At 40.6% G+C, this 141,971-nt stretch overlaps 11 protein-coding genes across 13 annotated transcripts; 2 read left to right on the forward strand and 9 right to left on the reverse strand.

Annotated features, from left to right (window-relative positions):
* Positions 1-12,198: 12,198 nt before the first annotated feature.
* On the reverse strand, positions 12,199-25,916 carry tspan15 (tetraspanin 15). The gene is made up of 8 exons (XM_072465670.1): positions 25,760-25,916; positions 19,975-20,160; positions 19,435-19,509; positions 17,003-17,098; positions 15,390-15,506; positions 14,009-14,059; positions 13,291-13,407; positions 12,199-12,870 (listed from the first exon to the last, which is right to left on the reverse strand). The coding sequence occupies exons 1-8, from the start codon at positions 25,847-25,849 to the stop codon at positions 12,706-12,708; spliced, it is 897 nt and encodes a 298-aa protein (XP_072321771.1). The 5' UTR covers positions 25,850-25,916; the 3' UTR covers positions 12,199-12,705.
* A 4,714-nt stretch (positions 25,917-30,630) lies between these two features.
* Positions 30,631-33,529, forward strand: tacr2 (tachykinin receptor 2). The gene is made up of 7 exons (XM_072464479.1): positions 30,631-30,750; positions 30,998-31,129; positions 31,406-31,701; positions 32,448-32,642; positions 32,867-33,017; positions 33,114-33,233; positions 33,449-33,529. The coding sequence occupies exons 2-7, from the start codon at positions 31,013-31,015 to the stop codon at positions 33,527-33,529; spliced, it is 960 nt and encodes a 319-aa protein (XP_072320580.1). The 5' UTR covers positions 30,631-30,750; positions 30,998-31,012.
* A 1,371-nt stretch (positions 33,530-34,900) lies between these two features.
* On the reverse strand, positions 34,901-68,545 carry hk1 (hexokinase 1). 2 transcript variants are annotated; one of them, XM_072464475.1, is made up of 21 exons: positions 68,518-68,545; positions 44,107-44,269; positions 43,005-43,153; positions 41,742-41,861; positions 41,540-41,635; positions 41,357-41,456; positions 40,233-40,416; positions 39,440-39,595; positions 39,273-39,360; positions 39,037-39,182; positions 38,748-38,940; positions 38,540-38,651; positions 38,317-38,465; positions 38,110-38,229; positions 37,819-37,914; positions 37,328-37,427; positions 37,057-37,240; positions 36,771-36,926; positions 36,603-36,690; positions 36,262-36,407; positions 34,901-36,182 (listed from the first exon to the last, which is right to left on the reverse strand). In XM_072464475.1, exons 1-21 carry the CDS (start codon positions 68,536-68,538, stop codon positions 36,035-36,037), a joined length of 2,715 nt encoding a protein of 904 aa, XP_072320576.1. In that variant the 5' UTR covers positions 68,539-68,545; the 3' UTR covers positions 34,901-36,034. The 2 variants fall into 2 exon arrangements, with proteins under 2 accessions (XP_072320576.1, XP_072320575.1); XM_072464474.1 differs by lacking the exon at positions 68,518-68,545 and adding an exon at positions 47,426-47,699.
* Positions 68,546-70,605: 2,060 nt separating this feature from the next.
* Positions 70,606-77,036, reverse strand: LOC140380624 (hexokinase HKDC1-like). Its single transcript, XM_072464483.1, has 21 exons — positions 76,930-77,036; positions 76,542-76,704; positions 76,291-76,442; positions 76,077-76,199; positions 75,669-75,764; positions 75,148-75,247; positions 74,893-75,076; positions 74,659-74,814; positions 74,359-74,586; positions 73,207-73,348; positions 73,006-73,135; positions 72,786-72,934; positions 72,578-72,697; positions 72,413-72,508; positions 72,245-72,344; positions 72,094-72,179; positions 71,674-71,804; positions 71,452-71,607; positions 71,293-71,380; positions 70,829-70,974; positions 70,606-70,757 (listed from the first exon to the last, which is right to left on the reverse strand). Exons 1-21 carry the CDS (start codon positions 76,990-76,992, stop codon positions 70,622-70,624), a joined length of 2,745 nt encoding a protein of 914 aa, XP_072320584.1. The 5' UTR covers positions 76,993-77,036; the 3' UTR covers positions 70,606-70,621.
* Positions 77,037-77,279: 243 nt separating this feature from the next.
* supv3l1 (SUV3-like helicase) lies at positions 77,280-81,220 on the reverse strand. The gene is made up of 15 exons (XM_072465111.1): positions 80,808-81,220; positions 80,647-80,724; positions 80,450-80,557; positions 80,266-80,380; positions 80,021-80,189; positions 79,835-79,946; positions 79,691-79,768; positions 79,526-79,617; positions 79,263-79,443; positions 78,974-79,187; positions 78,780-78,879; positions 78,587-78,667; positions 78,329-78,505; positions 78,097-78,245; positions 77,280-77,990 (listed from the first exon to the last, which is right to left on the reverse strand). The coding sequence occupies exons 1-15, from the start codon at positions 81,085-81,087 to the stop codon at positions 77,609-77,611; spliced, it is 2,316 nt and encodes a 771-aa protein (XP_072321212.1). The 5' UTR covers positions 81,088-81,220; the 3' UTR covers positions 77,280-77,608.
* Positions 81,221-83,760: 2,540 nt separating this feature from the next.
* Positions 83,761-88,287, reverse strand: vps26a (VPS26, retromer complex component A). The gene is made up of 9 exons (XM_072464478.1): positions 88,173-88,287; positions 87,014-87,163; positions 86,858-86,933; positions 86,475-86,631; positions 86,226-86,390; positions 86,037-86,143; positions 85,844-85,945; positions 85,665-85,774; positions 83,761-85,584 (listed from the first exon to the last, which is right to left on the reverse strand). The coding sequence occupies exons 1-9, from the start codon at positions 88,173-88,175 to the stop codon at positions 85,468-85,470; spliced, it is 987 nt and encodes a 328-aa protein (XP_072320579.1). The 5' UTR covers positions 88,176-88,287; the 3' UTR covers positions 83,761-85,467.
* A 352-nt stretch (positions 88,288-88,639) lies between these two features.
* srgn (serglycin) lies at positions 88,640-91,446 on the reverse strand. The gene is made up of 4 exons (XM_072465008.1): positions 91,308-91,446; positions 90,609-90,750; positions 89,198-89,406; positions 88,640-89,125 (listed from the first exon to the last, which is right to left on the reverse strand). The coding sequence occupies exons 1-4, from the start codon at positions 91,354-91,356 to the stop codon at positions 89,064-89,066; spliced, it is 462 nt and encodes a 153-aa protein (XP_072321109.1). The 5' UTR covers positions 91,357-91,446; the 3' UTR covers positions 88,640-89,063.
* A 2,199-nt stretch (positions 91,447-93,645) lies between these two features.
* kifbp (kinesin family binding protein) lies at positions 93,646-99,049 on the reverse strand. The gene is made up of 13 exons (XM_072464476.1): positions 98,597-99,049; positions 98,437-98,535; positions 98,221-98,300; positions 97,972-98,030; positions 97,771-97,895; positions 97,595-97,688; positions 97,354-97,466; positions 96,698-96,847; positions 96,539-96,613; positions 95,186-95,348; positions 94,179-94,353; positions 93,916-94,101; positions 93,646-93,843 (listed from the first exon to the last, which is right to left on the reverse strand). The coding sequence occupies exons 1-13, from the start codon at positions 99,038-99,040 to the stop codon at positions 93,705-93,707; spliced, it is 1,902 nt and encodes a 633-aa protein (XP_072320577.1). The 5' UTR covers positions 99,041-99,049; the 3' UTR covers positions 93,646-93,704.
* A 972-nt stretch (positions 99,050-100,021) lies between these two features.
* Positions 100,022-102,285, reverse strand: mpc1 (mitochondrial pyruvate carrier 1). Of its 2 annotated transcripts, none has more exons than XM_072464481.1 (4): positions 102,091-102,285; positions 101,315-101,411; positions 100,666-100,802; positions 100,022-100,557 (listed from the first exon to the last, which is right to left on the reverse strand). In XM_072464481.1, exons 1-3 carry the CDS (start codon positions 102,163-102,165, stop codon positions 100,666-100,668), a joined length of 309 nt encoding a protein of 102 aa, XP_072320582.1. In that variant the 5' UTR covers positions 102,166-102,285; the 3' UTR covers positions 100,022-100,557. The 2 variants fall into 2 exon arrangements, with proteins under 2 accessions (XP_072320582.1, XP_072320581.1); XM_072464480.1 differs by having other exon boundaries at positions 100,028-100,564; positions 100,670-100,802.
* Positions 102,286-105,919: 3,634 nt separating this feature from the next.
* Positions 105,920-112,096, forward strand: ddx21 (DEAD (Asp-Glu-Ala-Asp) box helicase 21). The gene is made up of 16 exons (XM_072465876.1): positions 105,920-106,028; positions 106,745-106,927; positions 107,014-107,160; positions 107,236-107,311; positions 107,396-107,574; positions 107,645-107,762; positions 107,857-108,042; positions 108,823-108,968; positions 109,045-109,194; positions 110,342-110,503; positions 110,586-110,705; positions 111,046-111,119; positions 111,198-111,357; positions 111,431-111,565; positions 111,636-111,680; positions 111,757-112,096. The coding sequence occupies exons 1-16, from the start codon at positions 105,945-105,947 to the stop codon at positions 112,012-112,014; spliced, it is 2,223 nt and encodes a 740-aa protein (XP_072321977.1). The 5' UTR covers positions 105,920-105,944; the 3' UTR covers positions 112,015-112,096.
* An 833-nt stretch (positions 112,097-112,929) lies between these two features.
* On the reverse strand, positions 112,930-130,581 carry chs1 (chitin synthase 1). Its single transcript, XM_072465877.1, has 34 exons — positions 130,504-130,581; positions 128,787-128,922; positions 123,124-123,309; positions 122,109-122,310; positions 121,550-121,710; positions 121,388-121,463; positions 121,184-121,302; positions 120,929-121,106; positions 120,736-120,832; positions 120,536-120,632; positions 120,312-120,433; positions 120,141-120,236; positions 119,894-120,058; positions 119,301-119,448; positions 119,157-119,222; positions 118,894-119,069; positions 118,757-118,815; positions 118,476-118,676; positions 118,237-118,405; positions 118,034-118,149; positions 117,788-117,967; positions 117,623-117,727; positions 117,435-117,552; positions 117,225-117,306; positions 116,928-117,148; positions 116,705-116,814; positions 116,553-116,634; positions 116,267-116,417; positions 116,089-116,193; positions 114,290-114,400; positions 114,074-114,211; positions 113,920-113,999; positions 113,778-113,850; positions 112,930-113,052 (listed from the first exon to the last, which is right to left on the reverse strand). Exons 1-34 carry the CDS (start codon positions 130,548-130,550, stop codon positions 112,975-112,977), a joined length of 4,251 nt encoding a protein of 1,416 aa, XP_072321978.1. The 5' UTR covers positions 130,551-130,581; the 3' UTR covers positions 112,930-112,974.
* Positions 130,582-141,971: the final 11,390 nt, after the last annotated feature.

Genomic DNA, 141,971 nt, shown 5'->3' on the forward strand with positions numbered 1-141,971 from the left:
TTTTTTATTTAGCAAAACCCTACACACAATTAGCACAACCACAAACCCAATTAGCAAAACACCTTAGCTCCTTTGCAAAATGTGTAGAAACTCTACCCTAATTGATCAAAACCATATTTTCTTACCATGTGAAACAAACACGTTGCATATGACTTAACTATGTTTGCACCAGTTACACACCAGTTACACGCTGCTGTGGAAAACCTTAAACACTTTGGGCTAATTCTGCTTCTAAGTGCATAGAGTCGTATGGGTGAAGTACACCGTGAATTTGCAAAACATGGCTCGGATTTGCACAACTGGAAACACAATGTCTGCTCACACTTTGTGCACAACAATACACACAGTGAACACTGAACACACTTGGATGCATCACTGTAGACACCACACAGGACCCCAGACTAATGCTGTTGACAACGTCATTTATTTTTTTCCATAAACTCAAGCCAACACGGCGGGGAAAAAAACATTTTCCAGTTTTCATGAACATTACATTTGATCCAGTACAAAAAAGAACCCTCCCAAACTCCTCCCCCTCCTCCTCCAGCTTGAAGTCTTCCTCTTCCTCTACCTCGACCTCTGGCACGGCCTCTGTCTCCTTCTTCTCCTTCTCCTCTTCCTCCTTCTCATTCTTCCTCTTCCTCTTCCTTCCATTTTGGTTCAGTTTGGCGAACTCACCGGCTGCATTTTTATAGTGCTTAAATCTGATTGGAGTGTCTACAATTAAGTAATCTTGTGTTTGTGCGCCTGAAGACAGTGTTCAATGGATTGGCACATGGGTGTGGTCATTTGACAGTCTGTGCTTTAGAGGGAAGTGACATCTCTACATACTTCTGTGTCTAAATACATACAAGTGTGTTCAGCGTTGTAAATCACTGTGTGTATTGTTTTGCACAAAGTGTGAACTGACTTATTGTGTTTACAGTGGTGCAAATCTGAGGCTCTTTGCTCCTTGAGTGTAAGGTTTTGATAATTGAGCAAAACTTTAGATTTTAGTGTTTATTCAATCGTAAAAAACTGTAATCTTGCAGACTTGGCTGGCAGAGAGCTGTAAGCGCCTCCCTGAGGGCATGAGGGTGATGTAGAGGATGGGAGAGATCAGAGGTGAATCTTGAAGTGATGCATGGGTGATATAGTGTCTATGGATGGGAGGGGTTGACCAGTGAACTTTAGTGTCCAAGTTACCATAGTAGACATTGAGAAGTTGCGGGTGCTTTCAATTATGGTGGTGTAGCACTGTAGGAGAAGGTTGGGTGAATATCCTGAGCTCTCTTTAGGACTCAAAGGAGAGAAGTTCCATCAATCTGTATCTTCTGCCTTTGAATAAAACGGAATATGTTCACCCTAAAGTGTACGGGACTCAACAGCGAAAGTGCCCGTATGATCGGAGACGTCCAGTGATCACATGACAATGTACAAAGGTAATATATAAAATAATGAAAAAATTACAATCCTGCTTAACACAATTGAGAGAACTGTGGGTGAACTTGAACAAATAGTATAACCACCAATTTCTAAAGTTTTAGTTTGACTTCTCAGCGGCCATAAAAACAACAACAAAAAAATACAAATTAGCGCAAACCGATGAGAAGAAATCAAACTCAGGTGAACACACAAGAGAATTGTATTGACAACAAGAGACCAAACAATAAGTTTGGTTGGTCTGGTTTGGGAGCACTTTGTATAAAGGTGCGTTCACACTGCAGCGTCCAAATCCTCGCCACGCCCGAGCTAGACGCCTGTTCATTGTACCAGCAGATGCGCGCCCGAGGCGTCCATTTTGCGCATTGGAGGAATTGTTGCGTTTCTTGGTATTGCTGTTCTCTTGGTCCGATGGCAGACCAGGGTGAGAGAATGGCTTTGGTGTATTTGCTTTACAAAGTGCGACAACGGAGGTAATCAGCTCTGCGGCTCGTCTGGGTCCACCAGATACTTCAGAGGTGAGCAGAGTTTAGTGAATATCATAATTTGATTTTTTACCAGTGCGGGGTTCGTTTTATAACGTAATCTCCGATTGGTTGCTGCTCCGCATCAGCCTAAAACTGACGCACAAAACGCAGGATTCTCGCTGCACAAACTCTGGACGCCCAGGACACATGTTCACATAGACTTTTAATGTAAACTTACGCCGCGGTCTGAACGGCCCTTTAGAGATCCGGGCTACGAACCAGCATTCAATGTCTGTTTTGGACACGTCTCTGTTCAAGCATTCTTTTAGAAAAGACTCTCGAGAAACATCCAATCCATTTGTGTAATCAAAATCTAAGAAAGTGAAGCGTATTGCTAAAATTACTTGAAATGGCCTTTTGTTCCAACCGGAAGTTGGCAAGTCTTTCTTTCAGCTTCCCTTGAACAGGTCAGAGGAGAGCCAAGAGAATCAGGTCCTTGAAAATAATCAAGTTTGTGTTGACGCTCGTCCAGCAACCCAAGTTCCAAGACTAGAGCCTGAGTGAGAGGAGAATCACAAACTTGTAAAAAGAAGAGGAACTGTAACAAAAGAAAGAAGTAGAATTTGAAGTTTCTGAAGAAGCTCAGTCACAGAGCACACCAGAAGTGGCCAGTGATTAGACCCTCCAAAAATCGGAACTGACATATGAGTTAGATACTTGTGATGGTCCAGATGAGCCAGATGTAGTTGTCACAAGACCAAAAAACCTGAATAGGAGGGTACAGATTGTCTGCCAGACACTCAGAATGCATCCAACACTGAGGCAATGGTGATAAGTCGACTTTCTGTGCGAACCAAAAATAAGAAGCCAGAGCGCGATGCTAACAAATCTGCTGATTGCTTTTGTGTGGAGATTCTGTGAAATTTTAGATTACAAGCTCACCTGATCCAACTTCAATCGCAGAGAACACCAGAAGAGACTCATGACGAGGCCCTCCAGAAATCATCAGAATTTACATGCGAGCCAAAAGACACTTAACCAAGTGTCCAGTTTTACTGTGACATTCCAGATGAAGCAAAGGCTAGTGTCCCCTCCACCTGGTCAGCACCGCTCGGATGACGAAATCTACTTTGCACAACTCACCAGTATCCATCATAACGAGATACAGTGCAAATCCTCCTAAAAACAAAACAATTTGACAATGATTTCCCCAGTCAGAGTCAGAGTCAGACCCCAAAACACTGGCAATGTTTAATTGTACAGCTAAATCTGATCATAATCTGATTTCTGCAACCTAAAGATGATTTAAATGATATGCAAACACCGTGGTATATGTGTTATGAAGCAGCATTAGTTGTGATTATTTTGTGATTTTTAAAGTAAATAAAAAAGACAATAAAATTCATGAGTGCCTCAGATCTCTTTTTGTTTCTCTAGTAAGTTCATTTTCCGCTTGGGATCACTGAAGAGCTCCTGATTTCCTGCAGACTTTGCGATCCAGCGAGCGCTTTAATAATTTCTTGTAGTGAATGTTTTTGATTAAAATAGAATTATTATTGGGGCTAGGCTGAATTTTTTAAATATTAAGGGAACATAGTGCTGCAGACTTTGGAACTAGCTTCCTATTTAGTTTGTGTTTCTCCTTTTATGGTTCATAGCAGGCGTGTCCAAACTATGGCCAAACGCGGCCCCCAGAGCGATTTTTGTTGATCCTGCTAAACTGGCTTATGACAAAATGTGTGTTAAAATGCGGCCTAGAGTGAAAAAAGTTGGGACACCCCGGTTTAAAGAGAAAAGATTGAAGCCAAGTTCATTCATTCTATAAAGTAGATTGTGTTGAGAATGTTTACAACAATTTAGATTGCGTTCACATTATGTTATGTTTGTGTTTGTGGATAGGTCTGGATACCTTGCATAAATAAGGTCAAAACATCTGCAACATGAAAGGGAATTCTGTCCGGCCTCCAGCTCAATTATAAAGGATAAAGGATTCTGCAAGTCAAGCCACATGCCACAGGCGGCCACACAAAAGAACAATGATCAGGCTTTGTAACATCGCACATAAACAGAAAAGACTACACAGTGATGGGCCCAGCTCTTAATTGGGCCTCCAGTCCACTTGGCAGAAAACAATATAAGCCAGGTCAAACAACAGACTGTGAACACTTAATGCCAAAATGCATTTACCTGTTTGATGTAGCCAAATAATAAAACAAAACTACTGGTATGCAAGAATCTGTCCTAAAATAGTGCAGCTCGTTAAATATGGTAGATTAGACTATACATTTTAACATTATTACATTTAAAATCTTACAAAAATAAATTGTGCCTTTTCAGTTTTGGTGACGTTGTTATTTTACTTCCTGGTTGGACATGAAGAGCAGATGTGACATGAGTAGAGGCAATTCCATAAATGTTACCTAGCAACTATGTTGTAAACAAGGGTCAAATCCAGAGCAATATTTTTTATTGACGAATAATAATTGTTTTCTTAAATGATTCTTTAAACGGTCATAAAAACTATTATTCTTCACAAACTGCTACTTGAGTGAAGTCTATGATAAATATTTACCACATTGAATATCCCACCAAACTAAGTAATTGTTTGAAAAACCTGAGGAGCTGTCACATGCAAGTAAAATGTTTTAACATCGCACACATCAGCAAATCCTACAGTAATGCATGTGTAATAGTTCTACTTGTGCAATCCAAAAAAATCTATCCAAATTTCAAACATGCCACACAGCATGAGAATAGGTATGTTTATTTCTTATATTGTTAGAGTTACGGGGGCACCAGCCTTGATTAGGCAATTAACAATAAATCCAAATGAATTAATAATAATGATAATTAAAATTAATCTGAAGGTTATGAGAATGTAACTGTGACATTGACCCATTTTCTGGAAGTGAATGAACACTTTACCAAATGTAGTTTATTTAGATTTATTGACCAAATTATTAAACAGATGAATATGAATCTGGAATATTTAAATGAGTCATTAACAGAAGGAGACACTAGATGCGATTGTTCCAGATCTATCTAGCTGTGTGGTAGAGTTAATATTCATTCCAAGATGATCAGCCAAATTGTAAAATATGTGCGTTTATACAAGGCGGTGTGTGATCCAGCAGAGAAGGTGGGCTTTTGGTGTCCACGTTGATGGAGCCGACACCTCCAGGGGTTCAGCTCCGCAGGGTCACACTGGGAAGGACACGGGCCACTCGGTGTGAACTTCTGGCTCTGACAGCGTCAGGCTGAAGAAGTGCTGGAGTCTCCTTTCCTTAGCTCTGAGGCTTTGATCTACAGATGAGGCCAATTTGAAGACCGTCGTCCTTGATCCGAATTTTGTTTTAGACTTGAAAATATGCAAAAGGTTCTTTGCTTTGGTTTGTGTGTTGCAGTTTAAATCAAAAATTGCAAATCCCGAGAATGACTTATAGGGAGAGAGTAAAATTAGGTTCCTTGGGTGTTGTCCTTTGGAAAGTCTTTGTTCCCTATCTTAGCTTAGCTATCTTAGCTTAAACTATTGGGGTTTGATGGCCTGATTGGCCTGTGTAGTGTGTATTTTGTCACCAATGTTCAGCCAATCAGCACACATTTTAGTGTCAGCAGCAGCCATGGTAACGTTCCGATGAAGTGTGTGCTTATCACCATGTTCCCAAATTACGCAGATTAAACATCCACAAGACGTTTGCAAATTAATGCAAACAATATTGACAATATTTACATTTTACACAGTGTTGAAAAAGGTTCAGTTGTAGTCATCTGGGCCATTTTTAATGGGCTATTAGTCTCCCTTTGATGGAATGATAGTATACAAGAGGCTAGCTTGATAGAAAACAAAGAGGGTAAGTTTCTGTTGAAACAAACATTTTTTTCGTCTACTTCAGAAGGGCACGCCCGATGAGCAGGGCTTACCACAGAATAGAATAAGTTCACAAATTCTAAATTCACAATCAACAATGACTCTTGGATGAGAGTCGAAACGTGTTGTTTTTTCTAAAACTGAGTCCAGATGACTACAATTGAACCTTTTTCTACAATGGAACACTCCTGGACGAATGAGGGACTACACCAACATTTTACACAGTAAATTTGTCATGTGGGCTCTTTGATAAAACAGCATTGTCTTTTCGCTGAGTTTTAGCTCTCATCTTGGGAGATAAAATGTCTCCTGAGAGTTCATTTTAATTCAGTTTCAAATTGAAAGCATTTTAGGTTAATTCCAATGTACAAAGCCTCTGCTTGTGCCAGAGACATCATACAACTCCCCCAAGGTATGTGAACTTCCAAAAATGAGGATGGTGCTATAGTAACAAAAAGTCTAATGTCTGGCATTCCTGTCACCATGGCAATGCCGGAGGTCAACTGCAGGAAAACATACACGGTTGAATAGCTTATATAGTTCATTAATAATACAGCATCTGATAACACAGACAAATACAAATAATCTCCTATGACTTTGTTCATATTCAACAAGGAAAAATAACCAAACAACACTTTCTTTGACTTGTTGTTGGTTCATAGTTTAGGTTACATTCTGCCGTGCTCAGTTTGGTGAATATTGACAGCGCCTGTTGCCACCGACACACACTGTATGGCACAGCTGGGAGCACTTCCACATGCTTATACAAAATGAATGATCTCTAAATGGGCATGTGAATGTGTCTCAATTGCACTGTTCAATGACATAATTATGATTTGTCGTCTTGACGTTAAAGATTCACAAACTTGCTCCATTCATACCAGACCACTGAATACATAATTAGATGTAAAATGCAGTGAAATTCATGAGATCATTTGCACTAGTTTTGTCACAATAAAATCGATCAAACTCTTGATCAAACATGCAGATACATTCCTTTTTTTAATTTGAAGCTCATTTTTTCTTGTATGCGATATACTCATTCTTAAAATTTTACATTTGTCATCCTTTATCTATTAGAACTTCTGGTCTTGTTATAAAGGAGACAAGAAAACAAGACTAGAGGATATCAAATATAGAACAATAATGTTTTTGATTTTCTCCTTATTTGATTGTTGGGGAGTTAAGAATGTCCGCATTGTGACAGACAGGAGAAGTGGAGAATGCTGCGTACTGTTTTACCTTGACAAGACGGGCTCTTAGCTGTCTTGACAAACGATGTACTAAAAATACACCACAAGCTGTCTATAGGGTGCTACAAGAGCAAAACCATATACAGTATATCCATATTTAATTTTAAAACATACACAAGAAATAGAACAAGACCAGGGAGAAAATATGAGAAAAAAGTTAAACGACATCCCAAGAAAAGTCCAAAATAAACATCCCATATTGTCAAAAGCTGGTCAAATTTGTCAATTTTCAAATTAAGTCCAACCAAACGTGATCCTCTCCATTTTCTTTTAGTCAAATATAATGTCGTTAGAGTCCTTTAGCGTCAACACAATTATTGTCATCCATTTTTTTGTGATTTTGTGTTTGGCCTTTTTCCCTGCTGCCAGAAGTGTGTTCTAAAGGTATTAATTTATGTCGCCCATGACCAGAGTTTTGAGGCCCAAATACATAGTTCTGAAATTGAGTAGGATGACAAATAATGTAATATTTTTGAGCAACAGGACAGTCCCAAAACACATGATAATGATTTTCCTCCTGGCTGCCACAATCTCTCCAACATTTAGCATTTCCCTGTGAATAATGAGCACATGGTGTTTTGAAAATGGGATACTTTCTTCCAACACAATTCTTTCCAAAGTCGTCAACATATACACATAGTCAAACATGAATGTCAATTTACACATAACTAAAAGGAGATTTAAAATCTGATAATCACAGTAATCATATTCGCCTGATATTTACAACACAAAATGTCATGTAGGAAACATGGATCATTCACTAAATATACTCAACCCCATTTTCTAGCGTGCAGCAACTTTTTTAAAAAAAATCATGCGTGGAATTACTCTGTGGTCTTAGTGTATGTAAGAATTTAAATGCTTTTTTTTATTGTCTTTGTGTGTTGCTAACAGAGCACTTAAGTCAGGGCAAAGCTTTCAGATATGTTTCATTGTTGTGAAAGTCCATGGAGAGCTAGACATTGCTTGTAGTTGAAAGAGATGGTGGGAGAAGAAAAGTTCGATCAGTGTTTCATCAGTGGTGGAAAAAGTAACACAAAGTAATACAACTAATAAAAACAAACTGTGTATTCTGACTAATCCCTCCAAACCAACATCATCACTGCAGATCAAGAGCCTTTGGAGAACTAACAACAATTGATTGGATTCTTTGTGACGCTGACACTCTGTAGTTCTGACTTCTGTTGTCTTATTTCCTCGAATTATAAGTGGAAACGAGCTCTGCACAGAGGAAAATCAGATTTCAAATCCCGCTTTGGTAAATATATGAAAAAATAAAGCTATTGGGAGCTGACTGGACTGACTGAGTATATTGAGCATTGGTTGGGTTTTGATGATTCCTTCTTCAAAGTGGAAGTTAATTTAATAAAAAAAAATATTTAGGGACTTGTTATAAAGTAGAACAGTTTAGGCGTAATCTATATAAGACATTCTGCCTAAACCTTTCAGGGCTTTTTTTTTTGTGGGTTTGGAGAATAAACTGACTGATTCCTCCCATAATGATTCATTTGACTGAAAAGTGAGTTATAGCTTTATTTTTATTCTTTACCTTCCCAGGGATAGTTATTTTTATCAGATGGTGGACACGGGTTAAACCATATGATCAAGACAGATTTTCACCAAACCTTCAATTACACTTGTTTATGGTCATTGTAGTATATGTATATTTATGAATTTACAGTATTTATAAACAGTTTAATGAAATGGCAGTGAAACTAAACTGTAATACACAATGCACAGTTGCAGAATAACCACACATCCCTTCACCCCAGTCCTCGGGCAATCTACGGTATATGACCTTTTTAAATTATTATAACTCATTTGTTCTGTAATGATTTGAAACTAATTTGTTCTTATTTTCTACTTGAGTAAAGAGAGCCTTGATGAGGTCTTTCTGATCTGGTCATGGGTTGGGGTGATTTACATGTGAAATCTCACTGCCACTGAATTTAAGCTCCTTTTCCCCCAAAGCCTCAAAGGCAACGGCTCTGGATTTGGAGCAGAGGTCTCAGGGACATACAAGAGTCTTCATTTACACATTTACAGAATCTGCCTCAAACAGTCATCATTTATAAGATCTTAAAATGTATTAGGTATAACATGATTGGCAGTGCTGAAAGAATGAAAACTAGAATGAATTGGTAACTATGCCAAATATAAGTAACTGTGTCTCGGGCAAATAAAACTGACTGTTATAGTGTTCCCCGTCTCCCGTCTGCATTCTCAATTTGATGAATGTTTGTGCTGTTATAATGAAAAGCTGTAACAATAATACACCGTGTATCACAACTATAACGGGCGAACACGTTTTATCTCTTCAGTGAAATTTTCATTTGCTCTGATCTGAAAAAAACATAAAACCCACAACAACACAAGAGAGGACAACATTCAAATTGATCCAATTCTATTAATTCTGATTAGCCCAATTTTACACCAGCTGTCGCCTCGCTGGGCATTCACAAAAAATATTGATTCGACAGCTACATTATTATGATTGCTGTGTAATGGAGTATTATTTACAAACTATATTACATCACTGTTTTGGAGAACAGTGTCATTTGGTGAAATAAGTTCATTCGAGCAGCTTGTGTGGCCCTCCATCCGTACTTCCTGCTGGCTATGCTCAAGCTAAGGTTAATTTATTAGGTGCCAATGTGCTGTGCTAAATGTCAGGCACCAGACTAATAGATGGCTGCACCTTCCACCTACATCACTGCGCAGCGTCAGTGTTCAAGCGGGATGAGGAAAATACTAATTAATCAGATAATTGTCAGGCCATTTCTCCGTAACTGGGAGCTTCAGCCGTTTACCTCAATACATGTAAAGGACATGGTTATAAGGAAGATGTTACATGTTTTGGTCAATGCTTTATTGCCATGGTGACGAATGCATATCCACCGTGACTAGACTGTGCTTGCCATGCTCCAATATTACTGTCTACATCAATAGCTTTTTATGACGTTCAAAAGCCTCTCCAAGATACCGGTGTATGCTGCTATAATTACATCCACAATGTGCTTTCATGGCATTTGGAAACCTCTAAGACCAGTGCAATAGCCAAGCATACGTCAAGACTCCACAAAAGGACTAGCATCGGCAGTCGACTACAGCACGGCCACTGAAAGGTAAACTGAATGTAAAATCTCAGTATTTTCATGACCAGTTGTAAGCTGCTAACTGGTGTTTAATTTAGTGACAGGTAAAGGTGCAGTTAAAAGTACAATTACGTTAGAATAATGTTTTTAAAAAAAGTGGTGGTCCAAGAAATTACTCAAGCGTAAAAACATTTATTTAAACCTAAAAGTAAATGTAGGTGAGAGTAACTTGTCTAAACATAACATCTGATTTATAATGTAAAATTAATATAATTGGATGATCTAAACAATGAATAATGCACAACAGCTGGTATTTAAAGGATAAAGCAGAAAAATGTAAATAAATAAAAATAAATCATGCCTGAATGAGACTGAATGAAATTTACCAACGGGGACAATAAAAGCTAATAAGATATGTGTGTATAGATGTGTGTGTGTGTAATTATATATATATATATATATATATATATATATATATATATATATATATATATATATATATATATATATATATATATATATATATATATATATATATATGTACTACCTACTTCTGATAACAAATGCAGTAAATCCATGTGTAATGTAATCAATTTCCCACTGTATAGAATAGGATTTATTGGCATTGCTTGGATTTTTTATTTTCTAGTTGTTTACAGTGCACAATGCGCATGCTGAGGAATGTTCCCTAGTGCCGCACAGTTGCACCAGACCATTTCTGTCCCTTTCATGTGGATTTCTTTGTGTATACAGTTAGTAGTACTCAGTTTTTGTACAATTTTCCTTTCACTTCACGATTGTGTGCCACTTTGTGTTACTCTTTCACAAAAATGCCACAACAATTGATTAAAGTTTGTGGTTGGGACGTAAGAATGTGGAAAAGTTTTGCAAGCCACTGTGACCCCAACTAGACTTGCACCCTCATACATTACACAGTTCTTGACAATAGAAGCATGATCAGACCCTTGAATTGTCAACACCGTCAGTGTATTCTAAATTCACTGTGTCCTGTGCAGATGCTAATAAATTCCACCTCCAGCTTCTCTTTACAGGTACAGCATGGAGTTCACTCGCACTCAAAGGCTATGCGTGTTCGATTTCCCTTTTGTACTACTACACTAGTTCTTGAAGTAGTTGGCAGAGTAAACTTTTTCTATTGTGAATGAAGGTTGCTGTATGCTATAAATCAAAGAAGGTAAGGGCCTCATGACAGAACAACAAACGCGTATTGCGTTTACTTTTATTAAAGATTTATCAGGGTATTCAAGTCTTATGTTGACTTTTCCTCACATAGCATGGTATTGGACATCAATTATTAAATGCTCCACTTCACCAAATACAACTTGCAGTGAAGGACAAAAACTGCAGAGGAAATCATAAAACATGTTTTTATTGTTTTTTCCACATCACCTTTTTCATGTTTATTATTTCAACTTTCATGTTGTGGAGGGAGGGGGGAGGCGTTCTATGCCTGTGGGCCATCCAGAGCCGAAGATAGTGCGAGGGATAAAACGTAACTTCAAAAAAACAAAACATGAACATCAGTGGTTGTCGGTAAAGGGTGAATTACTTCAATTTTATACAATTGAATTACTTCAATTACTTCGAAATGGTAGCACTTGAGAAAGTTAAGGACATCTGTGAATAAAAATGTATCCTACACATGAAAATTACCTTACCTCTTGACAGTAAATAAACTGTAAAAATTCCATTGAACCGAGAAACATTAAACTAACAGCAATGTTGAAATGTGATTTAGCTTCAAGGCCACATAGAAAGTCAAAAATTAAGGGACAAATTGATTGCGCTCTCCTTTTTCTCTGCTCTTTTCAATGGGTGACGGGAGCCGGGACAGACTTATTGTTCAGTAACAGTTACAACTACAGAGAGTATGTTGGTGCACATTACTTAAAATTACAGTAAAACAAAGAGTACCCACCTAACCTGTCGTCAAAACGTCAAAACTGCTGTAATAAGGGAAAAAAACTCAAATGGAACAATATATATACATAAAAAAAAAAAAATGCATTGGATGAGGTTTAGACCAATCATTGATAACTTTAAACGAGAAATAAAGACTGAGTGTGAGACTTATTTTAAAAGGCTGCATAGAGAGGTCATAAATATTAGCTGGAAACTTTTTTTAAAAACATGCACGCACAGGCAAGGGCCTATAGAACTCTTATGAGATTTTCAATTTGTGAAAGAAATATCCAAGCAGAAGCTCTAGCTTCTTTGAACCTTATCTTTATTTGCTTGCACCACAAACCTGCCAAATTATCTTGTCAACGGACAACCATCACGTTTTTGGTGTTGAATAATGGCACCACTTTCTGAAGCCATTGTAAAGAAATATTTTTTGATCCCTACCGATTATTACAGATGTATTAAACATAATCTCCGGCTCCGTTTTAGAATGTAGTGATTTCACCTGAACTCAATACATTTAGGTAAACTTCTTAAAAATCCATAATAAAAGTCCATTAATGTGGCATGCCTGAACAGATTGTTTATCCCTGAGACTGATGAAGGCACAATGCAACATTTCTGCAGCTTGGTTTGTTGTCAGTGAGAGGAACTGGTGTCCATTAAATGTCCCTTTAGTCGAAATCTGGCATGCACTTAAACCACTTTGCAACGTGGCCATGACTCTTCGCCTGCCTCCCTTTGTCAGAGGGCAGGAGGCTGTCCACGTAATGGCCGTATTCTGTTATAGCATCTTCGACTCGTGTGATGTACAGCCAGCTCACAATCACGCCGAAAAACTGCGGGGAGCCAAATCAGTAATTAGTGCAAGGACGTTAAAATTAAAGAAGCTATAAGACTCCCGACAGATTTATAATTCTCAATTTTGCGGCAATTTACCCAATGCTAAGAAGTTACATAAAAGCCACACAAAATAAAGATTATGACAGCAATCCATGAAATAGAATGTAATATCCATTGGACTTTGCTGTTTGAGGATTTCTTGAGCCATCATTGGACCATCAATTGCCGTACATAAACTAATTATGTTGGTTTAATCCTATAAAGACAAGTATAATAGAGTATTTTTCCTGTTAATTGACAGAAATTGGCCTCAAATCCCCAACATAGAAGCAGGCAACTTTCCCCAAACAGACTCTACCAGTGAGTCACATGGCAGAGCTTTCTTTATGATTTAGAGTAAGTCCATGGGATGATACCTGAGGCAGCAGGATGCCCAGCAGTAGAGCAGCCATATACTTGTAGTTGTCCATTAGCCAGATGAAGAAGGCGTCTGTACAGCCTCGGATGTGAATGACATCGACTAAATCCAAACGCTAAAAACAAGGGGAGAAAAATACAATTAAAGAAGAGAAAAATCATCTGGACATCTATGCCCCTGCCAGTCAAACACTGCCAGCTCAGCTCTTCATATGGTGGCCTTGAGGTACTCGACTCCCTACAACAGATGCAGAGACTGGACAAGAAAGGAATGTACTTACAATCGCAACGTGTCTGGGTCCCGCACTGATGGTAAATACATTTCTCCTGCATTTCAACTCCAGTCTCAGGCCTCTTCTTTCAACTCTCTCTCTGACTATTTTCTACAACACGTTGCATAATTCATTCACTCCACAACTGGTGATAGTGAGGTACTAGCACAGATGCCCTGGTGTAGACCGACAGAAGCAAGCAATCTGCGACGTCACATCGACCCCTCGGACTAATCCCTCATGTGCACACCACATCCATGTAAGCCGAGGACACAGCAACAGCAATCGATTCTCCTCCAACCACTAAGACACTATGAGGTGAAAAGCAGTCCTCTGACAATAACGGTTTAAAATTGATTTGAAGAAAAGCACAATACATTTTTGAAAAGCTGTTTCGGGGAAACAGCGGGGGCCTGGTGACCACCACAAAGCAGAGCTGGCTTACCTCTTTCTCCAGCACTTTGTAACCGCACAGCGTGTTGGCCACTTCATTCGGCTACAACAGAGACAAGGAATCGAGATTAACAAAAAAGATGATTAACAAACAAGATGATTAACAAACAAGATGATTAACAAACAAGATGATTAACAAACAAGATGATTAACAAAGATGAACAGCAAATATTATTATCGTCAGCACACTATTGGAAATATTACGCATTTCATACAGTCACATAAACAGCCAGATACAAAAGTACTTTACATGTAGCTTGACTTGTTTGAAGTATACATACATTGAACTGAAATGACTCGTTATTGCCGCCGCCGATTCTCACAATGATTTTTTTTGTTCTAACAATTATATTATGACCTGAATAATCACAATAATTGATGAATCAAATAATCTTGACATCTCTAGTGAATATATGTTTGAATGCATTTGTTAAACTAGCCATTACATATTCAAAAACAGGGACATTCGCATACTACTTTAAATATCATAAGCCTCCGCATGCCATCTGGAACGAACAAGTGAGTGAAGAAGAATAATGTCAAATTAAATGCATGAATTCATTATGTGTAGATTATACAAAGTGGATATTACAATGGTTTATGGAGTCGTTATTAATCTAATTTAAATATAAAGATGCAATGATATTTGATTTAAAAACATTTTTACAGTCCAGATCAGTTTCCAAGGCAACAGTTGTCAGCCACTATGGCCCACGGATCAGAGTCACGGTGCAGTCTTAGGCAGATGAGGTGCTGTGGGTTTCAACTAAAAATCTCTTCAAACACTTGACTTCAAATCAGGCTACAGAGGACGAGAATATTTTCTTTTTGGACACATTGACTGTAGTATAAAATGAGGCTCCTTGTATGGGCACAGCAACAGTAGAAATATTAAGATTAGACGAGATTGAATATGGAGTAAACACATACATTATCCAAATTAACCCAAAACACAATGCACACGATGTATTTCTCGTTTCTGGACAGACTCTGCACACCTGACTGGGCAACAGGTGCATACGGGGGAAGGCACTCTGCTGGAAGAAACTTGTGTTACTCCAATCGTTTCAATATTTAATGTCAATTTAAGCATATTGTTCTATGAAGATGACGCAAAATTATATGATTTACCCAAAAATGTTCCCTCTATAGCTGTGCCTCTCTTCACAAAAGGAACTGAAGGAAGGTGCGTCCCAATTCTATAAAACACTATGTTGTGTTTGTGTGGGTGAAAACTGCTTTGGCCTGTGCCTAAGCAGGAGAACAATGGCACTAATAAGAATTATACTATATTTAGAATATGTCCATTTGAATTTTGAGTAATAAATACTAATTGTGTTTGATAAAGATTGGTTAAATACAAATATACAAACCTTGGTGGTGATACAACAGGTGTAGGGAACTCCACAGGCCAAAGGACCCGGAGCAGAGCAGTTGTGGTACATGTTGACTTCCCAGTCTTTGAACTCCTGACCTCCACAACACTCAAACTGGGAGAAGACATAACATTGATTATGTGTAAACGATGAGACAAGGGCACAAAGAAAAGCACAAGTAAACAAGCTCATTCCACAGTCGGATGAATGCCAAACACATTTGCTGCCAAAATAAGACAAGTTGAATAATTGCGGCTCTTTTGAACTTGTTTTAAATACGTCATGGAAATCAATACCCAACTGATTATTCATACAGGAAGAAAGGAGTGATGAGCAATGCTAATTCACATAATGTTGCACAATCTACTCTATATAATGAATTTAGTGACACACACACACACACACACACACACACACACACACAGGAAATGAACTTAGTAAGAAAGGCTGATGCATGAATATATGAATGTTTATGAGGCTGCTCTTTGACAGGCATGTCATCAGCGTGCCAACACCACACGGGGGGGGGCAGACACTCATTATTGGTTCCAGAAATGAAACACAGAAACGCACACATGTGCAGCAAAACACTGACAAACAAATTAATCTGTTTACAGACACTTGCCTAACAGCAAACAAGATTTCCAAACATTAAAGCAAATTTCAGATTATAAGTATGATCTTCATTTAAATGTAAGGTTTTCAGTTTAAGCTCAAAACAGTGGAAACACAAAATTTAAATGATCAAATTGGCAAAAGTTCAAATTGTGAATTTCACATTTTGTGAATTTCACATCTTCCAACAAATTCCAATATGATTTAAACAATTACATAACAAATGTATCGGACCTAACTTTTCAACGAATAAACTGACAAAGTTAAATTGATGAGCAAATTAATCTCTAACCTCCAGTAATGTATTAAACGAGTCAGTTGCACAAAGGCTAAGGCCTTTGTGCAACTGACTCAGACAATATAGGAGAATATAAATCAATCCTATGTCAGTCTTTGCTATTGCACAAAACTGAAGTGCAATGGTTGAACCTGAGCTGTGCCTGACTAACCAGGTCGATAATGGGCTCACAGACAGCTGAGTGTGGACTGCAATCCACAAGTCTATACACACTGTCATTTTTAACCAATGGGATGTCTACAAGCGGATACTTAATTAAGACATAAGCATTGTATTCTAATTATACTGTTCAAGTTTGAGACCCATGTTTTGTCAGGCCCCATTACTTCAGTTTGAGCAGGTACTTTTACAACAAAACCATCACACACACAATGTTGGGCAGATTGTTGTACAGATTTATGTGGAAGACGGGCCCGTCAGCTCTAATTCGAGTCACTGTCTGTACAAACAAAACAACAGACAGAAAAGTTGTTCGATGCAATAAGTCTGAGTCAAGCTATTTTTATTATGTATTTGTTGGTCTGTAATGATCTGAACTGCGTGATTGCATAAGTGCGTTTATGATACTGTAATTAGCTGTATTTCATTGCGATTCAACCCGTTTCACCTCTTTTTGTGTACAATAAAAGAGATTATATATATTTTAGTCTTTGAACTAGATGCAGTTTATGGAATATTTATACATCGCAAGTCATACCTCTTTCTGAACAAAATCCATGATGTTCTTGAAGTCCAAGTCGTCATAGTAGTTTTTAATGCCCCGTCTGATGTTCCTATTAAATAAATTCACCGTCTGCATGAAGAAAATGAACAGAAACAATCAGTATGATAATGTGGCATGGAGGGTCAACTGCCATTTCATTAAACTGCAATGAAACAGCTGATCTACTGCAATATGCACCAAGTGTAAGAAACCATCAAATTAGTCAAGGTGACTGATCCAATCAACTGAAAAATTGAAAGATGACTTTTTAACATGGCCCAGCTGTCAGTCACAATCTGTTGCAGCACCTCATTTTGCCACAACTAAAGTAAATAAAAACAGATGCTCCATCGGGTTCAATTTGCCGTTTTAAAAGGTTCACCATGTACGGTAACATTTCTGCTCGTCTTCATGGAGAGAAGTTACCATTCAGATGCGTGGAGAGGCCGGAATCACTGGAAAAATACACGCATTGGAATGTAATGCATTTTAAATGCAATTTTTATTCAAAGAAAACAGGCATAATTGAACAGTTGCAAGACAGATAAGTTTAATGCCATACTGTGGAACATCTCAGCCAAAGCAAAAATGTCTCCATAAAGATAAGCAAGTGGCAGGTCCTATCCTTAAATATCTAAACACCACACTATTGTGCAGTATCTACTTTTATCAAATAAAATCATTAGTGTGTTAGAGAAGGAATTTGTTTCGAGTTAATGTTGTAGTTATGTTTTTATTTCTCCACATTATTCAAAGTCTCTGGTGCACCCAGGCTACGGCACATGTTCACACTGACTAGATTACTAAGTCATCATTACTGTATTGTACAAGGATGTTATTGAACACTGTGTTAATGTAAAATAAATTAAACATACGTGTTCACATAATGTGAAAACTACATTTTCAAATCCATCGTCCAATGACACAGCATGCAAAAGTCAAGATTATTATACAATTAAAAATGATATGTGTGTCCAAGAGGCTGCATAAGTAGACCATGTTTAATGAATAGTTTTGTACTACTATAATTTTAATTCAGCCTTTTTGTAAAAACAACATGTACAAGAAGTACAGTATGTTATTTAGGCATCTTGCCAAATGTGTTGTAACACATTTTAAAGTGCGATTTACTGTAGAAGAAAATATTATACGATAAATTATATTAAAGAGCCCATTATACTGTAACTAAAACACGATGGAGTAAACGCCTTTTCAGATGAACTTGAAATAGCAAAATGTAACAATCTACTTCAGCTAAACTATAATCAAACAGACACATAAAATAGTCAACCCTATACAGCTCAAATGGCTACAAGTCCCACATACTGTACTTTTGTCAGAGCTTCATTTGGTCCTATTAAACTTAACCCAAACCAGCTTTCAAAGAGACCCGTGTACAAACCAGGCTAGACTATGGCCACTTTATACATCCCTTTTCACAATCTATTAACAAGAAAAAATAATGAGGATCTTAAACCATTATAACCATTACAGCTAATTGTGCTGTGGGTCGATAACTGCATCCGAGACATACAACTTCTTTAAGCAACTAAGAACCACCTACAGCATTCTCATTTTGCATCTAAAATATCTAAAGCAGACCTATGGCTAGAGCTGGGTTTCGATTCAAATTTCAAGAATCGATTAGATTCCGATTTTCATGTTTCAAAATATTTTTTTTCCGATTTCTCAGATCCCATCCGATTCGCTCCGATTTCGATTTGATTTCCGATTCGATCCGATTTCGATTCGATCAAAGGGTTAATATTATTAAAAATGAAAAATGTATTTGAACCGTTTCCTTCACTTCATGACTGTGTAGAGAAGGAACATATTAAAACTAGTATTATATCAATATTAAACAGCAAATCTTACAAGTATTGGTAGTTATTGATGGCTGGAAGACTGATGAAAAGGTTAAGGGTCAATCTACCGTCAAGAAAGATAATCCAGGAGTCCTGAATTATCTTTCTTGAAGGTAGATTGACGTTCACTGAGGGAAATGTAGAAACGAATTTTAATTTAAAAAACGTAAGAAATCGATAATCGGCCATTAATATGCAAATCGATTAAAAATCGGAAAATCTATTATTTCAACCCAGCTCTACCTATGGCATAGTGAGAGCAATAAAAAAACTATTATTGATGATGTGGAAACAGAAACCAGAGTAAACGTAACACAAAAGCAAGCATTGTCTCTGAATATCGTTCAGTAATGTTCAAGAACATCTCAATAAGCAATTATAAACCTTATCGCAATTTGTCTCCATCTGAAGAATCTTTACAATATAAACTTAGAGCTGAATTAGTACCATTACTAATCTACTCACCAAGTACTCATCCATAATCATTTTAATGACTGCAGCAGATAGTAACATCTGCCCAAAGAAAAGGGAACGCAGAGGCCCTGATTGTCAAGGACTCACCTGGTTGTGGAAAACCAGCGCCAATATCCCTCCCAGCAGCTCCAGGATCAGGCACGCCGCCAACGTGTACATAAACTGCAATATATATATATATATATATATCAATATCAATAAAGATATATATATATATATATATATATATATATATATATATATATATATATATATATATATATAAAGAGATATATATATATATATATATATATATATATAAAGAGATATATATATATATATATAGATATATATATATATATATATATATATATATATATATATATATATAGATATATATATATATATATATATATATATATAGATATATATATATATATATATATATATATATATATATATATATATATATATATATATATATATATATATATATATATATATATATATATATATATATATATATATATATATATATATATATATATATATATATATATATATATATATATATATATATATATAACGCTTCATCAGTATCATGCCATATAATATTATTGAAATGACATTACAACAAACTGTACTTACCACCTTTAGCAGAGTTAGATGGTCCCTCAATGAAGCCAAAATGCCAATAAACGATACAACAAACATGAGGATGCCCAGGAGGATCAGGATAACCGCTGGCGCCAAAAACACTCCCTCTAGTGTCTTGTAGCGCTGCCGCTCTATCTCTGCATGTATGCCTATAGCCAGGATACAGCCACCTATGAGCTGCAAGCAAAAAGAAAATAGAATTTTAGAAGCAAGCAAGAATTGCTCAAGAAATAGCCATAATGTGGAACCATCCGTCGAGCACTTTGCCCTCACAAATTGGGACTTCTGGTGGTCCCAAGAGTCTCTAAAAGCACAGTAGGTGCTGGAAAGGTCATAAAAGCAGTTTGCTCTGTGTCAAATGCAGAGATGTGTACTCAGGCCTGGTGTAAGTTTTACGCTGCCCTAGAAGCAACTATGCTGGGGAAGTATGGCAGCTTGAACACTATCCTCCGCTTCTGACTACTTTCCCCATCAACAATATTTACCATTTTATTTTACCCGTGTCTGTTCGTTACTGTTCACATCTTTTTCTCCTTCTTCCATTCCCCTCGGGGGATGCTCCTCAACTTTCTCTACTTTCTACTCTAGATGAACAGTTCTTCATCTGCCTTGAAGAATTAGTTCTCCTCCTGAGTGGTTCCGACTCCACTGTCCATCTGCAAACTGAAATGCGTCCTCCTGTCCGTCCAAACAAGTAGGATCTTTCCTTTACTGTGGAACTCAGAGGTTTCTACTTGATTCAAAAACTGCATTTTGTGTTTCCTTGTGTTGTCTTTGACTAATATTTAAATTAGTTTGATTTGAAACATTTGTATGACAAACATGCAAAAAAGAAGAAGAAAAGAAAACAGGATCCAACACTTTTTCACACCACTGTAGCGTTTGTGCATTTCTGGGAGATACGGATGAGGGTGTCTTTTCTTCTCTTTAGTATGAAATGAGCTGTTGAGAGACTAATTACAGTCCAATTACTGCAACTACTGCAATTATGTCAGGTTAGAATAGAGTCAATAGACCATTGCAAATAAACTTTTGGCTTTTTTACTTAGAGGTTCTCATAAATAAGACACTGCTGGTAGATGAATACATTTTAAGCAAGTCTTTCCCTTGTACGTAGGGGTGGGCAATATTGACAAAAAATAATATCCATTTGTTTGGATTATGTTGGTAAAACAATATTCTAACAAAGCATCAGGATGGGAATGTGCTGAAATATGAATGTAAATGTCTTGGTTGAAGCACAAAACGTGAATCGACCATAAAAATCAACCAGAAAAGGGCAGAGATGTCACGTTAACTATATTTGGAAGATTACATTAGATGTTTCTGTTTAATTCATTTTTAATCATCTCTTTTTGCTGCAATTTTTTATGTTGTATTTATCTACTCGTATCAATTTACACATCTCCATAACCACAATTAATACATCATCCGTTTTCTGATATATCTCCCACACGTAATTGTAAGTATTTTATTATAAAAAGGGATGAATGCACTGATACCCGTATCAGATATCGGTTTCAATCCTGGAAAAAAAAAAAAAAAAAAAAAAAAAAAAATAGTAATAATATTCTGGTTGTTTGGGAGACAACTTACTGTCCAATCTTCCCCCAGAATGTCTCATAATGTTTGAACAATATTAAGCTTTTCTGTAGTTACTTTGTGGATAAATATTTGAAGTATCAATATCGATATCAGAACTGAAAAAGCTGGTTCTCTTTTAGTTCCCCAAGCAGACAAGCGATCATATTTAAAATGGAAAGTTTAATCTTTAAACAAAAAAAATGAGGTATTGTATATGCGTTTGTATAATATCTAATGTAAACCAAAACTAACTAAACTAAAAGAAAATAAGCAAATGACTGTTACTGAATGTGCACAGTAAAGAAAATCTTCATATTTCACATGAATCAGCGCCGACATTAGTCATCAAGTCATTATACAGGACGCCCACTGCCCACATTGCAATGGTGTAAGAATAGGTTAAAAGGAGAGAAAAGCCACAAAGGCCCTTCAACTATTGTGTGCTTTACTCCATTCTCCGATCAATGGATTTAAAATCTATTAGAATTGTGCTTAAGCATGCCTTAAATGTCTCAGTTGATCGGTGGTCTATTGCACAAGTAAGACTGAAACACAAACGCACAGAAATATCCATTTTTCAATACCTATCTAGCTTTTTGACACTCGTTATTTTAAAACAAGCTACTAATCTAACTTTCAAAACAATAATTGCCATATCATATTGGAGCCCACCTCAACTACCCGTGTTTAGGTAGTCTGTTTTTACTCATAGCACTGGGTTTAGGTGATAGGGACAGTGAAGTAAACATTTCTGTCTTTAACGGGCTCTTAACTGTGGCCTTCCCTCGTCACCTCACTATTTCAACTTGTGGAAGTCGTTGTCTGTCACCAAGAGTTGTGAACACAGTTTATAGACCTAAGGCTGTGCTTCCCTACATGTCCCTGATCCCTATTATATGTAATAGGACCATATTAGGAGAAGACTTAATCGTTTTAAACACATAACTATGAGAAATACAAACAATACTAATTTAAGATATAAACAGAGCCATGATGGTGTAAATTGATATTTTGGTGGGCATCTCCTTTCCCTGAATACTGTGACCAGTGACAACCATGACTAACTGTACGCATTATTTACTAGTCACAAAAATATAAGGCTCACTATGAAATAACAAAATGCTAACATAATTCAACAATCTATATGCTATGAAATGTTTGAATATTTGTTTAATTAATTACATGCTGTTTGTCTGATCTAGGAATTACCACAACATTTTTGTTTACATTTTATTCAAACAGTCATCATGCTGCCCACATTTTGAGATCATGAGACCAGGAGGAACAGAAACCACAGCTCTTGTGAGCGTTCTTGACCTGCAAGGGCCTGTTGCGATCAAAACTTCTCCAATTAAGGAGCAGCAGCAAAATGGCTGACATTGATGCACGAGAGAACTGAAGGCAGTTCTCGTAGGTGTTTTGATATTGTAGTTTAAATTGGCCTGCCCTTGACAGAAAATGCACAGTTGCACAGTTAGTCTGTTCCACAGTTGAATGTCTGGCGCATTTGACCCGTGGGCAGACTAGTCCTCAGGTGTCATCTTCAAAAGCTCATCTGGCTTAAAACGTCTAACCATTTAAAAGCTAAAACAATTATGGTTTCCCATGAAGGCCATATTTTAATCCAGGCGCATGGCGGACTGGCAGACCAACGCGATCATAAGTGTAACAAATGCTCATAAGCAAACTTCTGTAAAATATAAGCTACTAGGGCTGCAACGATTACTCAATTACAAAAAAGCTTTGATTGTAATTTTATTGCCTTGATGACTAGTTTAATTGACATATTGAATTAAAAACACGTGAATCTGTGGCGTGCGGCGCACACAGAACAACTTGTGGCGCTTTTGTTTTACACAGAGCTTATTCTGCACATACCTGCAGCAACTAAAGCACAGTAGAGGAGAGAGCGGAGTGTTTTAACTCACGAGTGCGACAGGAAAGAGTTTTGTTGTGTGAAAGAGTCCGTGTGGTGAGCTGCAACTCTGACGGGGTGAAGACACGGAGGCTAAAGTGAACTGAACGCGGAACTAATGCTGCAAAATGACCAAATGTAAAAGACCAATGATCCCTGGTGTTCAAAACACCAGGGATCATTGGTCTCAGAGCTTTACAAACACATTTCTTATTTTAAGGCTACTGTAACAATCCAAAAACAGTTTGGTGACAAGTTAATTAGTCCTTTATGTGTATATTCTTTATATATAAACAGAACAGTTTGGACTGGTGAAGTGAAATATTGCTGTTTTGGGGACAAACTTATGCGAAAATAAGAATAAAATGTGTTATTTTAAGCAGAAACTCCTTATTGGTTTAATACTTTAAACTATAACATTTATTTAAAAAATAGGGGTGAGGAGCTCGGCCACACGGGGGGAGCTCGGAGTAGAGCCGCTGCTCCTCCACGTCGAGAGGAGCCAGCTGAGGTGGCTCGGGCATCTGTTCCGGATGCCTCCTGGGCGCCTCCCTCGGGAGGTGTTTCAGGCATGTCCCACCGGGAAGAGGCCCCGGGGAAGACCCAGGACACGCTGGAGAGACTATGTCTCTTGGCTGGCCTGGGAACGCCTCGGGATCCTCCCGGAGGAGTTAGAGGAAGTGTCTGGGGAGGAGGAAGTCTGGGAGTCCCTGCTCAGACTGCTGCCCCCACGACCCGGCCCCGGATAAAGTGGCAGAAAATGGATGGATTTATGTAAAAAAATATTGAATATGTTTTTTAATAGTTTATGAATGTAGAAAAAAAATTAACCAATAGATTCATAGATCAATCAATGACTAAAATAGTTGATAGCTGCAGCCCTGTAGGCTACAGAAGTCTATTATTTAATTCATTAATGTCTCTGTTATTATGGACACAAGTGTGAACGCCTATTCCAAAAGTTAAGACCATTTTTTAAAAGATCTGAGCTGAAAAAACATAGGTGCCAAAACATCACAGAAAAATCTATATGGCCAAATTTCCACGAATGTAAATGGAACCTGGAACAATCTCTTACTGTACAAACAGGAATTGGATCATGTCTTTATCACTCTGAAAGTAGCAGCAGCAGCAGTTTAACAACATCCTGTCCAGTAAATGTCGGCCAAGTGAAGAACAATGCACCAATAGGCTTTGAAATAATAGGCCAATTAACATTTTGGCAAAGGAGGTATATATAAAGAGGAAAAGCTGTTTACAACATGAACTATTTTAAAGCATCTTCCTGTTGTGGAGGTGGTTCACCCCAACAGCTCAGTGGAATCCTCCTGGGCTTCAGTAATAAGCATCTGTATTTGAATTATACATATTTTGAGAAGAGTAAAAACATATAAACTGTTCACCTTGTTATCACTCTTGCATAATGCACAACCATAAGCCGTTGGTTGGCTTCTTGTGTAATTCTGTTTAATGCCAATCAACCCTCTGTTGGTTCAGATATACAGTCTGTTCTCTCAGGAGCAGCAGCTGGGCTGTCAGTGAGACAATTAATCCATCCTCTTTGGCTTTACTTAGAAATTTCAATTTTAATTAATTTGTTACAGCAAGATGCCTATTCTTTGATACAGCCGTCTGATTTCATTTCTGTCAAGAAAAACTAACAATGATCAGACCAAATCTCAGTGTTTCCTATTATATAATAGTTAGTTCTGTACTTGAACCAAGTTTACAAAATATTGTTGATATTAAATGTAATGAATAATAGGCTACATCAAATTAAATAGGTTAAATGGTGAACTCCGCATGTTCCAAATGAGACTAAACTAAAAGGCTATGAGTGAAGCCACCATTATTGTGTAAACTGTAAACAACCAGTGACTCATGTGAGTGGCAATAACAGCAGACAAAGCAGTTTACAATTGTACATCCAAGCTGCATTTGAAGTGGACACTATAAACGCTCCTTACTCTGAACTTTAGTGTACTTCTGGATCAAACAGGTAGAGCACATGGAAGTGTGACAGAGCAAAGGTAGAAGGTGTGGCCTGTTTACAACATTCTTTGCAACAAACGAGGAACTAATAGTCTAGTAAACCAAAATAAATCATTATTTCAAGATTAATAACAAGAATCTGTATTTTAGGCTAAAACGACATGATTGGTCCAATTTTGTGAGCGCTTACTCGATGTAACACGCGCACGCGCACGCACGCACACACACGCACACAATCGATCCCCACCGACATTGTTTTGACTGAAGCGGTTAAAAATGACTTGCCCAGAAGACGATCGCGTAGAAACACAAGAGGAACTTGAGGCACACGTAGGAGAATTTGTGGCAGTAGCGAATGTCCTCACTGCTGGACATGATGGCAGTCTCTGTAGAGCGATGTCAGCGGGATCTGCACGATCTGCCTCGCTCTGTTTTCACTCCGCACTTCCGCGTTGTCGTCACGAGCACACCTGGGAGCGCGCGACTGGTTGAAGGATGAGCACGCGCGCGATGTGGCTTCCGTTGTAGTTGTTGCGACATAGAAATGATTGAACTGTCCGTATCATAGCTGGATGAGTCTGTGGACGGTGCTGGGGACAAGACAGTGACGAACATCCAAACCCGAGGCCACATGATTTTTTTGAACTAGACTTTTAAGGCAAGAACGATACAAACTAAACAACTATGTTAAAACTGGTTGGTTTATGATCAAGGTTTTATACCAAACAGCGCCGACCTGAGATTGAACACGATGACTGAAACTAACAAGGAACTGCAGACTATTTTTGACAGTATCCTTCCATTAAATTTCAGAACTATGTATTTGGGCCTCAAAACTACTGCCATGGACACAATCATGGATATCTGAATATACTCCTGGCAGCAGTGGGGTGGGGGATCGATGACAAACAGTGCGATATCAATGCTGGACTGACATTATGATTAACATACGGAAAAGGTAAAAAAAAACACAAAAAAATCATAATTGAACATGGAAAAATTTGACAGACTCTAGACTAAATGGGACGTTTATTTTGGACTATGTGTGCCTTATTATTATTAATATTTTTTTAAACATTTGATTTATTCTCTCTGATCTTTGTTCGTCTCTTGTTTTTGCGAGAATGTAGCACGATTAAACACTCAAATGCCTGCAAGATTACAGAAGTGAAAATAGAAAATACAATTAAAGTTTTAAACTATTTTGAGAAAGAAAGTGTGAGAAATATAGATTATCAACTTTTGCTGAAGTGAAATATAAATATGTGTACAACATCAGGACTATTTTTTTCCTGTCCCTTTTCTTCACATCGACCACGTCAAGGCTGTTGAATTCCCACATAAAAACTGATTTGAGTCACATCTCAAAAGAACTATAACCAATCAAAATAACTAGTGTTTGATGGACACAGCACCATGGGCTGCAATTTGAGAACACTTACGGTCTTTAATTGTCCCATGTTAAAATACTCAAATGCCTAACCGTCCCACTTTACCTGAATCCACTTTAAAACGACGACGATAGATAGACTTTTATTTATTATTAAGTCAATTAGTCTTTGACAAACAAACAAAAGTGTTGTCTTAAAATAGCATGCTAACAATAAGCACAATCTGCTTGTACACAAACAACAAAGCCAAATACACCGAACACGGGTCACATACTTCCCTAGAGAGTTAGCGGCACAGGTCGAAAACAACTTAAAACATCTGCTGGTTCACCCTAAGGACAAGTTGCCGACTCAAAAACAGAGCAATGTAGTTTATTCGATCCAATGCAGTGAAGAAAGCTGTAAAGAACGTTACATAGGTGAGACTAAACAGCCTCTACACAAGAGGCTTTATCAGCACAGAGGAAATACAAGTTCAGGACCTCAGAGCGCCGTGCATCTCCATCTTGAAGCCTCTAATCACTCGTTTGAAGACGGTGAGGTGAAGATTTTAAGCAGGGAGAAAAGATGGTTTGAAAGAGGAGTGAAGGAAGCTATTTTTGTTAAAAAAAAAAGAAAAACCTTCTTTAAACAGAAACGGAGGTCTAAGGTTCAATCTCCCTGTAGTGTACAATGGGATCCTGAACCCCTGGAGAGGTAGAGGACCAGTACCAGGACATTTAGATGTTAATCAGGTACTCAGGGTGGGTGAGCCAGGGTCTCACAAAGACAAAGGGGAGACTAATAGCCCATTAAAGGGTTGAATAGGCTCAGTAGATACCAAGAGGGTAAGTTTCTGTTGTAACAAACAACTCTTTCCTCTTCAGGAAGGCTCCTCCCAATGGGCTGGACTTACCACTGAATAGTATAAATATCGGAGTTCTCGACCTAAATTCTTTTATTGACAATGACTCTTGGATGAGAGTCAAAACGTCTATTTTTTCTAACTGAGTCCAGATGACTACAACTGAAGCTTTTTCTACTATGGAACACGCCTGGACGAATGAGGGATTACACCGACATCTGCTGTAAAGAAAAAAAATATATATATATGTATGTTTAATGCCCTCTACGAGCTTCACTATTGGCTAATTCACTCCTAGTCTTGAGATATAAAAATGTCAACCACTCCAGTCATATAAGTCAGGGGTGTCAGAGGCAGGAATCCGGCACCCCTGACGTTTATTTCCAGCCTGCACAACATTATATTTGTCTCTACAGTATCTAGTGATGACTTGCACAAAACTTCATACACTTGAGCAGCGGCCTTAATGGGAAAAGAGAGAAGACTGTGGACATTGGGCTGGGCTAAAAGTGGCGCTAATGTGGAGCTAACAACAAAGACAAAGAAAACACTTCCGTGACGACAGCTCTGTGAGGAAAACATCCACAAGCGCAATCCTATACAGATCAGGAGCTACTGGTAAAAACACAGGTCTGATTGTAATACAGTATTAGCATAATACTGCATACTGCAGGCATGTACTAACTATGCCAAACTATGGCCCGGGGGCTAAATGCGGCCCTCAGACCATTTTTGTTGGCCCTCTGGCTTCCTGCTAAGTTGGTCCAAAATTTTTACTGGAAAACTGGAAAAGAAAAATCAAGCATTTTGACCTAATATCAATGTTCCAAGTCTGTGGAGTGTGGAGGCTCATCGAAATGAAGTCAAATTTGGATTGATTCACTTTGTCAGTCGACAAATTCAACATTGTCAGGTTGTTTGTGGCCCTCTGTTCTGTATAAGTTTCAAAATGTGGCCCCTGTCTTACTGTGTCCACACGGTCACTGAAGAGCTGGACACTGTGAATACGATCACAATGCACTCATTTGATTCACTACATAAATAATTTATTCTCACTAAGCTTAAACTATAAAAATAGTGAGCTCATATTGAGTTTGAGCAGCAACATCATTCATTTTTTATATAAACCAACTTTGAGGATCAAAATTTGGCTCTGCGGCCCAAAATGAGCTTGATACCCCTGATGTAAGGGGTCCTACATCACCTGGAACCTTTAAGTGGCGAGTCTCTCCTTTTACACTCAGCGCCTTGAGAGTTCAAGATCCACTGAAGATAAAACAAGAAGAGAGAGACTCTCTTACTTCGCCGCCCGAGAACTCTGTCCCCTGCCGCGGTGTCTGCTCAGCATTCCTCTGCCTAGGTCGGCATCATTCTGTGGACAACTCTTACTATTATGTCCTAAGAGGTGTCCTAGTCTAAAGAATAGTCTAAAGTCTAAGACGTGCAACTACAGTAGGTGGCGGTAATGTAACACTTGGATACCAACCGCCATAAAACACCAAACAAGAAGAAGAAGAAGAACAACAAAGTTTATTTAATCTGGTGGAATTCTTAATGAGGTCTGAACGCAAGAGCAGGGGATAAGAAATCATAAATTAATTGTGTCTCTGCACTTACATTCTCTGTAAAAAAAAAATATATATATTTTTTAAAAAAAAGTCAGTTTTGAAGCAAAGTTTTAATAAATCATATAGTGACGTCGTTTAAAAAAAAAAAAAAAACGTATTTATTCAGTTATCGGTCTTATTCCACCGAAGGCTTTAGCTGTAACTGAATCATCTCCAGTTGCGCTCTCATTTGGAGGAGCGTTGGCACACGCGCCCTCACGTGCTCTCCCGCACCCTCACGCACCCTCACGCGCTCTCCTGCACCCTCACGCGCCCTCACGCGCTCTCCTGCACCCTCACGCGCCCTCACGCGCTCTCCCGCACCCTCACGCACCCTCACGCACCCTCACGCGCCCTCACGCGCTCTCCTGCACCCTCACGCGCCCTCACGCACCTCACGCGCTCTCCTGCACCCTCACGCGCCCTCACGCGCACCCTCACGCGCCCTCACGCGCTCTCCTGCACCCTCACGCGCTCTCCCGCACCCTCACGCGCCCTCACGCGCCCTCACGCACCCTCACGCGCTCTCCTGCACCCTCACGCGCCCTCACGCGCTCTCCTGCACCCTCACGCGCTCTCCTGCACCCTCACGCGCCCTCACGCGCTCTCCCGCACGCGCCCTCACGCACCCTCACGCGCCCTCACGCGCTCTCCTGCACCCTCACGCGCTCTCCTGCACCCTCACGCGCCCTCACGCGCTCTCCTGCACCCTCACGCGCTCTCCTGCACCCTCACGCGCCCTCACGCGCTCTCCCGCACCCTCACGCGCCCTCACGCGCACCCTCACGCGCCCTCACGCGCTCTCCTGCACCCTCACGCGCTCTCCTGCACCCTCACGCGCCCTCACGCGCACCCTCACGCGCTCTCCTGCACCCTCACGCGCCCTCACGCGCTCTCCTGCACCCTCACGCGCTCTCCTGCACCCTCACGCGCCCTCACGCGCTCTCCTGCACCCTCACGCGCTCTCCTGCACCCTCACGCGCTCTCCTGCACCCTCACGCGCCCTCACGCGCTCTCCCGAACCCTCACGCGCCCTCACGCGCACCCTCACGCGCCCTCACGCGCTCTCCTGCACCCTCACGCGCCCTCACGCGCACCCTCACGCGCCCTCACGCGCTCTCCTGCACCCTCACGGGCCCTCACGCGCACCCTCACGCGCTCTCCCGCACCCTCACGCGCCCTCACGCGCACCCTCCCGCACCCTCACGCGCTTTCACGCGCCCTCACGCACGTCACTTCAGTTTGAGCGGTGCTTGGAGCGAGCCCACGTTCACTTTCACACATTTAAGGGAGACGGTGGCGGAGCGAGCCAGTGCGTGTGTGCGTAAAAGCCAGACCGTGTCTCGCGTTTCTTGATGGATGGATTTGCACAGTTTGGGATTTGCACAGAAAAAAATATATTTTGGATTCCAAATGGATTAAACTCAAGTTCAGGTAAATTCATTATTTTATCTCAACAATTTTTTTAAGGTAATTGAGAAGTATTCCTCGGTGACGGAACGTGTCGGAAAAGATAAAATATTCCTTTGTTGGTGCCAAGGGAAATTCGTAAAGAGTTGTATTCTTATAAATTAGGCTGTCGAAGAGCCTTTCCTTCATAATATTCTTAATTCGTTTTTTTAACAGATGTGCAATCATTCACAACGCACAACCCATTTAATTAGATGCTTTATATTGTTAGGTAAATAAAAGAAAAATGGATGTTGAAAGTCTTCAACGAAACAAGGAGGTCACATCAGACCCTTTATCAGAGACCACGAACTGGCTGGATGATGAGACGAGTCAGAACAAGTTCCACCAGCCTGGCTGGCAGGTAATGTAATTAACAATGTCATTTAATGTTGCAAGATGTTCTGGCCTCTGCCCTGTTCTGCAACGTACAATTATCTTTTTTTAAATAACAATGGTGCAAGTAGCGCATTTCAGAATTATAAAAAATCTTAACCATTGCCATAGCAATTGACGCTTTAACAAAATTTCTAATTTCCTCAAATGTTGCATATACCAGGAGCTGAAACCCATGAATGTATTTGATGAAATATGACTCTTCATTTTGCTCCATCTCTTTGCTTTTCCCTCTGATCTCCAGGTGGTTCTCTGGGCCATCGCCTACTCCCTCATCATCCTGGTGTCTGTCACTGGAAACGTTACTGTCATTTGGATCATTTTGGCACACAGGCGCATGAGGACCGTAACCAACTATTTTCTTGTCAACCTAGCCTTTTCTGATGTTTCTATGGCAACTTTCAACACCCTTTTTAACTTTGTTTATGCTCTCCACAATGACTGGTACTTTGGCCTGGGATATTGCAGATTTCAGAACTTCTTCCCAATCACCGCCATGTTTTCATCTATTTACTCAATGGCCGCCATTGCAGTAGATAGGTGAGGCTTTATCTATTCTTCTTCACTCTGCAAAAGACACAGGAGTCACCATAAACCCGTTGTCTCACAAAATGCATAATGTTAGTTTTCTTTAACCACAACACACTGATGCCTGTACTGATCGGTGGTCAAAAACTAAACACTGTCAGCATGTCTCTGTTTGGGGCATTATAGGTTTGTAGATTTCCGTACATTAACACAATGGTAGGGTTTGGTACACTGCAGTGCAGTATTTCATTGGCGCATTCAATTAAAGTGCTTAATGTGGACTTGCATGTCAATCTGGTGGCTTGGGACTTAGTGATGAATGAGCTTTGTGCAGGAGCACATTCAAGGTGTAAAATCTGCTTACTGCCTCCAGTCTTTCGTTACTTTCCAATTTGAACCATCGGTTATATGAACCTGATCCTTTGATTTTTAAGCTGCAACAGAGTCTGAAACTGGCAAAGGTGAAATGGATTACTTCCAAAGAAATGTGAAAGAGAATCCACATAATAACATCATAAACAATACTAGAGGGACAGTTTGTCACACAAAACTCATGTGAAGGAAAATGAGAACCAACCAATCAATCATCTGGATTATAGATTATTTAGAATGGCCTGGGTAAACAAAACCATGTAAATAGGAGAATTGCATTTCCTTTTTATCATAAAACACACACATTTGCTCTTGAAGCTTTTAATAGTCAGGCCTTTGGCACACGGGATTAAGGAATACATTTAAAGGCGAATGCCTGTTTTCAGGTACATGGCCATTATCCACCCGCTGAAGCCTCGCCTCTCCTCGACCTCCACCAAAGGCGTGATTTGTCTGATCTGGAGCGTTGCTGTACTGCTGGCATTTCCTCAGTGCTACTACAGCGTGACCCACTTTTACTACTACCGGACAGTGTGCATGGTGGACTGGCCTGATGACTATGGAGGAACACACCAGCTTAGGTAAAACGAGACAATATCAGTCTGTCAATTCCATTTTGTTTTGTCATCACTATCATCTAAAAATAAAATACACAAAATGAATTAAAATAAATCAACAAAATCATATAAAAAGTGTTTTAAATGGTTGCAATGCTGTCATCACTAAGTATCTCATCTCATTTTTTTCTCATTGTGTGACCAATAGAGCCCAATAAATACTCTTTATGGCTCAATATTATTTCCAGTTACCAGTACGCGGTGATAGTTTTGATCTACCTACTCCCTCTGCTGGTGATGCTGGTGACCTACAGTCTGGTGGGCCGCTCACTGTGGGGGGCACACATCCCTGGAGAGGCCTCAGACCATTATCACAGTCAGATAACAGCCAAGCGAAAGGTGACACACTTTTTTTTAAACTCACTTAATACAGCTACATGTATAGTGTACACTACTATTATAAGTTAGTGAGTATCTTTTGAATAATGTTCTCAGGTTGTGAAGATGATGGTGGTTGTGGTGACGACGTTTGCTTTGTGCTGGTTGCCCTATCACGTTTATTTCGTACTTGGGACATTCAACTCAGAAATCTATAAGAAGTGGTACATCCAACAGGTGTGATTTCAATGTGTTTATTCTGTAGAGGTAGAAAACTCCACTATAATGCTTCTAAACAATGTTATGAAAGCAGCCAAGCAATTATTATTGTCATGTATGAGACAGTTGGTGTTATCAATGAGTTGGAGTTTTGAAGTCTTTTACAATTTCCTCAGAATAGAGAAAGTACTGGTTTCATGACTTTCAGTTACTTTTTACTTATATGTTTAAAGGTGTATCTTGCCATATTCTGGTTGGCCATGAGTTCAACCATGTACAATCCGATCATCTATTGTTGTCTAAACCAGAGGTAACTCAAATACTCTTTTACATCGAGAGAAAAAGAATACAAAGGTAGTCTTATCTTTTCCCCCTAACTGTGTGTCTCTAGGTTCCGTGCTGGTTTTCGTCACGCCTTCGCTTGGTGTCCATTTGTCAAAGTGTCTGAGGAAGACAGGATGGAGCTTCAGCACACACACACATTCAGAGTGACAATGACACGCAGCCAACATCGAGAGGCCTCCATCGAGGGACATGTGGCAATCCAAATGAAAAAAATGTCTTTCAATCAACTGAACATCAAACATAACAACGCCCTCCTGGTGGAAAAAGAAAGTTGAAAGTGCAGATAAACGTGACCACACTCACTATCACAATGTATCACGTTAACATGGACAGCTGTGACTCAGTGGTTAAGTATTCAGTGGTTAATGTAGTGTGTGAGTGTAATGTATGTGTAGTGTGTGAGTGTGTTAATGTAGTGTGTGACTGCAGTGTGTGAGTGTAGTGTATGAATGTAGTGTGTGATTGTAGTGTGTGAACGTAGTGTGAGTGCAGTGTATGAATGTAGTGTGTGAATGTAGTGTGTGAGTGTAGTGTGTGAATGTAGTGTATGAATGTAGTGTATGAATGTAGTGTGTGATTGTAGTGTGTGAACGTAGTGTGCGAGTGTAGTGTGTGTAGTGTGTGAATGTTTAGTGTGTGAATGTGTAGTGTGTGAATGAGTGTTGGAGTGCTTGGTTTGGTGGTGGCCATGAGGCAGCCTTGCTTCCGTTAGCTGTGGCTACAGAAGTTTTACCAGCACCAGCTGTGGATTTAATGATTAATGTCAACAGTGTATCTCGTGTGAATGAGTGTTGGAGTGCTTGGTTTGGTGGTGGCCATGAGGCAGCCTTGCTTCCGTTAGCTGTGGCTACAGAAGTTTTACCAGCACCAGCTGTGGATTTAATGATTAATGTCAACAGTGTATCTCTTTTTCAGCTTTTGAAATGTTATACAAATGTAAGACATTTTTAAGGTATTATGGGTGTAGCTGAAGTGACATGTGCTACATAAGTGGTCTCTTGGTGAAGTTTGATGCTAATGTTTTCCCCCCCAATTTACTCAATGGATGTTTAAGTTAAAATGTGAATAACAATAATAATGGAAAATTGTTTTCAACATGATGTGCATCATGGGCTTGTTTTTGCCTTTACCTAGCAAAAATTTGTCGAGTCCAGCAATTTCACATATACAGTAACAGTTCAGTGTAGTAAATTTCAATTAGGAACAAATTGGAATGCATTCAATATTTATTACAGTTGTCCTTGAAATGAATGTGAGGAGGCCACTCACTGTACATAAAAGTGACATAAATGTATCAAGAGAAAATGTAACTGTTAATCTGAATAAAAACAAAGTCAAAGTAGATCAAGGATTTTTATTTGACGTTTAGCATTGAGTGGACAAGCAGCGAGATTAAGGTGCGAGTGTCAGTGAAGTTCTTACAGTACATTTTAAATAAAAGCAGCACTCCAATAGTAGTCCTTAAGATAGTATTAGGCCAATAATTGCACTACAAACAATTATTTCCCTGTAAATAGCAGTGGAATAAACGCTCACAGGACAAAACATATAAAGGTTGTTTTAGCAGAAGTGGGAACAGGCTTTAAAATTGCATTTTACTAAACAATAATGGCACTAGATTTTTTCATTCATTTTAAAAATAAATATTTATTTTTTAATGTATAAATTTGCTCGCAATAGTTAGAGGAATAATTATTTGTAATGTCTTGGGTTGATGGGTTGAATTAGTGCTACCCTGTGGTGATGCATCTTAAGATGTTATAACATGAGAATACAAAAACAAAACAGGATTGTGTAAAGTACTATTGGTAAAGCTCTTTCTATGTACATTAAAAGTTGAGCACTATGCGCCTCCTGCAGTGTACAAACAAATATGTTCAGTCCAAAAAGCATTATGGCTCATCCCTCTTTGGCCCAATGTGTTTTTGTTTACAGTATTTTCCCGACCTTTTTCCTTATCAGTAACACAGATTCATTTCCATATATAAAAATAAAATAAATAGCATCGATGTGTAAAAATATCAATAGACAAGAATTCCCTTTAATCTCGTTGTGCATTTCTACATCACACATCCCTCTGCAGTCTTGACTTTGTTCACTGTTTTTGTCCTTTTTCTATAAGTTTTCTATAGCCCTTTCAGCACCCTGCTGCTAGTGTAATGGAGTGTAGTAACCACTAAAACCCTGTGGAGGGCGCTTGTGTACGCACGATGACACAGGCACCAACTGAGCATGTTCAAGTCCTAAAAAAAAGTCCTAACATTGTAATATTGATAAATTAAAGGAATAATGAAACTATTTATTGTAAAACAAAAAAAAAACCTTTGTCTCATATTTTGCTCTTGCTTTGGAGAAAGTAGCTTTGCCCTACTGTTCAGCGGTCTAAGCTGTAGACATGTCACTAATTTTACAGTATACAGAAACAGAACTCCCGTAGAGCCTACCAATATTGGAAGACTGCAGTTATGAATAATTTATTTGCAGTTAATTTCGCTCCTTATCCTGCAGCCCACAGCAGTGATGAGGGCAGCTCCTTTCCCACTGCCGTCCTCCGAGAGAAGGAAGTTCACGTCACACTTAGGGGCGAGCTCCTGCACAGTCTGGTGCATGATTTGGGAGAAACTGGATACAAAGGATTGTCATGATTAAATTTTTTGAGCATTTAAGCATTTTATATCATAATTTGTACTCCAAGACTTACTGTGGGTGCAGTTTGTAGAGAGTCCCGTCCACTCCGACAGTAATTTTTAGAGAGTCCAGTCCACGGTTTTCTCTGATTTTATCGACAACAGCGGCCATTCCCGCCCCACACAACTGAGCTGCACGATGTGACACGGCTCCACATACCTTTGACAAAAGAAGGTTTTTCACTAGGTTTTTCGCATACTTTCACTAAATGAAGACACGTTTTATAAATTAAGCCTAAAAACGCCCCTATTGTGTCTCATGTATCTTTCACAACATCTACTGTTGGTTCAAGGGTCAAAAGATTGTGCAATGGAATTGAATTTGCAACAAAATGTGTGTATTTCTGAAAATTACCTCTTTGACTATGATACTGTCATCACAGGTGCTGTCCAGACCTAGATGCTGAAGAATAGATCTCACTTGCAGCAATGCCAGACGGTCACTGTGGAGACAAGATATGTAATAGAAAATACTAAAATGCAACATATATATTTTGTACAGTATTGGAACTTATAATCATACCTTTCTATTTGGGAAAGGAACTTTGTTTCAAAAATGCTTCTGGTCTTTAAGGTCTCTGAGATTTGACCTCGAAACAGGAATCCCTTTTTGGTCAGGTCAATTAGGATGTTTCTCACAATTTCACCAAGATACATCCCACTGCACATCTTTTCATATCTAAAATACACAATGGCTAATTAAACTACAAACAGACGTCAAAGTGATTCAGGCAGTAAAGGGTTATTGCCTAAACAGGCGTTTCTGACAGTGAAAATGCAGCTTTGTATTTTGTGTAGTGACAACTCACCTTTGTTTGCCTGGATTGAGAGACAAATCATCGACAGTGCGATCAAATTCAGTCCTGAAGTCGTCGAGGCAACCATTGTCACCAAAGGCTCCCCACTCCATGTTGACGCACATTCGACCCTCGTTTCCGTCAACCATCTCGATGTTTCTCATCTCCTCCATGTAGCACGCATTACTACCCGTACCTTTAAGAAGAAATACAAACTGCATTTTGAATATATAAAAGGAGAAAAGTAAAATAAAGTATGGGGAGGTTTTTCTATTCAACTGACCAGCAATGAGTCCAACCTCACAGGTGGGTTCTTCATAGGCGCAGGTCATCATAGTTCCCACTGTGTCGTTGACTATAGCCACAACATCAAGGTCAAATTCCTGTTTAAGAAGACATATTATGCTTTTGTTAGCCATTTTGTTATAATTTATGACACTAGTGGACCATCATTTTATATTTTGGACATTTTGAACCACAAACTTGGCCTAAAATGACAGTAGACGCAGCTAAATCCTATATGTATCACCATTTAAGAAAACACACGAAAAAGGCATTGGGCGTGCATGGGGGTTAGGGGAATAGAGTCTTGAATAAGGAGACTTAATACTAATAAAATGTACAAGAATCGTTCCAACTACAGTTTTGAGTGGGAAAAGGAGAAGGGGAACCAATTATATGGCGCATATGGTAAAAATTGTATTTTGTATATCATCTTCTCCAAAGCGTGTATTAGACTCTTAAGACATGAAAATATAACAATTTAATCTTCACCTCTCTCCTCTTAATTGCATCCCTCAGCAGTCCCACGACATCTTCTCCTTCACAGTCGGTTGCTTTGAATCCTTTCGTCCATGTAAGTAGTATTCCCTATAAAACAAAGTGAACCATTTAGGCCACATATAAATAATACGCTACCTACAAAAAACATATTGCTTGATAGTCATCTTTTTTAATTAACACTGGCTGTATGAAGTGACCGGCAAGTCCAAGAAACCGCTTAGTCACTCTGAGTCGCATGTGAATACCAACAAAGGACAATGCCTAAATGTAACTTAGACTCACAGCATCCAGGCTGGTCTGTTGGCATGGGAAAGAAAATGTGAAACCGAGAGGGAGACGAGCACTTTTCATGCCCATGTAGTCCAGGAAGTCGCTGATACAGTGCACAATGTGATCAAACAACTGCAAAAACAGAACACAGGGAGCAAAAGTGAGTTTAGTTTGCGATCACATTTCCAACACATGAATAATTTCTCCATTGTTCCCCACCTCTTCTCCCGTTCCCTGCATAACTTCGAGAGGAATTGCGTAAATCTTATTGTGCATTTCTACCGAACGCCTTTTCCCAGAACGGATCTTGACCAGCAAAACTCTGAAATTGGTTCCTCCTAAATCTAAAGCCAGAAAATCTCCATTCTCTGCACATTTTAGAGATAAAAACAGTCAAAAATGTCCAGTGTAATGTGAAGATGAATGAATGCTGATTAGTAACCTGTGCCATCAGGAGTGCTTCGAACAAACGTGGGCAACATTTTGACAGTGGCAATTTCCTGAGTGCTTTTCGACAAGCCGTTCTGAATCTCCACCTTCATGCGCTTCTTCACCTAAACACCCAAAACAAACCATATCATACACATCGATGAGTCTCAGTGTCGAAGAAAAAAATGTCACAAATAAAAGTAATTAAAAAGCTAAGTGACCTCCAGCAATTGCTCAGTGCTCAGCCGAAACTCTGCCAACGTTTGGGCAATTTGTCTCGACCGGTCGGCGAGTCGGTAGGCCACGGCGGTCACCATGGCAGCACCTTTTCCACTGCCGCTCTCCGACAGAAGAAACCGCACATCGGAGTCCGGGACCAAACGGCGGACGGTTTTGTGAAGGCGGCGGGCATACCTGGAATAAAAGAAGAGAAGCGACGATTGATTTTACAGCTAAGAAATGATACAATGGAATAAAAGAGCCGGGGAGAGACGACTCGTTTTCGCTCACTGTGGATGCATTTTGTAGAGGGACCCGTCAATGCCTACGGTGGTCCGGAGACGGGCGGCACTTTTGTTCTCCTTTAGCCTCAGTAAGATTCCTGCTAATGTAGAGGCAATCAAACTGGCCGAGCGGAAAGACACAACGGCGCAAACCTACAAAACAACAAGTGTGTAAGTAACGGCAAGTGTGGTAAATTAGATGAAAACTAATGTTACATTTAATGATTTAACTTTGTTACGCACATGCTGCACGGCGATACAGTCCTCATCTGAAGGTTCAACATGGAGTTTGGTTAAAATTTCTTTGGTCTTGTTCAATCCCTCTTTACTCCTAGAGAGTAATAAGTAAATAAATAAATAAATAAATAAAGTAAAAAGATGTTGGCACACTCTATTAGGGGAGAACTTACTTTTCCATTGCGGAGATGTGCTTGGTCTCAATTGTGCCTTTAGTGAGCAGCTCTGCTGTGATCCTCCCTTCAAACAGCAAACCCTCTCGAGCCATCTTCACCAGAATCAGACGAACCAACTCTCCCATGTACATGCCACTCGCCATCTTTTCAAATCTATAAAACACATGGCATTGTTAGCATAGTTCACATTACTTAAGGTCCTATAATACACATTGTTTAATATTAAGTATAGGAATAACACACTGGAGAACCATGTTTGGACAGTCAAGCTTTTCTTTTAGGAAGTGTAAACTGTGGAACTCACAATCCACTGAACTGTCGTCTATATCAGAGTCGTTCACCCCGAGGCTCAAGTCTGGTTTTAGTATTTATTAAATTAACCAAAGTTGTGCCCACCTGCACTGTTGTAAAGACATGTTTTAAGAGTGTGCTTTTATAATGTTTTGAGCTGTTAATGTGTAGGTAAAAGCCCAAGAAGGGACAGGAGATGAGAATAAGCACTGGCTACACTGCATGTATCGCATCAGCTGCATGCTCAGCTTTTAACTGTGTATGATTGCATTGTGCCTGTCAATAGGAGCCTTGACATGATCAGAATAAGTTTGGTGAAAGTGTCAGGCCTTAAAAAACAAGGCAAACAACAAAACGTAAATTAAGGAGGGGAAGAAGTGCTTTGAGTTCTGAGGTTTGAGGCAGAGTGGATGAGCAGGATTGAACTGTGCACAATGTAAACAGGTGTGTTATTGATGATGACGTTATGGTTAAAAGATAAGCCCAGGGGTGAACCTACAGCTGTTTGCCAGGGTTCAACGAGCCTCTGTCTATCTCTCGGTCAAACTCAGTCCTGATGTCCTCCAGTCGGCCGTCGTCTCCAAATGCTCCCCACTCAGTGTTCACACACATCCGGCCTTCATCTCCCTCCACCAGGTCAATGTGACGCAGCTCCTCCATGTAACACGCATTAGTGCCGGTACCTGAACACCAGAACAAAACATTACAGGAGACATTACTGCTTGTCCTGGAACAGTATGACATAAAACATGTATTAAATTACAGGTGCTTTTAAGATTTTAAAAAAACTTTGAAAACATAAATTCACCTAAACACAGATCTGGGGCCTCATCTATAAAGGATTGCGTTGGAAGTTTTGCTGAGTAAGTGCGTTCTCCAAGTGGCCACTAGAGGCTTACGCCAAACAAACTCCAGATTTATAGAACACTAACTAGATCTAACCTGCAGCTGATGAACCCACGGTCACATCATGCCCTCTTCACGCCTCCAAAACGCCATAATAGGCAACTAAACATGAGCCTATAATCAGTGGGTTTGGCCGAGGCACGCGGGACAGAGACACTGTACACAGCAGCAGTCTACACTCTTTTGTTTGTTTGTTTGAATGATATGTGCATGAGGTTTTACCATGGCCCTCTTCACGCACATTAATACGTGCGCACGGAGGTCCGAATAGTCAGAGGGGGCAGTGAGCGCACGCAAGTGACAACTTCTGTTTAAATGGGACAATCTCTCTGAATTTGCTGACAATTTCCTGATTCAAACACTTCCTCAAACTCTCCTCACTTCTGCTCCTCTACACGAGTGTCGTCTTTTCCCTGTGTCTCCACACTTTGCACAGAACCTACAGCAGTGTCTCAGTTTGTGTAAAGATAAGCAAATTCCTGTACCTTGTGGAAGTTTTATAAATACCAAGGATGCCACAGAGGGCTCAGGGCCCAAGCAAGCTTTATAAACGAGGCCCCTGACTTGTAACTTAGCTGGGCATCACCCGCTTGTCTTTGTGGATGTGTTAATGTCAGTGTGTGGATACAGTGGCAGGTGCCTCACCAGTAACTTCCCTTATGGATCAATTCAGTTTGTATAAATGAATTATCTTAAATGTTAAAATGTTCACTTTACCAATAATAATGCCAACTTCGCAGCGCTGGTCATCAAATCCACAAGTCATCATTGTTCCCACCGTGTCATTCACTACTGCCATAATGTCTGCCTCATAGTCCTGAGAAGTATCAACACAAACAGTTTGGCTCAAGTACTACAAGAGTAAAATACTATTGGAAGTTATGGAGAAAAAATACTTACCCCGCGTTTTTTAATAGCTTTGTTAAGCAATTGAACAACATCTGCTCCCTCAACACCACTGGCTTTGAAGCGCTTTGTCCAAGTTAGAAGATATCCCTGGAAAAAGAAGGACCAGATGTTGAACCCAAACGGGCATTGTTTTACCCAAGCTTTGCATACGGTAGAAGTGATGAAATATGTATGAAAAAGTGTCGGGCATTACCTCATCTAGTTTGGTCTGTTGGCAGGGGAAGGAGAAGGTGAATCCAACTGGAAGCTTCTTGTCTTTGATGTTGTGTTTTTCCATAAAGTCACCCAGACACTCCGCCACATGGTCAAAGAGCTTCAATACAAAGTCAATATAATTATGAACAGCACAGGTAGGACAGTAGGTGCACTATTGCTGCGTTCATGTGCTCCTCGGGAACTCGAGTCTAAAAAATGAAGCGACTAGATTGCGTTCATGCGCCTTTTATCTCGGAAATTCAGGATTTTAATGTGAGTAATAAAAATCACAGCGTGTAATAGTGCTAACCAGTAAGTTTTGTTGTTAGCTTTTTCCAAATCTAAACGGCAGCTAGTTTTTTTGTTTTGGGAACATCCTGTAATAAAGGAAGATGTAACAGTTAGTTAGTTAGTAGTAGTGACGTTTTTTATTTTGCACACATGTTGCTTTTATCTATGGACAACTGATACTAAACCCCTAAATGTTGTAATGTTTATTCCAAGAGCTCAAATGTTCAACATAAATTAACAAATCAACTGATTTTCGTCTCCACAGCAAATGACGTCGGGTGTTGAAGTTGGGCAGCAGCTTTTAATTGAGTTCTTTTCCTGACTTGTGCGACCATTCATGTAAATTGTTCAACTCAAAAACACTTTCTCGAGGTCCCGAGGACCACATAAATGCAGGATATGTAACTTCTCTGATGGAAGGACTGCCACCTTTAAGTCTCTCGAGCTAATCACTAATCTTATTTTAGTCATCATAATCGTTATCTGGATGGTATAGACTCTAAAACACTTATGAAAAGAGCTTTTGTAACAAAGACAGCTGCATTAATAAATTAAAATGTCAATAATAAACAATTTGATTTTCATCAATAATAAACTATAGTCACCATATTTAAATTTTTATTCGGTTGATAATGTATTAGAAATAATTATTTGACATTCAAATACCTGTTCGTGACAGCCATAATAGTCTCCATGGAAATTATAGTGCTTTGCCTGGAATGTTCCATATTATGGCATTAAACCACATTTATTTATATGGAGACAGTGACAAGTAGATTCTGCAGCTCACAGTATTTATCAGCAGTAAAATCAGCTGTTCTTGTGTAAATACCAGACTGATAATAATAATGCCATACTGTGGAAAATTCCAGGCAAGGCAGCAACATCTCCATGAGACGCGCATAGGAACCTCTATCAGAAAGCATATAGTGCACATTTTAAATAATCTGTACGTGTGAGGTAAACCTACCCTAGCTCCCGTCCCGTGAATGATATCTTCAGGAGTGTCATAGACTTCACTCTCCATTTGAACGGTCTGTTTCTTTTCATGGCTCACTTTAACACGGAGGATCCTGAAGTTACTGCCGCCCAGATCCAATGCAATGAAGTCTCCCTTTTCTGATTGAACAAAACAAGAAAAGAAAAACAGATGAAGCACCTTCAAATCTTCAAGATCAGTTTATTTCTGTACTAAATACTTCCTCTACTTCATATTCTACACAAATAATGATAAACCCAAATATTAAGGGTAAAGTGGAAATGACCCAGACCTTTTATTTGAAAGCTGCAGTTTTATCGTTATCGTCCTTCATTTTCTTAATTTGTTTGTGCACCATGCGCCACCAAGGTCAGTCTAAAAATCTACTATATTTGTGCCCAATCATGTACACACTAGATAAAACACACTGTACAAACTCCAGAGTACTCAAGTTCTTCAAGTTCACGTTCGTCACAGCAGTTCATTATCTCATCCTTTTACATGGCTCAGTGTTGTACAGTTTCTTCAGTAATATTACTGAACTAACTGTGAATTTGCAACTTCATGTTACCAAAAGTGCAAACCACATGTTACGGTTTCTGATTAGTAATTAATTTGGAACACACTGATATTATATTTATTCTGTTAGGGCTTGCTTATTCTGTCATCACTTCGCTAATCAATTATTCTAGAAATATATATATATATTTTTAAAATCAATAGATTGAAGATGGTCCTGAATAAAAGATATAATAAAATAGCTTTTCAATCAAAAACACCAACATTGACACCCCTCCTGTGTTATTTTGATGTAACGACTGTTGTCTGAATCATCATGAAACACAATTTTGACAATGGATCGTTTTGGAGTCCAGAAAAGGATTATTCCATTACTAAAATATATTTTTAAATGTTATTTGATGTAGCTGTCTAACTGCTGCTTCTTGTCCAGTTTTGCAATGGGGCTCTGCTGTTTAAATACATACAAATATATCTTTTAAGTTAAGGTAAGTCGTTTCAGTCCTACCTTCCCTTCTTATTTATATGTTATGAATCACTAGGTTGGAGTCATGGAAGCCTCAGAGGTACAAACCTGATCCATCCGGGATCGAGCGCACAAATGTTGGCAGCATCTTCAGCGCAGCCGTGGGGTTCGTGTCCCGGCCCAGTCCTTTGACCAGCTCCCGGCGAAACCTTTGTGTGATGTCCAGCAGCGTCTCATCAGAGTAACGCATGGAGTAAAGGTACTTGTCAATCTGAAATTAAACACCAGGTATTAGTAACCGTTTACACCTTCAGAAAGATCATATATTTAGATCAAAGTCACTGATACAGACAGGAACATTTGGTTGTAATGTGCTCTTTAAAAATAATAAACTTTCTGCTGACCAGAATTCATTAGTCACAATCTAATTGAGGGACAAATTGACTCCTCACAGAATTATACAATATATTGTGTGGCTGTGGACATGACTAAGAGATGTGTAAACTATTACCACACCAACATCTGAAGGACATTAGCCAAATACTGCCATACCAAATACTATGTGTATAGGGGAAATACTAACACAAAAGAGTTACTCCTCCTTGTTTAGCGCAAGTGCAATTGGATCTTGTGTAACTGACGAATGGGAATGAATGTTGTATTTCCTGTTTTGGAAATGCGTTTCCTCAAAACACTCAAAAAATTTAAGTTTTGGCAAAAGATTTGAAAAATGTAGCTGAAAAGTAAATAAAAGCTAACCAAATAATTGGCTGATATATTATTAAAACAATGAATAGGTTAAATATTTGGTTGTTGGTGCAATGTTCCATCATCCTAGTGTAATCATAGGAGATGTTACATTCCTTATATTAGTAGTACGTATAGTAATCTCTGCTCTATTTGACATGTGCAGTCGTTTCAAATGCTGTAACATCCTGTTACAGCATTTACAGCTCACAGTAACAAGCACCAACATGTTCTCAAAATACCTTACCAAAGCAGCAGGGTACAATTTATCTGTACTTGTTTTAAGCATGTGTAATGTAGTAACTGAGTTTTAAACACTGTTCAGGCAGAGCAGCGGCGACACCAACATGTGTCGAGGGGGGATATTTTTTATCTCATGTGCACCTCCACTGTCGCCTGAACATTAGGCTTACAGTTTCCACTATAACAACACTGTTGGCTTAAAGGAAAACATTAGGAAAAGCATTTAAATATGAAAGCCTGATGGGAGGCTATGCAAGACAGAAATTTGGGACAATATTTTTGGTGTTAAAAGGTATATTCTATTCTGTATTATTCTAAATGGGCTCGTTTTTTTTTTTAATGTTTCTCAGATAATATCAATTCAGGGTTTAGGGATTAAATTAAACTATCTTGTCAGGAGTTCTTAGTTTTAGTCTGTTGAGATCAGGGCTGCAACTAATGATCATTTTGCTAATCGATTAGTCTAGTGAGGTTGTTTGAAATGCAAACGTCACACGATGAAAACATTGTTACTAAATGTGACCTAGATTAAGCAGAAGTGAAGTCGTTGAACACTAAATTTACATATTTTCCATGTCATTTCAGGTCATTGTGGCTTAATTTGAGTCATAAAATGTATTTTTTCAGCTCATAATGATCATTTGATTACTAACTTAGTTGACATTTTTTTTAATAATCGATCAGATATTGCAGCCCTGATGAAGACACTATTTTTTGACATGAAAGAGTAAGTACGTTGTACGGCATGTCCTCCCTTCTCTCTCATCCCCATTACACACGGTCGTTCCCTGTTTAATAAAGACTTTGGGCCAAAAAATCTTTTTTAAAAGAAGAAGAATATGCGATAGTAAAGGCCGAGTTATCGACTCATCACACCAGGGACTTTCTCGTGTCACAGTCTGCAGCACCTCTCCTTCTCTGTGGCCTCCTCAGCCCCTCCTCTCTGCATCTCTGTCCTTTCTGTTTGCAGTTCCCCATTGACAATGCACTGTTCTCGTCAGTGTGACGTGTACAGGGGACGCTCTGAAACCTGAGCTTACGCACACACACGCACGCACGCACACGGAAAAATACAGTCCTCCACTCTGCTCTGCTCTAATTTACATTTCCTGCACTTCACCTAGCACAAGCGGCTACAAGTATAACAGGGTAAAGCAGGCATGTAGGGGAGAAAGTTCATTCAAGGACACTGCATCAAAGTTACTGAATTTTAGGACATGTTTGAACCTTGTGTGATGCGAAAAATAAAAACACTGTGTTTTGATCTCAACCATAGGTCTCTACATCAGTGAACAAGCAGCTCTTTCAGTCTCCTAGCAGCTGCACACCTGAACCAGTGTTCAGCACGGCATTTGTGTGTAAGCTCACCTTAGATCACATGACCTAAAGCCGTCCTATTTCAGGGAGGACAGAGGAAGAGACAGCCGGGCAGAGTGAGACAGATTTGGTCAAATCAGACGCCAAATAACACATTATTTGTAACTATACACATCTGTATTACTGGTATTCATATTTTACTTAGGACATAAAGTGACCCCTCATATTTATATTACTTTTCTATTTGCTCTTGGTTCCCAACTAGTTTTCATATCAATTGTGTCATGGAGCAAGTTTGCTTAAGGTTATGTGGGGACACAAACACCCCATAAACATTTGACCTTGACTAAACCCAGAATTAAACCTGGACTATGAATAAACCAAGACCAAAGCAAGTCTAAAGCATGATCTAAAAGCATAAGTGAAAAGACTGCTCTAACTGTATGTGACTGTGACCTCAGAGAGCGGTTTTAAAGTGCCTCTGCCTCTTGAGCAAAACAATCTTTCCACTAATACATAACATGACTCCCAAATGATAAACTTTATAGGTGGAGAGTGTTCAGCAGTAACCGCTTTCACAATAGAGAAGAGCCATTTGCAACATCACCTTAATGTGACATTCATACTTGGAATGATCAGGGATGGAAATGCTCAAGTTTCATCCACACATATCTCTAAAAAGGAGCCAGTGAACAACTAATGCAGTCCATAGCTTACATCGGAAAATAAAGATGCCAACAAGACACACTTTGCTTGATTGTGATCCTGTTCTGTTCAGATCACCTTCTGCCTCATGTTCTTTTCATCATCAGACACTTCCACGTTGGTTTGGTTACGTCATGTGCTTAGCCTAATAAACTCGGGACTTCTGCTGAATCACGACCGGTTCAAGTAGATCCTGGTGAGCTCAGAACCATTATAATAGATCCATGCTCGGAATCCATTACTGTTTAATGACCCGTATAACTCAAAACGTAACTCAACAAGGAAATGGGTCGTTCCAGTGAAGTTGATGAAGAAACTGTTCGCTGACCTTCACATTGTTCGCATTAGATCACTTCAATGTCACCGCACACAAACCTTTGACACACTTATTTTGACAGAAAAAACGAAGCCTTACCCGTTTAACCTGGTCATCCTTAAGTTCAGTGAAGTAATACGCGAGTAGCTGGGCTGCGATCATCCTGGTCTCACGCACTCGCGGACAGACGCACGCAAACTTTTCTGTCCCCACACAGTCTGAACATAAAACAGCGCGTAAAACACACCACCAGATAAAACGCAAAGTTCTCGCGGACTAAAATAGACACTCGACTCTTCCTTGCGGAGCCAGGAAGCACGAGTGGGACAGCGAAGTTTAGCCGCAGGACGGGCGCACGCATGGAGAGGCGGGCCGGCCCACACCCGGCGCGCTCATTGGACCAACGCGCGTGAAAGGCTCCTCTGCTCTGATTGGCTCTGACGCGGCGGACGCGGCGGAGGCAAAAGCAGGGATGGAGGAGGCCCAGGGGAGGAGGAGGCAAAGGTGTGGCACATAGGCAAAGGTGTGGCACGTAGGCAAAGGTGTGGTAAAGAATGACTATGTGTGCCAGAGCTTCTGGTGTGCTCCACGCCCCCCTCAGCCTCTGGGACAGAGCAGAATTGGCGCTTTGCTGTTGTGTGTCAAGGAGAAGACGCAGCGTTACTTTTTTTCCACTGTGGATCACTTTTGCCACTGGCGGTCCACGACTGTCACACAGACGACGACGACGACTTCTTCTTCTTCTTCTTCTTCTTCTTCTTCTTCTTCTTCTTCTTCTTCTTCTTCTTCTTCTTCTTCTTCTTCTTCTTCTTCTTCTTCTTCTTCTTCTTCTTCTTCTTCTTCTTCTTCTTCTTCTTCTTCTTCTTCTTCTTCTTCTTCTTCTTCTTCTTCTTCTTCTTCTTCTTCTTCTTCTTCTTCTTCTTCTTCTTCTTCTTCTTCTTCTTCTTCTTCTTCTTCTTCTTCTTCTTCTTCTTCTTCTTCTTCTTCTTCTTCTTCTTCTTCTTCTTCTTCTTCTTCTTCTTCTTCTTCTTCTTCTTCTTCTTCTTCTTCTTCTTCTTCTTCTTCTTCTTCTTCTGTGTTTTATGGCGGCTGTTGTTGTAGTTGCTGTTGTTGTTGTTGTTTTATGGCGGTTGGCGTATCCAAGCGGCGTTACATTACCGCCAGACTTTATTCTTTAGATTTTATTCTTTTCTTTAGACTTAATTCTTCAGATTCCTCCAGACTTTATTCCAGAGCTGACTCTTCTTCATCTTCTTCTCCTTCTTTGGTGTTTGGCGCTTCTGCCGCACAGCTTTATTCTTTAGGCTTTGTTACTTCCGTTGTTGCCGTTGCAGCCGTGCATTTACTGGATTGAGCGAGGACAGGAGACCAGCGACGCCCCTACCTCCATTTCTTTACTCTGATTACTCTTGATTCTCCAAAAGTAGACTTCCTTCATTTAGCGCCTTTAGACTGTTTTCTATTTCTGCCCATTCAAGCCCTTTTGTTCCAAGGCATCTTCCTGCAGCTCTAGCAATGATCCTGATCCTTTCAGTTCTCTACAGAAATACAAAATCCTCTCTGCACGGTGCTGATTGTACCACTGTGCTTATGATTCGTTGTCTTCAAAGCCACCGGTATCAAAGCGGAATCGAAGACACGCATTCTTTTCGCATTTGCTTTGTTTCTCTCCTTTATGGTATAGAGTAAAACACATGCTTTGGATGTACAACTACAGAAGACATACAACTACAGTGGGTGGCAATAAGTGCGCCATTAAAACTAACACAACAACAACAACAACAACATGTTTGATGTCACACAGTCTTCTTCTTTGGTGTTTTATGGCGGTTCGTATCCAAGTGTCACATTACCGCCACCTACTACAGCTAACGGAACATTTTGACAACAATAATTTTCTTCATCCGATGCAATTTGGTTTTTGCAGCAATCATTCCACCGAAGCTGCTTGCTGCTACCTGACAGAAGCATCAGAGCTTACCTGGACAGAGGGGGTGCAGTGGGTGCTGTGTTTCTGGACCTTCGAGAGACCTTTGGCACAATAAACCACTGTGTCCTCCTGTCCAAACTCTCTAATTACAATCTCTCAACTCAAGTACTGCAGTGGCTAAAATCAAATCTCTCAGATTGGACGCAGTGTGTGAGACCCAATAATGCGATGTCCTCTCTGAAGCCCTACACAACAGGTGACCCACAGGGGTCAATTTTGGGACCCTTCTGTTCAGTATTTACATCAATGACTTCCCGGCTGTGTGCAGAGATGTAGGTATCCTCATGTACGCGGATGACGCTGTCATCTATGCGCATGGAGGGGATATGCAGCAAGTGGCCATCAAATTGACTGCTGCTATAGATAAAAATAGTAATTGGCTTCAATCCTCATGCCTAACACTCAATATTAAAAAGTTGGTGTATTTTTTACCAAATCACGCAAAATTAAAGATGTACCTATGTCAATGGAACAAAGATTAACTTTGTCCTTAGCAAATACAAAATGCTTAGTTTTGACAATTTTATTTTATCTACAAATCTAAGAACTCTATTCAAAATCCTTAAAACGCTACTTCACCTCCCTTGAAAAAATATGTCAACTTTGCTCTGAACAAACTACTCGATCCTCCCGCTCCACAGCAGCAGAAATTGCACCATCCCGAAAAGATCCTCGGCCTTCGCACAATCGGCCTTTTCTTTTTTAATTATCAGACAGTGGATTAAACTTTCAGATAGTCTGAAATTGTCTATAGATATTCATAATTTCACTCAAAACTTGAAAAAGCACATCCTGGATAATCAACGGTGCCAACATCAGCCAACTTAGATTTTAGCTGTATTTTTTTATCCGTCTGAATTAATTCTGTAACTCTTAGAAATGAATTTATTTTATAGTGTATTTTACTGAACTGATGTTAATAATGACATGTTACGGGTTGTAATTGTAATGAAATCTGTACTTTTAATATTGTAATATATTTACCTGCCCAGGGACTTCAGATGGAAAGTCGCCGTAGCTAAATCTGGTAGGGATCATCTTTTCTCTTGAAGATTAATGATTTTGTATATGGTCCCTAACAAAAAGACTAAACTAAACTTGTTGTTGTTGTTGTTGTTTTATGGCGGTTGACATCCGAGTGTTGCATTACCGCCAGACTTTATTCCTTAGACTTTGTCGTAGTCCTAAAAGTTCTTCTTCCAGTGCCTTCTTGTTGTTGTTGTTGTTGTTGTTGTTGTTTTATGGCGGTTGGCATCCAATTGTTGCATTACCGCCAGACTTTATTCCTCAGACTTTTCGTAGTCCTCAGACTGTCGTAGTCCGTAAAAGTTGTTGTTGTTGTTGTTGTTTTATGGCGGTTGGCATCCAAGTGTTGCATTACCGCCAGACTTTATTCCTCAGACTTTGTCGTAGTCCTCAGACTCTGTCGTAGTCCGTAAAAGTACTCCTTCCATTGCTTTGGTGTTACAAAGCCCATGAGGTCATGATATGTCTTTGTGACTAGAATAGTTGTTGTTGTTTTAGAGACCAACCGGCTTTATTCCAGGGAGACTCTTCTTCATCTTCCTCTCCTTCTTTGACGTTCGGTGCTTCCACCGTACAGCTTTATTCTTTAGGCTTCATTCTATAGGCTTTAATATGTCCACTGATGTCGCTGCTTGGTAGCCGTGCGTCTACGAGACTGGGCGAGGACAGGAGACCACCCCCACCCCCATCTCGTCACCCCGTCTCCCGCACATCCACCACATCTTTGCCTCCCTCCACAGACCGCCGCAACATGCCCAAAGCGCCGGCACCCAAAGCAACGCAGGGGCGGCAGAACACATGGCCCGACGCCATAGCACATGTACCCAATGAACACCCTACTAGGCAGGCACCTCCCTTCAAGCGCCACCATCACCGACAAGCTGTCACATCCCACCCCAAACCGGGTCACCCTCAAACGCCTAGCGTCCACCACCGCAACTCCAGTCAAATTCTCCTCAACTTCATCCACAGACGTCGCCGTAGGGACACCCACGATAACTCCTCTGACCGTGTTTCCTTCAGCATCAGACACAAGAATGTCCTTTCCACCCAGACGTTTAGTTCCAATCGCCTTCCGTTGCTGAGCCGCGTCCCTGCACACGACCAGCAGCGAGCCATCTCCAAGGACACTCGCACCCCTGATCACTCCCACAGCTACAGCTAGGCTCCCTGACAATGCCACTGAATTCCACTCCTTAAAGGATGCACCATCCTGTGCAAGCTTTATGATCACCCCACAGTCTCTGCTCTCACCCCGGACATCAACAGCTCCAGCCTCATCCTGCTGCTCATTCCCAGAACCCTCGGACGAGCCAAGGGACCCCTTACGTTTCCGGGCACGTGCAGGCAGAAAAGGCTGCTCCTCCACGCCGTCCAGAACGTCCTCCATCCCCGATCCACTCTCCTCCGCCATCTCCCGTCTCTCCAGACCGGGTGTGAGTCCGTAAAAGTACTCCTAAACTAGTAGCAGAGCAAGTTTAAATGGAACTTGTGGGCTTGGAAATCATGTGCTTGGAACTCATGTGCTTTGAACTCGTGGGATTTGGAACTCATGTGCTTCTGAAGGATAAAGTCTAAAGAATAAAGTCTAAAGGCCGAGGATGAGGAGGAAGAGGATGATCTAAGCTTGGAACTCGTGGGCTTTGAAACAAAGTTTAAGGAATAAAGTCTGTTGAGGTCTCTCAAGGTATATCCTATGCAGATGCAGTCAAGAAAGTTTCAAGTAACGATTTTAGAGTAAATACAGAGAGAGGAGCCAGCGCTGCTCCCAGCCAGGGCGAAATGAGAAAGGCCAGCGTGGCTCCCAAGAAGTGTGAAGGTTTCAAGAGTGGAGGTCCTAAGTGTGCAGGTTCCAGAATTAATGAGAATACCCTGGTTGTGGATAGAGAGGATTTTGTACTCTTTATGGTGGATGTTGTAAACTGTGCTGCTCAGACTCAAAGCAGAACTGAAAGGATCAGGATCATTGCTAAAGCTGCAGGGAGATTCCTTGGAACAAAGGAGCTTGATTGGGCAGATATAGAAAACAGGCTAAAGGCGCTAAATGGGAGTCGGAGTGATGGGGGTCTGCTTGTGGGGAGTCAGAGTGATCAGAGTGACAAGATGGGGGTGGTCTCCTGTCCTCGTCCAGTCTCGTAGACGCACGGCTACCAAGCAGCGACATCAGTGGAAATATTAAAGCCTATAGAATGAAGCCTAAAGAATAAAGCTGTACGGTGGAAGCACCGAACGTCAAAGAAGGAGAGGAAGATGAAGAAGAGTCTCCCTGGAATAAAGCCAGTTGGTCTCTGAAACAACAATGGGATCCCGCAGGGGAGTGTGTGTAGCCCTATCTTGTTCAATGTTATGATTAAGGACATCTTTGACGACGTGGATGGGTCTGTTGGGAGGAGCCTTTATGCTGACGATGGCGCTCTATGGGTGAGAGAGAGGAATCTCCGGTTTTACGAGGCGAAACTGCAAAGGGCAATACAGCAGGTGGAGCAGTGGACCCTGAAGTGGGGGTTTAAACTGTCCGTACGGAAGTCTCAAGTGATCTGTTTCTTCAATGGGCATAGGGACATCTCCCTTCGACTGCATGGGCAGGTGCTCGAACAGGTCAGGGAGGTGAGGTTCTTGGGGGTCACCTTTGACGAGAGGCTTAGTTGGCGTCGGCACATTGATGAGGTCAGTGGTAAATGCAAAAGGGTGAATAACTTGCTTCGTTGTCTATCCGGCCAGGACTGGGGGGCCAGCAGAAGGTCGCTCCTGGGTATTTATCGGGCCGTCATGAGGGCGGCTATTGATTATGGCTGTATAGCCTACATGTCTGCGGCTGAGACTAACTTAAAGAAGCGTAATGTGGAGCAAGCCCAGGCCTTGCGCATCTGCTGTAGGGCTTTTAGGACCTCCCCTGTCTCGGCGCTGCAGGTTGAGATGGGGGAATTGCCGTTACGGCTCCGGAGGCTAGAACTTCTGTTGGCTTACTGGGTGAATGTGCAAGGTCATACGAGCTCTCACCCGGTGAGGGACTTTCTCAGGGTTGATGGGGGGCAGAGTGAGGCTGGCGTTATGGTTTTCAGCCAGGTAGGAAATGCGAAGGCGCGGCTTGCGGGGGTTGGTGATCTGCGTGTGAGCCCGTCGGTGGCTTTGTCTGCTATAGCTCCGTGGAAGTTTGTCCCGGCTCCTGTTGATGTTAGCTTGCATGGCAAGCTTAGAGGAGTCGCTGAGAGGGCACCGCAGTTTGCCGTTCAAGCGCTCATCGATCCCAACGACTCTAACCAAGGCCTGCCTCCCTGCTCTCATCCCCCATCTCACCACCCTCTTCAACCAGTCTTTATCCCTCGGCCATGTTCCTTCCATCTACAAACTGGCCTCCATCACCCCCATCCTCAAAAAACCCACCCTAGACTCCGCCAACCTCTCCAACTACCGCCCCATCTCCAACCTGCCGTTCCTCTCAAAAACGCTGGAACGCATCGTCGCCGCCCAACTTCACACCCACCTCCAGTCAAACAACCTCTATGAACCCCTCCAATCTGGCTTCCGCCCACTTCACAGCACTGAAACAGCCCTGGTCAAAGTACTCAACGATCTCCTCACCTCTGCAGACTCCGGGGCCCTCAACATCCTGTTACTACTAGACCTCAGCGCAGCCTTTGACACTATAAACCATTCCATCCTCCTACAAAGGCTGCGCCAACTGGGTGTTGAGGGCTCTGCACTTGACTGGCTCACATCCTACCTCACCAACAGGCAAGAGTTCATTTCCCTCTCCGGTCACTCATCCACCCTCTCCCCAGTAACGCAGGGGGTCCCCCAGGGCTCAGTCCTCGGCCCCCTCCTCTTCATCTGCTACATCTTCCCCCTTGGTCACATCCTCCGCCAACTCAACCTGGACTTTCACTGCTACGCTGACGACACCCAGATATACCTCACCACCAAATCCACCCAAAACCCTCCCCTCAGCCACATTGAAACCTCCATCTCTACAATAAAATCATGGCTCACTCTCAACTTCCTCAAACTGAACAGTGACAAAACAGAGCTCCTCCTCATTGGCACCAAATCCACTCTCAATAAAACTGGTCCCTTTTCACTCAGCATCGACACCTCGACCATCACCCCCTCTACCCTGGTACGCAATCTCGGTGTCATCATGGACCCCACCCTCTCCTTCACTCCCCATGTCAGCCACATTGTCAAGACCTCATACTTCCACCTCCGCCGCATCGCCAAAATCCGACACTGCCTCACCCTCCCCGCTGCTGAATCCCTCATCCATGCCTTCATCTCCTCCCGCCTCGACTACTGCAACTCCCTCCTCACTGGCATCTCCTCCCATTCCCTCCATAGACTCCAAATGGTCCAAAACTCCGCTGCCCGCCTCCTCACCCACACCCGGTCCCGTGATCACATCACTCCCGTTCTCCGCTCTCTCCACTGGCTCCCCATCAAGCAGCGCATAAACTTTAAAATACTCCTCCTCACCTTCAAAGCTCTTCACCACCTTGCCCCCCCCTACCTGTCTGACCTCCTCATCCCCCACCGCCCCACCCGAGCTCTGCGATCCTCCTCCTCTCTCACCCTGACTGCACCAACATCCCGACTCAAAACTTTTGGCGACAGAGCATTCTCCCGAACAGCACCCCGACTCTGGAACTCCCTCCCCCAACCTGTCCGCCACTCTCCCTCACTCACAACATTCAAATCCCGCCTAAAAACATACCTCTTCACCCAAGCCTATGACCTCCCCTACCCCTAGCCTCCTCTACCCCATTGCCTACACTTCTACCCCCTGTTACATCCCCATCTTTTTCTCTCTACTTCTTCTGTCTTGTTCATTTTATCTGTATATTAATGTGTTCTGTACGTGTTGTCCCCCTGTCTGTAAATACCCCCCCCTTTTTTATTATGTTCAGCGTCTTTGGGTCACTGAAAAGCGCTATATAAATAAAAGTTATTATTATTATTATTATTATCGATAAGCACTCAGGTGATGTGTTTATTTATACCGACGGGTCTAGGGATCCTGAGAGTGGGCGTACTGGCGCCGCTTATTTTGTGCCTGACCTGGGGCTAGCGGTCAAGAAGAGGTTGACAGATCGCCTTTCTGTTTTCACGTCGGAACTTATAGCGATACGGTTGGCGTTGGAATGGGCGGAATCTGCTTTGCAGTGTTGCGGCATTGTGGTGGCCTCTGACAGCCTTTCTGCATTGCAAAGCATTAAATCTGGGAAATCGGATTGCAGACAGGATGTGTTGAATGGCATCTTCTGTCTGATGCTCTCCCTGTCCAGGAAGGATGTGAGGGTTTCCTTCATTTGGGTCCCTGCGCATGTGGGGGTGGATGGTAACGAAATGGCTGATGCACTGGCTAAACGTTCCCTTCGGCGGCCATCAATTGATGTGGCGGTTGAGTTGGGCAAGTCTGAAATCAAGCCCGTTATCAAGAGTCATGTGGTCGGCCTTTGGCAGGAATTTTGGAGCCACTGTGTTACTGGACGGCATCTCTATCACATACAGGGTAGCGTGGGTCCTTGCGGGTCTATGGGCAGGAACGCGTTACTTACATAAGTAAGCAACCACAGCCTGACACAAACCCTGTGACTGGATCGCCAGAACGTTCCGCAGATTGAACTCCCGCCCATTATTCCGAAACCACAAGGCCAACCCGGCCCTTTCTCTATCATAAGCCTCACAGCAAATCAGCACATGCTCGACAGTCTCTGGCACCCGACAGCGACCACACAGACCGGTCGGATGCTTGCCTATCCTACTCAGTGACCAATTGAGTCCAGCATGGCCAATCCTCATGCGGGCGAAGGCCCTTTCCTCCCACGCGTTCCTGCCCATAGACCCGCAAGGACCCACACTACCCTGTATGTGATAGAGATGCCGTCCAGTAACACAGTGGCTCCAAAATTCCTGCCAAAGGCCGACCACATGACTCTTGATAACGGGCTTGACTTCAGATTTGCTTAACTCAACCGCCACATCAATTGATGGCCGCCTAAGGGAACGCTTAGCCAGTGCATCAGCCATTTCGTTACCATCCACCCCCACATGCGCAGGGACCCAAATGAAGGAAACCCTCACATCCTTCCTGGACAGGGAGAGCAGCAGACAGAAGATGCCATTCAACACATCCTGTCTGCAATCCGATTTCCCAGATTTAATGCTTTGCAATGCAGAAAGGCTGTCAGAGACCAACACAATGCCGCAACACTGCAAAGCAGATTCCGCCCATTCCAATGCCAACCGTATCGCTATGAGTTCCGACGTGAAAACAGAAAGGCGATCTGTCAACCTCTTCTTGACCGCCAGCCCCAGGTCAGGCACAAAATAAGCGGCGCCAGTACGCCCACTCTCAGGATCCCTAGACCCGTCGGTATAAATAAACACATCACCTGAGTGCTTATCGATGAGCGCTTGAACGGCAAACTGCGGTGCCCTCCCAGCGACTCCTCTAAGCTTGCCATGCAAGCTAACATCAACAGGAGCCGGGACAAACTTTCACGGAGCTATAGCAGACAAAGCCACCGACGGGCTCACACGCAGATCACCAACCCCCGCAAGCCGCGCCTTCGCATTTCCTACCTGGCTAAAAACCATACCGCCAGCCTCACTCTGCCCCCCATCAACCCTGAGAAAGTCCCTCACCGGGTGAGAGCTCGTATGACCTTGCACATTCACCCAGTAAGCCAACAGAAGTTCTAGCCTCCGAAGCCGCAACGGCAATTCCCCCAACTCAACCTGCAGCGCCGAGACAGAGGAGGTCCTAAAAGCCCTACAGCAGATGCGCAAGGCCTGGGCTTGCGCCACATCAAGCTTCTTTAAGTTAGTCTCAGCCGCAGACATGTAGGCTATACAGCCATAATCAATAGCCGCCCTCATGACGGCCCGATAAATACCCAGGAGCACCCTTCTGCTGGCCCCCCAGTCCTGGCCGGATAGACAACGAAGCAAGTTATTCACCCTTTTGCATTTACCACTGACCTCATCAATGTGCTGACGCCAACTAAGCCTCTCGTCAAAGGTGACCCCCAAGAACCTCACCTCCCTGACCTGTTCGAGCACCTGCCCATGCAGTCGAAGGGAGACGTCCCTATGCCCATTGAAGAAACAGATCACTTTAGACTTCCGTACGGACAGTTTAAACCCCCACTTCAGGGTCCACTGCTCCACCTGCTGTATTGCCCTTTGCAGTTTCGCCTCGTAAAACCGGAGATTCCTCCCTCTCACCCATAGAGCGCCATCATCAGCATAAAGGCTCCTCCCAACAGACCCATCCACGTCGTCAAAGATGTCCTTAATCATAACATTGAACAAGATAGGGCTACACACACTCCCCTGCGGGATCCCATTCTCTACCTCATAGACCCCAGAGTAAGCAGCGCCCACTCTGGTTTGGATACGCCGGCCAGACAGAAAGCTCCGGACCCAGTTAAACAGTTTACCCTTCACACCACACTTCCGCAGCTTAATGAGGAGCCCATCCTTCCAAACCATATCGTACGCCTTCTCCACATCAAAGAGCACCGCAATAACCTTTTCTTTCTGAGCCCTGGCCAGATGGGCCTAGAAACGACAGAGTGATGGAAGAAGGACTTCTAAAGGATAAAACGTCAAAGATGTCCCATGACCTCATGGGCTTTGTAAAACAACAAAGACGTCCCATGACCTCATGGGCTTTGTACTTCCAAAGCGATGGAATAAGAATTTTTAAGGACTACGACAAAGTCTGAGGGGAGGAAGAACTTCTGGGCTTTGTAACACCAAAAACAATGGAAGGAGTACTTTTACGGACTCCAACAGAATCTGAGGACTACTTTACGGACTACGACAGAGTCTGAGGACAAAGCACTGGAAGTCAAGGCACTGGAAGAAGAACTTTTAGGACTACGACAAAGTCTAAGGAATAAAGTCTGGCGGTAATGCAACACTCGGATGTCAACCGCCATAAAACAACAACAACAACAACAACAACTACGAAAAGTCTGAGGAATAAAGTCTGGCGGTAATGCAACACTCGGATGCCAACCGCCATTAAACAACAACAACAACTTCTATAGGATACAATGACAAAGGCATCTCATGACCTCTTGGGCTTTGTCAAAGCACTGGAGGTCAAAGCACTGGAAGAACAACTTTTAGGACTACGACAAAGTCTGGGGAATAAAGTCTGGCGGTAATGCGACACTCGGCTGTCGACTGCCATAAAACAATAACAACAGCAACAACAGTCTAAGGAATAAAGTCTGGTGGTAATGCAACACTCGGATGCCAACCGCCATAAAACAACAACAACAACAACAACAACAACTACGAAAAGTCTGAGGAATAAAGTCTGGCGGTAATGCAACAATTGGATGCCAACCGCCATAAAACAACAACAACAACAATAACAACAACTAAAGCTGCAGGGAGATTCCTTGGAACAAAGGAGCTTGATTGGGCAGATATAGAAAACAGGCTAAAGGCGCTAAATGGGAGTCGGAGTGATGGGGGTCTGCTTGTGGGGAGTCATAGTGATCAGAGTGACGAGATGGGGGTGGGGGTGGTCTCCTGTCCTCGTCCAGTCTCGTAGACGCACGGCTACCAAGCAGCGACATCAGTGGAAATATTAAAGCCTATAGAATAAAGCCTAAAGAATAAAGCTGTACGGTGGAAGCACCGAACGTCAAAGAAGGAGAGGAAGATGAAGAAGAGTCTCCCTGGAATAAAGCCGGTTGGTCTCTGAAACAACAACAACTATTCTAGTCACAAAGACATATCATGACCTCATGGGCTTTGTAACACCAAAGCAATGGAAGGAGTACTTTTACGGACTACGACAGAGTCTGAGGACTACGAAAAGTCTGAGGAATAAAGTCTGGCGGTAATGCAAGAAGAAGGCGGTAATGCAACAATTGGATGCCAACCGCCATAAAACAACAACAACAACAACAACTAACAACAACAACAACGACAACAACACAACAACGAACAATACCTCGTGCACTTGGATGCCAACTGCCATAAAAAAACTACAACGACAACAGTTTGGATATTACGGCAACATAGAGGAACGCCTCGGTCCGTATGACGGGGAAGAAGAAGAGGAAGCGTGACCTGGTCGGTGACGATATGAACAGCGGGGAGGACTCCCCTGGAGCCACTGATCCTGTGCAGCGTAGGGCGTCTTCTTGCTCGTCTATGGAGGGCTCTCTCAGTGAGGAGCAGGGCGGGGGGGTTGCAGATGTCGGAGATGTGAGTTCAGAGTGTAAGGTGTTCATAAAGCTCGCGCAGGATAATGCGTCCTTTAAGGGGTGGGATCCGATGGCGTTGACAAGGAGCCTGACTGTAGCTGTGGGAGTGGTCAAGCATGCGAGTGTCCTTAGGGATGGCTCGCTGCTGGTTGTGTGCAAGGACGTGGCTCAGCAAAGGAAGGCGATTGAAGCTAAGTGTCTGGGTGGGAAGGACATTCTTGTGTCTGATGCTGTAAGAGGCACGGTCAGGGGAGTTATAGTAGGCGTCCCTACGACGACATCTGTGGATGACATAAAGGAGAATTTGACTGGAGCTAAGGTGGTGGATGCTAGGCGGTTGAAGATGACCCGGGATGGGGTAAGGTGTGACAGCCTGTCGATAATGATTAGATTTGAAGGTGGGATCCTGCCTCGTGTGGTGTGCGTTGGGTACATGCGCTATGGCGTACGCCCATATGTTCTGCCGCCCCTGCGTTGCTTCAAGTGCCAGCGCTTTGGGCATATTGCAGCGGTCTGTAGAGGGAAGCAGAAGTGTGGTAAATGTGCAGGAGACCACGAGTATGGGAAGTGTGACGACGGAGCAAAACTCAAGTGCTGTAACTGTGGGGGAGAGCATAGCTCTGCCTACGGGGGATGCGTGTTCAGCAAGAGGGCTGCGGAGGTGCAAAAAGTTAGAGCCTCTCAAGGCATATCCTACGCGGATGCGGTCAAGAAGGTGTCTGGTAGTCAGGTGACGGTGGATGCAGTGGGGGCTGCCAGTGCTGCTGGTGTCCTAGGCGACAGGGGAGGGGGCAGCGTTGCCCGCAGCCAGGGGGAGGTCCCCACTGGGATGCCCGTGAGTGTGGCTTCCACGGGCAGAGGCCCTGTGGGTGCGGAGGATGTACTGGTTGTGAAGAGGAAAGATTTCTTCCTCTTTATAGTGGAAGTGATTAACTGTACTGGGCAAACCAAGAAGAGATCCGAAAAGACTAAGATCATCGCTAAGGCTGCAGGGAAGTACTTTGGAGCTGGGGGCCCCGAGTGGACGGAGATAGAGGATGCGCTGCGGGAGGGCGCCCTGCCCCATTCTGGCAGTGGGAGTGGGGGGGCTCCCGATGCGCCGTCAGGTTCCGGGGGCTCATAATGGCGGTGGTTGTCTTGCAATGGAATGCGCGTAGTCTTCGTGCTAATGGCCAGGAATTTAAGCATTTTGTCTCTACCTTGTTGAACAAGCCTCACGTTATGTGCGTGCAGGAGACTTGGTTACGACCTAGGTGGGGTTTTGGGATACAAGGGTATGTGTGTGTTAGGAATGATAGGGAGCAGGGTAGAGGCGGAGGTGTGGCTGTGTTTGTCCGAGATGACCTAAATTACGTTGTTGTCAGTGTGAGTAAAGCGCCGGAGGCCCTGGCGGTGAGGGTCTGGCTGGGTGGTGAAGCTGTTACTGTGGTTAACCTTTATAATCCGTGTGGTGAGTTAACGCTAGAGTCCTTACATAGTATCGGTAAGGATGTTCGGGGAAAGGCCGTGTGGTGTGGGGATTTTAATGCGCATAGCGCTTTGTGGGGCGGTAGTGGTACCGATAGGTATGGGCAGGTGGTAGAGGGTTTTATCAATCAAAGGGAGTTGGTTTGTCTGAATGATGGGGGTGGGACCCGCTATGATATGGGGATCGGTGCGGAAAGTGCAATAGATCTTACACTTGTGTCCAAGGAGTTAGCTGGTGTTTGTAGTTGGGAGGTTCTTGGTAATCTTTCTTTTGGTAGCGATCACTATCTAGTCCGCACCGTGATTGGCTTTGGGAGCTGTGTGGTCAGGGGGACGAGGATCCAGAGGTGGCAGTTGGCAAGGGCGAACTGGGGGGCTTTCCTGAGGAAAGCTGATGATGGTTCTAGGGTTCTGCAGGAAGGAGGATTGACTCAGGTGGATGATCTCAATAGTGCAATTGTCTCGCTCATCACGCAGTCAGCGGTAGGCACGATTCCTAAGAGTGGTGGTAGTGGACATAGGAAGCGGGTGCCGTGGTGGACTGAAGCATGTGGTCATGCTGTTAGGGCGAGAAATGCGGCGTTTCGCCGGCTAAGGGTTGCCCACACTGAGGGTGCCCTCATTGACTACAAGAGGGCCCGCGCTGTTGTGCGGAAAACTGTGAGAACGGCCAAGAGTGCCTATTGGAGGCGGTATTGTTCCAAAATTGGGAGAGAAACGCGTCTCGGGGATGTTTGGGGGATGATTAAGCGGATGCATGGGGTTGAGCGCCGTCGTGGGACCCCGGTCCTAATACTGAATGGTGTTGAAGCAGTCAGCGACGTTGACAAAGCTGAACTGTTGGCCAGCACCTTTGTGTCGGTGCACAGCTCTGACAATCTCTCACCTGCGGAAAGGCACTACAGGGAGAGTACTTTGGCCCAGAATTCTGAGCTGATTGGGCACCAGCCTTCGACTCAAGATGACCTTGACCTTCCGTTTAGTTTGTTTGAGCTAAGGAGAGCACTTTCTAAGGCGAAACAGACAGCCCCGGGTAAAGATGAGGTGTGCTATGACATGCTCTCTCATTTGACTGATGACACGCTTGGGCTAGTCCTGGGTCTTTTCAACCGTGTTTGGGATTCAGGTTGTGTTCCATCTGCGTGGAAACAGTCTACGGTGGTGCCGGTTCTGAAGCCGGGTAGGCCAGCGTCTGACCCTTCAAGTTATAGGCCGATTGCCTTGACGTCGCAGCTCGGGAAAACGATGGAGCGCATGGTTACCGAGCGGTTGGATTACTTCTTGGAGAGTCAGGGTTTGCTTCCCGCGCACCAAAGTGGTTTCCGTAGGGGCAGGAACACCATGGATTCCGTGTTGTGTTTGGAATCTGATATCCAGCTGGCCAGGGCTCAGAAAGAAAAGGTTATTGCGGTGCTCTTTGATGTGGAGAAGGCGTACGATATGGTTTGGAAGGATGGGCTCCTCATTAAGCTGCGGAAGTGTGGTGTGAAGGGTAAACTGTTTAACTGGGTCCGGAGCTTTCTGTCTGGCCGGCGTATCCAAACCAGAGTGGGCGCTGCTTACTCTGGGGTCTATGGGGTGGAGAATGGGATCCCGCAGGGGAGTGTGTGTAGCCCTATCTTGTTCAATGTTATGATTAAGGACATCTTTGACGACGTGGATGGGTCTGTTGGGAGGAGCCTTTATGCTGACGATGGCGCTCTATGGGTGAGAGGGAGGAATCTCCGGTTTTACGAGGCGAAACTGCAAAGGGCAATACAGCAGGTGGAGCAGTGGACCCTGAAGTGGGGGTTTAAACTGTCCGTACGGAAGTCTCAAGTGATCTGTTTCTTCAATGGACATAGGGACGTCTCCCTTCGACTGCATGGGCAGGTGCTCGAACAGGTCAGGGAGGTGAGGTTCTTGGGGGTCACCTTTGACGAGAGGCTTAGTTGGCGTCGGCACATTGATGAGGTCAGTGGTAAATGCAAAAGGGTGAATAACTTGCTTCGTTGTCTATCCGGCCAGGACTGGGGGGCCAGCAGAAGGTCGCTCCTGGGTATTTATCGGGCCGTCATGAGGGCGGCTATTGATTATGGCTGTATAGCCTACATGTCTGCGGCTGAGACTAACTTAAAGAAGCTTGATGTGGAGCAAGCCCAGGCCTTGCGCATCTGCTGTAGGGCTTTTAGGACCTCCCCTGTCTCGGCGCTGCAGGTTGAGTTGGGGGAATTGCCGTTACGGCTCCGGAGGCTAGAACTTCTGTTGGCTTACTGGGTGAATGTGCAAGGTCATACGAGCTCTCACCCGGTGAGGGACTTTCTCAGGGTTGATGGGGGGCAGAGTGAGGCTGGCGGTATGATTTTCAGCCAGGTAGGAAATGCGAAGGCGCGGCTTGCGGGGGTTGGTGATCTGCGTGTGAGCCCGTCGGTGGCTTTGTCTGCTATAGCTCCGTGGAAGTTTGTCCCGGCTCCTGTTGATGTTAGCTTGCATGGCAAGCTTAGAGGAGTCGCTGGGAGGGCACCGCAGTTTGCCGTTCAAGCGCTCATCGATAAGCACTCAGGTGATGTGTTTATTTATACCGACGGGTCTAGGGATCCTGAGAGTGGGCGTACTGGCGCCGCTTATTTTGTGCCTGACCTGGGGCTAGCGGTCAAGAAGAGGTTGACAGATCGCCTTTCTGTTTTCACGTCGGAACTTATAGCGATACGGTTGGCGTTGGAATGGGCGGAATCTGCTTTGCAGTGTTGCGGCATTGTGGTGGCCTCTGACAGCCTTTCTGCATTGCAAAGCATTAAATCTGGGAAATCGGATTGCAGACAGGATGTGTTGAATGGCATCTTCTGTCTGATGCTCTCCCTGTCCAGGAAGGATGTGAGGGTTTCCTTCATTTGGGTCCCTGCGCATGTGGGGGTGGATGGTAACGAAATGGCTGATGCACTGGCTAAACGTTCCCTTCGGCGGCCATCAATTGATGTGGCGGTTGAGTTAAGCAAATCTGAAATCAAGCCTGTTATCAAGAGTCATGTGGTCGGCCTTTGGCAGGAATTTTGGAGCCACTGTGTTACTGGACGGCATCTCTATCACATACAGGGTAGTGTGGGTCCTTGCGGGTCTGTGGGCAGGAACGCGTGGGAGGAAAGGGCCTTCGCCCGCATGAGGATTGGCCATACTGGACTCAATTGGTCACTGAGTAGGATAGGCAAACATCCGACCGGTCTGTGTGGTCACTGTCGGGTGCCAGAGACTGTCGAGCATGTGCTGATTTGCTGTGAGGCTTATGATAGGGAAAGGGCCGGGTTGGCCTTGTGGTTTCGGAATAATGGGCGGGAGTTCAATCTGCGGAACGTTCTGGCGATCCAGTCACAGGGTTTGTGTCAGGCTGTGGTTGCTTACTTATGTAGCACAGGGCTGGGTAAACGTTTATAGAGGTGGGGGGTGTTGGAGACTGAGCCGAGGATGAGGAGCAAGAGGATGTTCTAACGCGCTTGGACTTCATGGGCCTAGAAACGCCAAAGTGATGGAAGAAGGACTTCTAAAGGATAAAACGACAAAGACGTCCCATGACCTCATGGGCTTTGTAAAACAACAAAGACGTCCCATGATCTCATGGGCTTTGTACTTCCAAAGCACCGAACGTCAAAGAGGGCGAGGAAGGTGAAGAAGAGTCTCCCTGGAATAAAGCCGGTTGGTCTCTGACACAACAACTATTCTAGTCACAAAAACACATCATGACCTCATGGGCTTTGTAACGCCAAAGCGATGGGAGGAGTACTTTTACGGACTACGACAGAGTCTGAGGACTACGAAACGTCTGAGGAATAAAGTCTGGCGGTAATGCAACACTCGGATGCCAACCGCCATAAAACAACAACAACAACAACAACAACAACAATTGGATGCCAACCGCCATAAAACAACAACAACAACAAAGTCTGAGGGGAGGAAGAACTTATATAGGATACAATGACAAAGGGATCTCATGACCTCTTGGGCTTTGTCAAAGCACTGGAAGTCAAAGCACTGGAAGAACAACTTTTAGGACTACGACAAAGTCTGGGGAATAAAGTCTGGCGGTAATGCGACACTCGGCTGTCGACTGCCATAAAACAATAACAACAGCAACAACAGTCTAAGGAATAAAGTCTGGCGGTAATGCAACACTCGGATGCCAACTGCCATAAAACAACAACAACAACAACAACAACAATACCAGCTCTATACCCGCCATCGGGTGCTTGAGGGTTCATGGGAGTTTGCCCAACCAGTCCACATGTGCTTTGTGGATCTGGAGAAGGCTTTCGACCGTGTCCCTCGGGGTGTCCTTTGGGGGGTGCTCCGGGAGTACGGGGTTCGGGGCCCTTTGCGGTCCCTGTATGACCGGAGCAGGAGCTGTGTTCGCATTGCCGGCAGTAAGTCAGACCTGTTCCCAGTGCATGTTGGACTCCGCCAGGGCTGCCCTTTGTCACCGGTTCTGTTCATAATTTTTATGGACAGAATTTCTAGGCGCAGTCAGGGGTCGGAGGGTGTCCGGTTTGGGGACCACAGGATCTCATCTCTGCTGTTTGCAGACAATGTTGTCCTGATGGCTCCATCAAACCCGGACCTGCAATATGCACTGGGACGGTTTGCAGCCGAGTGTGAAGCGGCTGCAATCCGCAGCCATGGTTCTCGACCGGAAAAAGGTGGCTTGCCCTCTTCAGGTGGGTGGGGAGTCCTTACCCCAAGTGGAGGAGTTCAAGTATCTCGGGGTCTTGTTCACGAGTGAGGGAAGGATGGTGCGTGAGATCGACAGGCAGATCGGTGCAGCGGCTGCAGTGATGCAGTCGCTGCATCGGACCGTTGTGGTGAAGAGGGAGCTGAGCTCTCTATTTACCGGTCGGTCTACGTTCCTACTCTCACCTATGGTCATGAGCTTTGGGTAATGACCGAAAGAACAAGATCGCGGATACAAGCGGTCGAAAGGAGTTTCCTTCGCCGTGTGGCTGGGCGCTCCCTTAGAGATAAGGTGAGGAGCTCGGCCACACGGGGGGAGCTCGGAGTAGAGCCGCTGCTCCTCCATGTCGAGAGGAGCCAGCTGAGGTGGCTCGGGCATCTGTTCCGGATGCCTCCTGGGCGCCTCCCTCGGGAGGTGTTTCAGGCATGTCCCACCGGGAAGAGGCCCCGGGGAAGACCCAGGACACGCTGGAGAGACTATGTCTCTCGGCTGGCCTGGGAACGCCTCGGGATCCCCCCGGAGGAGTTAGAGGAAGTGTCTGGGGAGAAGGAAGTATGGGAGTCCTTGCTCAGACTGCTGCCCCCGCGACCCGGCCCCGGATAAAGCGGCAGAAGATGGATGGATGGATGGATGGTAATGTAACACTTGGATACCAACCGCCATAAAACAACAACAACAACAAGACTGAAGTATAGGCGGTCTAAATTAAGTTTAAAGAATAAAGTCTGAAGAATAAAGTCTGGCGGTAATGTAACGCTTGGATACCAACCGCCATAAAACAACAACATAAAACATCAAAGAAGAAGAAGTTCAATTGTTAGATTTATAAAGGGGATTGTAGTGTCCAGTCAAATTGAAAAGGCCAGAACTAATGGTTAAATTCGTTTTTATTGTTTCCATTCCGTGCCATTCAACCAACGTCAGAGCTAAGCAAAAACAAATAAAAATTGTATCCGTATTATCACTGTTACTAGCTTATTACATTAGCATAACTGTTTACATACATTTGTAAAATAAACATTTAAAAATTGCTCAATAATACATTAATAATTACAAACCATGTTCCCCTGTTGACTGTAGCTTGATCTTTGGATTTGTATAACTTTCACCTTGTTTTTTTGTGTTATGTTTTCACCTCACTGTAACTTCCAGTGACACAGGAAGTTACAAAAATAAAAGCAAAACCTTATAAATGTATCTTTACAGGGAGGGAAACGAACGCAAAGGGAACTAGGACAGAAGCGTGTGCGGCGGGACAGAGGAGGGACAGAGGAGGAACAGAGGAGGAACAGAGGAGGGACCGAGGAGGGACAGAGGAGGAACAGAGGAGGGACAGAGGAGGGACAGAGGAGGGACAGAGGAGGGACAGAGGAGGGACAGATAAGGAGAGACACAGGAGGGACATAGGAGAGACAGAGGAGAGACAGAGGAGAGACAAAGGAGAAACAGGGGAGGGATAGAGAAGGAACAGAGGAGGGACAGAGGAGGGACAGAGGAGGGACAGGGGAGGGACAGAGGCAAACATGTGATCCTCAATGGGCACGCCCCACACTTTGAGAACCTCTGACATAGGCCCATGTTATAAACTTGGTCACTACAATACATGGCACTAAAATAGCCTCTCCTATCAGTCAGTCAGTTATAAAGCCCAATTAAGACACCGATGAGTGATTGCTGAACTTAATAAGTGTGTAAAGTTGTCGAAAGAAGCTTTAAGAGATTTAAAATGGGAAATTTAACATTTCCCCAACTTTATTTGGTATTGTTTTGGGGGTTTTGGGGTTGGGAGGCAATTATTCATTGAATTGTTTGTACTGTATTGTTTGTTTTATTACTTTATTTACTGGATTATTATTATTATTATTATTATTGTTCTTGTTAAAATTATTATAACTATATGCTTTTAAGCTAAATTCCATTTGCAGGATCAGAAACAAATGGTCAGCCACAAACGAATACATACTGGGAATTACCATCCATATCAAGTGTTTCCATGTAGCAAAACATATTACATTTAAATTTTATGTGCCAATCATTTTTTAAGACATTTCTTTCAATTATGTTTTAAACATAGGTTTAATAAATAATGCAGGCCTACTGCCAGTTCAAAAAGCTACTTTGGTTATATATTTGGAGGGGATTGCATACCTAATCAATAAGATAAATAAAGGATCTTTAAGCCTCAAAGAAGAAAATACAGATTATAATGGCCTGTTCAAACACCAAACTGAGGATCTTTGTTTAGTGTCGTGACACTTCATATAATGAGGGTCTCAACACCCCGTCCACCTGTTCAAACAGAGGATGGTCTGAGCGCAGCTGCCACTTCACGCACTAAAAGAGTCTGGCATGAGGTTGGGGGGAATGATTCACTTTAGTTGATCTGCATACTTCAACACACATTAGTCTGGTTAAATATTCTGCTCTTAAATTGATGCTATACAAATTTGTGCAGGGTGAGCTGTTTTTCCTTTTTGTAAAATATGATGTAAAAAATAAAAACAAATAATGACTTGGGACTAAACTTATATAGGCTAGTATAATAGGGATGGGAAATATTGACCTTTTTTTAGAAGCCCAACGATAACAGATCCAATCCATCAAAAAATTAGCTAAAATGTGTCTTTAAATGAGTAAATCAGCTAACTGTGAAAGGACTGAAAATCAACAAGTTTTTAGAAATGCTAAACACAATGTACACATTTAACATCTAAACATTTGTAACATTTTCATAAAAACGACCGTATTTGCATTAGGCTACATAGTGTCCTAAACATGTTACCTTTCCTGAGAAGACATCCATGTCCTCATCTGAATCCATGTCACCTTCTGCAATGATGATTTGAAGATCGTGGTCAAATTTAAATTTATAACAAAGTAAAAATGCAGATGTTTACCTAAAAAATGTTTTCGGTCTGCAATAACCAGCGACTGCTTAAGCTTTTTATCAAAGCTCTTATTGATGCAAGAAGACAAAGACTGAATCCTACTCAGTCTCCCACAGTTACACTGCCCAAAATACTTTTAGTTCACAAGATTTTACAATTTCTTTATAAGATTTATGGTTTGGATTGCGTATATCATTAACTCCAGGTTGAACATTTCTAGGTCCAGTGACAGAGAGGCTACCACTGAGTCCTATAGTGGTTAAACTGGAGCAGGTCATTACAGGACAGCATGGGATTATGAGTGAAGTTACAGTGCGCTGGGATTGCATTTTCATTTGCCTCCTAATCCGGGTTAGATTAGATGCTGGCTCACATGACCAGTGGCACCGTGCACCAAATGTCCCATCTTTACCAATAATTAATAAATACATTGAGAAAGATCTAAATGGTATGATTTTTTAAATAATTTAATTGTATGTTATTGCTGCAAATAACTATTTGAACACCTAAGAAATATTTGTTTACACTTACAGGGGTCAAACATTTCCTGTAATTCTTGACCAGGTTTGAACACACTGCAGCAGGAATTCTGGCTCACTCCTCCACACAGATCTCTAGATCTGTCAGGTTTCAGGGCTGTCGCTGAGCAACACAGAGTTTCAGCTCCCTCCAAAGATTATTTTTTTATTAGATTTTGGTCTGGACTGGCTAGGCCCCTCCAGAACCTTGATATGCTTCTTAAGGAGCCACTCCTTGGTTATCTTGGCTGTGTGCTTCAGGTCATTGTCATGTTGGGAGACCCAGCCACGACCCATCTTCAATGCTCTGACTGCGGGGAAGGAGGTTGTTGCCAAAAATCTCACAATACATAGCCCTATACATTATCTCCTTAATACAGTGCAGTCGTCCTGTCCCCTATGCAGAAAAGCACCCGCTAAGCATGATGTTTCCACCCCAATGCTTCACAGTAGGGATGGTGTTCTCGGGATGGTACTCCAAACACGATGATTGGAGTTTACACCAAAAAGTTCTATTTTGGTCTCATCTGACCACATGACATGACATGAACCTTCCGTGTGATGCAAGATTTGAAACCATGACTGCGTAGTGTATTACCGATGATAACCTTTGAAGGTCATTGACCTTGGTCTTTATGCGGCTAACAAGCTCAGAAAGGTGCTGCTAATTTAGATTACGTGGAGTAGAGGTGGACATTTTAAAGGCAGACCAACAGGTCTTGAGAGCCAGAATTCTTGCTGATTGGCAGTGTTCATATACTTATTTGCGGCAATAAAATACAAATACATTATTTTAAAAATCATACAATGTGATTTATGGATTTCCTTTTTCTAGATGCTGTCCCACACAGTGGAAATGCACCTGTGATGAAAATTTCAGATAATCCATCATTTCTAAGTGGGAGAACTTGCATAACCGCAGGGTGTTCAAATACTTATTTTCCACAGTAGGTCTATCTGTGTTTATTCATGCATACCGTTTTTCATTTCACATAAATGTGTCTTTAGCTACAATTTCATAGATTTGACTGTACAATTGAAAAGGCTAGACTTTTCTCATAAGGTTTTAAAGAGTTTGCCGAGGGACATCCTGGTTTCACATCCTGGTTTATTGACACAGACACAGCGTCAATAAAAACCCCAAAGCCGGTGAAGACAAAATAGTCTTGATAGACAGAGAGACAGAAAGGAAAGTGAGTGCAATGAATGAACACAGGTTTAATTCTTTAGAAAAAAAATCATAAAAATTCCTATTTTTCACTTGGCTTCTGCAAAACCATGTAATTATTTAATCAACTGCAAACATTTGAATTTAATGACAAAAACATTTATACTTTATATTGATAGAAATACTCCCATTGTATTTTACATCAAGGAACCATCTACCAATTCACACTCACGTTCATACACCAATGTATACTGATTTAATGTAGTTTTCATTTTTTGACCAATTTGTGAGAGGCATATTAAATATAATGTTTCACGTCTTCTGCTTTGGCAAGGTTGTTGCAGCAACAAGAACAGCTCCTTTACCACTGCCTTCTTCTGAGGTAAGAAAAGTCACTGTGCACTGAGGAGCAAGGCTTTTGACGGTCTCTTTGAGGAGAATAGAGAATCTGAAAAAACAAAACAAATTAGTAGCTCTTTTAATGGTAAAATATTTCACAATTGACATGAACAAACTCACTGAGGATGTAGTTTGTAAAGTTCTCCGTCGGCAGCCACAGTAATGCTTAAATTGCTGCTTCCACGATTCTCTCTCATTTGATCAACCACAGCAGCGACCACCGCTCCACAGAGCTGAGCCGCACGACGTGACACGGCACCACACACCTGCTCAAAAAGATTGCAGGAAACTGTTGTAGCCATAGTTTGCCAATATGATATCGGCAATAAAACGTCTAACAAAAGTCCAGGTTATAACTGAAAGAGACATTTTACAGTGTCCATGTCATAAGGTGTAACTTTTACATTGTATATGGAAGTCAGCATTGTTTTATAATGGCAAAGGTCAATTATATGAAGTTATACAATCTGTCAATGATTCCTACTTCCTTTTACTTCAACCAATATATTTTTTTATTCTTTTCTCAACAACGTCTAAATTGTTTTGCTTGACATTTAACACGTATTTAGGATGATTTACGGTACCTCTTTCACAAAAGCACAATCATCACAGCTGCCCTCAACTCCCAGCTGTTGGAGAATAGACCTGACCTGTAGCACTCCAACACGGCCACTAGGGGCACAACAGACTTTCAGTGACCTGAAACTCAAGTGCACTTTACCATTACATTTGTTGAGTTCTACCTGTCTATTTGAGACAGAGAATTAATGTGGAACAATCCAGGTGTTTTCAAAGCAGTATTCTCGTGACCTTTGAATAACAGACCCCTCCTGCTCAAATCTAGCAGAACCTGACGAACGACCTCTCCCACATGTAACCCACTGGTCAACTTCTCAAATCTGAAACAGATAGAGCTTTAATATTTTCATATGGATCCAGACAGCACTCTGTGTTATGCTTAATACCGTTTTTTCCCATGGTGCAGAGAATTTAAGTCCACTTGAATATCATAAGGTGTTATACAGTCATCCAGGGAGCCATTATCCCCAATTCGCCCACATTCTGTGATTATACACATCCTCGTTGTTATATCTCCCTGTAAAAGTATTACAGGTAGATTACTTCTATAATCAGGTACATCCTTTTATCTAAAAATGAAAACAAAGCTTTGCAATCTCAGGTTGCAGATGTCAATTTTTAAAATAAGATAACGTACGGTAATTGCCTTTTTCCATTCTTTATCTGATTAAGTCAGTAAGGCTGAAATGTCATGCTATAAAAAATTGACATCTGCAACCTGAGAGAGTGATGTGAATTTTTAATGCATTGCTCCTGCATCATTATCACCAAAGGGTAGCTAATGATTAAAATATTTATTTACTTACGTCTTTCATTTCTGGGAAGTTTTCCTTTTTAAGTGCATATTTAATGTTCTTCAGCTCTTCCATGTAACAAACACTGACTCCACTTCCTTTGAAACACACGATAACAATGCACTTCGCATAAAACTGTATTCTTCCCTGAAAATGGCCTTACCAACAATCAGTCCAACTTTGCACTGAGGATCATCATGAGCAGAGGCTATCATCATCCCCACAGTTTCATTCACAACTGCAACTACGTCTAAGTCAAACGTCTGAAAATGAAGATGTGTTTTTGAGCAATAAATAAAAAATACTTGTCTAATCCTGTTGTGTAACTCACAGCGTGTCGGTCTGTGGCCTCTCTCAGCATGGTGACAACGTCCTGCCCCTCACCGCTTGTGGCCTTAACACGTTTGATCCAGTTCAACACATTTCCCTGCATTAAAGTGCATGTTACAATTTAATATTCTTGAATGCTCAATTTCTGAAGGACATTTGCTTTCACCTTGTCAGTCGTCGTTTGCTCACAAGGAAATGAGACTGTAAGGGCTGCCGGGAGACAAGTGTGTTTCATGCCAACAAAATCCAGAAAGTCAGAAATACATTGTGCTACATGGTCAAAGAACTGCATGAACAAAAACAAATACATTGATCAGATTTATGACAATAAGACGAGGCAGTGGCATACAGGATTTTGCATATCTGATGAGTACCTCCTCTCCACTTGTGTGCAATAGCTGCGGTGGTAGTTCATAGATCTTGTGGTAAAGGTTTGTGTAGTGTAGTTGACCATTTCTGATGTTCACCAGCACAGCTCTGACGCGTGTTCCCCCCAGCTCCAAACCAAGATACTGGCCCGACTCTAAACATAAAGTTGAAACTCATAGTAAATTGGCCCATACATATTTGAGATTAGATTTGGGACTTTCTTACCTGTGCCATTTGGTAAGTTGTAAACAAATGAGGACATATTAGTTTCAGACTCAAGCTTCACCCTCATCCTGGACTTTACAAAACTGAGCTGCTCCTGGCTTAGTTTAAACAGAGAGGCCGTTTCATCCACCTTTACAGAATCAAAGTGTAAAACTGGGGTATTTGTTGTTGATGATGCTGGTCTAAACAGGACAAACTGACCTGTCGCCTTTTCCATGCTGCTTGTTTGGCTTCTACAGTGATCAGAGCAGCCCCTGTGCCAGTGCCACAAGGAGATGTGACAAACCTCACACAGGTCTCAGGGATCAACTTCTGCACTGCGCTCTGGAGGCGCGTAGAATATCTGAAAATGAAGTTAGGGATCATCTCAAAATGGGTTGAAGCTGAAAAGACGTAATTTTTCTCGTCTCTCTCTAGACCCCCTCCCCCCTCAAAAGACGAAAGACTGGCTTCACATAAAATGTTAACGCGTTGATAAAACGATAGTAGCTTGATAGACCCTGCTCACTTCTAGTGAACATCTCTGAACATCCTTTGGTAAGTTTATATGTAGAAGTTATGAATTCTCCAAATAATGTCACCTGTTTACTCAATCCACATGGTCCACGGCGTGCCGTGGGGAGCGCGGGGAGCGGGGCGGGTTCTCCCTCACACGTGCCACTGCGCGCCGTGATCACAACGCACCGTGCGCACGGGCCGCGGTGCGCCGTGCTCCCCCGTACGCACTCCCCGTGCTCCGCGCCGCACTCGCCGCCTAATGTTGGCCTGGTTCACCCCCCCCAGACGAAAAATATTACGTCTTTTCAGCTTCAACCCATTTTGAGATGATCTCTTACTCCAGGGTAAACATTTAACGACCTCTAGTGGTTGATTCTTGCAAATGTCAGCCAGGAAAATTATTATGAGATTATTACAGGGGACAGAGGATCAACAAAGTACTGCTAAAGGAAGTTAAGTACTGTCAGTATCAGTGTGATGTTTTTAATCTAAAATTAAATATACTGGCGATAGTGAAATGTTATATTAAGTACAAAATAAAGAAGACAGCTCCACATTTTCTACCATAAATTAAAAAATGCAGTTTGATTCGTTTTTTTTTTAATTTTGATAATTAAAATGCTCGATTTGAGTGTTCCACCTTATAAAAAGATTTAGTTGCAGTCATTTGAGAGTGACTTTTGGATGAAAGTTGAAACATCAACAGTGTCCTTTTGACTAAATAGGTACATTTAAATCACGCTATGGAACATTACTGGGAAAGCAATTACATTTCCATAGAGAAAAGCAGATGGCAGACCCCACCAGAAAAGTGACATAAAAGTGCACCTCTAAAATGACTGAGGTTATACTTACTGTGGATTCCTTTTGTACAATTCACCATCCACAGCCACAGTAACATGTGTTGATCTTCTGTTTGGTTTGATCCGAGTCAAGATGGCTGACAGACATGCAGCAATTAGACTGGAGGATCTGTTGGTTACTATAGTGCTCACGTGCTGGACAGCTAAGCAATCTTCAACAGAAGGAGTGAAGTCCAGTCCCATGAGGATGTCTTTGGTGTTTTGAAGACCTCTTTGAGCACTGGGGCACATATTATAGTAATCCAATGACAAATCTAGATGAAATGCAATAATCAAAATAGCCAAAACTTACTCCTCTATGGCAGCTATGTGTGATGAGGTGATCTTCCCTTTGGTTTTCAGAGCATTTGACACACAGCCTTTGAATAGAAGTCCTTGTTTTGCCATCTTTAATACAACCAGTCTCACCAGCTCCCCCAGGTACATACTGCTAACCATCTTCTCAAAGCTTTGCAGGAATAACAGAAAAGCTTAAAGATTTTAGAAGTGCATTGCATTGATTGTGTTATTTCAATCCATTTTCAACCTTTGTATTCCAGGATTAGTAGATGCTGCATCAACCTCTTTGTCAAACTCGGTTATATAGTTGTCCAGAGCTCCATCATCTCCAAATGCTCCCCACTCAATGTTAATGCACATCTGGCCCTCGTCTCCTTCCACCAAGTCAATGTGACGCAGCTCCTCCATGTAACACGCATTGGTGCCTGTGCCTTTGAACACAAGTTTAACACACAAGTGATACAAACAATTATGTAACACAGAATTCACTGAAAATGCTAACCAATTATGAGTCCAACGTCACACTGCGGGTCATCGAATCTACAAGTCATCATAGTAGCCACAGAATCATTCACCAGTGCGACAATGTCAATATCCATCCCCTGAAATGGAGTAAATAACATTTGTGTTTTTTAGTCAAATCAATACCAGCAAGAAAATTACATTTTAGAATTGAAAAATGGAAAGGTAACTTAAAATAATATTAGAATTTCTCACTGGGTATAAGCCTATTGGAAAAGCTGCATTGGGCTATAAAACAAATAAATCAACTTTGGGCGTCAGTGCTCTGGCTTACCAGGTAAAACCAGCTCCTTCTGACCTTGTGTTCTTGAGCAAGACACGTGTCTCACTTAACTGTTTGATTATAGAGCTTGTAATAAGAAGAATCTGGGCTATTACTCATTATTGATTGTAGAGTGATTTGAGCTTGAAAGACAGCATCACTACAAAGTCATTTCTAGAGTGTCGTTACTCGATCATTGTTGAATATACTATATTTATGTACAAAACATGGACACTTACCCCGGTTCTTTCAATTGCAGATTTCAGAGCATGAGCAACATCTTTTCCTCGAAGGCCAGGAGTCCTGACATTTTTAGTCCAATTTAACAAGACTCCCTGTGGAGAAAGAACAGACAAGAAGAAACAATGATCCTACGTTGTTAAAGGCTCAAAAGTACGTTGGACTGATTTAAAAAGGAGTTGGACTCCAAAAACAAGTTACCCTCTGTGGCTAGGTGTTTTTTATTTTTTATAATACAGAAAACTATTATAATTTTATTGTATTTCTGTTTCTGTAATTTCTTTGTTATTTTAATGGATTTTCCTGTTGTGTGAAGCACTTTGAATTGCCTTGTGTATGAAATGTGCTCTACAAATAAACTTGCCTTGCCATAGTCTGCACGTGTGGGCAAATTTAAAGAGTTTTACCTGATTTAATGCAGGTTGTTCACAGGGAAAAGAGAAAGTGAAGGTCAGAGGATGTTGCCTCACTAAACTGATGTTTTTCTCGTGCATAAATTGCTTTAAAGATCTTGAAACAAAGTTAAATAACTACAGAAAAAGAGAGAAATTACAGTATTATTATTATTATCATTATTATCATTATTCTGATCTCAACTGATGAATGTTTTTCCCCACTCACCTCATCTGCTCTGTCATTTAAAAGCTGTTTTGGTATTGGAATGATTTTCTCCTGTATTTTCACCTCTTTATAGTCCATTCCATCTCCAAGGCTAATCCGTTGTATTTTAAAAGTTGATTCACCCAAATCCAAGGCCAAAAACGGTCCTCTCTCTGGAATAAAAGTTCAGCATTTATACACACAGATTTGTCAATAATTAAAACAATGTTGCTAATATTTGATTGCATGTGTAGAGATGGCAGTAGTGAGACCTGTGCTATTGGGGTTGGAGCACACATGTGTTGGGAGCATCTTCACAGCAGCTACAGCTCTGCTTTTAGACGAAAGCCCTTTTATCATTTCGGCCTGGAACAGCAATGACACATCCTTTAATTGGTCATCTTGCAGACACATGGCCCTAAGCAACTCATCCACCTAAAAGTAAAGGAACACTGCATAAAGATTGTGGTCAAAACAGATTTCTGTTCCATTTCTACGTGAGCTCATTGAAGTCACTGGACTGTTCTTGCTTATCTTTTAGATGCAATGAAAACAAGAAACATGTTCACAGGTCAACTGTATTGTGATCTCCAACTGCTAGTCTCCAGCAAGAGAAATTGCATTGTTTTATGTTTCAGAGAATACTCTTAGCAATCTTACCTTATTTATGGGCTTTTCCTGAAGTTTTGTGATGATAAATGAAACAAAATGTACAGCAAACATTGTGCAATAATACTGACCCAAAAACAAATAAAACAATGTAATGTAAATTAGGAATAAAGAGGTGTCAGATCATTTCTGCCTTTCAATTCATACGAGCATGTTGTGTTGTTTTGTCCCCTGAGGGCGATCTCTGAACCGATTCAATGATTAACAAAAGCCAAGCCCTCTTCTCCCACTTTCTGCTCACATACGGTTTTCTGTCATGTAAAAATATTTGAAATTTCATTCGACGTTCAGATTTACATTGCAACAAACACATTATATACACTATATATACACACACACACTGTATTTAAAATATATATTTATTTGGTAATATACCCCTAAGGTTTTTGTGAATAAAATGGTTGACATGCCATTTGTTTGTTGAGAGCTATTGTGTAAGTTACAACTGCTCCAATTTGACTGTAAAAACATAATCTTCCACCCTCATGACCTTTCTACATTTTCAATATGAGTCTAGCAAACATGATTTTTAACATTAGCACCATTTCTTCTTCCTTCGTTTTCCCTTGTCACTGTTAAGATTGTTTGTTTGTATCATTAGCTTAGCTGAGGGTGACCTTTCAACATTTTCAACATAAGAGTAGCAAACATGATTTTTTGAACATTAGCACTATTTCTTCTTCTTCCTTCGTTTTCCCTTGTCACTGTTAAGATTGTTTGTATCAAGAGCACTCTGTTTAGTAGTGTCCGACTCTTTGGACCACTCCTTCTGCAGCTGTCGAATCATGTCAGGAGTCAAGAGGCCGTCCCTCACAAGCCGGCTGGTCAGTGAGCTGTGCATCACGGCCCTACTTCCTCTGGGCACCCCCTTAGCAACAGCACTGGCGGCTGTTTGGTCTGGTTTGGCGTTTTGGAGAGGATCAGTGATACTAGGGTCCGATGCTCTGATGAGACGAGTGATGTTTCGAACTCCTTCTTGAATAATTTGATCAAGGTCTTTCTGGATTTGTCGTATTAGTAATGTGTCTGGAAACATGTCCATAAATCGATAACTACAGAAGGTAAGAAGAGCAGTATTAAAGTCTTATGTGTCACATACAGTATAACATAAGAACAATTAATCTATACTACTACATAATAGTTATTACAAAACCAAACCTTAGCCAAAGGTAAAGATCCAGAACATCATGAACTGCTTCTAAGTGCACCAAATCCTTAAGGTTTTTGGGTGCAAGTGGAGGCCAGCCAATGTGGCGACACACCCAGTCGAATGTCAGTGGCTCATCCCGACTGAACTGACGAGCAAACTAAAAAACAAATGTTGATGTATTTCAAGACTTCAAGCCAAATTATGATTGCACAAATTTAGCGTCCAAAACTATGATTTCACCTTTAGAAACGAAGTGCAAACAAAAGGTTGTTTCTTGTTGATTGGAGCTGTGCAGAAGACATAGCGAGACCTCAGATTTAAGGGGATATGCTGAATCATATCAGCCAAAAACTTAAAGTCATCAATGTTGCAGACAAAATACAAGCCATCCACTTGAGAGAGGCTCACAAAGATATCCTGTTGGGGAATAAAAGTAATTCATGTTCAAAATGTAGTACTCAGATAAAAAACAATGAATAAATAAGTGGGGAAACTAACCACAAGGTTTGACAGTGTTGCATCAGGCAGATGGTAAGCAAACATCTCGATCTGTTCAGCAGTGGGATGAAGACCCGCAGTCTGAAATAATAGAAGACAACGTAAGGGAAAGAGAAGATTCAAAGTGTGCTAGTGCAATCAAGCAAAAAATAAACAAATACTAAAGCAACAGTCTATGATATAAAGTGATCACCTCTATGGGCTCCACTGACTGGCTGAGAATTTCCTTTAAGATGGGAAGATCATCTTTGTGCATTGTTGTTACTGATCCTTCTTTATACTTTGAGGAGAACCTAATAACAAATAGATATAGGAAATTATTTAACTGTTCATTGTTTTAGTTTCTCACACCCAAGGATTGTAGCCCGGATAACGTTCATAGCTGACCTGCCGGCTCGACCAGCTATCTGCAAAGCTTGTGAAGTGCTGATAGTCTCCATGTGTTTTTCACCTTTTTCATTCACATTAGGCTTGACAAGGCTATTGAAGATGATACGCTGAATACTCAGGTTAAGTCCCATGCCGATAGCATCTGTGGCAACCAATATATTACAGGGGTCATCGGGGTCATTGAATTTTTTGGCCTGGGACAGTTTAGTACCTATAATACAAAGAAAATCTCAAATATTACTTAAAATTTGCAACACATTGAAAAAACATAGGCCAAAAGAGTCACCTGGAGGTAAACTCCCATAAATCACAGCACATTCAAGTCCTCGCGCCTCTATTTGTCTGCTTAAGGAGTAGATATCATTTTTACTGAAACACACTATACAGTCTCCTGGTTTCAAATTGTCTAATGAATCCAGTGCTTGATTCAAAATCGTGAATGGAGTCAGACGCTGGTAGTTATGAACCTGAAGAGAAATACAAAAACAAATGACAAAGTAAGTAAACAATTATAATTACCCTGAAGATGTATTTATTTGGACACCTCACCTCCACCTCTTCTCCAGTAGTATACATAAGTTCCCTTACAAAGTCTATTGCAGCTGTTTCTCCACAAACATGAATCTCCTCTGCACAAAGACCTGTAACATTTGTCAAAATAAATCGCAGATGCATAAAATATGCATTTATGAAACACATAAATGTATGTTTTACCCAGCAGGGCTCTAGTCCAAGCCCAGCCTCTGGACGGATCTCGAATCATTTGTATTTCATCAATGACAGCTACTTCATCTACACACATACAAAACAGTTAATACTGCACTGAAATACCACTAACCCATCATTATTGTAACCTACACGGCGTGTTAACGCTGCACATCTCAATGGTGCAGGCATTATGACCAGATGGTCGTCCATCAGGATCTACAAATGTTCGTTCTTCACCTGTTACTAAGTCACATGGTACTCCCTGAAGAACAAAAATGAAACCAAAATAAAAAGGTAGGTCAACATTATTGAGGGGTGAATGCTCATAATGCTCACTGCATCATTGCTCTTCTCAAAGATCTCATGAGCAAGAAGTTTCAAAGGGCCACAGTAGACTCCAGATTTGGCTCTGAGATAGCGCTGAATTGCATGGTATGTTTTTCCACTGTTTGTGGGACCAGCATGAAAAATAACTCTTCTCTGGATTGCACGGGCCTCTGGGTACCTGAAACACAGTGTTTGCTGAACTCAGTCTGTTTGGCTTGAGAAGCACTGTTCTTAGTATTTGTGGTCAATTTTACCAGTTGACCGGGACTCTGAGGTCTGAGATCTTTCTCAGGTCATCCATGCAATCCAACATGGGGAAGATTTGTTTGGCATGACGCATAAAGTATGGGAAGACATCATCTATATGGCCTTTAAGAAACACAGGAAACTTATTCTGTAAGAATTTAAACAGTGAAACATGACACACCAGAAACCAACCTGCTCCACAGCAAACATCACTGAGAATGATGTGCAGATCAGCAGGGAGAGATGATATTTCTAAAACAAACTTCCTAAAGCTGATAAAGGCTTGATGGAAGAGTCGAGCTGTAAAAGCAGAAAATGACACGTTATCTTCACCAAAACACACGATGTAAAGCCATTGATTTAAATAAACAAAGAAGCAATAAACCCACCATCAAGACCATTGTCTGCTGCCAACTTTTGCATCTCTTTTCTTTTATAGAAGCGATTTAGTACTTTCAAAAGATCATCTGTGTATTTGAAGGAGAAAATAGACCAAGGTTTAATATGTAAAGCAATACACTTTATTAATTGGAACAAGCAATCTCCTCACTTTTATCCAAAGGCTGTGTGAGCTCTGCTCCAACACCTGAATCCGAGGAAGAGTCTGTCTTCAGAGACAACGGGACGAACAGTGATGTGTCCAGTGGCTTTAGGGAAGAACTATCAGAAGACCGGGCTCTGAAAAGCCCAGGTACAGTCCATGGACGTGGAACAGACAGGGCAGCGCCAGAGCACACATAAGCGCCTGATGATGTGCGCGCCGCCCGAGAACTAATGTGGCGCTGGAGCCAAGAAACAGCGCAGATACAGCGGTTCACAGAAGCAGCCATTCCCCGATAACCTCGCTGAAAGTGGGGCTCTAAATAAAGGATGTCATAATCACTGCATTACAGAGAAACACATGAAACTCCACAGCCCAACAACATCAGAGGTCGTGCATAACATTTTACTTCCTGCTTTTGCAACGTGTTTCAGGACCCGCAAAGTTTAGTTGTCCGCCAAGCGCCTGCACAAAAACATGCGCCTAACTCAAAACAACGGCGGAGTTGTTTTTCAGCTACACAATAGTGAAATCAAAAATATGTGACAATATGACCTACATACAGCGCTTGTACCATAAGCGCTTGCGCTTCAACCATATGGGTACTTAAGAATGAGTTAAAAAGATCCAGGTGTGCTGAACTTGAGGAAACCAAATCTAAGTTAGCAAAATGTCGAAGAAATGTAACAGTATGAGAAAGTACTACAATCTACTGCCATCTACTGTCAGTGAGAAACAACATGAAGCTGATCTCACTAGACTTTCAGATTTGTTAAATAAAAAAGACAACCAGCTAAAGTACTTAGAGCATGATATGTCTTGAGGAAACCATCACCAGTAAAGCCACTGAAGAAAAACTGACTAAAAAAGATGAAAAAACGTTTTCATTGGATATGAGGCATATATCTATATCTATATCTATCTATCTATCTATCTATCTATCTATCTATCTATCTATCTATCTATCTATATATATATATATATATATATATATATATATATATATATATATATATATATATATATATATATATATATATATATACCAACTCAAAATATACCAGTACTTATCAAGCGGTTAGGATTTGATGCGACGACACAGGAAGGTGTCCATATAAACAGCATACAAGAACAAGGTTCGCTATAAATATGGAAAGGGTGACCCGAAAGGTTTCACCACCTTTCTTGATGATGTCGGCTTACCCCGGGGCTTTTTGCCCAGGTACAGAGGAAATCGACTGCATGTACTATTTCATCTGTGTGATCTCTACTATGAACATTATGAACATTATGAAGTCTTCGAGAAGTTCTTAACTACAGGGACAGTGTCATGAGGTGAACTAGTCTCGTGCTTGCGAAAATATTTCACTAACCCTACCACCAAGTTGGAAACATAATCGGCTTGATTGGAAAACTCCTATCCGGTCCCTGGATGAAGAAGTTCTATACTTCTGCTAATGAACAGGTGGATCACCTGGAAGGAATTGAAATAGTCAAAAGTGTACTGGTGTCACTTAAAGAAGCTAAAGATGTTCCTTTGAATCTCAACAGTGATGCTGACTTCCTTGGAAACCTTTTTGACAAATCTGAATCAGCATTAGCCAAGTTACTTGAGGTTCCAGCTGAACAGAACTTTTGTCAATATGATATCAGCATGTCTTTCTGCTAAAATTGTAGTTCTAGAGCGACAGTACAAGTGGTACTAAGAACTTGTGGTGACAGATCAGCTAAGAAATGAGACAGAAACTGCTAGACCCCATAACACAGACTCGGAAGAAATCATGGGAATGTTCAGTGCATCTGATGCCACCTTGTGTTTTCTCTCGTTGAGGATGAGGGCACAGAAAAATCTTCTCATACCTTGACGCACTGATTGATCCTACAAAAGAGAAAATCATCTACTGGGCAATAGGTGTGGCTCAGAAGAAAAGACAGATTAATAGAAAAACTCATATGGATATGTGTCATGTGTGGTTTGATAGTGACACCAGGGAGTGTACTTTGGCAGAGTTGAGAAACAGAAAAAAAGAACAAAGGAACATATGAAATTGGCTATTGGGGGCCCAGTGAGACATATGATGCTGTTGATTTTGAAATATCTGTGAATTAGCTGCAGATTTCATCTGTCAGGATCTGACATTATTGTAACCATTGTCACTCAATGCAATTCTCAAGATCACCTACCTCATTGATGTCAGTAAGATTTTCACTCGAGACCGATTCAGTTTCACCGGATCTGAATGTTAATTAATTACACTATAATGACAATTAATTAAACCTTTTGATTACAATATGAAAATGTGTTATTCTATTATTTTTGTGCATGGTACATACCTTAAGCAAAAAGACCAAGAAATAAGGAAATTATGATATTTTGAAATGCTCGGTAAGGCGAAAGTGGTCACAGATTTCCATTGTTTACAAACCAGATAATTTGATAACTTTCTTAATAATGAATATATCTTAATGGTCAATACACCATTTTAAAGGTCAATTTTTTTGTCACATACCTATGATATACTCAGTTGGAGGGCTATATTACCATTTAACAGTTGAAACAGTGTTTGAGGTGCCCTTAAGAAGGACTAATTATATCTAGTGGGGGGAAAATATGCGTGGGTTGTAGAATGGTGATAAATGAGGTCCGCCTCCACAGCGATCAACAATTTAAAACATACAATCAGTGGCTTGCTAGTATTATTATCCCTGAAGATTTTTCTACATTACATTCTACAACACAAACTTTAATAAACTGTAAAGGCCTTTTTTGTGAAAGAGCAACACAAAATGGCTCACAAATGTGAAGTGGAAGGAATATTGTTTACAGATGAAAAAAAGAAAAGTGCAGCTAATACTTTTGTAAGCCTGTATCTTGGATGTGAAAAGGTGTACTGAAAGCCATGAATATTTATTGATGATAAACAACACATTTATTGTTTAGTATAAACCGCATTTATTTATCATTTCTGTATCTATATTGTTTGGGTTTTATGTATATACATTTATTATACACAAATGCACACTCAAGGTTTGATTTGACATGGTTGGTTTACATGCAATAGAATAAATTGAGCGGACTGATTTCTTTTCGCATTTTACCATTACAATATGGGACAAATAGAAATAAACAAAATTGTTAATGACAAGAAAAAATGCAAAGTTACAAATACATTCTGTTCTCTGTAACATTTCATAATAAATATTACTGGTACTAATATGTTGTAAAGAAACAAATGTCTAGCCAGGTTTAAGTAGTGGTACATCGAGTAGTGTGTCTTTTAATAACTCCCCCATGACATACAGTTTTAACAGTGGGACAGTGTAAAAAAAATAACAATTGCTGAGCATGACTTCACACAGGAGACTTCAGCAGTGTGTGTGCATCTTTAAAGCAGGACATACACTGCCCATTTGGGGTTCACGGTGGCACCATTTAAGGGCTTTGCTGAAGTAAAGTTGAGTGCAGATAATGACAGGTGTAAGCCATCTATTACACATACATAACCATAATAAATCCAATTGGATAGGTGTAGTTTAAAACTCATGCTTTAAAAAAGAAATAAAGATGCATCACAGTTTGTCCACAGAGATCTGTATGGAATATCCTTGTCCAAAAGGTATGCAACTGGTAAACTTAACCATTTTGAATTTATCCTGGATATGGTTTTCACTATTTGGTTGTCAAGAACAGATGAATAAGCATGTGAAGTTATTTTCTTAATATAGGAAACGTGCCCTCATTTTCTTTGCGTAGATAAATGTCTAATGTTTTAATGTTGTTGTATTGGAAGACTCCAATTAGATTATAAAAAAAATACTTCTCAAAACAAAGAAATCAAACATTTATTGTGTATAAGATATTCTAAACAAAATGTGACACCATTTGAACAATAAAGTTTGAAGAAATCATACTACTAGTAGAATTAGTTAAACTGAGGTAGGGGCTTTGTCATCTGCTTCATTATTGCATTTAAGACAAATGAAATGAACCTACTTTTGATTGTATTTAAAATTGTAGTTAAATTAGATTTTGGCCTGATCTCTTACAACTGTCCTTGATTTCAGCCTTTTCCAATATAACACAAACCGGTTACAGGAGGGGAGAGGGAGGATGGATGCCAGAGATATTTGAACAATTAGGAAAACAAAAGCCGGCAGAAACTCACACTCCCGTGAAAACCTCTATTCAGAAGCATTTAGAACTCTTCTCTCGTCAACCGTTTGCAGCTATGTTCAAATGCATCAAAATCTGATTATTATCCAATTTCATGCAACCCACAAAATCTTATTTTAGTTTTCAGAGGGATCATGATCAGATAGAAACAGATGATTTTGTGTTTTACCAATCAACTTAATGATCTTTTAACTCCAAAATTTGGATTATAATCAGATTTTAATGTGCATGTAATCACAGCCACTGTTCTGGCCTTAAAATACAGCATAGATGAGAACGATTTAAGCTTTGTGAGTTTGCATTTAGAAAAAAGTAATTCAGTTACAGGGGAAAGAAAAAAAGAGGTTTAGGACAAACCGAAGCTGTGAGGTGGGACTTGTGTTTCTGGGTTTGCCATCATGTATACAGCCACCTTTTTATTCCATAGAGACAGCCCTTACAGCCTGGTTGCTCGGCTCAAAGTCTGGAAGTCTTTGTGCTTTAGTCTCTTTAGCCTCACATTTCCGGCTGCTCTGCAGTGACTGGTGTGGTCCTGGGCTCAGGAGACTCATAACGCTGGTGGAAATTTCGCTTCTTCAACTTCTCTGGAGCTTTCCTCCACAAAACAATTTCCTTATGACAGATGAAAAATACATACAATTTAAATTTGTTCACATACAGAATTTTAGTCAATTAAATCTTTTACAACATACTTGTTGTTTGAAATATCTTCTATCCTCTTCATCCACTAGGACAAGATTGAGAAAATATCGTACTGAAAACTTCTTGTTCACATCCCTCATGGTGGGTGTCAGGTCATATCCTGGGAGAAAAAATTGTGGTCAGTGTTGGATACAAATAAAGATTCAAAGAGAGCACAGGTTTACTTTACCTGCCAGAAACAGTCTGATAGGGATCGACTCTCCTTTAACTGGAGCACCATCCATAATCTCATATTTAGCAACAGTTTCCGTCTCAGTGGTTGTACTGGGCCCTGAAGGGACAAAAACATGCATCAATTTGATAAATATGTTGCATTTAATTACATAAAATATAAATCAACTATAAGGAAATGCAAGTATTACCAATGCCAGTTATTTCTTTCTTGATGAGCTGTAGCTCCATGTGTTGGATCTTGATCCTGACCAGCAGAAAGTAGATCTTACCCACAATCACATCCTTCAAGTGGTATCTACAGAACAAATAATAGATAAACAAAGGATATATATGATACAAATAAATGCTCTATGGCTATTGAATCTGAAAACACCTACTTGGACTTATTGTATTCAAACTCTATGTGCAGACAGTCCTCAATGCCGACCTCCATTTTAATTGAGTTGTTGACATCTGGGTATGAGGCTAACTGGTGGACAATAAGCTCATACTCCTTTACAAGGTCAGAAAGGCGGCGGACTATTGTCACCCTGAGAAAATACCTAGAATGATAAAATTGAGGGTTCTTAATGTATGAATACATGTAAGCCTTACATTCTGGCCTGCTTTGATACACAAATTTATACCTTAGCCTGACATTAGCTCCTGTGTAGGACTCGTAGGGCTTCTCGACCTGCATAAACTCAAAGTCATAACTCCGATTCTGGGTCAGTTCGCCAGGTAGGGCCAACTCTTTCACCAAGTCCACAAACTCATGTGTGTTGCTTTTGTCAGAAAACAGCTCTGCAAATACAAATGTGTGAAAGGTTACTATTGTGCCCTATTCCAGTATTTGTTTAAGCCTTACTGTAGCTCTATGGCTTCACATGACTACCACATGCTTACTTAAACCTTTCAACCATCTGAGGAAGACTTGATCAAATACTGCAGACGACCAGGTTTTTCAACAGTGCACACAAATGAGCATTTTTGTAGTATGAGTATTTTAGGTATTTTATAACACCCTCACCAATCTGTCCAACAAACTCGATACGTATGCCTTGGTGCTCGAGGCGTTTTCCTCCCTGCTTTACATTTAGGTTCACCTGGAAATTAAAGTAATAGGATCTTCTTTTAATTTTTCCACTTTTAAAGACAGTAATGCAGATGTAATGCATTTGTTTACCTTGCCGGACACAGACTCGCCATCATAGAACAGGTAATGTTTCTCCACTTTGCCATCCTCCGTCTTCAACTCTGCGGTCTTTCTGTTTTCTGCATCATTCAGAAGTACGTCTATCTCACACACCGGCCCAAACAAACCCCCAAGGAAACTCTGAAAGCATAAACGCACTACATTTGCAAATGCCCTATAACCTTTGTATACATACTTCTGCAATAACCAAGAGATGTCATGAATATGTTATGTGCATCTTAATTGACCAAATGACAAGTAACCACAGCTGTACACGAGTAAAAAACACCAACATTTTTCCTCACAAATTCGATTTAAACAGACAAACAATGCAGTGTTGGTTCCCATGCACCTTCAACGCCAAGGCAGGGGACATCATTTTACATTTTATTCAATGCAAACCACAATCTAAAAAGGTCTTCATAGTTCCACATGTATCACCTACATGTCAGTACAAACCTGTGGGCATGAATAGGGGGTAGGTGAAACTTTTGTTGTTGTTGAGCGCTCAAGCCTCGAATGCAGGACAACGAAAGCTTATTCAAACATGCTTGAATCAATTAAAATACAACTTGCAGAAGGTAAAATGAGGTAACATTTTGAAAATATGGTTCAAAGCTCATTTAAGTAAATTTTTCATAATATGTCACCTTAAATCAGTCTTTAATTACATTTAAGAGCTCTAGACAAAACAATTACATCATGAATTTACTTAATGTTAACTTTGTAGACAATTTAGTTCACTGCTTTGGCTGTGTATGCTGTGTGTGAATGTTGACAACTGATGGACTGAAATTGCAATATTTAAAAGTACAAATGGGACACAGACTAACTTCTAATCTTTAGTAAAACACGATCACCAAAGGCTGACACGTCCAACAAACCACTACTAACTCCAGTTCTTACTTAAGTGTTATAGACAAATTAAATTGGACCTGTGCACTATTGCGTTGCTCTGCTGTTCTATGTTAAAAGGAGCGCAGGCGGCCTCGTACATAGCAGCTAATTCGGTCACCACTGTCCGGTCCTTTCATGTAACGTTAAATTAACAATAAACAAACACAACGCAGTGTTGAATGCTGTAAATCAAACTGCAGATCCCGGTGCATTTCAGTGCGGTTTAGGGAGTGTCTGTTGTTTTTGCACTCACCATCTTGGCCGTGTAGACAGCTGAAGCTAACAGCTGAAGCTAACAGCTAGCCCTGCTGAAACCATAGGAGTGAGTGAGTGTCATGTGACCAGGCTGTGACCAGTGGGAGCGGTGATGAGGGCGCGCGAGGGCGAGGGGAGAAGAGAGAAACACTCAGAAACACTCAGACTGCAGCATAGGCTTTGGTCCATGGAAGTCCCACCTATGTCCCACCCATGTCCCGCCTATGTCCCACCCATGTCCCGCCTGACACTCAAGGCGCAGCTGCATTTAAACAAGAAAAAAAACTAATCTTGTCTAGCTCATGGAGTTTAGCTTCCTGCTTGTTTATCCACGGGTTTCAGAATGGTGAGGAATTATCCAAATGTCTGATACAACAGGAAGCTGAAGCTTACGTGATAGGCAGATCAGGTTTGGCCAAATTAATGTGCAGGAATGACAACTTTATAACAATTAAGAGACGTTTCTTTTAAAAATCGTTTAATAGAAGAAAAAAGAAATCTTACAAAATGCCGAGCATGTAGAATACACCCATGTTTTAATGGACTACATCAGAGAACACGTGAAGAGTTAAACACTCGTATTGAGAAAGTTCAAATCCCTCAAGAATCATTTATATGCACTGATGCAACACATTTTTGTGTTTAATTTTATGGAGCCTCAGTTATCGAGCAATAAATGTAAGATGGGCAGAATTTATTGCACAAGGAATACTTGTTACTGTCTGCGGATCCACAAATAACAGTAACTGCCTATTTTTAACCAACTGTGCTTGGTTTGTTCATTCATTTCACTGTAATTTACACTTCATTTACAGCATACACCACCAAAAACAATGGCACATTGTAGAATAGAAAATATGTACACTTGGTCCAATCTTAAATGTGCCTTTTACAGAAGGAAGTCTTCTTGCATCACCTTCTTGGCTGGTTTCTGTTCATTTTTACGGCCACCTATGACAACAGCAAAAGAAATCAGGAAAAGTGTAGATATTTAAACACCTAATTGACATTTGAAGACATTACCTTTGTTTGACTTGTAGATTTTGTCAAAGAGGTTTCCGGAGCCATCTTCGGCTGAAAAGGGCCGGTCTGCCATGAAGCCAGAGCCTTCATCTCCAGAGCCGTCCTCAGACAGATAGACCTCAGGGGACTTGTCCTCAGCGCTTAGAGACTCTTCCTCCACAATATCCTCTTCCTCTGGATCTCGCTCATCCTCCACTGGCTCAGCCTCTCTGAACACAAGATTAAGTACATCAATGCAATGGGACATGAACTGTTATGTTTTATTAGGTTGGAATTAATAAATACATAAATAAATATATTATTTTCCACAGGCCATAGTTTCTGTTTTCAGACTTTACTTTACTTTAATAGCCTGTCTAGTTTCCGAGTTGTCTAGTCTTATATTGCAGAAATGAAAGTTTACATTGACACATGAAACTAAAATTGAGAAACAGGCAAGAGAAAAAAACTTTTAAAATAGTAATTTAGTTATGCAGCAAAGCAGCAATGAAGATAAAATTACACACAATTTAGCTAGGTTGTGAAGTGAATTTAGAAGTGACACAAATAAAGAGAAGTAGTTTGAGAAGCATACATATACAAAACAATAGAGCAGAGCTGCAGTCAAAGGCGTCACAGCCACACTTCCTCTCAGCACTTCCCCTTCACTTCCTGTACAGGCCGCAGTGCAAGAACTGGCTATTCATATTTTTAAGTGTGAATATCAAAATGTTGAATTTGAAAACACTTCAATAAGCAGGATAGATTTGTTGATGTCCACTTAAGTATAAAGTTTAAAAAAATAATAATATAAAAATGAGGAAACATAACGTTCAATGCTGCAATATAGTTTTTCACAGCAAAATCGCACAATGATTCAATCCTGAACATTCAAGTCGTTTTCAGTTCAAATCAACATTATGACTTGTTGTTATTAGATCCAATTTTATGTTGAAACACACATTTATAATAATGATGAACTGGTTTGTTAATATAATTGCACTTTATACATTTCTGAATGTACTACTTCCCCCTGGACATGTCATGGTGGTAAGTGGGCAGCAGTAGAACTTAACTTTCACTATGGCCATGACCACAAACGCTTCATTCATGTGTGGTAAATGCCATGCCCAAGGACACACCAACAGAATGCTCGGGTCAGGGCAGGATCAAAACACTAACTTTCAAGTTATAGATAATCGCTCAAACTACCTGAGCCGCTGCTCTTGCCCACATTTATTTTTTTCTGTTCAAATATAATCACTATGCACTCTGTCCATAGAACAGTGTATGTTTCTTTATCTTTCCAATTGTTTCCTATTTTGGGTTTTCTTGGGAACATACCTGCCACTTACATACTTGACAAACACACTGCACGAGGAGGCTATTCCATAAAGTCACTTCTTCTATAAGCTGCTGCATCAGCACTCACAGGTATTGGGCAGCAGAAGCGGGGAGTTTTGTTGGTAAATCTTGACTCCATTCCATGTTGGCAGTTTGGTGAGTGATGCAGTTGGCTTGGTCTCCTTCTGGGTTACACTTGACAAACTTGTACACTGCAGTGCTTGGTGCTCCTGTGGAATAACATGCAAATTGCATCAACATACCACATATTAAACTGCTCAAAATTAGAAAATGGGTGTAAATGGGTGTAATGGTGTATGTGTGGTGACATGAACTGTTTTATTAGGTTGGAATGAATAAATACATAAATAAATCTATAATTTTCAACAGGCCAATAAGTTCTGTTTTCAGACTTTAATATCCTGTCTAGATTTCGAGTTGTCTAGTCTTATATTGCAGAAATGAAAGTTTACATTGACACATGAAACTAAAGTTGGGAAACAGAAACAGAATGGTCTCGCGCGTGTGAATAAAGGGACTTTCATGAACTTTCCCCTCACATCTTCAAAGTGACATCAAAACTGTGGCTGAAATAACACAAAACACGTGTGGATGAAGCACAATTGTTACACATGTGTTTTTTTTTTGTTTTTTTTTGTTATGTTTATACAGGCGAATTAAAGACGTGACACTGGACACATTAATGTATGTATGTCACGCACAAAAAAGTCCTCTGCCACTTTCCAACATGCGATAATAAAGAAATAGTGCTAAATGGATGTCTTACCCTGTCCCCCACTGAGGGCGAGGCCGAACACAACGACAAACCAAATCATTTTCCTCGCTGAAGGTCAAAAAACGACGGTCTGTGCGTGAGATAACTGTGTGCGCCGTGAGGGAAAACGTCAAGAGCTTTTTGACACCCAGACTCCGGAGCTCAGCCCCCTGAATGCGTCATGGTTTCCTCAAGACCACTTCGTGCAGAGAGAAGAGTCTGAACATCTCTTTGGGTGGAAACTTTTGCTCGGCCCACAAATATCAGATAACATGCGTTTGCGTAACTGCGCAGCACGATTGAGGAAATACCAAAAGATATCAGCATCAGTGCGGACGCTCCTTTGATGGGACGATCTGTCTGTGCCATGGATGTATTATGTTATGGTCTGTGCACATAAAGCAAGGCCCGGATATTGTGACAGAAATGTACTTTTACTTTACGAGTTTTATCATGGGCTTATTGTCTTAGTCCCAGTATTAAAACAGAAGAAATACATTTATTCTCATCGACATCATTGGACTCTTAACAGCCAGACAATGAAATCAATGAGTAACAAAGACCAGATAACAGATTATTAATGAATATCATTTATTATATCTGCCCCTCATTCATTCGGACAGTGAGTTAGATGGTGGTTAGATTATTTCCTATCTCTGGAAAATACTCATTTATAATTGACGGTAATTGTGTCATGTAAAGCAGTGAAAAGTAAATTAAAGCAAACAATCTGGGGCAGCTACATTATTTATGTGAAAGGTCTTGTTTCCTAAACCAACAAACACTAATTCTGGGTCGAACACTCAGTAAAATGATTGGGAATGGGTGATTAAAAATATATTGATTTGGATTACCTTTACACTGCAGTAAATCTCTGAATCAAAAAATTATACAACAGAAACAGTTTGTAAAAATGCTGTGTCGTGACGAACTTCTGGGAAGTTTGTGATTGTGACATTTCTGAAGCTGCATAGTAGACATTCATATTGTGACTCATCGTGGTGAGTGGTCTGTTACCTCAGACCTCGTTTTGTGATTCCCTTCCACACATGGAAACACATTTAGTTGCTAAACTTAAGTATTTCAATATAACAAAGATAAGAGAGCATCATAAAGCTAATTTGGGCCACTCGGCTCTGTATTGTGTGTGTTTTACTGTCAGTTGTATTTGTATTTGAGTTCTAACACAACTTGCAGGCTCTGACTCAAAAGCTGCGTTCCTCTGCCCAAATGTATCATTTCCTCTGTTCTCTTTTAAAGTAAAGGAACAGAAATAATGTGGTATTATTTTCAGCTGACACATTAAACGGAAGTGGTGGCTGCAGTCGTTTACCCTCAGGAAATAACACATTAACATGCCCGGCATTATAGCTACTAATTTAATACATCTATGTTGGCCACTCATATAGATGTTGTTTCAGTTCATTAAATAGAAGAACTCTGTGTATACATATCAAGTTACAATGTAGAGAGCATAATGGGAGTTATATACAAGATATAGATATATTTGTGTATTCCTATATCGCGTTCTAATGAACAAATTACTCATTATTTCACTAGAGTTTTCACTGTCACCAAGTTGCAGTGAACTATTTATCAATAGCTATAAGCATATTATAATCACAAACGTCAACATTGCAAGCAAAGACCATCTTTGCATTTTATTTTGTAAGGCCACTTAATGTCCTTCACCAATGGCCCGGGGGTCAGTTCAAGAATGTGTCTTAGTATCACAATTACACACACTTTGTTCAGTACAATTACATACAATATTTACATAAACATAATTATTGCACATGTTTTGTTAATAGATCAGACAATACTTCATGCAGATATGAGAGGGAAATGGAAATTAAAAAGGTCCCATATCATGCAAAATCGACGAAAAATATCGGTAAAAATAGCATGATATGGGATCTTTACAGTGACATTAAACAGTGACCTTAAAATGTCATACAGTGACTGTGGCACAGCAATACCACAATAAGATAAGATAAGATAATCCTTTAATATCCACAAAAGGGGAAATTTCGTTGTTACAACGCAGTAGAACAGGAGGAAATAACAGATTATTAGGAAGTTTCAAAAAAAAGAAAAAGAAAACACTTAATAGAACTCTTGGGAAATAAAATAAAATAGATAAATAAAAAAAAATAAAAAGATAAAAATAAAAATAAGATAATAATAATAATAAAATAATGATAATAGAATAAAATAAAATAAAGTAAAAAATAGCTAGCACAAGACTAGGTAATAGGCAATACTATTAGCAGGTAAGTAAACAGAATAAAAACAAAACTGCACATGGTTAATAAACAAACACACCAGAGTAAAGTGACATCTAATCTAAAAGTCATTACTAGTTCTTAGCTTGGATTTTGGCGCATGACGTCAGAAGATCAATAGCGTTTAGTTATTGGAACCCATTCTTGCTTTGAGCCGATTGATTTTAAGAGGCAGCAGGCCGGCCATCTCTTTACTCAGCTCCAGCTCCATCTCCACAGCTGCTCTGGCCTCAGGGTGAGCCTCACAGTACTGAACAACGTATCTACACAACAACAGAATTGATGGGTTGAAATTTGTTTCATCATATTTACAACACAAAGCAAACTTAACTTACTTGTAGTTTTCCAAAGCTCTGTTGAGATTGTCAAGCTGATCTGTTGGTGAAGAGCTAATAAGGCGATTGTGAAGGCGTGCGACTCTAAAGCGGGCCACTAGAGCAGGTCTGAGCACTTCCTCCTCAAGATGCTCCGGCATCTTCCCCTCTGGAGAGCGCAAGGACTCCAGAAACATATGAAAGTACCTGCATTTGAAAAAGAAATAGTCTGAAATATAAATGTGTGTGAAGAAACACCGTTGTTGTTTTTCCTCTTTACTTACTTTGCAGAAGAGGAGCAGAGAAGGTTGAATTTATTTATGGAGTGGCTGTCTAAGGACTGTGTGTCTGCTTGTCTGTTGGCAAGCGCAAGCTTCAGATCCATCATCTCATTGTAAGTCTCAGCCAACTCAAACATCAACTGACGCCGGATCATGAGGTAATACTGAGAATTCAGTTCTGTAGATAAAAGAAGTTTACATATGCATATGTCATAATAAAGTCATAAATGTGCACATATCTCTAAGGTTTGCTTAAGGTTTTTTATTGCCCTTAAGCAATTTAAGACTCCCCGTGTCCGGGTGAGTCTCCTCCTCCTGACAGGTGGCCCAGTGGCATTGAGAGATGGGTCAAATGCCAAGGACATATTTGCCAATTAAGTGCACATCCACAAATACCTAGCCAGCTAACTCACCTGGGTCACCTGGTTTTAAAAAAACTGACGCCTTTTAGCCATCCATGCTAGATTTTGATTAAAAAATATATATATATATATTTGAACCATAGACACGGTGGTATGTCACTATATCTTATGGTGTCATTTAATTATTTTTCTTTAATGTTTTTTAAATAACCATTTAAAGTTAAAGTGTCGGGGTGGCAAGTCAAACATACATCATGATGATTTTTGTTTTAAAAAGAAAAGAACAAAAAGTTTCTTTTACTTTTTAAGAATTACACATACAGATATATTATCTGATTTAGAACACTACAAATAAAAAAAATAACTTTTTTGACCAACTATTATTAGTTCTGCTAACAAAATCATGGTCACTCCAAAAAGCAAAGGTGTATGTACTCTCCACAGAGAACGTAACACACACAAATAATAATACAAAAAATAAAAATTAAACTGTCTATTGACCAACACAAGAAATTATGTCCGATTTTATCAAAACGAAAGATTTGAAAGAGATAAGCAGGTTTGTATACAGTGTATATAAACTTTTGGTTTTGCCTGTAGCCCATGTTCGTAACACTGTGCATGGAACAGAAGAAAAATGAACATTACCGTTGCAAATCGGCTCCAGTATGTCAACTCTCCGCTTGTGCATTTTGCAGCGTCGTTCAAGGTCCTCCTCGAAAAAGGCCAGTACTCTGAACAAAGCACTGTGATCTTGCAGAATTTCAATGTGATCCGTCACATAACCATCCATCTGGAAATATTCTTTTGCCTGAAAAGATGAACACAGCTAATTACACTATGATGGAAACTAAATGTTTACACCAGGAGTCACAAAGCTTCATTAAATTAAATGGGTCTACAATTACATCATCAAACTTTAAAGAAATTATATATGCCATTACATTGATACAGAAGCATAGAAATGTCAATGGCCTTTGGATAAAATTGGCCAAAATAAAAAAGGTTAACGTCATCAGGAAATAACGTGTTATTTTTCAAGTTAAAACGTTAACGTCATGTTAATAAAAGAGGAAGGAAAGGAAGTAAGGGAATGCTGAAAGATCCACTTTGTGTGTTTGTATGAACAAATGCTCAAATGTACTAAATACTAAATGTACTAGTAGTGGTAATCGGCACTGACAAACAGCTTGTGCATAAAATGGCCGGCTGCTTGTGCCTTGGCTGAGGATCCTTTCAGTGCTGTACTCGTGACTGAATGAACTCTACTGAACAATGAGAAAATCAAGTCGTTACCCACAGAGCGCACGCACAGTCGAGATTTTTCACCCTCATGCAAGGCGCACTCACTCGCATGAGGGTGATAAAAGGCTTATTACTACTACTACCACCCGTGTACCGATGCTTCAGGTGTGGCCTGGAACACAGCCCAGCGAGGCTCACTTTTACTTTTTTGATATTTTTTTTCCTTCAGGTTTAACCTCATCCGATCACATTATTTTGTAATAGTTTCACATCAAAACGTGATAGTGGCAACAACAAAAAAGTGGACCATTTTATTTAAACACAATTGGCAGTTCTACTTTTCCATACACTGTGACCAACTACTCGATCATTTGTGTTTATTAGTGAGAGAACAGGTCATTTTTTTATTTGAAAACAAACTCATCAGGACATAATTATGGCTCCAATTCACAATCTAGCCCTGTGCTGGCAGCTTACATTTATTATTTCGAAAAACTAAAAAAGTGACATGGACCTGGCTATATCCTCTCTATCACAATCTCTTCACAACATAGCCAGCACTCAAATACAAAGCACAAAGCTTTGGGTGGGAAGTTCTATTTTTAAGATCCACATGGCGTCTGAGAAAGCCCCAAAGGGCACCCAACTTCCCCCAGTTCTAAGCTGGTGGTTTACACTACATTTGACTAAAAAGGAACCAAAATGTTTACAGAAAAAAATACATTGCAACAAATATAAAATGTATATTGTATTTACCTGAGTTACATAGTTTTGTCCCTCAAGAAAGACAGCGCGGGCCTCTGTAAAGTCCAGTGGGAACAAACATTGTACCTGAAAAGATGAGACTGCATAAAAGCGCTGAAGGCAAAATGAGAGGTGGGTGAAATACACGAAATGCAAATGTGGGGGCGAGACCTTTTCCTCCAGACTGGCAATGGAGTCGAAAGTATCTTCAGAATCAAACAGCAGAGTGCTCTTCCTTCCCTTTTCCTCCTCCTCTTCAGCTCGTCTTCGTGCATTTCTCAGCTCATCTTGGTGATCTGAATCTATCTCACCAATGTTGTCCTTGTCAGACACAAGCAGAGATTAGCAAATTGTACCACAAGACTCCTTCACGTCAGTGGATATGATCACACCAAATACATGTAAATTAAGTTCTGCTGCGCTTCTACATGCAGCCCTATGGTCACATAGCGCATCCCTTTATTGATTGATCAAAACTAAAAGAACAGACTATGTAAAAACATGGTTAGTGCAGCTCCATTTGCACTTACCGTAAGTGAAAATGAAGCAAATGTGCAATTATTACATCATCTTAAAGAAGTACCCTCTAGTGTTTGTTCAAACCTGGTTTACCTCCCAATTTAGATGTGGTGTGCAAGTGTGAAAGCAGCCACAGTGATTGTTATTTATTTTTATTTTACTATTGCTTTTTTCATCTCTGAACACTGGTTACTTAGGAACAATGAAACTGTAAAAAATTCACATTACATTTTTGGACTGGGTACAGAACACTTGATTTTAAGCATACATATAGTATAAATATAAAACACAAAATGGACTAAAATTACCTCCAGAAGCTTCCGAGCATCCTGCAGCAAGTTCAGAGAATACTTGATCCAACATCTCGCAATATCTGCTCTCTTCTGTCTGAGTGTCTCTCTACGCTCATTCTCAATCTCACCTTGAAAACAGAATCAAAGAAAATTGTATATTTGCAAGCAAACCTAGAGGGGTTGATTTTAATATATTTCTGAATAATAATGAAACATCATAGAAATGTGCATTTTGAGAGATGAAAATATAGACTACTTTCTTGTGCTGCAGCCTCAGAAGGAATGTCCCCTGCTAAACCAGATATAACAGTCGCTGCAGAAAGGCAGTGTCTCCCTTCCATATATCGACCCTGTAGACAAATAAGGTTTTAGCATGATCCAGGTAAATATCTGAAAACCATACGTTTTTAAGTCCATTTCAAAAAGTCATACGTTTGTGATGTAATACTGTGATAGTGTAGCAGCATTTAAAGCCCACTCCATAGGATTGTATTGATTTAATTTCAGCTGTCTCTGCAGAGTACTGTGGCAATAAGTCGCAGCCCGCTCAGTTTGACCTAAACACAAAGTATTATTACAGTTCCAAACCAATCGTTAAAAACATGTCACAATCAACTTTAAGAATGAACTCACCAAGATTTTGGTAGACTTGTGCCAGGTAATACAATGTGTGTGTATATGCCAGCTCAAATCTGTCAAAGACAAAGATCTATTTAACTAGATATAGGTTTTCATTTTAATATTACATTGCAAAACATTTTAATAACTTGTGCCGCATGCTCTATTGTAACTTATTAAAATATTAAAGCTAAAAATACATTTAGGAGGTGAGAATAGTTCAGCTATATACTCTCAATGACAAATGTAATGTGAGAGAACAACCTCCTGACTCTTTCTTGGTGTGTCAACATATTTTCTTGAGCACAGAAATACTCGGCCATGTCAATGGGAGGACTTCCATCCTGGGGGGAAGACACAGCATTAGACCCCACAGTCTTAGTAGCTGCTGTTGAGTAGCTAATAGTTATTACTATTACATCTCTTAACTCCGTTTATCATGAAGACTTAAATGTAGTGTCGATGCTGCACAAGCCTTACATCTTTCATATATTGATGGTAGTTAGATTCAGCTGCCTCCAAGAAGCCCTGCGCCTTCTCCTTCTCATCGTAGCCCGCCCAGAGGATCCCGAGCTGGTTCTGAAAACAGACTTTGCCTCAACCACGGAACACATGATGCTGCAAAGTGCTGGAAACGTACCCTGACGTGGATGAACAGTGAGACGTTATTGCTGGTCGCGGTGCATTTCTCCAGCAGTGTCATGCAGTTTCCCAGATGCTCCTGGCCGGCGGGCAGCTCCTCGGTGTCGATGTGGTTCACGCCGAGGTAATACTCCACCGCTGCGAGCTTAGCGGCCCGCAAGCCCTCAGGAGAGTCCCCGCAGAGCCCGGGCACGTCCTGCTGCCCGTCCACCGCCTCCTCCTCCTCCGGCTGCTGACTGCTGCTCTCAGCCACACTGTCCACCTCCACGCCATCAAAACTCTTCAGAGAGCAGTAGATCTCTCGGAGCAGTTCTCTGGCTTTGTATTTGGAGCGGAACGGGTCATTTCTCGGATCATTAAGAGATTCAACATCTGTGAGATTTTGGGCGTTGGTGAATTTGTCGAAGATCGCTCTCCACTGCTCAATGTTGACAGACGCCATCTTGCAGGACTTCTTCTTCGTCAGAGGGTGATCATGGTGGTGTGCATTACCGCCACCATGTGGAACTGCTTTGTACTTCGTATTTACAGTGATCTTTAAGTGTAACGTGCACCAACAGACCCTACTCTATCCTAATTTCCCCTCCACTGCCCTAAACAAATACCCCCGGTACAGTCGCTGGGACCGCAGAGTTGGCGCGCTACTGCTATAAATATGGAGTTTCTAGGAGAAGATAAACTTTAGTTATTCTCGTCACCTTTACCACATAATGCTTTATGCCACACGAGCGGTCATTAGCAGAGCAAGTTCAAAAGTTAAGATTCAAAAAGGGGGTGTATAGTCCAGTCGAATTGTTGTTGTTGTTGTTTTATGGCGTTTGGCATCCGAGTGTTGCATTACCGTTCTTCTTCCAGTGCTTTGACTTCCAGTGCTTTGACAAAGCCCAAGAGGTCATGAGAGGTCTTTGTTATTGTATCCTATAGAAGTTCTTCTTCCCCTCAGACTTTGTCGTAGTCCTTAAAAGTTCTTATTCCAAGGCCAGAACAGATGCTTTTATTGTTTCCATTCCGAGTCATTCAACCAACGTCAGAGCTAGGCAAGAACAAATAATGAACTTTTACTGTAAGCGCCTTTTTATTTGGTCAATATGTTTACATGATTAATTTAAAATTCATAATTAATGTGTAAGCAATTTCAATATGTATACAGTACACGTTTCTCGCGCCCTGCTCTGCCCTGAAATCAGCCAAATTCTTGGAGTTACCGTCCCCTTCTGGTAAACTGTGGTCCTGAAGTCAGCATTATTTTGCAGGTAAAACGTCAGGATTTTGTTGTAGTTTTTGTTATGTTTACACATATATTGTTTAAAAATAAATATTATATATATAAATGTGTATATAGTTTTCCATACATTCATTTGTTTGATAAAAAAACACCAAGTAGGTAGGCAAGTAGTAGATAATTAAAAGTTTATTTATTGGATTACAACCCTTTCAAAGAAAATGCATCAATTTACACAATCATGTTAAATTAATGTGAATGAGTCAACACAGATTTGGTCAGCAGTAACACATAAGGAGACGTCACGTATTGTAATCACTATCAAATAATAACTTTATTTAATTCATCATTACTGTAGTAGTATTTGTTATTTAACAGTTGACATACTGGTGTGTTCAAATTCATATTACGGTTGACATGATTTACTTATTAAAAATGTAATTTATTATGAAGCAAGAAATATGTTGCCAATGACCTGTATTATATATATAGTTCAAAGTAGTTGTTCTATGCCACCATCTTGAGTATTTAAGGCATCCAACAATCACTCAACTTCTGGATATTTGCGTACATTTTGTGTTACAAAGCCCAAATATATCTAGAATGTAGTCCTAGACTCTGTCTAAATGTGACTTTTGATCAGGGTAAATTATACACATTTTAAACGTTTAGATCTGTAGCTCTGGCACGCAGGGACATTCTGTAGCCTCAGGATTCAGTGATTATGACGACTTCTTCTGAAGACTGAAATAAGATGGATATGAGCATGGATACTATGTTTAACTTCATACACAATGAGCACATAGTTTCATTAAAACATTTAAGGTAAATAATTCAAGTGCCACTTACTTATATTTGATGAGACGACTTCCTTGGATTAATTGAGCAGTTTCATTGGTTATGTGGCAGGCAAACAATAGCCAATTGCGGGGTTGCACTTTGTAAGCAAATCTCATGAACAACAGTGAGTAACAAGACAGTGCTGTAAAAACACACAAAAAACAAGCCTTTAACTAGTGTTCTTCGTAATTAGTTCTGATTCAGGTCGGTGTAATCCCTCATTTGTCCAGGAGTGTTCCATTGTAAAAAAAAAAAAAAAAAAAAAATATATATATATATATATATATATATATATATATATATATATATATATATATATATATATATATATATATATATATATATATATATATATATATATATATATATATATATATATAATAATCTATACAATCCAAGAATTAAAATGATGTCTTATGCAGTCATTTAGGACTAGTAATGTGTTAAGAGTAGACAAAGGTAATTAAATGAAAGGTTTAACTGTTGTTTTGGACACGTGTTCTGTAATCGTGAATAATTGTCGGATTGCATTGTCTTTTCCTCACAAATATTTGTAACATTTAAAGTTGATATTATGACATCAACATTCTCAATGTCAGCGGCACACATGGGACTGGCAGTAAAAGTCATTTGAGTTTCACTCGTGTGTCTTACCAAAGGTCATTCTGCCACTGATAATCTCTGGGCTCTTTTTCATATCAGTGATGGCTGCAATAGGGAGACCCCAATTTGCCACAGGTCCCCAGAAATGCTGCACAACAAAACAACCAGTTTAGATAAAGTAATAACAAGATCATTATATATATGATGAGATTACGCGAGTGCTTTTCATACCGTGCTAAGATGACATCCAGGTTTGCAGGGCATTAACAAGAAAAAAAGGGACAAGATGTATGAGAAAACTGAGAGTAATACCACAGTGCGATACTGAAAGGGGATAAACTCGTGTAAAGGTCATAAATACAAGTTCAAACATGTTAAACATTAACATTAAACGTTAACGGTTTATATCAATAAATTATCATATTGAAGATTATGTTATGCTAATGATATTTTAACGATTAAGCATAACGATCCCAGAAAATCCTCTTCCAAAAGAACACAACATAGAATATGAGCGGCAAATGATAAAATGAAAAAAGTATGTACAATTTGTTGTGTGTTAAATATTAGACCTACTATAGCGCAAATACACGCAGCAAAAAAACAAATATTTAAACAAGGTTGCTACTAGCTCGTGCAACAAACACGTATGCGCAATAATGTCGTTTCTACACCTAAAAGAACTGTCTTATTTTTCTAGTAAAAGAGCAATGTGAATTGCATCGATGTTAAAGATTAGTCAAGTAGGTGAACCTGTTCCCTGCATGAGCTAGGACAGTAGCTAGCTGCTATCGGCTAAATATTAGCAACAAAATAACACAAAACACATACCTCGTCAAATAATCTCTGAACTCCTTACTTTTCAAATGGTCAATTGCTTTACGAGCAATAGTCCCTGCCATTTTCTTTGTGTACGTGTCAGAAGAATACAATTGTTCTGTTTCAAGTTTGAAGGACGACCCGTTTTTACAGCGCAGAGGACACTGGTCCAAATGACAACACACGCTGATATCATAAAGGCTAGAGAGACATCGGCTCTGTTGCTATGGCAGCGGCAGCGGCCATCTTGTGAATGGAGAAGCAGCACAATTCCAAAAGGAAACAATGTAAAAACAGGCGATAAAAATCATAGATAAAGGGCTTGAATTAATGACAAGTATTCTAATAATGCAGACAACTCTACCCATGTATTTCAGGACATTTTTTTCCTCCGAATTATGAACATGAATATTCAATTAAAACATTTAGCTGATGTATTTCATGCAAAATGAAGGTGTTTGTGTGTCATTAACACCATATGGAGACAACCATCGATCAGTCCTTGGTTTGTTTCGCAACCACTATTATAAAAGATTAATTTATTACCTAAAACAAACAGTTTTTTCAAGATTAGTTTGGTAAAACATGGGCATTAGATAAAGTGTAAATACAAAGAAGTAAAATGATCAAAGTATTCATTACAACATTATGATGAAAACGTGAATCTTAGTTTGTGTTAGTTTAGTTCTGTAGAACGAGTTCTGTAGAATTCCCCAACACAACATGCCTGATGGAACTGGACGTTGGCTACAAGAGCTTACCATGGCGACGGTAACTCTAACCTATTTATATAAGCTTTGTGGCTGGAGGACCCCAGAAATAAATGACCCATTTACCGCTATGCGCATGCGTTCGCACGTTTAAAATACTAATTATGCCTTAATTCTTGTCTCAATGCGAACTTTATTATCTCCACTGACATAGTAAATGTGTGTTAATCATTTGTATGCTTTTATTTCGAATTAATGCGAATTTTTTGCCTGGCGAGCTGCTACGTTCAGGGGAAAGTGGGATTACACGTCCAGTCTAAGCAAAAACTGCGCAGATCCATGGATTTATTATATTACCGGCAGATCTTATTGGTTTCGATCGACGGTGAAGTTTCCGGGTTAACACCTCTGGTCTTTTTTCCACGCTCTCATTGGTCCGACACTTCAACTTTTGTCCATCATCAAGAAGCGGCGCAGATAAACCATCCGTGAGGTCAACACGAACGCGCCTAGAGGCTGTGTGTGATGTAATTATGCGCGCTTGTGTTTTTCCATTTTTAGTAGGTTGTTTAAACTTGGACAATGCTATAGATGTGCTTTGCCACTAAGCAAGGCAGCTGCCCCATGCATATTTGCAAAATGCTATACAAAAACAACAAACGTAACACATGCTGGACATGACAAGAGTTACTCTTAGACAGGCCATAGTTGTAGCTACAAAAATGTCTGCTCTTGTCCTTTATTTTTTTTGGGCAGTGTAGAAAAATATTTAGTTGTAGTGATCTGGACACTGTTTTAGAAAAAACAAAACGTTTTGACCCATCCCTCTCATCCAAGAGTCATTCTCAATCTGCTGATCTGGTCTGAGAACTCTGCTAACTCTGGTAATAGTCTGTCCTGTTTTTGTTTACACTGAGTTTTCCTTGAAACGAATCTTCTTTGTTACGCTAAAAGCCCTATGGCCAAACTCAAAAGAAGACAAACATGGAGATTAAATCTACTTTATCTTCAGCAAATATTTTGATTGACACCACAATTTGAGAATTTCTGGACTAGATCATGCAATATAGATGAGTATTTTGACAATAAAGAAATATAGTCTCCATATAGGCTAAATACTGGAAACCTCACCTCATTTTCTAACTATAATATGTATTATGATGAGATGATCTCCGCGGTTATGCTGAGAGGAGGGGCTTGAGACTTTGAGAAAGTCAGCTTTCCTTTGGGTCATGTTAACAACAAACTGCTTTGTGAAGAACAACAGCTTGAACAGATATGCACTAAGTCCTTTACATAATGTCTGTAAGGACAACAAATCAACAAATACTACAAATACTTTTTTTTTGCTTGTGTGCTATTTTTTTCTATTTATTAATAAATGCTTTCACCTTTATTTAACCAGGTTAAAATCCATTGAGAAGTGGACCACACACACACACACACACAAATACTATAGCTTCCAATTATTGTAGCTTCCAGTCAAATTGAGAAGGCCAGAACTGATGTTTAAATGAGTTTTATTCCTTATTTTCCGTGCTAACCAACGTAAAAGCTAGGCGAGAACAAATGAAGGACAATTACATTTTGTCCGTATAACCACAGTGTTACTAGCTCATTACGTTAACTGTTTTCTACACATATGTAAATTAAACATTTGAAATGACTCAAAAATACATTCATTTCTACTACACACCTTGTTCCACTGTCAACTGTAGCTAGATCCTTGTGTTTGAACAACTCTCAACAAGTTTTGTCCCATGCTTTTACCATTAATTGTAGACCTGTCACTGTAATTATAATTCAACCATAATTTAATCCATCACTCACTGCACTGTTCACTTTCTGCACTACATCTGTAAATTCAACTGTAAATTTGGTGTATATAGATGTATATTATTATTATTATTATGTATATTTTATTTTTATTCTATAGCAGATTTAAATTGTTTTTATTTTTCATTTTAAATATAGGTTGGCAATAAACCTTTTCTGATTTTGATTTTGATTTAATGTGTTTGTTTACATTTGAAGTAACTTTGTTTTGGAATGTTTATATATGGCCAATATATTATTATTTGAATTGTATTGTATTTTTCAATTATAAAGATGTAATGTTTGAAATTGATTAGTGGAGGAATACTGCTGGACCCCTTGCACTCAGAGCAGTTTGTGCTTTGTTTATCTGTGAAACAGCCTAAAACCTTTGCACCTAAACTGAGCTTCTGTTTGTACAACACTAACAACCAGAACACAACGCTGAGTTACAACTAAAGAGGTGGATGTGAAAAAAGAAACATCAACAACATTAATTTTAAGTTTCCATTCAAACAATCAGTTACATGTTAACGAGAGTGAACAGGGATTAAATTAGTTAGACTAAACCAGAATGTTGGACCAATCAGATGTCAAAATCATATGTTTTTTTCAGATAGGACTGAAATATAAGATACTAACATAAGTAGATCATCATTTTACATTTTGTTCATTATAAACCACCCTGGAATTTCAGAGCTATCAATCCTCAGTTGCAGGATAATATATGATTACTCAAACATAAAGCTTATATAGTCTGTCTCCTTTACTTCTTTTCCACACAGCTCCTGTTTTCTGCCACTATAAAATTAGAGCCAGAAGTCTTTCAGGAACTATAAACATCACATTACATCACATTACATTACATTACATAGTGTTGGCAACCTCATCTCATTCAATCAAAAATGTTCATCCCTAGTTTACAGGTCCCTAGTAATGCGGCCATCATGATAACATAAGTTATCATTTGGGTTCATCCTTGTGATGAATATAGATAAAATGAAATAACATTCCAGGGGGTAAAGATATATAAATAAACGGGAAACAAGACAAAAAATAATAAATTGTTACACCAATAGAGCAGCTAGATAAACAGTACACTACACTCAATCCAACTCACAGAAAATATGCACCGTTGTTTTGCTTTTATATAGTCAGAGGCCCCTAGTAATGCGCATGGATCTATGACGGTAATGCGCCCCTGCTACTGTACTTTGAAGTCTCGTGAGCACTCTGCAACGCTCGCGTGAATTGTACGCTCCTTTCGGTCCGCGAGCTCGTGAGTGAGCCTCGTCTACACATTTGGTGGATAACAGCAAGAGAGGAAAAAGAGGAAAATGCCGTCTAAAATCATATTTGAAGACGCATACGAAGCAATGGAAGGAGAGGTAGACTCCGCGGTACCGTGCAACCCCTCAGTGGTGAGTAAAATGAGCTGCCAAGCAATTTAAATCCCAGAAGCATCTCTGGGTTAGCCGTGTCTTCAACATGTGGCTACACAGAGATGTCCACCGCGGCTCAACAAGCCACAAATTGAAGTCTCAGCTTGATTACAGCAACATTACAAAGGTTGTCGTTAGAAACACACGTTACTTGAACAGCTAAAGTAATATATCTACTGTTGTTAATGTTGGTAACACAGCTGAACTATGTATTTAAAGGTCAGCTAGCTTAAGCTAACTTCTGGAACACGTGGCAACAAAACATGTGTAATTAATTATCTTACAGAAATGTAAGACTAAATAATATTTAAGACTTAATAATTTAACCATTAAGTTACCGTTAATAACATGGTTATAACACAGTATGATTTACAGCTGATACTTATCTGTTTTCAACTGTGCGCGCACATTGATGACGCAACAAAAGACACAGCTGGGCAACGTGTTTACCAAACAAAGTTGTTCGTACAATTCAATTTATTTTTGTAGCGCCTAAAATAAAAAAACAACGTTTTTTAACCACTGTCTATAAATACTACCACTGGATTTTCAATATGGGCTAGGTAATTATGCTTTTATATTTTTAGAATTGACTTGGGTAAACTGACTATAAATGAAGCAATGTACAAAGGCAGTGTTATTTGTCTTAAGATGTTGATCTAAATGTTACATATCATTTTGTTTCGACAATTTAGAGTAAGAGCAAAGAGGGCAAGAAAAAGAAAAAGAAGGAGCAAATTACGGAGGTGGAAGACTGTGAGCCTCCAGCGCCCAAAAAGAAAAAGTCAAAAAAAACAAAAGAGGACCACATAGAGGAAGCCACAGACATGAATGGCAACATAGATTCTGAAGAAACAACCAAGCCACGTAAAAAAGAGGTAAGTTCAATCAGTCCAGACTATAAACAGTTGAATTTGTAATTAGTGTTAAATTAAAACATGGATCCTTACTGCTGGCTGTCTAGAAAAAAAAGAAAAAAGAAAAGATGGCAATTGCTGAAGAAGAAGAAAACGGTGCACATTCCCTTGTTGATACTCCTGCCATGACCCCTGTTCAAACTCCATCTCAGTCAAGTACGGAATCTGGCAGTGATGGTGAAAAGGAGGCAGTGGTAAGTCTCACAAGGCTCTACAATTTTAAAATCAATGTCATGTATGAAATATTGTTTTTTTTTTGTCGTTTTTAGGGGGAAACACAAGAGCAGAAAGAAGGGGCCTTTTCAAACTTTAGAATATCCGAGGTCACCATCAATAGGCTAAAAGGTAATGTGTAAAGTAAAGTTACCACAGTGCGTACACCCGCCAATTTCTCACTCACTTTGTGGCTATTATTTTTTTCAAATCCAGCTCGCGGCGTGTCATACCTGTTTGACATTCAGGTGAAGACTTTTGATGCAGTTTATGATGGAGAAGATGTCATTGCTCAAGCCCGGACCGGAACAGGAAAAACGTTCTCCTTTGCTGTTCCTTTGGTGGAGAAACTGCAGAAGGATGGTGCTGACAAATCCCGCGGCCGTGCTCCAAAGGTAAACTTGAAACATCGATTTCTTACAAGCACATTTTTACTAATACTTTTTGTACTGTATTGTATTGTAGGTATTAGTGTTGACACCAACCAGAGAGCTGGCCATCCAAGTTGCAAAAGACTTCAAAGACGTTGCCAAGAGAGTGTCCATTGCCTGTTTCTATGGAGGGAGCTCATACAACCCACAACGTACGTTTTGGGGTTGTTCTTGACTACATTGCTTCTGCTCTCTTAAATTATACATGTAGTTATTTATGCATTATGTGTAATTTGTTCTTTGCAGTTGATGCTATTCGTAATGGTATTGACGTTTTGGTGGGGACACCTGGGCGCATTAAGGACCACCTTCAGAACAATAAGCTGGACCTTTCAAAACTAAAACATGTTGTTCTTGACGAAGTTGACCAAATGTTGGACATGGGATTTGCTGAACAAGTTGAAGAGATATTGTCATTTTCTTATCAAAAAGGTATATACTGTTATAATTTGAATTGCTTTACTGACATTTATACTAGTCTATATGCTCTACTGTACTTAAACATAGTAATAGACTAAGTTTTGTATTCCTATAATTCTATTCTACTTGCACCGTGTTGTATTTATTATTCTAATAATTTATTTAAATGGTTAGATTCAAGTATTTGGGGAAATTAAGGTTCTCTTATCTTATAACACACACTTGTAGCCAGTAGGGCTGTGCTTGATATAGCTATATTGTGACGGACTTCTAGGCAACACGCACACATCAATACGGAGATGCCTATCGTGATAAATTTAAACAACATGAAGTCATTAGAAATTGTTCTAAACTTCTGAACCTACAGACTGCTGGCTGAATCTGAGGAGCTGAAAATTGACTTAATCATAGTTTTCTGATATTGAAGACTGCTTGAACATGAAATTTAGTATTTTGCTAATCTTCTTAATCAAAACATAATTTTAGTCAACTTTTAACACTGGTTTTAAGGGAAATTCATGAATCAGGACGCGTGTCGTATTACATTCTGTGTATCGGGTATCATAGCGGGGGCCCTGTATCAGAATACGTATTGTATCGTGAGGCACCCAGTAGCCAGTGTTTTAGAATCTGTTTGCGATCATAACGAGTGTCTCAAAGGTTGGAAGTTTAATTTGAGCTGCCACAGATCCACACGGTCATTGTATGACAATGCAAGACACTTAATTTACCATGTTCTCATTGGCTGATTACACAGGTGTATAAATGTGTGTGTGACCATTTATTTTGTAGATTCTGACTCCAATCCGCAGACACTGCTGTTCTCAGCCACATGCCCTCAGTGGGTTTACGAAGTCGCAAAGAAATACATGAGACCTGACTGTAAACACGTCGACCTGATTGGCAAGAAAATGCAGAAAGCGGCAACAACAGTTGAAGTGAGTGTGTGGGAAAATAGATCAATTTTCTTGAAAGTACAGTGCACACATTATAATTCCTGTTCCTTGTTCTCAGCATTTGGCTATTGCATGTCATTGGTCACAACGAGCTGCTGTGATCGGAGATGTTATTCAAGTTTACAGTGGCAGCCATGGAAGAACGATCATCTTCTGTGAGACCAAGAAGGATGTCAATGAGCTTTCAATGAATGCATCCATCAAACAGGTACACAACTTTTTCATTTAATGCCAGTTTAGAAAAGGCACAAAGCGATTGCAGGGTTTCCTCTACACCAAGTCAGAATTGGCAATAAAAAATGTTGTGCCGGCTAATCAACTGCTTATTAACCATAATAATGGTAATTTTATATTATTTTAGGTGCACCAATATATCGGCCGATATTCATGTAATTGCGTAATATCCGTTTCAGTCCAAAAAACACAGATAGCAGTCTGCAATGTTGCGCATTAGTAAAGGGTTCTCTGCTGTCCCTTCAGAAACAATGAAGAAAACAACAGCTCTGTGGACAGATGCGTCCTGCTGCTATATTCAGAACAGACTAAACTTTTAAGTCTTTATTCTGAGCCAAAATACACACAAATGACAAAGTTACAGACATTTAAAAGCTCTAGAAAAGTTCTAGATTGAAATTTAGCATTCACCTGTGACCCGCGATAAACGCAAGGTTTTTGAGACACTATTTGAATTTTTATTTAAATAGAAATAAAATACAGCAAAAAAAAGTGTTCAAAACCAAAGTAGCGTTTCCAATAACATCGTATCGGCCCAAAATTTCCATATTGGTGGAACACTGATTATGAGGATGATTATTATTATTATTGCTGAGCAATTCTTGAGTCTTAAGAAGTTCATATTATTGTCTTTCAAAAATATGAACTCACGTCAACTTGAGTCAACTTGAATCAACTTAAAATACAAATTAACTGAAAGATAAAACCTGCCGCTGTTAAAATACAGCAGCTGTCTAACCTTTTCCTTTCCAAAATATATGACAACACAGTGCGCATGGAGCAACGCTTGCGTATCAAGTGAACCTGTGTATTGAATCGTCACTCGTATTGAACAATTCAATATTATATCGAATATCATTATGTCTGTACAGTGGGCTCTCCTCGTGTTTAGTGCTCAAGCCCAAGTTTTGTGTGTGAGCGCGGCAGAGTGTATGAGTATGCGGCAGAGGAAAAAGGGAAAGCAAGACTTGCTTTATTGTGCAACCAAAGAATTAATCGCAATTCATCTATTTATGCATTATTGCGGCAATAACTTGTTGTTATGCCCAGCCCTAATAAATATGCTTGTGAAGCTAATGGTGCATCTCCCTTTGTAAATGTCTCCCTTTTTATGTTCATAGAGTTCTCAAACTCTTCATGGAGACATTCCTCAAAAACAAAGAGAGATGACACTGAAAGGATTCAGGAATGGAGCTTTTGAGGTTCTTGTTGCGACAAATGTTGCTGCTCGAGGTTTGGATATCCCAGAAGTGGATCTTGTAGTTCAGTGTTCACCTCCAAAGGTACTTTATATTTAATCAGACACAGTTGAAGCAATGGAATTGTTGTGGTTACTTTCATTTAAACTGTGGATTTCTCTGCCAGGATGTAGAGTCATACATTCATCGTTCAGGCCGTACAGGCCGGGCTGGTCGAACTGGAGTGTGCATCTGCTTCTACCAGAGAAAAGAAGAGGACCAACTGCGCCATGTAGAAAACAAAGCTGTAAGTTTACCTTTTAAGTTAAGCATTTAATTATTATACTGATGAGAGGAACCTGGCCCTTGTAATTAGTACAATTAGTCTTTCTTCTCTGGTATAATAAAATGTCAATATTTGGGCTCTTAAGTACATATTTCATGTAACCTTTCATGTAGCATTTCAGGTCCAGCTGGTAAGTTCAATAATAAAGTCCACAGAATGTTTGTGGACTCTTAGACTTAATTGATGGACTAAAAACAAATTTTCCAATTAGGACGGGAGATGGACCGTTATATTGGAATCTTCCATAAAAAACAAAAACGTGTTTGTCATTTCCTCATCAGGATTGTTGTTTCTTTTTCAGTGCATCTCATTTAGACGAGTTGGTGTTCCAACTGCCAACGACATCATCAAATCTTCCAGCAAGGATGCAGTCAGGTGCATACTTCAGAAACAGGAATAATGAATAAGATTTACAGTTGAGTAGGAGATAATGATTGTTCCTTCAATATTCAGGTTCTTGGATTCGGTGCCTGTCACAGCAATTGCTTATTTCAGAGAATCAGCTCAAAGTCTAATTGAAGAAAGAGGAGCTGTTGAGGCACTGGCAGCCGCCTTGGCCCATATTTCTGGAGCTACGAGTCTAGAACAGCGTTCACTTCTGAACTCTGATGCCGTAAGAAAATATAGAATTTTCTTGTTACTGATGAGGTTATTTATTCATTGTTTATGTTTTACTGCTTTGCTAGGGATACACAACTATCCAGTTGGTGTGTTCACAAGAAATGCACAATCTAGGTTATGCATGGAGAAACATCAAAGAACAACTTGGAGAAGAGATTGAGAATCACATTCACAGAATGACGTTTTTGAAAGGAAAAATGGTATGTTTTTCCTAAACACACTGAAACTGTACAGTCAATTCGCAAACCATATTTTTGTTTTTATCAACAGGGAGTTTGTTTTGACGTCCCAGTTGACCAAGTCAAGCAGATTCAGGTGAGACACGTAAAGCTTTTATTCAGTTGAAGGCTGTGGCCTCTTTATAATAACTTTTTATTGTTTTTTTCAATAGGAGTCTTGGGCAGATTGTCGGCGCTGGCAATTGACTATAGCAACAGAGCTTCCTGAACTGGAGGAGAAGCCAGGTGGTCGTGGAGACGGTGGATATGGCGGTGGATACGGCAGTGGTAACCGCGGTGACAGATCCGGAGGGTTCAGAGGAGGAAGAGGCAGAAATTTCCGAAACGGGGGCTTCCGAAGCGGCAGTGGTGGCTATGGCAACAACAGAGGAGGACAGAAGCGTAGCTTCAGCCAGGCCTTTGATTACTGATCTGTGGACTGATGATTACTGTACTTCCATTAGCCCTTTTCAAAGTCTCTGTTAAAGGTTTTCATAAACGATCATAAAAGCTTACGAATATCAACTTTCCTTTTTTACAATGTACACTGTTCAAAACATGTGTATTATGTACTGTATATTTTCCTGAAGGTTTTATTGAAATATAAACAAACAATTCATCAAGTGATTTATATGTTTAAAGAACATTGGCCATTCATTTTTAATTGAAACAATAGATTAAATGTATGTAATGCTTTTTTGGTCCGTGATCAATCATGTATTTCACTCCACACCTAGTGGGAGGAAGCTATAGTATTCACAGTTGCCCTGAGACAGACTTATGGAAGTGAGGCTGCCAGTCTGCCATCAGCCCCTGCTCTGACCCGCTCTATCCATTCATGCACACACCAGATTCATACAAGGCAATGTGTATGAAGTGTCTCCTAAGGACACAGCGACAGCGCTCAATAGAGCCACTGCTGCCCCAAACTCACCCGGGGCATCCCAGTGGTCTCCCAAGAGTCACTAACCAGGCCCCTGCTTGCTCAGCTTCTGAAATCTTAAAGCTAATTAATTACAACTGTCTATAATAAACTCTTTAAAAGTTTGTACATATTCTAAACTCTGGAGGCAAAAGTGAAGTTGACCTGAACATTCATCCACATAAAGATCAGAGGCTGACTATGTCGGAGACATTTTATTTGTTCAGTTAATCTATATGTATTTGGATGAAGGTCAATAGCATTCAGAAATATTGAGCATTTGCAGACATATAATACATTTGAAATGAATGTTAGGCAAAAATACAAACATGACAAAAATGAAAGACTACATACATTTATTATAGGATTGTGTTTTTGCAGAAAAATGATTGATGGGTAAAATGATTAGTGTCATAATTTTGCAATACATACATAAATCATGTAATTGAATGTTGCCATGTGACCATGGCTATGACTGCAGATCGTCGCTTGTGACGGTGAGTTCAAAGGCTCCTGGGTTTTCAAAGTAGTCACCCCTCTCTGCTTCCTAAACAGACACCAAATAATGACAGAAGATGTATTAAATCATTTTAATTACACGATACTAATTATGAACAGTAAATGAAGTATCGTGATAGGCGAATAAAATGTTTTCTTTCGGATGAGCATCAGTGTGTCAGGTTTGGCGCCCCCTAGGCCGTGGTTGTTAAAGGCCCCATCACATGGAGCCTCCACGTGTCACATTAGCAGGCAATTAAAGAGCGAAGATAGTTGCTTCAAAGAAAGCCTCGGCCAGGGATTATCTGATGAAGGGTGTATATGTAAGTACAGGGGAAAGTTTTACTAACGTTCTCTTCTTAAATAGTAGCCTAGTTTAACTGGCGGGCCAGTCTGTGCAGGGCCTAGTTCTATAGGCCTAATATCGGGAAAATATGTGATTGTAAATAGGTTTGATTTAGTCCAAACAGAACAAAGTAGACTAGCTATACATTTCTGCCTAACTACCTCCCTCCTCATCAGTCAAATGAGGTCAGTTTTACAGCATCTCACACAGCACAACTCTGGAGTTTTAGCCTCTTCATGCATGTGTAATATATGATTTTATTTAACATTTGATCAGCGCACAGATCCGCCACACCCACTATAATGGCCGTGGCTACAGGGCCGCGGCGCGGTTGAATAGCCCCGCAGTTTCGGGAGCCGATCCAGATTTAAGGGTGACACATTTAGATTTCCGTTTACATGTTTAAAATGTTGGCTGATGCTGCTTACATATGATGCAGGCTTCTCGAGGTAGTCCTTCTCTTTGCTCCGATAAGATACAATATGAATCAGAGTGTAGACCCTGTTAACAAAAATAAAAGTGTTGACAAATGGAAATTGTGTTTAATTTTTCCCTCACAAGCCTATGTACCGGTGATACAACATCGCCAGGAACTGGATCACAAGTAGAATGGCAAAGGACAGAAGAAACATCAAGCTCAGAGGTTCAACCTGCAACAAAGTGAGTAAACAGACAATTAAAGCAAGTCACAGAACCAGTATCTTCACATTTCCGCCTGCCCCACCGAGAGCTCCTCGTCAGAAAGAGTGCCATTTGGGAAATATTTTGGGATTTTGATACTGATCACGTCAGTTCCTATAGCTTGAAGGAAGAATGTTGCCACAACCCACAAAATGTTGATGATGAAATAGAGGAAGACAGCCTGAGAAAGACGTGACAAAATTAGTAAACATTTCCTTCCCATGAAATGCCAGTAATCATTATCATCAGGTGTAGATACCTTGTTACGCAGTGATTTCAGTTCTTTGCTGACATCCTCTTGATGCTGCTTGCTGTCATTAATTGGTTTCAAGTACCGGTCTAATAACTTGTTCCAGAAGTCGTTTTCATCCTAAATAGAATTAGATGATTAGCAACTACAATATGACATCATACGATTAAAACAACTTTGATAAATATGAGTTGTGTGCTATTCTGTATTATTTTGAGTCACTATTTTACCCTTTTGCTCAGCTGTTTCTGTAACATTTAGTAACTTACCGTTTTTCTTGCATTTTTGAGCATACAAATATAGTTTTGGAACCTTTGAAGCAACTGGTCTGCATGTCATTCAATACTCTAATAATAAGAAATTATTTCCTGTGCTGCATTTAAAAGTATTTTAAATGTGGATGGGTCCATTCGGCTTAGAAATAATGACAATCAGGGTAACGTCATTAATACAGACTTTTGTACTTGTTATAAAAGTCACTGTGATCATGAAATTGTTAAAATAATATTGTCTTGAAAGACCGTGAAGAAATGTGTGGAGAATTAAAATGATCAATTGATATTATTGCAAAATATTGCTCTCACCCAAAAATGATTTTTGTTTAAATATGAATTTTTTTGGTCCCTGGCTACATATTATTATATGTATTTGAATCCCAGTGTGGTAAAAAGTAGGCTATTTCTATTAAAATTATTATTGCCATTATTTATTTTTACTTTGGAGTGTACATAGTAGAATCTAAATGTGGCAGAGAAAAGCATTACATTGATATTGATATTATTTAATAACGTAAGTGGCTAATGAGAGAAGCCTGTCCGTTTTGAGCGTTTGTGGCAGTATTGATTTTGTGGGATGCATCTGCGTTTATCACCTGGCCATGTTTCTGTGCCCTTAACAAGCAGTCAGTGGAAAGAAAGGAGAGTATGATTTACACTTTCACAATATTTAATTGGCTTTGTCTGCGCTCTCCTATTGCAACACCCTGTGGCACTTAACATCTAAAACCTTTGACCGTGTGATTATACTAGGCGTTTGTTTCTGTAGACAGTAGAGCTGAGTTAGCAGCAGGGCTAAGAAAGCACTTGTCCACTTCAACAGCGCATCCTTTTATTTTTGAGATGTTGGTCTCAAGTTTGGGTATTGATACTAATTAACATATGTATAGTGTAGGACAGGCATGTCCAAACTAGAGCCCGGGGGCCAAATGCGGCCCTCAGACCAATTTTTGTTGGCCCTCCGGCTTCCTGCTATGTTGGCTCAAACAACAAAAAGTATTACTTTGTACTGTGAAATTGGGGAAATTCAGATATATTCATGTTATACCAACCTAATATTAATGTTCTAGGTATAATTAAAGGTGTGGAGGCTCATCGCAATTACATCAAATGCAACATTTTGAATTATTCACTTTGTTATTCAACAAATTCGACATTGTCAAGTTGTTTGTGGCCCTCTGCCCCGTTTGATACTGCAGAGAAGAACCATGAATAATAATTACTTTTTTACTTGCTGCTACTTTTAGTGTAGCCAGCAGTTGTGTGTTGGAGACAGTTTGTGTGGTGAAGGCATTGCTGTTTAGAAGTTGGTGACACACTTGGGGTTGTGGACAGGCCGAATACAGCGTTGGCGTTAGAGTAAACTGAAGAACCTTAGATAGGGCTGTTAAAATATTAGACCAATCTACAGTGAGCATCGGGCATGTCTTAAATGTGTGTATGGTCTTCTGCAGAAGGCCTCACACACATTTGTGTATTTTGACTTTTGTACAATTACTATTATTATGCATTATCTAAATGCAAACTGCGTACCTCGTCCAGTTGTTTGACTTGTGGGGCAGTGAGGGTTTTCTCAATAGCACCCTTGACTGTCAAATCAAGTGCCTTCTTATGGTTTTCCTTAAGGATATGTCGTGCCTGGCAGAGGAAAGATGTTGGTTATGTAGTTTGTCTTTTGAAATTGAAATGCTTTGCAGTTCATGTCCATTACTTGTCTGGTGAGTGCATCCTTCAGTTCCACCAGTTGGTAGTTTGAGGGAACGTCTTCTGGCCCGACGCTGCTGAGTTCTGTGGTGAGCGTGTCATTTAACATCAGCACCAGCTCTTCACAGAGCTCGCTCTCACTGGAGTTAAGTACGTAACTACACACAAAAACACTGCATGGTTAAGAGCAAATGAGAGCTATACACTGCTTCATGGTGTTCTAGACTCCACAGCACGTGTTAAAACATCTAGAATTATATTATAACAACATATGCATCTTTAATATTACTTGCCTTATCTGTTCCTTCAAGTTTTTTGCCATATTTGCATAAGTCAGCTTCTTTAGGAACTGCACTTTCACTGGATTTACCCAGTCTGCATGAACAACATAGATGTTTGAAATGTAATTCATTACTGTTTTTGATAGTTTTTGATTTATTCTTACCTTTGGCAGAAAGTGTTTTGTCCTCTTCTAGCTCTGACATGTAGTTGTCATCATCATCGTCATTGTCAAAATCTGATGACAAAAAGCTCTTCTTATCGCTGCTGTAATCGCTGTTGTTATAGAGATACACAAACACACCTCAGTCTCTTAAGTGGATTTAGCTCAAAATTAAACAAAAAATCCTCTGACAAATTGTTGAGACTGACCCAAGAATATTGCTTACCTGGAAATAGAAGCCACTTGATTGTATTTTGTTTCTTGTTTTTCAAACTGATCTGATTTATTCTCTTCTTTATTTATGGTTTCTTTGGGCGAGTCATCACTCTGCTGCATTAGATCTGTTTCTTGTGTTGTTGACTGGTTGTTATCAAGGAGTGTAGGGACGAGCATTGCAGGATGTCCTGTGATCTTCTGAAACATTACATTATCTGCTTCCTGGGTTACCTGAAGAAGTGATGGTTTAAGTAATGTGAATTGTCTTGTGACATATTCACTGAAATTATTTTCATGTATGGTCTACCTGTATTTTCATGTCCCAGCAGCACAACCGACAGTTCTTGTCACACAGGACGTTATGGAATTTCTTGGCCTCTACCTCTCCCCTGAACCAAAGGAATGTAACGTTTGAAACAAGGCCACCCAGTTCAACATGACATTGCAAAATACAAGGTTTTTAGTCATTTTGTTATAGTAAGTTTGACACGCCATATTAAGACACTTTATGCATTACTCTCTGGATTCCCTTGTGCCCCATGACACGTTGTTCATGTTGACCAGTGAGTAAATGGTCAGGAGGAGATATCCACTGGGAATACAGATGAAGTACATCAGGCCGTAGATGATCAGCGCTGTGGGATACACAACATGGTTATTGGCTACTCAAAATACCAGTGCTTTGTTAAAAAAAAGCTATCGTACTAAACTCCTCTGGATGGAGAATCGCTGTCACCAAGTACAATATGGTCATGGATACTAAAAATACCCCAGTGGGCGTCAAGAATGTCCCCTGCATAACCATGTCACCTGCAAACATATATTGTATTAATATTTTAAATGCAAGCATAAACATAGCTGTATACTGACCGATGATGGAGAATAAAGAAGCAGTCATCAGAAAAGCATAAAGGACACTCATAATCCCAGCAATGGTTATTTGGGTGTTGGCCTTAGTAATAAAGCAGATGATGATGTAGAACACCGGGGGAATACTCGCTATGACGATGGAGAGTGTTCCAGTAATTTGGAAGACAAACTGGAAAGCACCTGTCAATCAAAATGAAGCTGCTTTAATTGAACTCTTCACTGTGGGTGTGTAGAGTTAGAGTGTACCTGCTATCATCAGTGTCACAGAGGCCGGTCCAAGAATAGAAGAGCCTACAGTGAACATCTGGTAAAAAATGTAAAGTCTTGAGATGGACATGTTTCTTTTCACTGTCTCTGAACCACTGCAATTTGGACCACAGTATGAAAAGCAGTTAGTGACATTTTACATAAAACACCTTTATCAGGAGTCATCTTTTAGCGTGACTAACCTGTGTAAAAGATCAAGTGTGTTTGCTAATGTAGATGGGCCCCATCTTCTCCGTTGGTTATAAAACTCTTTAAACTCCTGAGGTGAGTTTGTGTATGCGTCCGATGCTGCGTTGTATTCCACACGCCATCCCTGCTGCAGTAATAACGTGCACAGCCAGCGATCCTCCCCTAGAAAGTAGAAAATAGATGTTAATTTGTCACTATTTGTAAAGGACTTCAAACAGTACGTGGCATGTACCTTGGTCATACTGCACATACTCTGAAGCTCGTGTTGCCTTGGTGGTGTACCTCTTCAACACATTATCATCCATTAGAGCCGAGCCTCGAAACAGACTGAAGCAGCCCGGGCTGCACAACACGGAGCCAAACACGTGCTCTGACGTTTTCTGTAACCAATGACCCACCGCATACTCAAACTTCTGGTACCACACCATTGGACCTGAGGATTGTAAATATTCCAGTATCAACAAAGTGAAAATAAATACATTCAACCAAAAGATGTCCAAATTTGGTGTTTACCCATTCCAGTTGGATGAATCCTGCCACAGGCTGCACCCACATTGTAGTACATGCGTAACCTATGATTAAAAAAGGAAATTACTGAAACTAAACTATTTAACAAACTATGGTTGCCAAATAACTAGTTACACCTGTACCTGTCTACTAGGAGAATGACAGCTTTAGGTTGGAAATCTGTGTCTCCGTCCAAAGCCAAGATGTAGGTGTTGTCATCCGAAATGTTCTTCCTGTTGTTGATCTCAATGTTTTCCTGTGCTTTGATAAAGCAGTTTCCAGATTTTCTATCCAGTGATCGAATCCTTTTTTCCGTGTACTGAACAGAGGATACATTTGTTTTAAAATAAACAGATGAAACAAAGAAAACCTTTTTGTTTTGGCTCAAAATCAAAATCCACCCTACGTTCATTTTTTGTGGATTCTTGACAACATAGCCCTTCCATCCCAGCAGGTAATATAAATACATAATCTGAAAAAAGTAATATATTTAATACATATTTGATGAATAGGTTATTGTAATTTTCTCAAAACCAGTCAGTATGTGTACCTGTGACCACCGCTTTTTGTTTCGGATGAGACTTTTGTCTTTAAGGTGAGCTAAGAATATGTTCCCCTGTGGCAGAACGACCACGAGCCGGCCGCCGTACGGAGTTTCAACTATCGACACGTCATCCGGCTCTTTGTGAGTGAATACTCTGAGTAAATGCAAAAATACCACTGTCAGATAACTTATCCTTACTTACAGTGTTTTAATTTGTTATTGCTGGTGTAGTCGGCCAACATTTTTATTTGTCAACTAATTATTGGGTTATAAAGAATGTACAGTATATGGGCAAAACAGAATGGTAGAAGCTTAGACGGAATACGCTGGAGATGCAGTATAAATATGCAGTTCCTTATTGCTTTTCCTATTTAATGTTTTTTGCATGAAAGGCCATGAGCCTGTGGCCTTTAGTGTCTCAAAAGTCATATAGTCAAATCATTGAGATGTTTTATAGGTTTGAGACCCCTTCTAGAGCCACATATATACTTAAACATATATACTACATATACCCATTGTAGCCAATTTATTTTCAATATTTTGTTTTTACTTTGTTTGAATTTCTTTAGTTGTCTACTGCACAAGTAAAATGATCTCACCTGTAAACCTCAATGATAACATTGATGAGGTCACTGACGTAAGAATTAACCAGTCTTTTTCCGGTTCCCTTTTCAGTCATAAAGGCATCGTCCACAAAGACGTGACACTCAAAGTTAAAGCAGTCGCTGTGGTTATTATTTGGATTGCCTCGGTACCGATCCAACCTGAAACAATTAATGATTATTAATTGAAATAATTCATTATTTTATTTATGGATTTTATCTTAAACATGTTTGTTGCTTATACCTAAACATTGATGTGATGATCTTGAGCATCTCGTCGTAGGTTTCATGCCACATAGTTGCACAGAGGTAGATGACACAGTTTTGTATGTCGTCTTGGCTGTTGAGAAAAAAAATTGTATTCCATCGTATTTTGTAGATACTATAAATAGTTTCATTGTTATTTATGTTTTACCTTTCTTGGTTTTGGGCTCTTGCCACCTTCATTTTAGTGTTGAGTAATAGAGACAGGTCAATGAAGCAGGATTCGTACAGTCTTCGCACAAAGAGCTGTGATGTTCTTTCAATGCGCTGGACCTGTTTTTGATTTGACACAACTTTGAGTTTTTGTAGTGTTTTTAGAATTTTGTTTCGTCACAGAAGCCTTTAGTTCAATGACAGCTAATGTGTGTGTTGTACCTGTGTCTTCCACACATAGTGAGTGCACGTGACAAATCCGCACCACATGCAAACTCCCTCTAAAGCCAGCATAGAAAACGGCCACTGGTCATAATGGCTGTAGTCGGGCAACAATTAAATAGACAAGTATTCAAAATGTAATATTGTTGGTTGGATTTTTGGGCATGCTCATTCAAAACTGCGGTATGTTTATTTCATACCTGTTCAGTGATGTGCGGCAAATGCTCCTGGTGATCTCTAACAGTACCAGTGAAGTGGTGTTTTTGCCTTTGAAATCCACCAGACTTGAACAAAACTCTGTAAAGTAGTATTGACACATACTTAATTGTCCAGTTAACCCATATCGCCTTAGCCTATTTCTTTTATGAACTGGTGCAGCTTAGTAAATCTCACCTGGGATGCTCCCTTCTCCAGCTCCAGCCAGTGTCTTGGATTCAGTCATGAACAATATAATTCCCAGTAGAAGCACACAGGGACCCGTGCAGCACACCGGCAGGGCAAAACTCATTCTAACAGCATGGATTTTGCAAGCTACTACACCAAACCAGTGGCAGGCAGCCGCACAAAAGGCCTAGACAACAGTTGAATTGTACATTTTAGCTAATTATAGATTTAATGAGAACATTATGAATGCTCATTAAATTGAACCTGTAAGGATAGCAGTCCTAGTCCGATCTGCAGCAACTCAGACTCATTAGCCCCTATTTTGAAGTCGTCCCAAACAATTGTCTTCTTCACAAGGTAATGGTAGGACAGATACACCCCTCCTAAAATGCACAGTAAACAAATAGTTCAAACTTGGGCACAAATAAAAAGCAAACGTGCCACAATTGCCTAATTTGAGAGACTGACCTATGACAATTATCCTTAAAATGCTGCTGATACAAAACACAAAGTCCCGAAATCCCTCCAGCTCCTGCAGTTGGCTCTGAAAATACAGTTTATTAGCTGCAAGCCAGTAAGTTAAAAAAATTACATGCAGTTATTTGGGTAAATCCTTTGCATATATTTTACCTGCCAGCGGTTAGTTGCTTGCAGTGAATTTTCCCACCAGCAGAGGGAGATGAGCAGAGATGAGACAATGGCTACGCCAATGTAACCGAAGCAGCTGTCACTCTGTCTGTCCACGAATGATGTTACGCGGACATAGTAGTCAAAGCCCAAGAGGACGTAGCCTGAGTAGGGGTTAAGGTAGGTTTAGAGTGCACTATAACTATAATACAAACAATTATTTAAAGTTGTATGCAATAATGAAATTGACTAACTGTAAAATATTTAGCTTGTGCAAAATGGACCAAAACATTACCTGCTACAAGAAGTAAGAGATGTATCAAAATCTGTATTTGTTGTTTTGAAAAAACTATTCAAACAAGGCTCAAAAAAGCTGAATAAAATAAAATTAACTAGCAATTTAGAGTTTCAAGAGTATAATAGAACATTTCTGCCATTCATAGTCCATTAATTTCTAGCCACATTTGAGCTAATTTCTAGTACAGTAGATTGTCAATAATTTTGTCTGAATGTCGTCATCAACACAATCCCCCAATATTGAGTCATTTATTTTGATCAGTACCTGCCACTGTGAGAACCAGGGAGCAAATTGGGAACACAATTTTCCAAGTTTCGGCCTGAAGTCTGAAAAAGATCTGTAAGATTGCTGACAGAATGCACACTCCTCCACTGATGAAAAGATTAGTCAGAACATCAAACTGAGGCATGACAACCAGCACCAAGATGGAGGTTCCCAGAGACACCAGGCACTCAATGACACATATCTAAAGAGACAAAAGCAAGATTCACTATTCAAGATTGGTTTATTTCCCTTTAAACATAATTTAAGGCGACTATAGTGATATTTACAGCCCAAAATCTAATAAATAAAACACCTGAAGACGCCCTATGTACGTTTTTTGGTGGATGTGGTTGATGTTATTATTTTGCCTGGAATGTCCCACTGTATGACATTACACATTTATTTCTTACTTTTATTCAATTTCAGATGTTTTTTTTATTGTCAAAAAGGTATCTTAAAGGTGGTATGGACGATTTTTTTCAGCAAATTTTTTGTCATATTTCCTCGTGGCGTGGATAAATCATTAGTCCTGCCACGTATCAATCATAAAACGCACCTACCGCTCACCTGCAGCCGCATCAGGCTCGTCCCCACGTTTCCGCGTGCCTAAGCGCATGGATCTATCATAATATAGTTCCCTATCATAATATAGTTCCCTCAGTGTACGGGGCAAAATGAAGACGGAGAAAGACTGTTCGAGCTGACGCAGAAGGGGACAGAAATCTACGGGAGACGAGCGATGCGATGCGCTCCGTTGCGCTAATAAACAAACGCACGTGTGTGTTGTATCAGCCCGCACGGGGGAGTGCGCATGCGCACTTCCGCCTGCGTTCTCAAATCGCCGAAAAATCGTCCATACCGCCTTTAACTTAACCTGGTGGCGCCACCTGCTCGGGCTTCATAGATGTAGCTTTATTATCATACATTGGATCATCACAGGCAAAGACACTACATCTCTACAGAAGCAACCCTCCACCAGAAAGCTTACACAGTGCACCTTTAATGAGAAACTTACAAAGGACATGGTTTTTATGTTTGGTCTGACAAAGCTCTTGAAGGCACATCTCCAGAGAGACTTGATGAAGACCAGAAAGTTGGGACAGACGAGGCAGAAGACTAACATGAGCATGTAGAACTGCTGCTCCTTTGGGCTGCGCATTGAGCTGGGACTGGACAGAGTGGACAGCACCAGCAATGAGCCCTGTCAGGACACATTTGAAAACAATATAGGTATTCATGGGATTTAATATGGATGGGTTATATGTCAGCAGCAGTATCATTATCAAGCAATATCGGTTTTCGGCCTATATTTGCCACTGTTGATACTTTAGCAGCGGTGTCCCAGTCTGTGTGTGCCTATGTGTCCCTCCCAGTTTGTCCTCAGTGCAACAGATTTGTCTTTTTGAACAGACAATGAGTAAAAATGGAAACAGAAGAACAGTTAGGTCTGAATGTTTACACAATCGTGCGTCTACTTATTTTATATCCCCGATCAATACAATTCGTTTATTTTTCTTCTACTATTATCTTTACGTCTACTTGAGATCAATTTGTGGGTTTTTCTCTAGATTTCAAAATTATTATATTATTCTTATAAATTAAAATATCTGTATTTGAGAATATCGGTCATTGCAGCAAGCCGATACCGGATCATTACTAGATTTAAAGATAAAAGAGATGTTTGATTATATTTGGGAGACGTTCATAAAATATTTCAACCTGCAAAAAATAAAATAGCAAAATTGCATTGGAGTTTCCTTTTATAATAAATCTGCCTAAAGCACGTGCATTTTGATTTTACATTAATTTAATTTAAGACAAACACAACCTTTTACATTTTTTTCTGACCTGTTAACACAAAGGGAGACCGGCGTGTGACCTGTAGCAGCTCTATCAGTTGATTACAATAATAATTAAAGCCGCAAGCGGCATCCAACGGCCCTCGCGGGCCGCCGGCCTTGCGACTCTGCTCTCTGCATTTTACAGAGATGGCGCTAACGCAGTTGTCTAAGAACTAAGACAGCGACACATTGGACATGTTCAATACTGTGCTTAACCAGTGCAAATGAACACAAATGTCGGTCAAATGTGCGGCTCCAGCGCACAGAGACCGTGACACTTGGAATAAAAATATGGATAACTTTTGATGCTCCGCTTGTGTAGATTATTTTCCCCAAATATGAGCTTGATCGAGCTATTGCCCACAGAGGAGTTCATTAAAGTGTGAAGCATAAATGTGAACATTTCAAGGATTTGGCGTTTTTCCCATTTGTGACAGTATATTTGCAGCTCCACGGCACAGAGACCGTAGCACTTAGAATCAAAATATGGATAAGTTTTGATGCCCCGCTTGTGTAGATGATATTCTCCAAATATGAACTTGATCGGACAATCGCCCTAGGAGGAGTTTGTTAAAGTGTGAAGCGTAAAAATGTGGTGATATGAGCGATTCTACGATTTTCCCATAAGGATAACATGGGATGTTTCTGTTATTGCTACGGTTACGCCGTACAAAATATGACTTTGGCTCTCATACATTTCAAAATATCATGTCATTTGGAAAAACTCTATTGTTTATAGGCCACTCTGAAGGCCAAATAGTCAGAATTCTGGGAAACGTTTGCGGCTCCGTCGCACAGAGACCGTAAAAGCTATCCTTAAAATTTGGATAACTTTAGATGCCCCACTTGTCTAGAGGACGTACACCGATTTTGAGGTTGGTGGGCAAAACGCACTAGGAGGAGTTCGTTAAAGTGTGAAACATAAAAATGTGGTAATTTGAGAGATTTTGCGGTTTTCCCATAGGGATAAAATGGGATGTTTCTGTCATCGCTACGACTACGCCGTAAAAATTAAGGCATTTGTCTTATTGGCTTTTTTGATCGGGACGCCAAAATAGAATTTTGGGTAAAGTTTAGAACATTTTGGTAAAACAAATTCTTGACCTTCAATGTTAATTTAAAGGTCACTCTGTAGGGGGCGCTATCGCGCCCATTTCAATTTTGTCATCATAAACTGGTCCAAACTAGAAAGTTTAACAACTGATTCAAATTTGGTCCTAATCGGACTCCTTTTGATCAAATGGGAGCAATTTTTAGATTAGCAATATTCCAAAATAAGTTGTCCAACTTTGCGGCTGCGCCGCACACAGACCGTAAAAGGTATACCAAAAATTTGGATAACTTTAGATGCCCCACTTGTCCAGAGGACGTACACCGATTTTGAAGTCGGTGGGCAAAACGCCCTAGGAGGAGTTCGTCAAAGTTTGACGTGAACAAAATGGCTAACACAGCGTGTTTTCATTTTCAAAGGAAGATGGCTGGCATAGGGTAAGTCTGGGGGCGTGGCCACAATAATATTTTTTGTTTGTCCTCACAAGAGGAATGCGTGTTCCGAATTTCGTAGCTCTACGACAAAGTTGACCTTGGGGCGTCTCCCATAGGCGCAATGTATTTTGACTTTTGTCGGTGGCGCTGTCGCGCCATTTTTTAACGGAAAAAAAAATGGCCCAGAAAAAACAAAATTTTTCGCCGATTTTGAATTTTGGGTAAAGTTTGGTGAGTTTTTGAGCATGTTCAGGGGGTCAAATTAGAGATCAAAGCGCAGAAGAAGAACAAGAAAAATAAAAATAAAAATAATTAAAGCCGCAAGCGGCATCCAACGGCCCTCGCGGGCCGCCGGCCTTCCGACTCTGCTCTCTGCATTTTACAGAGATGGCGCTAACGCAATTGTCTAAGAACTAAGACAGCGACACATTGGACATGTACAATGCTGTGCTTAACCAGTGCAAATGAACACAAATGTCGGTCAAATGTGCAGCTCCAGCGCACAGAGACCGTGACACTTGGAATAAAAATATGGATAACTTTTGATGCTCCGCTTGTGTAGATTATTTTTCCCAAATATGAGCTTGATCGAGCTATTGCCCACAGAGGAGTTCATTAAAGTGTGAAGCATAAATGTGAACATTTCAAGGATTTGGCGTTTTTCCCATTTGTGACAGTATATTTGCAGCTCCACGGCACAGAGACCGTAGCACTTAAAATCAAAATATGGATAACTTTTGATGCCCCATTTGTGTAGATGATTTCCCCAAATATGAGCTTGATCGGGCAATCGGCCTAGGAGGAGTTGGTGAAAGTGTGAAGCGTGAAAATGTGGTCATTTTGGAGATTTCGCTGTTTTCCCATTTCTGACATATATTTGCGGGTCCGCCACACAGAGACCGTAGCACTTAGAATCAAAATATGGATAAGTTTTGATGCCCCGCTTGTGTAGATGATTTTCCCCAAATATGAGCTTGATCGGACAATCGCCCTAGGAGGAGTTTGTTAAAGTGTGAAGTGTAAAAATGTGGTGATTTGAGCGATTCTACGATTTTCCCATAAGGATAACATGGGATGTTTCTGTCAACGCTACGGTTACGCCGTACAAAATATGACTTTGGCTCTCATACTTGTATGATCAGGATGGCAAATTAGAATTTAGTGCAAAATGTCATGTCATTTGGAAAAACTCTATTGTTTATAGGCCACTCTGAAGGCCAAATAGTCAGAATTCTGGGAAACGTTTGCGGCTCCGTCGCACAGAGACCGTAAAAGTTATCCTTAAAATTTGGATAACTTTAGATGCACCACTTGTCTAGAGGACGTACACCGATTTTGAGGTTGGTGGGCAAAACGCACTAGGAGGAGTTCGTTGAAGTGTAAAACATAAAAATGTGGTAATTTGAGAGATTTTGCGGTTTTCCCATAGGGATAACATGGGAGGTTTCTGTCATCGCTACGACTACGCCGTAAAAATTTAGGCATTTTTGTGATTGGCTTTTGTGATCGGGACGGCAAAATAGAATTTTGGGTAAAGTTTAGACAATTTTGGTAAAACTAATTTTTGACCTTCAATGTTAATTTAAAGGTCACTCTGTAGGGGGCGCTATCGCGGCCATTTCAATTTTGTCAGCCTAAACTGGTCCAAACTAGAAAGTTTAACAACTGATTCAAATTTGGTCCTAATCGGACTGGTTTTGATCAAATGGGAACAATTTTTAGATCTGCAATATTCCAAAATAAGTTGTCCAACTTTGCGGCTGCGCCGCACACAGACCGTTAAAGGTATCTCAAAAAATTGAATAACTTTAGATGCCCCACTTGTCCAGAGGACGTACGCCGATTTTGAAGTCGGTGGGCAAAACGCCCTAGGAGGAGTTCGTCAAAGTTTGACGTAAACAAAATGGCTAACTCAGCTTGTTTTCATTTTCAAAGGAAGATGGCGGCCATAGGGTAAGTTTGGGGGCGTGGCCACAATGATTTTTTTTGTTTATCCTCACGAGAGGAATGCGTGTCCCGAATTTCGTAGCTTTACGCCAAAGTTGACCTCGGGGCGTCTCCCATAGGCGCAATGTATTTTGACTTTTGTCGGTGGCGCTGTCGCGCCATTTTTTAACGAAAAAAAAAAATGGCCCAGAAAAAATAAAATTTTTCGCCGATTCTGAATTTTGGGCAAAGTTTGGTGAGTTTTTGAGCATGTTCAGGGGGTCGAATTAGAGATCAAAGCGCTGAAGAAGAACAAGAAAAATAATAATAATAATAATAATAATAATAATAATAATAATATTTTTAGCAAAAACAATATAGCCGTTTTTTCTATAACAACAAATTATACATCGTTTGAAAGCTCTAAGCCTTCCCCATGCCGCCATGGGGTGGAATCATCATTACGAGCGCTTACGCGCTCGTCACTCCCTATTTCGTCGGGATGCCCCGCCCACTCCCCATAGACTTCCATTGATTTGAGCAGAAACAAGCATGGCCCATGCCTGCGGCATGGATTCTCGCGTACGGGACGATGCCAGGAGGGTTTTTGGAGGAATGCAGCGCTTCGCGCTGCTGTTGTCAACAATTTGTGAATGGGCTACGCCCATTCACAAATTGTTGACTATTTCTGTCATAGCAGGAGTAAGTATGCATGATCCATGCCTTCGGCATGGGCTAGTTCACTGTACTTGCCAGGGGCGACGGGGCACCAAACATGCGGGCTGCGCCCGCATGTTTGGTCAGACAGTTGCAACGCTGCCTTCGGCAGCGTTGCGGGAGCAATAGGCCCTCCGCCCTGCTGGGGCTCGGGCCTAATAATATTTTTAGCAAAAACAATATAGCCGTTTCCACTATAACAACAAATTATACATCGTTTGAAAGCTCTAAGCCTTCCCGATGCCGCTATGGGGTGGAATCATCATTACGAGCGCTTACGCGCTCGTCACTCCCTATTCCGTCGGGATGCTCCGCCCACTCCCCATAGATTTCCATTGATTTGAGCAAATACAAGCATGGCCCATGCCTGCGGCATGGATTCTCGTGTACGGGACGATGCCAGGAGTGATTTTTCGCGCTGCTGTTGTCAACAATGAGTGAATGGGCTACGCCCATTCACTCATCGGCAGCGTTGCGGGAGCAATAGGCCCTCCGCCCTGCTGGGGCTCGGGCCTAATAAAAAATGTAATGGAAGACTTACAAAAGTTAATGCATTTTTGCGTCTGAAAATTACATGACAGAAATTAGGCTTATCGTTTGTCTTTGCTGGAACCCTCAGAAAGTCTCTTTAAGTCATATAATTTCTAGGTTCACAATGACAGGTTTAAAATACACCAAAAATAGTACGTTGAGTGAAGCACAATGGTACCTTTGCTAAAACAGCACTGGTCAGAACAGCCAGGCCCACCACAATTGTCACTAGATGTTGGGCCAGTCGGAAACATGTCCTTTTCTGCTCCTTCTCGGATCCTGCTGGGTTCAACAGGAATGGATCCCATGTCACTCTGAGGCAAAGCACAAACACACATAACAACAATGAAACACACTTCTCACTTCATAACCACCAGGGCTTGACAACAACGTTACAACACTAGCTACTGTGGTTCTTTTCTAACTGTTGTCATAGAAATTAACAACTATGATAATAAAACATTGCATCTTTTGAATGGTGACACGTCTTTGAAATGTTGCCTTTAACAGGAAGATGAAACAAGCCCATGAAAAAGTTAGAAAACAAATACAAAAGAGGATTTCAATGGGCAAACTGGGATTAACTAAGAATGTTACAAAATATGAAAAGGGGTTTTGACAAATAAAAAAACACTCGGCTATTTGTAAGTAATATCAGAGCATAGTTAGAAAATTATTTAAATACGTTATCTAAATAAACGTGATAATTATACATCCTTGACATTTGGGCTTAAGGCAAAATCTTGATTTTTTTGATCTTACTGGACAAAAACTGGAATGTTGACCCCACAATTGGTCATTCATTTTATCTACTAATATATTACATACTTTACCACAGATAATGATAAGAACATTTTTGATAAAATACTATTTGGAGGATAGAAACTTTTATTTTTCACCCCTTTTTAATATAGAGAGTCGAACAAACTGACATTTCTACTCTGGAAATTCGAAACTGTTGCTCATTCTGTACATTATGTACAAAAAAAGACTTAAAATCATTAGTAACTAGTTCTTATGTCTGTTAATTATTGACAGTGTGTTATAATTTACTTCACTTTTGCCTCCAGTTGCCACGATTCTGGATTTTATAATTTGATAACATAACCTTTTGAGGGCTCTTTTGTACATTTAACCATACAGTGGTCTGGAATTGACTATTGAATGCAATCCAGGTCACACTGTTGATTACATGAGATATCAGGGTGTGGACCACTAAATTGATAACAGCAGTGATCTTTGATTTATAACCATAGCGACATATAAATGAATATGCCGAGGTTTACATGCGAATCCTTCCTCAATAAAGCACCGTGACATTGGACTTTTCTTATGTATTTTTTCACACATTTTCAAAACTTTTAGTTCGAATCCAAGCCAAATTATACAGTTATTTTTCATCAATACTTTGTACTTATTTAAAACATTTTGTGTACACGAAACAATACTATAATTATTGCTTGGATGGGTACAGATTCAATACTAATAAATTACCAATAGCCAGCCATTTTACAGGAAACGGCTCATAATGATAATAATAATTATATTTTATGGAAGAAAACTACCAGTGGCTCTTTTTCCTTGTATTTATGGTTTTATATTTTTACAAATTGTATTAAAATTGAAAATTAATCATGACCTCAGATTGTCAATTGCATCTCATTCAAATTATTTTAAAAAGTAAAAAGGAAATGAGGCAATATAAAAGCTAAACCAGTAAAGAATATTGTTTTAGGTATTTATAAGGACATTTATAAAAAAAAAAATTAAGCGTTGTTTTGAATTGTCTGACTTATTATTGTTATCTTATTGATTTCCCACATATAAGTTACCGTGGACAGAGTAGCAGCTTAACAGTAAATTGCATTACTCATCTAAAACATTTGAGAGCTTACTTGTGCAGATCTTCTCGGGCCCTTGTTCTTTCTTTCAAATCAGCCATTTTGTTTTTGATCAATGTAAAATCTATATCATTCCTGCAATAAAAAGCCATTATAAAGTGTTAATTCTACTTATGAATAATACAACTTAATTAAAAAAGACAAACAGTGACAGTAAATATTGAACTGTACCTGTATTTCTCCTGTTTTTATCCACAGCAAGTGACTGCCATCTTTTACAAAACTAAAAATGTATGCAGTAAAATAATCCAAAGAGCAGTATTCGTAAAAAGGAGGCATACAAATCAAAGGGGCATAAGCACCAGTGCGCCCTGCTCTGTGTCCTTATCTTTATGCAGAGTACAGTCAGCCTCAGCCCCTTAAGTGTGCACTGATTATAGTTTATGAAGCCTATGTTGATCAGGAAGCACATTTACAATAACATTGCCTGGTAACCATGTTGCGTGTCAAGCATACACCGCCCTAAATAAGTAATCTCAAAGTAGGTGGATTTTGTGTGCGTGTGTGATCAAAGTTGTGTCACTGACCAAGAAATGAAAACCATGGATTGAGTTTTTATGAGCAGCAATAAGAGGCAGTAAAAGGTACAAGGATCATTCTGACGAGTCCACTCAAACAGAGCAACACAATCCTGAACTCACTGTCTCACTTCTTATGTTGTTTTTTATTGACTTATTGACTATGGTCCATAATGGGAGAATACTGGCAATGAATATCAGATTTTGCTCTTCCTGTAGTTTGCAGGTGTCACGTACAGACAGTGGGGGGCACTATAGTATCCCGTTTGGCATGACTTTTTTAGGTGTACTCCATTATACTCCATTGTGTAATACTTTATTAGTGTAGTGTAGAGTGACTTACTGCCGATCTAGTACAAATGTATTTTTCAGATCAATAACACATTTTAGTTTTAGTTTAGACACAGCTCTCCACAAACCCAGACAGACAGATGAGTCAAGATGTCCAACCTGAATCGATCCACTGCTTGGTTGATATCGATAGCAGTTTGGTTTGGCAAAGTTTACTCTGACTTTATCTGCAGAGGACATGGCGCTGATTTGTCCGCTCCCAAAGTCTCATACAGATTAAATATAAATAATATTAATAATAATAAAGCCACATCAGTGTGTACTTTTTCTCAGACGCAGAACAACACAGCGGCCTCTCCTTGTACCAGCTGTTCTTCGGCTTATTCAAATATCATGGGTTTTCCAGGGCTGTAATGAGGTAACATGACAAAATATATCTGTCTGCATGGAGAATGTTCTGAAGTATGGTTTTATCTTTCGCTTTTTCAATGGAATTTCACATGTGACTTTCCACTTCGAGAAACTTGGACTGTGCTGTGACTTCAACAGCAGCTTAATACCACCAGGTGTGGAATGAATTAATAAAACCATGAAAAGCGACTTTGAGTGTCCCAAAAGCGCTGTCAAATCTAATGCATAATTGTTTTATTAATGTTATTATATTAGAATGTGTTGTGGGATTGAGTTTCTGTTTCCTATTGAAGTAGCCCTTGGCTCATAATACTGTGGTACCCATCACTCCACAATATTTGTATATAAATATGAACATAAATAAAGATAATAAATATGTCTATCTGATTGGTTATCGTTGTTCTTATAATCTTGATTTTATGTTTTTAACTGAACAGGAAATGTAGTACTCAAATGTTCAAATGTAGACTAAAAAACAAATTTGTTTAGCTGTGCATGTGACTAAGACTTTTCATTCTCCTCTTTTATATAATGTTTTTTAATACATTATTTTCCCGTGGTGTAAAGCACTATGTATTGCCTTGTTTACATATTGTGCTCCACACATAAAGCTTCCTTGCCTTGTTTCTGTAGGCATGATTGTTGCTTCTGTTCACAATCTTGTCTGCTCTATATAGGAAGGTCACAGAGGACGAGCGCTGGCCTAATTTAGACACGGTCAATGCCAAACTAAAATAGTCTCCATATGGACACTGTGTTGTGTATGGTCTGTGTGACTACATGCTGGTGCAAATATTCCTGCACTATTGTTCTTCCACTTTCCCCCACTTGTAACAGTTCCGGGTGGTCACTAAAATCCGTCCCTATTTTTGGGATTCTCATCACAATCTGAACAGTTCATCGTAAGCACGGGCAGAACAACAGGGCTTTTTCCCACAAGTTGCAATAAAATGTACACAATTTCAATACTCCTTTTAATCATGCGGCCATTTTGATTAGCTAATTGTGACCATACAAATTGCAATTTTGACTCAACTTTGTAATTATACTTGCAGCCCTATTATCGCATGTTTTATGTAAGGCAGTAAATAAATGTCAAAAGTATTCGGCTAAATGATAATCATGATTATAAATGTTATAAATTACAAAAATAAATTGAATTTAATATTATAACATCCCATACTTTTAAACTATATCTTTAGGACACTTCTATGTGCTTAGTCTTGTATCCTCATTTTGAAATTGGTTCTGAGCCAAGCCTTGGGGTGTTTCTGTTTCTCTCACTGAAACTAGAATCAGAAATGACACTCACAGTCCATCACTACACGTGCACACATTTGTTTCTGTGTTCAGTCACTGCATTGTTGTAAACATATCTTATCCAACCAGCTTTTTATGTCAGTCCCAAGACTGGGTCACTGGCAAAGGTTGTGTCAAGGAGGTGATCTGTAGTAACAAACTGTTGTTCATGGCTCAGTAGGATGTAGATGTGGTGATAGAGGTTATACTAAAAAAAGGGTTAGGGTTAGGGTCTCTGGACATTTACTGCATGTCACATCCCAGTCTTATTCCCGGTCTCTCAGTTTTAAGGGGGTTACACACCGCGGCAACAGAAGCCTCCAGTTTACATTCAAAGTCCATGTAAACGCGCGTCGAACGTGTCCTGCGTTTTCCGCAGCGCTTTTTGCGTTTTTGCGGCGCGATTCCTGCGTTTTCGTACGCTCTCGACACTTTGAGCGCGCCGGCGCGACATGTTCAGCTTTGTTCAACTTTCTGCAGCAGATGCGCCGCAACAGCCAATCAGAGATGACGTGCTACGCACGACCTGGAAAAAGACCCAAAACAAACCCGCAAGATGAAAAAAAATCCTTAAGACCCAGCTCTTGGAGCAAACAATGATATTGACTAAACTCTGCTCACCTCTGAAGAATATGCGGGTCCCAGACTGGCCCCGGAGCCCATCGCCTCCGCTTTTTGACTTTGTAAAGTTAATAAACCAAAGCCATGGTCCGCCATTAAACTCCATTTACACCACGAGAAAAGCAACACAGCACAACTCGTCCACTGCGCATGTGCGCAGGACGACTCAGACGCACGTCTGCTGTTGAGTCTATTTTACGGACGTGAGTCCGGGGCATCGAGAACGCGCGTCCGGGGCGTTTGTCTTCAAATGTACAGGCGTTTAACTTCTGCGTCGGGCGCGAATTGGCCACGGTGGTGTGTACCATTTAAGATGAGAACATCAGAGCAGATACTGGCCCTTCATATCAATCACATCATGAACTACCAATAAAACAATGCATGCAAACTTAAATATGTATAAAAAAAGAATGAATGCAAGGTCGTTCCCCGGTCTCATCCCCATTTCATGCTGTAAAAATACTGTTCTGTCTAATAAAGCCTAAAGGCCCCCCCAAAAAAAGTGGTTGGATGACAGGGCAGCACTGAGAAGAAGAACCTCCACGACCATGTGTCTGTTAGAGGGGCACAAGATGGGCCCTAACAAAAAAATGTAAGTATTCCGTCAGCAAACTACAGCAATCAAAAGGAAATGGGAAGAAGAGGAAGCGAGAAATGATGCAATCAAGGGAGAGCTGGTGGAATTAGTCTCGTGATAAGGAATGGACAAGAGGACTAATTGAAAGCAAGTGAGGGAGAAAAGTCCAAGCTGAGGTGTTGGTGAGATGGTGTGGAAGACTGCGATAGAGGGCTAAAACAAATTAGGAGCGCAGGGCAAAGTGGAGGGGAGGAGAGAACCACGGCGACAGAATGAAAGAGTGAAATCAGATAGAAGGGCCTCTCATGTTTATCCAGGCAACATTTTGAATCACAGTTTACGTGATATTGCTGTGAAGGAACAAAACTACCTGCTAACTTATGGTCTGTAATTGACAATGTGAAGGTTCGTCATAGTTCAGTATCAAACCAAACATGGCGGTTTATGTGTAAAAAAACAAAACACGGAGGACTGAAAATCACACTCGCCTCGTTTACATGTACAGAGAACTCATGTGCACATAAACACATGGACGCTCTGGTAGTTTTCACTTTAATTTGGCCATGTAGTAGTTTGTCACCTAAAACAAGTGAGTACATTTCAGATATTTTCTTGTCTTACCTGGTGCAGTTAAATGCCTCTCCTAGTCTGCTCCCAGTGTGATCGGACCCTCGTGGGTACATGGGTACACCTAGACCTGCACCTGCATGGACCCGTGCCCGTTGTGCTCCGAGGCCAGTGTAAAAGCACACGTTGACTTCAGTGACTTAAAATCAAACCGCCCCTGACTTTGGTATAAACTCGCCATTAAAAAGAAACTTAATAGTATGTTCTTTCTAGTAAATTTTGCATCTATATTTTTTTCTGTAGGATGATTTTAGCATTCATTTTATTGAAAAAAAAAAGTGATAAAAACTTATATTTAATTCACCATTAGGCTGAGCAAAATAATAGGTCTGTTTGCCATAACCCAACCGACCCGACTGAAAAAATAAATAAATCAGCAGTTTGTTAAAAAAACGCTAAATTCTTTAGAGGCATGTTCCCCCCGCTCGCCTTCGCTACCAAAATAAAGGATAACGGCATACAAAAGGTCGATTGAAATATCTTAAAATCGGGAGATTTAGTCTTCTGATCGGGTTGATAGAGACATTTTCCGTCATTGACTGTTGAAGCCTGACCCCTGGCGGTCACACCGAGTCAAAAAATTGCAAAATTTATATATATATTTTTTGCCTTCAAAATAAAAAAAATAAGAATTTACCTACCGACCGATCCCCTTGAAAAATGTTGGGTCGGGTTACAGCAAACAAACAATTTATTTGAGGTAGCCTTACACAATTTAGACGGTATCCAAGTGTGAGACAAAACATAGAGGGTACTTAAGAAAAACAGGCTGTGGACCACTATGGCAGAGACAATGAGCTTGTTTGCTTCAAATGCATCACTGAATTGGTGTAAATCCTACAGAGGATTTCAGTCTGGATTTACTAGGAAAGTAGTCTTTATCACGGACACCATTAAGAGATGTATGGAGATTAAAGGCCAGTGCTAAAGAAAACCATGTTATGAAACTTGGCAGAGGGGAAGGTTCCATTCCAAAGTCCTTTGTGCCATTTCAGGTTTGGGATGTCACATTGGCCCAGGTGCAAAATGCTGCTATGCAGAGAATACATCGGGTGGAGAGACTTGCATTTTTGCTACCAGAGGCACATATTGGGATGTCATCTGAATTTTATTTGTCTAAAATGTGTATACTTTATGCATATTTGTTCAAATGAACCCAGAAATATTTCATTGAATGAAAATGATAGATTCTCCCAAATTTGCTACTCCAGTACAGACGTGAGTATGGGTTACAAAACGCTGCACAATCACACATGAGCACGGCATAGTTCATAAAGCCTAGTGTGAGTGCACCTTTAAATAAATCTAAATGTACAGCTTGGTCTGTTCTCCTGTGTACATTTAACATACATGTCCTATTGTGTTATGCTCAACATGAAGGGCTTATTTTATTATGACGTTAACATTGTAGTAATTTGAGCAGAAATGGCACAGGTCTTCCTTGAAAATCATCCTGGTAATCGTTTCCTAGCTTATTACATTCTGCCTGACCATCTGATGGGCTCATTTGGTGCTTGTCATTCTGTGGATGCTTCTCCCATAAACAGTAAAGGCCCAGAGCATAGGCATTGAGGTCTGATTGGTTCAGAGAAACATTAGGGCTTTGGCCCTTTCACTGCTGCACTGAGGTTAAATCCCATGTTTGAGTCTAAAACATTAACCGATTCAACTTAACATTTACACACATCTAAGACAATTTAGATTGATTTTTTATTTTTTTCATAATAACCTATATGATTTTGGTTATTCTGTACTGTATTTCATTTATTGCATATGTTTTTATACTCACATGTTTTCTGTATTTTACGTCTGTCTGAAGTGCTAAAGTCTTAATCTTGCCATGAAGATACTGATCAAGTTTAACAACGTCTCTGATGCGTTTGCTTGTCAGGTGCAGTAGGGCCCTTCTTGAGCCTGGACTTTGGGCAAGACACTGAGCTCACTAAGTTATGTTAGGAAATAACATCATCATTGTTATTGCATTTTTTGTCCACAAAACCACTCCAAACGTGTGTATGTATAACTGTGTCTCTATTTGTGTGTGCCTCTGTTTATGTATAGTATTCAATCTGCCAATAGGTCGAAGCTCGGGTCAAGGTGACTTAGTGGATCCAAACAAGCTTAATTAGGCGCTAACCTAATTAGCTTGCCTTACAGTGCAGGTAAAAGGGAAAGCCATCCATCCCGTTGTTTATTGTTTCTTTTCTTAATGAAATATGCGCCTCTTCTCTCGCTCCTTTCTTCTTCTTATCCTAATCTCCTCTGGGCATAGACTCAGAGTTTAACCTCCTCAAAGTCAATTTATCAGCATGTTTCTCTCACCTTCTCCCGCCCTGTTCCTCTTGGTGTTGTTCTGTCTCTCCTATTCTTTTGCTTCATGTCTCGTCTTCCCTCAGTCCGACTGGGGCCGACTTGCCACCTCTTCGATACCCCCGGAGCAGCTTGTTGGGTACTAAGTGTGATTGCGCTGTCGCTAATCTAGCAGTCAAAAGGATTTTTTATTGGGCCGGTCCGAAAGTGCATCCACTTAAATGAACCATTCCGACCTGTCTAAGCCAGGGGTCCCCAACCACCGGGCCGGGGACCGGTACCGGTCCGCAACGCGTTTGCTACCGGGCCGCACAAAAACAGAATGGAAATAATCTGTGACAGCATCTTCTCTGACGTAACTTTGGCCTGTCCCTCATGACACTAATAAGCTTGTCTGTGGCTATATAATGAAGCCTTATAGGAAATTGCCAATGAAATCCATTAAATATAATGGCAAGTATATTATATGTCTGCTCTTGTCCTGCGTGAGAACATAACTGATACGTGCATTATACATGATACGTCATCGCGGATGCGTCGCATCAAACGCGCTGCTCAAGTAGACTCAAAAGCTCACAAAAATGAGTAAAAAACAAAAGGGGAAAAGGCCAAGTGAGGAGCAGACGAGGAGCAGACAAAGAGTCAGCGGGGATTTTGGAGGACACGTCTCCTGGGCCAACATTCTGCAACTGCTACGTGATCACCTGTTTTTACTTTTACAAGAGTTTGAGCGCTACTTCCCGTTCGCAAAAGATCTATGAACTGCACGTGAATGGATCCACGACCCATTCGTGATTAAAGCGGGCAAATCGAGCATGTGCAACAAGAGGATCAGCTGTTGGAGATTGAAAATGATGGTGATCTTAAACGTATATTTGAGGGAACAACACTGCTGACTGCCATATTTATGTGATGAGCTTCCACCAGTCAGAAGAACAGTGAGGGCACGTGTAACTGTACGTTATGTTACTCCAATTCGGATCTTTTGGAATAGTACACTTAATAATGTACAAACGCGTCTTTTGAGAACATTTCGCCTTCCGAGCTGAATCGAATGGAAGCCCAAGCCCCGCCCACTTTCACGCAAGTTAACCTGACCACGACATAATCTGGCACACCGGTCCGTGAAAATAAAACCTACATTATTCCGGTCCGTGGTGCAAAAAAGGCGAGTTAAGTTGAAAACAAGACGTCAAAAAGCAGATACAAACTACATATACATGTCTCACTAAATGCTGATTTGACCTTGTGATAAACCGCTGTACGTATTTCCATTGATGGCTACTGTTACGGCAGTTTCCTGTAAACAATGATCAAGTAAAGAGTAACCAGGCAATAACTTGAAGCAGAAACAAAGTCTCTCGGTCTCTCTCAAAAGGTGGAAATTTATTCACGTGCCCAGTGGATAAACACCCTCTCTCTCCCTAAGACAAGGTCGTTCTGTCCCTACCTAACTTTACAATTGCAAAGTACACCTTTTATAGGTGGTAACAAACATAACATAATCACAACCCAAATCAGCTCAGACTATCACGTCTGTGATGGTTCCAGCTCTCTCTTCAGAGGTTTAATCAAAGACCATTTCCACACCGAATCAGGTCCTGACACATTAATTGATGATTAAGAAGCGCCGGACAGTAGATATTCAGTATAATCAGGACCCCATGTTCTTATCCCATCTGCACACAGGAGAACAACACAGATATTAATTCCGTAACATGTCATGGCCTAAAACAACATCAGAATGACATGACATGACCCATTTTCTCCCATTACAATACCACTCTTTTGATTATCTTAAACCCCCGTTTAATATCATATCATCAATCAATTACCCCTAAAAAATCAAAGGAGAAAATAGTAAATAATAATTAATAACAAAAAAAAGAATAATGACAATAATTAGATAAATTATCAATACAAATTATCAATAAAAATAAAATAAAAGTAGAAACCTGAAGGAATTCCACTGTGAATGGGGGCTCAGGACGGACAGGCTGATGCCGACTTCTGGAAAAAAAAATGCTTGATTAATTTCATCAAAATAAAGATTTCAGTCCATCTCTTGTCTTAATTTAAGTCATTACAATTTCCCTTTGAATCAGTGATTTCAAAAACAGTTTAAAACTGTTGAAGTTTTATTTGCCTCCGCTCTTGTTTATGCCTTTACTGGTCTCATTCCCTTGATGATTGAATCATCATCTGAATCACTAATGTAGCCTGTGTCCTGCTTAGACCCGTCTCTATCTGGCCCTGGAACCTGAACAGACACATATTGAGCAGAAACCATTTTACCAATCACTTTGAACAAACATGGGAGAACACAAGAAAACAGAATCAAGATTACAACTACAATAATGCCGAAATTTATGAGCACGTCACGCCAGGAAGTAAGAGCCCATCCTACCACAGAAAAAGGGTGAGTGGCTGTAACAGTTTCAGATTCCATGAGATTACGGAGTTTGGTCAAGTTTGCGAGTCCCTGTTGGATCGCACCCCCATCCTTATCATTAGCAGGAATGTAGGTACAGCAGCTCCCTTTTAGTAAAGTGCACACCCCCCCACTGGAGGCTGTTATCTGATCCAGCACGATACGATTTTGAAGTGCTACTGCGCGAAGTGCATGCATCTCCTCTCTCTCTGCCTCGAAAGTAGCTAATGTTGTGTTGATAAAAGCAGTAAATCTAAAGCTGAGAGTCTCCATACACAACATCAATTTACCCACTCCTACACTTGGGAACAATGCAAATAGGACCTTTTCCCCCGTAGTCCCAATTTTATGGTCATCTGGCACGTCAGACCCCCAAAGAGCGTCATGAGATGCCAGATCCCTTTGTGTCCTGGGTGTGTGATGTGGTATGCTGGATATTATGTATGAATGATCTGAAGGAATCACAGTTGCGCATCGGCCAACCCATCCCGCCGGAAGACATTCATACATGTAATATCCACAAAGAAACATGTACTCCTCTTTTGGAACGGTCCCTAAAATGTCTGGAACAGTGTAGTAAGGTGCACATGTGGTTTTGGGGCCTGCCTGAGAATTATTTAAGTGGGTGCTCAATTGGGTGTCGTTCACCAGATAAGTGCACGGGACATAGACTGTGGAACAATATAAATCAGGGATTTGCCCTACATGGAGTGGTTTAAGTTCAGATCCTGGACCGACAGATAAGGTGGATGCAATAGTCTGTGCAAAGCATGTAAAATTAGAGCCAGGTCGAATGTGGACTGGTCCAAAAAGCGGCCCTAGTTTTACATTTTTAGGAGGTCTGATGTGAATCTGAGGTCGGAACTTAATCTTGCGTGGGAGAAGAGGAATCACTGCTCTCCACGCAGACCAAACTATCCTACTCAGAAGTTTAACATTATCTCTAGAAATTAGAGTGTCAGGTAACATGTTGGATAAATTAGGCACAGGGAGAGGGAGCACGTGTGGAGAGTTGGTTGCCATGGGCATGTGTACATACATAACAATCTCTCCGCTTGTGACTGTCGGCTACATATTTAGCATATCGATACCAAAAGTTTAGTGTATAGACGGTGGAATGGTTATAAGTGTCTGTGAGAGACTCGATCCTGTTCGTGACGCCAAATTGTTACAGCAGTTTCCTGTAAACAATGATTAAGTAAAGAGTAACCAGGCAATAACTTGAAGCAGAAACAAAGTCTCTCGGTCTCTCTCTAAAGGTGGAAGTTTATTCACGTGCACAGTGGATAAACACCCTTTCTCACCCTAAGACAAGGTTGTTCTGTCCCTACCTAACTTTACAATTGCAAAGTACACCTTTTATAGGTGGTAACAAACATAACATTAAAGCCGCAAGCGGCATCCAACGGCCCTCGCGGGCCGCCGGCCTTCCGACTCTGCGCTTTCGACTTGATAAAGATGGCGCCCTTATTGTGTGTTGAATTAAAAAAGAACTTGACAGACGGGGACACATTGGACATGGCCAATCCAGTGCAAATGAACACAAGTGTCAGTCAAATTTGCTGCGCCGCCGCACAGAGACCGTAGCACTTGGAATAAAAATATGGATAACTTTTGATGCCCCGCTTGTGTAGATGATTTTCCCCAAATATGAACTTGATCGAGCTATTGCCCACGGAGGAGTTTGTTAAAGTGTGAAGCGTAAATGTGAACATTTCAGAGATTTCGCTGTTTTCCCATCTGTGACAGTATATTTGCAGCTCCACGGCACAGAGACCGTAGCACTTAAAATCAAAATATGACTAATTTTTGATGCCCCGTTTGTATAGATGATTTTCCCCAAATATGAGCTTGATCGGGCTTTCGCACTAGGAGGAGTTCGTTAAAGTTTGAAGCGTAAAAATGTGGTGATTTGAGCAATTCTACGATTTTCCCATAAGGATAACATGGGATGTTTCTGTCATCGCTACGGTTACGCCGTACAAAATATGACTTTGGCTCTCATACTTGTATGATCAGGATGGCAAATTAGAATTTAGTGCAAAATGTCATGTTATTTGGAAAAACTTTATTGTTTATAGGCCACTCTGAAGGCCAAATAGTCCAAATTCTGGGTAAAGTTTGTGGCTCCGTCGCACAGAAACCGTAAAAGTTATCCTTAAAATTTGGATAACTTTAGATGCCCCACATGTCTAGAGAACGTACACCGATTTTGAAGTCGGTGGGCAAAACGCACTAGGAGGAGTTTGTTAAAGTGTAAAACATAAAAATGTGGTAATTTGAGAGATTCTGCTGTTTTCCCATTTGTGACATATATTTGCGGGTCAGCCACACAGAGACCGTAGCACTTAGAATCAAAATATGGATAACTTTTGAT

The sequence above is a fragment of the Eucyclogobius newberryi genome, unplaced genomic scaffold, assembly GCF_026437365.1.
Source record: "Eucyclogobius newberryi isolate DKJ021-1_F unplaced genomic scaffold, fEucNew1.0.hap1 SCAF_5, whole genome shotgun sequence".
Classification (NCBI taxonomy): Eukaryota; Metazoa; Chordata; class Actinopteri; order Gobiiformes; family Gobiidae; genus Eucyclogobius; species Eucyclogobius newberryi.

Bases quoted from the DNA above. Each gene is read 5' to 3' on its own strand.
- tspan15 (XM_072465670.1), bottom strand. From the start codon at position 25,849: ATGTCCAGCAGTGAGGACATTCGCTACTGCCACAAATTCTCCTACGTG. The intron at 15,507-17,002 runs GTATGACTTGCG...GTCTTCTCCCAG, and splicing joins TGGATTTTGTTCAGAAAGAG to TTTGAGTGTTGTGGAGGTCA. The intron at 12,871-13,290 runs GTATCATCCCAT...GGCTCCCCGCAG, and splicing joins TGGGCATCCTGCTGCCTCAG to TTTTTCGGCGTGATTGTGAG.
- tacr2 (XM_072464479.1), top strand. From the start codon at position 31,013: ATGGATGTTGAAAGTCTTCAACGAAACAAGGAGGTCACATCAGACCCT. The intron at 31,130-31,405 runs GTAATGTAATTA...TCTGATCTCCAG, and splicing joins TCCACCAGCCTGGCTGGCAG to GTGGTTCTCTGGGCCATCGC. The intron at 32,643-32,866 runs GTAAAACGAGAC...TATTATTTCCAG, and splicing joins GGAGGAACACACCAGCTTAG to TTACCAGTACGCGGTGATAG.
- hk1 (XM_072464474.1), bottom strand. From the start codon at position 47,488: ATGATCGCAGCCCAGCTACTCGCGTATTACTTCACTGAACTTAAGGAT. The intron at 41,457-41,539 runs GTAAGTATTTTT...GATACTTCTCAG, and splicing joins AAGCTATTAAAAAACGCGGG to GACTATGAGGCAGACATTAT. The intron at 39,361-39,439 runs GTAAGTTCTCCC...ATTACTCTCTAG, and splicing joins CACATCTCCGCAATGGAAAA to GAGTAAAGAGGGATTGAACA.
- LOC140380624 (XM_072464483.1), bottom strand. From the start codon at position 76,992: ATGTTTGCTGTACATTTTGTTTCATTTATCATCACAAAACTTCAGGAA. The intron at 72,698-72,785 runs GTACTCATCAGA...TTGTTCATGCAG, and splicing joins TGCACACAAGTGGAGAGGAG to TTCTTTGACCATGTAGCACA. The intron at 71,608-71,673 runs GTATTAAGCATA...TATCTGTTTCAG, and splicing joins CTGCACCATGGGAAAAAACG to ATTTGAGAAGTTGACCAGTG.
- supv3l1 (XM_072465111.1), bottom strand. From the start codon at position 81,087: ATGGCTGCTTCTGTGAACCGCTGTATCTGCGCTGTTTCTTGGCTCCAG. The intron at 80,381-80,449 runs GTTGGTTTCTGG...TGTTTCTTAAAG, and splicing joins TGATGTTTGCTGTGGAGCAG to GCCATATAGATGATGTCTTC. The intron at 77,991-78,096 runs GTTTGGTTTTGT...TACCTTCTGTAG, and splicing joins GATCTTTACCTTTGGCTAAG to TTATCGATTTATGGACATGT.
- vps26a (XM_072464478.1), bottom strand. The intron at 86,391-86,474 runs GTATAAATTTGT...TTATCATTCTAG, and splicing joins GGAGCTAATGTCAGGCTAAG to GTATTTTCTCAGGGTGACAA. The intron at 85,775-85,843 runs GTAAAGTAAACC...TTTTTCTCCCAG, and splicing joins TATCAGACTGTTTCTGGCAG to GATATGACCTGACACCCACC.
- srgn (XM_072465008.1), bottom strand. From the start codon at position 91,356: ATGATTTGGTTTGTCGTTGTGTTCGGCCTCGCCCTCAGTGGGGGACAG. The intron at 90,751-91,307 runs GTAAGACATCCA...GTTATTCCACAG, and splicing joins CGCCCTCAGTGGGGGACAGG to GAGCACCAAGCACTGCAGTG. The intron at 89,407-90,608 runs GTGAGTGCTGAT...TCTTGTGTTCAG, and splicing joins GCTTCTGCTGCCCAATACCT to AGAGGCTGAGCCAGTGGAGG.
- kifbp (XM_072464476.1), bottom strand. From the start codon at position 99,040: ATGGCGTCTGTCAACATTGAGCAGTGGAGAGCGATCTTCGACAAATTC. The intron at 97,689-97,770 runs GTATGACTTTTT...ATTTGTCTACAG, and splicing joins CACAGTATTACATCACAAAC to GGTCGATATATGGAAGGGAG. The intron at 95,349-96,538 runs GTAAATACAATA...TCATCTTTTCAG, and splicing joins GACAAAACTATGTAACTCAG to GCAAAAGAATATTTCCAGAT.
- mpc1 (XM_072464480.1), bottom strand. From the start codon at position 102,165: ATGGCAGGGACTATTGCTCGTAAAGCAATTGACCATTTGAAAAGTAAG. The intron at 100,803-101,314 runs GTAAGACACACG...GTGTTTTTACAG, and splicing joins CAGTGGCAGAATGACCTTTG to CACTGTCTTGTTACTCACTG. The intron at 100,565-100,669 runs GTAAGTGGCACT...ATCTTATTTCAG, and splicing joins AGTCGTCTCATCAAATATAA to TCTTCAGAAGAAGTCGTCAT.
- ddx21 (XM_072465876.1), top strand. From the start codon at position 105,945: ATGCCGTCTAAAATCATATTTGAAGACGCATACGAAGCAATGGAAGGA. The intron at 108,969-109,044 runs GTGAGTGTGTGG...CCTTGTTCTCAG, and splicing joins AAGCGGCAACAACAGTTGAA to CATTTGGCTATTGCATGTCA. The intron at 110,504-110,585 runs GTACTTTATATT...TTTCTCTGCCAG, and splicing joins TTCAGTGTTCACCTCCAAAG to GATGTAGAGTCATACATTCA.
- chs1 (XM_072465877.1), bottom strand. From the start codon at position 130,550: ATGGCTGATTTGAAAGAAAGAACAAGGGCCCGAGAAGATCTGCACAA. The intron at 117,553-117,622 runs GTACGATAGCTT...TGTATCCCACAG, and splicing joins TCTCCATCCAGAGGAGTTTA to CGCTGATCATCTACGGCCTG. The intron at 116,194-116,266 runs GTAATGGACATG...TTCCTCTGCCAG, and splicing joins AGGATGCACTCACCAGACAA to GCACGACATATCCTTAAGGA.